Raw genomic sequence first — 136,132 nt, 5'->3', positions numbered from 1 at the left:
GGTGTCAGAAGGAGGGGAACCAAACCAAGTGACTCCTCTTTCCCGGTGTTCCCGTCATCTTTTGGGAACTAATATCTCTTGTAAAAAATAAACACTTTCCAATGACTGGAGATTCTTCCACCTCACTTCTGTTTTTATTTTTTCTGTTAAATTTAAGCAACGTGGGGAAAATACCTGGTGGCAGTGGTTGTTCTTCTGGGGAGGGGTCAGGGCCCGGGTTTGTCTGGAAGGAAGTAAATTATCCCCGGAAAACCCTGCTGTGTGTGCAAATTTGTATTGTGGTGAACCAACTTGAAACAAATATTTATAAACACATAGACTGACCATCGGCAGTAACAAGGGAGTAAGGCAGGGAGGACCTGGATGGCGCAGCCATGTCCCTGGGCTGGCTGGTGGAGGCCAGCTCCCTTCCCAGGCTGCCTGCCCTTACCTGCTCCATCTGGCCCTCTGTGCTCCTTTGGGCTGATTTCAAGATTCACGCCTCGTCCCCAGCTGTCCCAAATGCCAGCAGCCTCATTCCAGGATCCAAAATTCTACGAAGGGCTGGTTCAAAGGGCCGGAGCAGGGACTTTCCTGGTGGCGCAGTGGATAAGACTCCGTGCTCCCAATGCAGGGGACCTGGGTTCTATCCCTGGTCAGGGAACCAGATCCCACATGCATGCCACAACTAGGGATCCTGCAAGCTGTAACTAAGACCCGGCGCAACCAAATACATAAATATTTTTTTAAAAGGGGGTGGGCCTGAGCAGGATGGGCACTTGTAAGGAGTGTGTACATCACAAAGATGTCCTCACGTCCCTTCTTTTCCCCAAAGTCCCCAGGGTCCATCATATCAGTGTGGCTCTCTGAGCACCTCTGGCTCTGTGGGCGTGGCACCTGCATCCCTCATTTAATGTGTTCCTTGCATCAACCCAATTCTTTTTTCCAAGTTAAATATATTCATCTCCCTTCTAAGCAAAACATGTAATGAATACGAGATTTAACATTTTTATGAAACATTATAAATGATGACATATGCTGTGATCCCATCTTTTTTTAATAAATTGATTGATTGATGGATTGATTGATTCATTGATTGGCTGTGTTGGGTCTTCGTTGCTGTGTGTGGGCTTTCTCCAGTTGTGGAGAGCGGGGCTACTCTTCGTTGCGGTGCGCGGGCTTCTCATTGCGGTGGCTTCTCTTTGTTGCAGAGCACAGGGTCTAGGTATGCGGGCTGCAGTCGTTGTGGCACGTGGGCTGCAGTAGTTGTGGCTCGCAGGCTCTAGAGTGCTGGCTCAGTAGTTGTGGTGCACGGGCTTAGTTGCTCCGAGGCACGTGGGATCTTCCCGGACCAGGGCTCAAACCTGTGTCCTCTGCATTGGCAGGTGGATTCTGAACCACTGCGCCACCAGGGAAGTCCCGATATGATCCCATCTTAACGAGAAGTTTTCTTTCTGTGTCATCTACACCCACACCGGCTGACGAGGCATGGATAGACGTGGAAGCATATTTTTTATTTGCTTTGCTCTCTTCTCTCCACCATTCTGTATTGCTTGAATTTTTTTTTAAATTGAAAAAATATGGACCGTTTCACAAATCTGCGTGTCGCCCTTGCACAGGGTCATGCTAATCTCTGTATCATTCCAATTTCATATATGTGCTGCCAGAGGGAGCACCAGACAGCATCACTGAGACACAGTCCGATGTCAGAGATAAACACAGCTGGATGGTGAAGTGCAAAGGGCAGGTTCTAATCAGCACTATACTCGCAGTGGGGACAATTCCAGGGTGAATTGAACTCAATTTCGATTTGTGTGGCGGTGACTGGTGTTTTAAAGTGAGAATGTGGGAATTGGGAGGGGTAGCTTAGTGGAGTCAGGCAGCAGACAGTTAAAGCATGCAGGCGCCTGGACCCTGAGACCCCCATCTGGTTCATGAACAGCGCTTGTCCAAGGTAAGCCTCTGTTTTCCCACAGAGACCCGAGATGCCCGTCCTCAGGCGGGCACTTTAAGGGGGGCTGGAGTCACCCCGGGGATGCGGCTTGAGCTGTCAGAAACCAAGGCTTTCTAGGCCTGATGCAGAAGCAGGCCCAGAGGAACCTGGCTAGAGTTTGGTCAAGGAGCGAAAACCTTGGTTACCACATACCATACAATCCCTCCATTCAAAGTGCACAATTTGGGCTTCCCTGGTGGCGCAGTGGTTAAGAATCTTCCTGCCAATGCAGGGGGCACGGGTTCAAGCCCTGGTCCAGGAAGATCCCACATGCCGCAGAACAACTGAGCCCGCGAGCTACAACTACTGAGCCTGCCTGCCACAACTACTGAAGCCCACGTACCTAGAGCCCGTGCTCCCCAACAAGAGAAGCCACTGCAGTGAGAAGCCCATGCACCACAAAGAGTAGCCCCCGCTCACCACAACTAGAGAAAGCCCGTGCACAGCAACAAAGACCCAACGCAGCCAAAAAAAAAAATAGATTTATTTAAAAAAAAATAAAGTGCACAATTCAGTGATTTTTAGTATATCCATAGAATTGTGCAACCATCACTATACTACATTTGGAACATTTTCATGAGTCCAAAAGGAAACCAGTCTCCTTCAGTAGTCACTTCCCCCTTCCTCACACCCCATCCCGGCTCCTGGCAACCACTAATCTACTTCCTGTCTCTGGATTTGCCTGATCTGGACACTTCATACAAATGGAATCACATAATAATACGTGGTCTTTAGTGACTGGCTTCTTCCACTCAGCGTAATGTTTTCAAGGTTCATCTATGCTGTAGTGCGTCAGCGTTTCCTTTCTTTTTATGGCCAAATAGTATTGCATTGTACAAAATATACCACATTTTACTTATCTGTTCATCAGGGGACGGACATTTGGGCTGTTGCCACCTTTTCGGTGTTATGAGTAATGCTGTTCTGAAGATGCCTGTGCAAATTTCCGTGTGGATGTGTGTTTCTGAGCCCCTGTAGCAACCGGCCCAAACTTGGCCAACACCTGCCAGCTTCCCTAATTTCTGCCTCCGCTTCCAGCTCAGGACCAATCAGAGAAAGCCAAGTAGGCTCCCCTAAGCAACCACACAGGTTGCAGCACCTCCAGTTGGCCGCCCACAGCTTCCCCGAGCCCACTCGGGGCGCACCTGAGCCCCCCTTTCACTATGAAGCTGGCCCCTCCTCTGCCTGCCTTTGAGTCTCTGCCAACATGCAAGTGATGGGGCTGTCTCCCTGCTACAGCAAGCTGAGTCCACAGCCCCGCTTGTTCTCATTTGCGTGGTCTTCGTTCATTTCTACAAGGTTTATAGTTTCAGCTTTGTGATCCATTTCCAGGCGGTTTGTGCATGTGTGTGGGAGGGTCCAAGCTCGTTCTCCACGTGGATGTCCAAAACCATTTGTTGAAAAGACCGTCCTTCCCTGCTGCCTTGTCTTGGCACCCTTGTTGAAACTTCTTGACAACGGATACTCATTGTGTAACTTTTTGTAAACGATCATCTTTCTTTAAGAAAGAAAGGTGGAGATTGAGTCATGAAATGCTGAACTTGCTTCCCTGCCAGAGTGTGAAATCCATGCTTCCTTACCTGGGGTCAGGTGACCTGCAGGTGGGGCCGGCCCACTGCTTAGCTCACCTTCTCAGGCTGGTTCTGAACCCACAAAAGTGGAGAACTCCCCGGGGAAGGACCTGCCCCAACCTTCCTGCTGCCCCCGGTCTGTCTCGTTTTCTTTCCCCGCTCTGTGCCCCTGTCCAGGAATCTGGGCCTCTGCAGGGCGGGTGGGCAGGCACTGTGCCCGAAGCCCACCCCCATGGCCTACCTGGAAACCTAGCATCCCTTCACTACCCTCTGCACCCCCACCCTGCAGTGCCCCACCCCAAACCAGACGGGGCTCCTCCCCCCACCACACACTGGTCCAGGGAGCGCCCCATGAACTGGCTGGGCTGGAAGGAGGCTGGTGAAATGCCAACTTCCCGGCTTGCCCGGGCACTTTCGCAGGCAAGGAAAGAGGATCCCAACGCTCCAAATCAAAGCAGCTTTCAGGACAGAGAACGCGGCCCTGTGTGGTCAGCACTTCTGAACTACGCTGCCTTTTCAACCTGCCAGGGGTCCGAGAGAAGCAGCCTGCCCCACGAACAGCCACGTGCCCTCACCGCTCCCGCTTTACAGTGTGGGCTCTGGGTTCCAACCGCTTCAGCGGGGCTCCAGCCTGAGCGCGGGGGCAGCATCAGGCCAGACCCAGGGCGAGGCTCCTTGTGAGACCCCCCCACCCACCTGCCCAGGGCCCAGGAAGTCTGGCCCGCACCCCAGCCCCCCACACCGACCATGCATTTCCAGGCCAGTAGCTGCATCGCGCCCAAACGCTGAGGCGGGACATGCACTCCATACCCTGTACAGTAGCCCAGAAATGTGACCCTAATCCAGATCCATCTGCCGGTTTTAGGAAATTCACAGACGGAGGAAGGAGAGGCAGCTGGATCAAGGACCTGGCTTATCCTGTGAAGAAAGGATGGGGAGGGGACGCCGGCAATAGAGAGACGTGAGTAGGAGACCTCAGCTGGACTGGATTCAAACGAAACCAACTTGACAACATGCACGTGGCAACCGAGAAATCTGATGATGGTAACACGGGCCACTTTGTTTCTTACGTATTAGTTACTATTGTAGTTATGTTAGATTTTCTTAAAGAGCATTTTCAGAGACTTGTGAAGTATTTATGTATAAATGACAGGACATCTGGGATTTGCTTCCAAATAATCCAGGGGTGGGGAAGGGTCTGTGGGGTGTGAACACCTCAACATGAGTCTGGTGAGAGCTCACCGCTGAGGCTGGGGTCGGGGTGGGGGCATGTGGGTTTTATTTTTTATTTTTTTGCGGTACAAGGGCCTCTCACTGTTGTGGCCTCTCCCGTTGCGGAGCACAGGCTCCGGACGCGCAGGCTCTGCGGCACATGGGATCTTCCCGGACCGGGGCACGAACCCGTGTCCCCTGCATCGGCAGGCGGACTCTCAACCACTGCGCCACCAGGGAAGCCCTGTTGTTTTTTAAAGTAACAGCTTTGTTGAGATATAGTGGTTATCAGGTTACAGAGCTGTGCAACTATCACCAAGACCTAGAATTCTACTTTTCATCTGCTTGAAATGCTCCACAGTTCTCCTTGCTTCATGGCTAGGGTGCCAGAGGCGTTGATGTCTGAATGAACTGCCCAGGGCATCTGTCCTGTCCCCTGGCTGGGGCAGCAGGAGCCCTGGGGCAGCTTCCACCTGTCCTGGGACATCAAAAGGCCCAGGATGGTACTCTCACCAGCTCCTGCCCTAGCCTGCCTGTCTGAGGGCCTGCAGCCCATAGAACCAGGGTCTCCCAGGCCCTTCTGGGTTTGCTGGACAATAGGCCAGTGTCCAAAACCCCAGGGCTCTGACTCAAGGGGCACCTCTAGGGAGACCAGCCAGTCCTACTGGGAAATCTTATTCCTAGGGGGTTTGTAGCACCAGATGCTTGCTGGGAAGGGGCAGCCCTGTGGGATCCAGTGACCTGGATCCAGGACCTCAACACTGACCACCCCTAGATGTGCAGGCCCTGCTCTCGCCCCAGCCATCTGTCCACAGGCCATCCCAGTGTATCCAGGCAGGGCTGCAGCTTCTCCCCTCCTCTGGGCCCTACTCCTCCATAAACCCAAGAGCCCTCCTTGGAGGGTGCAGAGGATGGTCTTGTAGCCTGAGACAGCGAGGCAGACTAGTTAGTGGCCTGGACACAGAAACCAGACCCAGCACTTCACCGTCCTTTATTAACACCCCTGTAGGGCGATGTGGAAGTGCTGGCCACTTGCTGGGGGGGCGGGGGGTGTGGCACAGTGGCCAAGTGACTGGGGGAGGCGGACAGATGCAGCTCCCAGCCCATCTGCAGGCTGCTGTGGCAGTGGAACCTGGGCAGTGGCGTTTTGGCTGACCAGCTGCTGGGGACCTTGCAAGTGACCGCTGTGTAGACAGGAGCCCCTGTGGACATGCCACTCCTGCTCAGGGAGCCAGGAGGGGACACTGCACGCTCCATGAAGACAGCAGCCGCCTGCTGGCACTGAGAGGTTTTGGTGAAACTGATTGTTAAAGCAATTGGGGATGGGCTGGACCGGGGGGGCAGGGGTGTGGGGCACCTGTGGGTCACACCCAGACCCTCCCTCCTGGGTACTCATTCTGCCCTGGCCCGGCAGCTGTGGGTGCGCAGCTACCTTTGAGAACATCATAAAAGCTATGGTCCCTCTCCTGGGATGAAAGTGCAGGTGCACGGGTCATTTGGTGAGCGATGCCGGGGGTCCACACCCCCACTCTATCACCCAGGTCCTCGGTGGAAGCTGCTGGAAGACAGTGCTGGGGGCCCTGGGCTTAGTGAAAGGAAGAGACTACAGGGGCTGGAGACTCCAGACTGCAGAAAGCCTGGACAGCCTGCCCCTCCCACCTCCAGGGTTAACTGCCTACTTGGGGAGAGAGAAAACTGAACCTGGGGCTTAGACACCTTCCTCTGAGGGAGTCACTGGTGTGCAGAGGAGGCCGCTGGACATCAGGTGGGGAGAGCCTGGGGTGGGCAGCAGGGGGTGGAGGTGTGGGCAGCAGCTCAGGAGGGGACGATGGTTACTGGGCTGGCCAGGCAGGCTGGGGCGGGGGTCCTGAGCCAGGGAGGAGGGGGTCGGAGCACGGCGGGCAGGTGCTGGGCTCAGGGCAGCGCTCAGCTGCTGACCCTCCAGGACTCTGGAAAATACTGGGGCAGGGGGCTGGGCATGACCCATCTGCTCCCACGGCCACATCAGGACGGCACTTTGATGCCGAAGTGTTTGCGAAGCTGCTCCAGAAACACAAACGTGAGTACGGTGTGGGGCATGAGGCGGATGCCGGCAGGCACGAGGCCCTGAGGGAGAGAGGAGGGGGGATGTGAAGATAGCCCTGGAGGGAACCCCCCTGCCCTGCCCCCCTGCCCCAGCCACGCCCCTGCTTAACCTTGTAAAAGGCCAGCGGCCCAAGCTTCGCTGTCTCCATGGCACAGTGCAGAACACCCTGCAAAAAATGCAAGATAATGCAATAAGATGGAAAGCTGCTTCTTGAAAGGCACGAACGCCCACCCCCCACCCCCGCACCTGATGGCAGGCATGAGTGTGCAAAGCAGCCTGCAAGTTCAAAGGTAAACATGGGAGGTGGGGTTGGCAGGCACAAAGGTCAAGGGCTGCCCTGCCCACTAACCAGGCAAAACTAGAATCTGAAAAAACACCCAGGGCCAGGCTGACCTGCCAGGCACCTACGGTGCTTGAGCGGCTGCCATAAAGGCACAGAAGACACTGTGCATGATGGAGGGAGCCTCGGACAGGTGCTTGGCCCCAGGCGCTGGACCTGCCGACCTGCACCGTGCCGAGTTTCACTGACTGCAGTGATCCAACTGCCTCTGTTAACGTGTCAAAGAATCTGATTTAAAAACACATACAGGTGGCTTCCCTGGTGGCACAGTGGTTAAGAATCCACCTGCCAATGTAGGGAACACAGGTTCGAGCCCTGGTCTGGGAAGATCCCACGTGCTGCAGAGGAACTAAGTCCGTGCGCCACAACTACTGAGCCTGCGCTCTAGAGCCCACGTGCCAACTCCTGAAGCCTGCACGCCTAGAGCCCGTGCTCTGCAAGAAGAGAAGCCACCGCAGTGAGAAGCCCGCGCACCGGAACGAAAAGTAGCCCCCGGCTCGCCACAACTAGAGAAAGCCCGCGCGCAGCAACAATGGACCCAACACAGCCAAAGATAAATAAATAAATAAACAAATTATTTAAAAAAAACAAAAACACACACAGAGCCCAGGCTGCTGCAGGCCTGACGGCAACCGGGAGGGATGCAGTCATGGGTGGAGGGGCAGAGCCTCGTCCACACCCTGGCACAAGGACACAGGCTCACCCAGCAGCAGCAGCAGGGCGAGGCCCCCACGCACCTGATACTCGCCCTTGGCATTCATCAGCCGGGTCTTCAGCACATCCAGGGGCTGGCACAGGAATGTGGCGCATCCACCCTGGAAGGCAGGTCGTCGCCAATGGGTCTGCCAGGCAGGGCGGGTGGGCACCCCCTCACCTCCCTCACCCCCCTCACCTCCCTCACCCCCCTCACCACAGGACTATCCTGGACCCCCAGGGCCATGGAGGACAACAGGAACAGTCTCGGCCTGGGCTCTGGGGGAATCCATGGCCTCCTCCCCAGGACCCTGGCGCCTACTAATGCAGCCTGAGAGGGGCAGCCGCCAGATGGACCAAAGCCTCCTGCCGTTCTGAGCCCTTGCTCATCCCAGGCGCCCTCAGCTCCCAAGGCTGGTCAGGGCCCCACCCCCGCCACTCACCGCAATGAAGCTGGCGATAAAGTGAGTGAAGATGCTGTCGGACAAGTACCCCGTGCTGAGAACCAGCTGCTTGGCTTGGTCATAGCAGGACAGCTGTTGGGGGAGCAGGGATGCTCAGGGCCCAAGGGACAGCCCACAGCTCGGGGGAAAGCAGATGGGGCCCACGATGACACCAGCTGGACTGGCCAAGTACATGCTCTGTGGGTCATCCACCGTCACCACACCTGGGCGGACAGATGAGGCCCAGGCTGGCCTGAGCCCACCTCCCCGGCCCCATGTGTGTTTGTGCCCACTGCCTTCCTCTGGGACCTCTCAGAGGGCTGCGACCAGGCCCCCCAGATGCTGCCCGAGTCCCACCCCAAGCGGAAGCCCTACCTGGCCCACGGTGACCAACATCCCTCGACTGGACGCCATAGTTGCACCCGAGAACAGCTTCTTCAGACCCTCTGTCGGGGGAAGGGAAGAGGTTGGGTGCCCGGCCCAAACCCCTCCGGCCTCCCCCCAAGTCCTTAACAGCGCTCTCCCTAGGCCCGCTCCTGGGTCCCAGCTGGAGGCTGCCCCAGGCCCCCACCGTGCAAAGGACCTCCCCTCTCACCTTCTCGGGCCACGCGGTACAGGCCGTCCAGGGCGTGGGCATAGCTGCCAGGGGACAGAGAGTGGGCCCATGTGAAGCTCTTCCTGACCACTGGCTCCCTTGGGAAGGTCCTCCCCATCACAGGCCATGCCCCCATCACAGGCCATGCCCCCATCACAGGCCATGTCCCCATCACAGGCCAGGAGGAAGTCAAAGTGCCACAGGGGCCAGAGAACAATGGCCTTTTCTGACAGCTCAGAGCAGTCTCCCTGCTCAGGGGACTTCAGGGCCTGAAGATCCCAAGTTCCACAGGAAAACACCCTCTGTTGGGGGGGGGGGCGGGCTGCCAGCTCTGAGGCTAGTCCTGTCTGCAGGCCGTTACCAGGGGCGAGAGGATGGGACGCCGTGCCGGGCCCCCTTCCCCACAGCCTATGCTCTGGCCAGCGAGTGGCCAGTGGGGTCACCTGGAGCCACACTTCTCCCTGAACTGGCTGATACCAACGCCCAGCGTTTACTACAGCATCGGTCCATAAACAGGGCCTCAGAATCCAGTGTCTTAGGTTTCACGCAAAATGGTGTTTTTACCACGAAAACAACCACCCAGCTCCCAAACCCTTTTGAAGACCAAACTCATTTAAACTTCTAAACCACCCTTCATGCAAATGTGCACAGGTGCAAGAAGGAGTAAAGAGTGACCAACCCCTGCCCACCTCCCAGTCCAGCCCCCAACCCCGGGGTCCTCCCACAGGGGAAGAAGAACCCAGAGGTCCTGGAAGCCCCCTCAGGATTCCAAAACAGACGCTCACAATGTATGATTCCAAAGGCTGTCAGCCGCCCGACCTGTTCCCCGTGACCCCACAGGAGCGGTACCCTGTTGGAGTCCCCACCAGGTCCCGGCAGAGCTGCTCAGGGGTCTTCTCAGCCCCATCCCCAAAACCCCCGGGCACACCATGCTACTCACTTTCGGCGCTGATTCTGGGGCAGCTTCATGTCATTCTGCATCCTGAAACAAGCAGAGGGTTCAGGGGGCGGCAGGGCCAGACGCCCCACAGACCCCAGCAGGCGTCAGGGGCTCCCTCTGGCAGTGAGCAGCCGGCCCCGCCCAGGGCTGCCCCGCCACAGGCTCAGCGCCATCCCCCAGTGCCCCAGACCCTGAGGTCTGAGTGGCTTGTTCCAGGCTGAACACACTGAGACCCCAGCGAGCGAGGCCGGCCCCACCAGGGGACAGCAAGACCCCAGCCTCGGGGACTGCACTGACCTGACGTTGACCATGTCCGCGGGGGTCCCCACGAAACCGCCGATACAACCTGTCACAACAGCCAACATGTGACCGTTGGCAAGGGGTCACATGACCCCCGCCCCACCTGCCCCGCCGCCGCCCACCCGGCTGCTCACCACTGATGGAGCCCAACAAGACCTTCTTGTAGAAGGGCAGGGGGCCCTCGCTGCCCTTGGTTACCTGGTCCCGCACGGTCTCATAGATGGCAAATCGAGTCAGGGAGTAGGTCATCTGGGGAGAAGGGGCCCAGCTCAGAGGGTGTAGGGGGAGGGACGGCGCTGGGCACCCCCCACACCCCTGGCCCTCCAGTGCATGGTCGTCACCACGTGGACCACAGGGACACCCAGGGACCTCTCGGCCAGCAAGCAGCTGAGCCAATTCGTGAACCCAGGGCTGGCTGAGTCCAGGCCCCGCACCCTCCTCTTCTCCCGCCTCGCCCCTGCCAGCCGCAGTATCCCCATCTGTAGGCGGAGGTCTCGGGCCGGCTGTGAGAGCATGGCCAACCCTGTGCAAGGCAGAAGCACCTCTCACACTGCCACGCCCTGCACCCACCCGGGGGGCTGCTGGCTCCCCAGGCCTTACGGTTCCTTCCTCCTAAGCAGCCTTGGAAAGGAGAAAGTAGCTTCCATGCCCACAGGGATCCACGGTGGACAAGAGGCGCGACTGGCCTGGGGGAGGCCAGCGATCCCTCTGCCTCCTTGGGCTGAGTGTGGGCTCTGGGATCAAGACCTAAGGGACCCCTGGCCGTGAGTCCCACCCACCCACTACCCCGGGAGGTGGGGAGCCCCCCAGAGGTACCTGTCTGCACAGGGAGGCGCTCAGCCCATTGTAGAGAGCCAGGATGCCATCGGAGCGCACCACCTGCAGCGCCATCCCCGTCATGCGCAGCTTCACCTCCTGCTGCGTCTGTAGATGCACCTGTGGGGAAGCGGGTCGCACCTGCTCAGAGCCACGGCCCATCTGGAGCCGACCAGGGCCAGCTCTGCTCTAAGCCCTTTTCCACAATCTTCCACCTTTACATGCTGAGCCTGTGGGCCAAGTGCTACCAGCACCCGCATTTAGAGACAGGAAACTGAAGCCTTAAAGGGCACCAGCTGGGGAGTGGAGCCGGGACTGTGTCCACGGCTGGCGCCAACCTCTTTTTCACACCACCATCTCACAAGAGACAATACCAGCCGACATGTGAGCCCAATTCCACCTGCCATGGGGTGGAGTCGTCAGCTCCACCCTTTAGATGAGGACACTAGGCAACTCCAGGGCCCCACTTTGTAGCCTCGCCTGCCTCTCGACAGAGGCAGAGTTAGGGGGGCTCAGAGTTGACCTGAAGAAACATGGGAGACTCGGAAGAGGTGGGTGAGAATCCGGGGGCGCACAGGGGGCAGGGCGCCTCAGAGTCCATCCCTGCAGCACACTCTCCAGCCAAGTCAGGTCCTGGCTGGACCCGCGGAGGCAAGTTACTGATTCTTCTGCCTCAGTTTCTCTCAGTGTGCTGTGAACTGGGAACAGAAGGCCCTCTGGGCCTGGGGGCAGGGCGGCCACACAGCAGCCTCCGTGAAGGCGAGAAGCCACGGTGAGGGTTCAGCCAAGACGTGGGGCAAAGGCAGAGCTCAAGGAGTTTTAAGATACTTTTTCCAAAGACGATGACGAGAAGTAAAAACCCTGGCCAGGGCCTCCCCTGCCGGAGGCCTCCATGGCTGCCGGCACCGCCCGCTTCACCCCAGCACGGGGGCCGTGTGCTCCCTGGGCCAGAGGGCGGCCACATTCCTGGGTCTGCCGGCCTCCCAGACTCCCACCCCCACCCCAAGCGCTCTGCAGCAAAATAGCACCTGGGCGGAAGGGAGGGGGCAAGGGGCAGTGACGCCCCAAGGAGCCTTGGACAAGTGACTCTAGGCTGGCCCAGGGCCAGGGAGGGCTCCAAGAGCCCCCGGAGGCTGTGTCCACATCCAGGCAGAGAGAGTGAGCCTGATCCTCCCGAGCCTGCGATGGGGGAGGCAGGAGGGCAAAGGGACCTGTACGGGCATCCAGAAAGTAAAACAAAACAGGCATGAGAAGGGGTTCCTCTCTCCACAAACCAAAAAGCACCTTCCTACCTGGCCCTGCTCTGCCAGGCCACGTCACAGGCCCTGGGGGCTACCAGGAGCCATGCAGGCCTCTCCCAGGTCTCTAAATGCCAGAGGGGCTACCAGCTTCGGCCCCACCCCCAACATCTGCTAATCCTGCTTTTCCTGGTGGCCAGGCTTGATGGGTGGCTGGGTCAGCCCAGGACACAGGTGCCAATCCCTCCCAGGGGGCCAATGTGGGGTGCAGGCTGCTCTGGGTGGGGATAAGGAAGGGGGTGGCCAGGGGGCTGCCCTTGCCAACAGGCCCCACAAGACCACAGCCCAGGTTCCCTGGCCCAGGGCCCACTGGCCAAAATTTGCTTTGTGCCTCTGGCCCTTCTTTGTTGTTTGTGGTGAGGAAAGGGCAGAAAATTGGCCTGCCTCAGGGACAAGGGAGTCTCTGTCTTGTTCTGCCCCATAAGCATTTTTTCAAAAAAACGCAGAAACAGTGATTGCTTCTCCCTGGGAGAAACAATCACCTTCACTGGGCAGGACCTGCATGCAGCCTTGGGATCATGGCTTCCAGATGCCCACCTCCCAGGAAGAAGCAGCCCAAAGCAAGGTTGCCGGCCACATCCTTCCTCCGTCTCTGTGTGTGTGCTTGGCACCCAGTAGGCAGAGGGAGCGCATGGTCCTGCCGGGGTGCCTCCAGCTGCGCTCAGAGAACCACCCCCTCAACGTGTCAGCCAGGAGAACGAGTGTCCTCAAAAGTGCAGGGTAAAGTGCCTCAGAGAGGCCAAGGGACCAGTCCAAGGTCACACAGGTAGCAAAGTGGGGACCATGGGGCACCTCCGCCGCTCGCTCCACGCAGAGCCTCTCGGCGGACCCTCCCCGCGCCGCACTCACCTTGACCAGGTCCAGCGGGTGCGTGCAGCAGGCGGCCCCGCACGACGCCAGCCCACCGAAGTACCAGCGCGACACGCGCGCCTCGGCCGCCATGGCCCGGACGCCGCCGCCACCGCCGCCGAGGAGCGTAGGTGTCCGGCCCCGACCCCGACACAGCCCTTGAAGCCCGGACACCAGCCCCGCCCCAGCCGCAAAACGGCCCGTTCCGCGCCGCCGCCCGTTCAAAGGGCCGCCGGCCACCCGCGCCCCGCACAGCCAATGCGCCCGCGCGGCCCGGGGGAGGAGCCGAGGGGGCAGGGCCCTTAAGACCCCGCCCCGAGCCCGGGGGCGGGGCCCCCGCCTTAAAGCGGCCGCGGCCGGCAGGTCAACCTCGTGGGCCCCACAGAGCCGCCTAGAGGACCCCCACTGGTGTGGGCCGCGCGAACCGCAGGGAGCTAGCGGGTGAACCTCCCTCACTCCCCCCAGGGACCTGCGTCCTCCCCCACCCTGCGCCGGCCAGCCCGCGGGGCCGCCCTGGAGCCTAGGGCACGTCTGAGAAGGTCACGGCCCGAGTGGCCTGGGCGCTCTGCCAGCCCCCACCCCTCCTAGAGGCCTGCCTCCCGTAAGTGCCCGCCCCCTGTCGCGGCCCTGGACTTGCACCCAGTGTCCCACCCCCGCGGCGCAGGCTCCGGGACGCGTACAGCTGCTTAGAGGTTGCGGCAAACCTCCTTAGGACCAACCTGCTGATTACAGGAAAACTAGGGACAAAGGCAATTCGGAGAGACTAGCCGCCCCGCCTACCCGCCCCTCCCAGAACGCCCAGCCAATTCCAGCCTTAGGCCTGCTCTGACCACACGGCCCCAGGCAGCTACCCTGAGGCGGCCCAGGAGAGGGCTTTGGGGCGTGGGGCTCAGGCTCCTGGGAGGCGGCAATCAGCAAACTGCCTGCCCCAGCCTGGCTCCAGCAGGAGATGCACATCTCCCAGCAAACCGGAAGTGCAGGTGTGCTGCTAGCCCAAAGGCGCACCTGCCAGGCAGAGAAATCTGAGTCCCCAGGGCCGCTTTTGGGTGGGGCTACATGGACCTCGGGGGAGGCAGAGGCAGAGACCCCTGCACTAGTAAGGACCTATATCCTGCTGTCCTAGCTTGGCCACTGCAGCCCCCACCCCAAGGGAGAAGGGTGACAGGCATCAGGGAAACAACCCCTGGCCCCCTGGGCCCACCAAGCACCCTGAATAACAAGTCCAGCCTGGTCTCTGAGCACCCAGTGATTCTCTGTGAGAGGCATTAGGTGCCTGAGCAAACCCTGCTATTTGCTTAAAGCGGCCACCTGGAGACTAAGGAAACTGTGTCTTCCAGAACCCCAGGAGGCCTTGACCCCTGTCATCAGTTGGGAACATGAACAGCTGGCTCCAGATTTCCAGCCCAGAAATGCCAAGGAGCCCAGGGTGGGGCAAGGGGTAGTGCTTTGCTGAAAGGGCAGTTGGAAATGTGGGAGGAATCCTGGAAAACGGGAAGTGCCCCGAGACTGGAGCACCCTTTTTAGAAAAAGGTGGATGTGCAAACTATAGGTCACGGAACTCAAAAAGATCCCAGATTCTCAAATGGATCCTAAAGACTTGTGCAGAAGTCTGAGAGAGTGATGGGGAGGTCAGGCGAGGGCTTAAGGACAGGGCTGCCAGGCCAGGCCTCTCTGGGATCTGGTGTCTGTGCTGCGGCATTTACACATTTCCTCTTGGTGCCTGGGCAGGGAGGATGGAGCCATGTGGGTAGCCTGGCAGACGCCAGGGTCCCTGGAATTGGCGGGGAGGCGGGTGGGGGTGTCTGTGGGGGTGAGAAGCACGTGAGTCAGCTCTGGATCTCCCTCTGCTGCGTCCTCTGTGACCATTTCATGAGCCTGGACGAAGGCCAAATCCTACCAGGCTCCGATGGAATCTTGTAAGGTCTTGCACGGGTTTCAGCAGGGCAACTCAGGATGCCCAGCAGACCCACCTCCTAACGCCAAGCCTAAGGGCCAAGTGGGCTCCAGGGACCCAGGGTGATCCCCAGTGGCACACTCCACCCATTTCCAGGTCTGAGGCACTTTAGGGCCACCTACAGGCTGGAGCAGATCAGGGGGAGGTGGAGGGGCCAGGACCCCCAACAGGAGGCCTGGGCCAGGGAGCTGCCTGGGAAGGCAAGGCCCAGGATCTTCACAGAGCCTTCAGGTAGGACTTCAAGGTCAGGTGGGAGCACCATGGCAGCATCCCATGTGTTGTATACAAGGCGGGAGAAGTCGGGCCCGATGGTCCCAGAGGTGCAGTCACCCGCAGCATGGAACAGAGGGCCCCATCCTTGGGGGGTGGGGTGAGGGGAGCCCCAGTCGTCACACCAGCTGCCCTGGAAAGATGGAGGAGCTCAGAGCATAAGCAGCCTTTCCAGGTCACTGGCGGGTGGGGGAGGCCCCGTGACCACGAATGCCTGGGCTGGGGGGTGTCCCTGGGCCTGGAACCACTCCCTGCCCCTAGGAAAAGGCAGCAGGATCAGCAGGCCACACCCAACCCCAGGTGGCCAACAGTCCCCTCTGCTAAGAAAAGGCACACCCAGAGATCTGCTGCTGGCTAATCAGTAACCTCATGGGCCACAGGCTTGGCCAGTGGGGCTCTCTGGTCAAGGGGCTGCCTACCCTGTCCTTGGACCCTTCCTACAATGAGGGCCAGCCGGGGGCACGTCCTCAAGGAGGACACCTAGGTGGCGTGGGGGATGCTGGGCACACCCATCTGGGAGCCTGGCAGCTCCTGGGCCTGTCCTGAGCCGTCCCACCGAGAGGGTGGCATTCCCAGACCTAGTGTCCCCTTCTGGTCCCTCAGAGCCAAGGGAGGGGGCTCCAGGTAGGACCTGGAGACCCAGGCCAGAAGGGGTGGGCCCCCATGGGTCACAGGAACTATGTGCCTTCCCAGAGTGGACACTCAAAATGCCCTGCAGCCACCTGCCCTCCCGCTCTGCCCAAAGCCCCAGGGGCCTCCTGCCATGGGCCAGTGAGGAAGGAATCTACCGCCCCCTCCCGGGCCCCGCTGAGATGGAGCTTCCCCAAGAGAAGGAAGACAGCGGTCCTTGGAGCAGGAGGGCACGGGGCAGGGCCTGAAGCTTGGGCGGCCACGGCCATCTGTAAACACCGCTCTGGCACCAGGCCACCTCTCGCACCTCGCCCCTGGCTCCACGACACAGCTCCCTGAGCCCCCTCTAAGGGAGCAGCTGACACCAACTGCTGCAGGTTGCAAAACACATCCTCCTGCCTGCTGGGCAGCCTCTCACAGGGCTGCTGTGCCCACTTATGGTACACACCTCACTCCCACCTGCCCAGGCCAGGGGCTGCATGTGCTATTGAAGACCGCCAAAGTTTAAGGGCAAGGAGTTCCACATGCGCCCCACACCAGCTCCCAGGTGAAGATCTGGTACCAGCCACGCAGCAGCTGCTGCCCCTGCAAGCAGGACAGGCAATGCCCAGAGCCCCCTGTGCTGCCTCTGGGCTGCTGTCTGCAGTGGGATCTCAGAGGACAGCCCCCTGCATATAGTGCCCACCTGACAAACAACTCCACACACAGGGCCAGGACAATGCATTTTTCCCAGCAGCCACAGCGGGGCATGTACACTCTTGGTAGTTTCTAGAGTCCTCCCTGGGGCTGAACGGGCAGTGGCTGCCCCTCCCTCTCCATCTCAGCAGGTCCATCCACATCTGTCCCAGAACGGAGTTGGCCATGTAGTGCGGGTGCCCAGTTCTGCTCCGAGGCCACTCTGTCCGCTGAGCCTGGGTGCTTCGCGAGGAGCAGGTAGAGCCCCCCTCGGGGCCCGGGACCCCTGTCCACAGTCCTCTGGGCGGCTACTCCAGAACCACGGTGCCGCCCACCGCCTCTAGGGCCGCCTTGATCTTCTCGGCCTCGGCCTTGGCCACATTGGCTTTGATTTCCTGAGGCAGGGATTCCACCAGCTTCTTTGCCTGCCAGAGAGCAAAGTCAGAACCTGGCCTGGGCCTGGGCAGGCCTGAGAGCTGTCAGTGACGGTGGGAGAGGGCTGTGCGGTGCACGGAGCCTCACCTGGACGAGGTTGATGCCCTGGACGAAGTTCTTGATTTCCTTGATCAGCTTCACCTTGTCCACAGGTTTTGCCTCTGTCAGGCGGACGGTGAAATGCGTCTGTTCTTTTGGTTTGGGGATGTCTTCTTCTGCTGCCTGGGGGACGGAGGGAGGGAGGAAGTGGGTGGCGAGATGAGAAAGGATGGGGTGAAGCAAGCAGATTCACTCCTGGGCCACCATGTCCTGTAACCCCAAAGGCAAGGCCCAGGCCGGCTGCCCAGCAAAGCCTACGATCCCAGTGGGAGGCCACAGCAGGCCAGGTAGACCCAGGCTGCCCAACTGGGTGCTCTTCCTCCCTCACCCACTCCGCTCCATCTCTCCAGAGACTGCTCGAAAACTGCCTTCTGTGCCCACCACCCAGCACTCTAGTTTCCTTGTCCTTTAAAAATTGTAACTTACGAGACAAGGAAGAGCGACACCAAAAGTGCTCTGCACATAAAATAACGCTACAGAAAAGCAGTGTTGGTGCAGTGGTCAGCCAAGCCCAAGGTTACATACTGATGACAAATATACAATCAGCTTCAGCTCCACCAAGTGACCAACAATGGGACGACCGGGCATGACAGAGCTCCTACTGTCACGAGTGAAGACTGCAGCGCCCCTAGAGCAAGGACCACATGACCCAACAGCCTGGGGCAGTCCTGGTTTGGGTCTGCTGCCTAATTATTAACAGCACCCCTTTATTCTTAAAAGTGCTCCAGTTTAGACAAGTTACACAGTAATTCTCTCTCTCCTTGCCCCAAATGTTCAGACTGTAAAGCCACCTTCCAGTTCACAGTAGAGGGAGAAGTGGATGACGCTGGTGGAACCATCAGACACATCTGGGACGTGGGACGTTCCACAGGACCCCTGACTTGGTTTCCTTAGTAGGTGATGGCTGGGGGGACGGGGCTGAGGGCAGCGACCCAGATTTAAGAGGCTTGAGAAACCCAACAACCAAATGCAACACACAGACCTTGTTTGGATTTGAGTAAACCGACTGTTTTAAAGAAAGTCTGGAACTATTAGCAAAACTTGAAAGGGCTGGGATAGAAAACCCTGCTAATTGTACTTGTTGTGCAAAAAAGCTGACGGCAAGGATGCTGGTCAGAATGGATGCTGCAGCACACGAGGCAAAACAGATCTGAAATCTGCCTCAATCTTCAAGAGATGGGAGAAACAAATATGGCAAAACCTTTACGATTATTGAGGCTGGGAGATGGATATATGGGTAATTGTATTATCATTCCTCCTTTTGTTACAAGTTCGAGACTTGTAACAAAAATTACAAATAACCCAAACCAAACCATACCCAAAATTAGTTTGTGGACTCAAGTCTTCTGGTTTCCACAAAGAGACCCAAACTTGCCCCAGCCATCCAGAGGATGGGGCTGCCCCTCACCTCCCCCACTCTCTGCTCCAGACTGACATGCTCTATGGCCCACGTGCTTGCCATCCCTCTGCCTCGCTGTCATCCTCAACTCCTCAAGTTTTCCCTCAGAGTCACCTCCTCATTGCAGCCTTCCTTGAAACTGTAACCCTCCCCGTTTCTTAAGTTTCTTCCTTTTTCTTTTCCCCGTTGTTTGATAAAATTTCTTTTTTTCTCGTTTTCTCTCCTTTGGCTGTTCCCCTTCTACTAGGAACGTGGTCTTCATATGGGCAGGGACCTGCACATCCTTGGCAGGGAGGAGGTCCCAGGGAGGCTGCAGGGGCACCCATAGCCAGAAAGCGCACGCAGACTCGCAGCGTGTGTTTGGTTGATGCAGAAGCCAGATGAGGGACGAAGAGAGAAACCTGGCTACGTGAGGTGAGGCAAGACGGCAGCTGGACACCAGAGAAACACCTCTTTGTGCACGGGACCCCAGCCTGATCTCACCTCGGGGGCTGCTGCGGCAGGGGCAGCACCAGGCACCACGCCACCCATCGGCATGAACCCCACATCCTGGATCTTCAACGTTTTCTGCAGGAACAGAGAAAGGTAGTTTCAGGAGCTGGCCATCACACCAAGACACGCTCAGGGACATGCCTGGCAAGATCCTTGCATTCATGGAGCACCCTTTGGACAATTTACCAAATTCCCAAATACCCCAGGAAAGGGCCCCAGACCTCCCTACCCGGCCTGGGCCATGATACCTTCAGGAGCTCGTTGAGGTCTGAGATCTCCAGCAGCGTGAGGCTGGCAATGTCCTGGACCAGCTGCTGGATCTTGGGGGGGTACTCCTTGGGGGTGTTATCCAGGGGGGCACCAGCAAGGGCCTCCCCCCCTCGATGGCTGCTGCATCTCATCAGGCGCACGGAGCAGACACGAGGTACCTGTTGCCTAACCCCCATTCAAACAGAGTCATCAGCCTGGCACAAGCAGGTGACACGGACCAGGCAGGTAGGTGCCATGAGCTCAGAAGATCTAGCTCCTTGGTCCTGACTCAGGTTCTCAGACTCCAGGGTTCACGTGGATAAGAAAGGGATTTCCCATCTACTTTATGTTCTTCAAAGGGCCTTAGAAACCCACGTAACTGTAATGCAGACACGCTACCCACGACGTTGTTTCCGGCTTGGATGAACTATACCAACCCACAAAGGTAAGGCAATTACTTGAATGCATTTTGCGGCACAAAGCCTTTCAGAACCTAGGGCCCCTGGCGGCAGAACGCCAGATCCACTCATGGAAGTCCTACCATGTCACTGTGATGCCGGGGAAACTGAAGCTCGGAAATAATCAGGGACCGGTCCAAGGTCATCCTGGGCCACGCCGGAACTATCGGCGGCCCCCGCGGTTAGGGGATCGTCAGGAGGGGGCCCCGCGCCCACCACCCCCGTAGGGACCCACCGAGTCCGGGGTGGCCCCACGCCCGCGGACGCCGCCCCGACCTGCACCCTCAGTGCCCAGCTGCCCGGCCCTCGGCGGCCTGCGGTACCTGGCGAGGCGGAGGGCGGCGGCTCGAAGCCTAAGACACGGCCCCCACAGGAGGCTTGCGGCCGCCGGCAGCATCGCTCCGCAAGCGAGAAGGTCACACGCGGCTCCCAGTAGGAGGGACGCTCTAGCTGCCCGGACCGCCGAGCATACGCGCTGGGGGAGGACGCTCTAGCCGCCAAGACCGTCGAGCATACGCTGTGGGGAGGGCGCTCTAGCCGCCAGGACCGCCGAGAATGCGAGCTGGGTGTCGGGGGAGGACGCTCTAGCCGCCAGGACCGCCGAACATAGGGAGTTGGGGATGACGCTCTAGCCGCCCGGGCCATCGGGCATAGGAGCTGGGGGAGGACGCTCTAGCCGCCAGGGCCATCGGGTATAGGAGCTAGGGAGGACGCTCTAGCCGCCAGGGCCGCCGAGCAAACGAGCTGGAGGAGGACGCTCTCACCTCGACTTGCCTCCTCTCGCTCCCAGATTACCCCGAAGACGATGGACGGGACACGCGTAGACAACTCTTTGGCGGCGGCCGGACAGCGGCTGGACCGAGCTCTCCGCCCCGGGGGGTGAATGAAGCCCAGAGAAGGCTGAGCCACGGCGTGGGTTCCGTCCGAGTCGGGGAGGCGGCCTGGATCCCCGGGCAGTCCCACTAGGGACGACCGGCCGGGACTTGGCCCTGTTGGACGGCACAGTGATGCCTGCACCCGACCCCGGGCTCGTGAAGTTTGCGCTACCGCAGGGCGGGCTCGAGGGTCCCCAGTTCCCTTCCTGGGTAGCTTCGCCCCGGGGGTCCGGCTGTCCGTGGCCTGTGGTCACCTGGCGGCAGGAGCGCCCCTACCCTCTGGGCCGCCTTCTCCTCGGTTTCCTCCTGTACCTAAACGGCTGCCTTTCCGGCCAGCACGGGCGCACCTTTTGTCCTTCCGTCCTGGCCACCCTGGAAGCCAGGCCGCCGCCCTCCGCCTGGACCAGACCCGCAGGGAGCTCGGGACTCGGCTTACAGCGTCTGCTAAGGGTTGTGATTGAGCCCGGAAGGGGTCAGACGGGGTCCTGGGAGAAGAGCATTTGTAAGCCTGGGCTCTGTCTCCACCTGCCAGAAGCCTCTGCACCCCTGCCTTAGTCCAGCTCCTAAACATCTGGCACATGGGGTATCCCAAGCCCTTCAGGTCCTGGGGCCTTTCCTCTTTAGATGCAACAGAGAGCATGCCCCCTCGCTGCTCTCCCAGACGCCACAGATGATTTCCTAAGATCCCAGGCAGAACAGCCCTGACTTTAGATCAGAGCCAGGAGACAGGGCTGCCCTCGGCCCAGCACCTCTGTGATTCTGGCCATTCCTTTGACGTGAGCTCTGTGCCTATTAAACTAGTCCATTCCTTCGCAGACAAGCTAAAATGGGGGTCACCCAAGAGGTTTGTCCAAAGTCTGTGAAATGTTCTGAATCCTGAATGCAAAAGGCTGCGAGTCTGCGTTGTCTTAAATGTTTTCTTCTAGGCTACGACTCTCAACTGGCATCCCAGACTCAGACTGGAGTCAGGGCAGCACAGGGCTGGGTGGAGAGAGGACAGCTCCTCAGTGCTCAGTCTCAGGGAGGAAAACAGCAGATCTCAAGGCAGAGCAGCATCTACCAGTTGAGACTCCTGTGGAGCTGGGCCTGGGGCGAGGGGCAGCTGGCCTGTGGGGAGGCACCTTATACACCCCTGTCCACAGCTGGACCAGCTGCTCAGCACCTCTCTGTGCAGACACCCGAATACTTGTTGAAAGACATTTTATTATCACTGTTCCATTCTGTCTACTCAGGGCACTGGATGAGATGACGGCTCAGAAGCAGAGAAGCTGGAGACAGGCCCCACCCTTCCTGTGAGGGCCAGAGCACCCCTGCTGACAGCCTGCAGGGGAGGACTCTGGGGAGCACTCAAGCTAGTCACAGGCCACAGGCCCTAAGGTGTCCTGGGTGGGAACGGGAGGGCATGAGCTGTGTGGGGCAGAGACCCCACTCCACCTGGCCCTCTCGGGACCCGACGTGCTGGGCTGGGGGCTTCCTCTCAGAGAAAGTCCTTCCCTACCACCCTCCCCGCCGAGGCCCAGCCCTGGGGAGAGGAGCCAGACACCAACTCAAGAAGACAGGGACAAGGATGGGGCCTGGGGGGGGGACGAGAAGCCAGCAGGTGAGGACAAAGATGGAAAAGGGCCAGGGTGAAGGGTCACCCTGCCCGTGCAGAGCAGGGACACTACACGCAAAGGGGAGAGAGCGAGGCAGAAGGACGACGCTAGTTAGAGACGGAGGCGGTGGTTTTGGAGAACCGTAGTGTTACTCTGGATGGGGAGCTCCCAGCCGTGGTCAGTCAAACGAGATGAGCTGGGCTTCGCTGCCCTGTGGCGGTGGCCCCTGTGGCGGCGGCTGCTGGGCCACTGGGGGCTGCTGCTGAGGAGGGCCGCTAGAGGGCGCCATCTGCTGGGGGGGGGACACATGGCCCATCGGTCTGTCCTCCCTCTCCAGGCCCCAGCCACCCCACCCTATACCGGCTCCTCTCCAGAACACGCCACATCCCAGCCTTGCCCTGGTACTCAGGCCCCTCGAGCCCACGCTCCCGACTCCCTGCACTCTTCCTGTCCCCAGCAGAGCCCAGACCCCAGGTGTTCCCGATTCATGTCTGTGGACTGGAGATGATGTGACCTTGGGCTTTTTAGTAAATGCGTGGTTTGGCACCTGTAGGTGTTGCTAAGTGTCTGTCCTGGTCCTGCCCGCAGAGCAGCCGTCCTGCCCCACACTGGCTGCACTTCCCAGGGCAGCCCCGCTGCTGAGGGGGGTCCACAGCAAAACCTGTCCCCTGTCATGACCCATGGTGTTGGCCCCGGGAGAGGCTCACCTGCGGGTACACGGGCTGCTGCCCCGAGATGTAGGGCTGCTGCGGGGGCGGCAGAGGTGCGTCTTGGCCGGGGAGGGTGGGCATGAGATTCTGTGGAGGATAAAACAACCCCACACTGAGAAAGGAGCTCTGTAACCAGATAAACGCCAACCAGCGAGGAGAGAGCAGTGGAGGGGACGTGGGGCGATGAGCAGAGAGTGGAGCCTGCCCAGCACTGCCCCCACCCGATGCCCCCACAACCTCTCACCTGCATGCCGTAAGGCTGGTAGCCCATGGACACTGACTGGCTCCCCATGTAGCCCATGGTGCTGGACTGTGGAGGCTGGGAGATGGCCGGGAGGCTCTGCGGGGCCTGGGAAGCCACGTTCTATGGAGGGGAGGAGGCAATGGAAGAAGGCTGAGCCCAGTTGCCCCAGTGGCCTTGTAGGGGAGGGGGCGGCCTTCCCACCTACCTGATAGCCCTGCGTGGGAGTGGGCTGGTAGGATGAGTAGGCTGGGCTGGTGGTGGGCCCGGTGGGGCCCTGAGGGGCTGCCTGCGTGCCAGCGGCCCCTGCTGTGTACATGTAAGCGCTTACCATGCTGGGATCTGGAGGAAAAGAGGAAAGAGCTCACCACCCCGAAGTGGCGAGGACGGTGGGGGCCCTCTTCTGACCTTTCCTTCTCTTTATGACTTTTGGAACCAAGTTTGTGTTTCACATTCTCACGAAACGAAAGTAAGTGAAATCAACAAAGATAGCAAAGGACCCCCAGAATGTCACACTCTCCGAAGACCAGTGACACCCAAACAGGGGTTGTCTGCAAGATGACGGGCCAGTGCTCTTTGGGAAGTCAGTGTCACAGAATGCCAGGGCAGACCAAGGAACATTCTAGATTAAAGGAGGTGAGAGAAGCAGGACAGCTAAACATGTGACGGGTTTCCTGTTGGCACAAACGGGGTACTGGGACTGTGTGGGAGCTGAGCCGGCTATGGACACAGTCACAACACGGCCTCAGAGCCCTTGTTCCGGCATCTGTACCCAGGCCGTGGGGAGCATCCTGGTTTAGCAAATGCACCGAGGCCTCTAGGAGTGAAAGGCGTCACGCCTGCCGTGCACCCTAAATCGGGTCAGAAGAAAAAGTGTGTGTGGAGAGGGCAAGTGCTGACAAGGAAATGTCTGGGAATCTGAAAAATTCTTTGTACCATTCTGCCAACTGTTTTGTAACTCTGAAATCACACTGAAATAATAAAAGAAGAAAGGGATAGTGGTCCGGGGCTCATCTGGGCTGTTGGCCCTCCGCCCGTCCGCCCCACCCCCACCCCGTTACCTGCTGCGGCCCCAGGCATGCTGGGGTAGGGGCCGCTGGTGGCTGGGGCCGGCTGGCTCATGTACATGGTGTGCATGGGAGAGCCCTCCACTGAGCCCGCCGGGCTGAAGGTCCCCGCAAAGCTTGCTGGGCCAGAGGGCTGGTACAGCACGCCCCCCGCTGCAGGCATGGCCTGGAGCTGGGGATAGAGAGACGGCTTTCAGGGCAGTTCTCAGTTACCAGGGTGCCTGGAGGGAGTGGGACGTGTGGCAGGCACGTGCCTGGGCATAGGGCAGGGAGAAGGCTGGCATCTGGGCCCGCATCTGGATGGTCTGCTTCTGCTGCTCCAGGCGCATCTGCCGCTCCTTCTCCTGCTCCTGCAGGCGCTGGATGGCCAGCTGCCGCTGCACCTCCAGGTACTCCTGTGGGCCATGAGGCAGCCGTCAGTGCTGGCTTTGCCCCCCACACCCCCAGGGCTGGGCCGCCGCTGCCGCACCTGCTTCTTCTGCCGCATGATCTCCAGCTTCTGGGCCAGCTGGATCTGGCGCTGGCGCTCGGCCTCCTCGGCTGCGCGGCGCAGCTTCTCCCGGTGCTCCTCCCGCAGGGCACTGAGTGCCCCCCGGGCATCACGGATCTGCGCCAGCTTGTCCTGCAGCCCCTCGTAGTACACTGTGGGGAGAGGGCAGAGCGGGGGCCTTGGCAATGGCTCCCCAGCTGAGCGCTTGTCAACAGGGCACAGCTGGCATAAGGGCTCCAGGGTGGGTGGGCAAGCACGCACGCACGCACACACTTCCTCCAGCTGACTGTCCGGCGCTCAGTGGGACGTTTCCTGCCACTGGGACTATTTCTTGTAGAACCCAAGGTCCCTCAGGGCAGCCCTGCCCACACGACCCCAGGCCTGATGACGCCTGGTGGAGGGCACCCACTGCCCCGAGGGGATGTGGCCGGCCCCTGACGGGAGCCCCCGTGGCCCCGGAGGGACGCCCGGGAGGGTGTGTGCGGCACCTACGCCTGCGCTCATCCAGCTGGTTGAGCAGCTCGAGCAGCTGGGGGTGCATGCCGTTGATGGACTGGAAAAGGGACAGCACGGCTGAGTCGTTGGTGATGCTGCGGCCCCGCACGTGGTTGCTCTTCATGCGGTTGACAAAGGTGGTGACGGCATTCTGCAGGGCTTTCAGGAACTGTGCGTGGCTCTCCTCCGACTCCCCATTCTGGTATTGCTGCTGGGGCACAGGGGGTCTGGCTGAGTGCCTCCTTTGCCCCCAGGTCCCCGAGCAGGGGCAGGGACCCACCATCTGGCCGCTGAGCTCCGAACCTGCTGCACATCTGACTTGGTCCTCCCGGTGGGTCTGCAAGGGGCACCCTCAGCACCCGGTTCACACGTGAGGAAACTAAGGCCCAGGGAGGCTTGGGTTTTACCCAGAGACGCAGTGTGGCCGAGACAAGGCTGTCCTGGCTCTAGCCTCTTATTCCCCTGGGCACCAAAGTGCAGAGCCCCAGAATATTCCAATCCATTCAGGGTAGGCCGCGAGTAGTCGAGCTCTGGCCCACAGCCAGCCCAGCGAGGTTCAACGGAGAGCCATGAGCTGCAATGGCCTGCCTCCAGGAGGTCACTGAGGACACAGCTCGGCGCTCCTGATAGATGCCTGGGCAGGGCCTAGCACACTGCGCTCCGGGAGGCCAAGTATGCCCCCAGCCTGAGGAGGGAGCCATGGCTTACCTCACTAAAGGGGCCTCCGGCCGGATTTACAGGTTGAGGGTCTGTCTCCGGGAGGGAAGTCTGGAAGACACCAGAGAGTGACTGGGACTCCGCCCCTGGCCTGTCCTGGCAGCCCCCTCCCAAGGGACCATGGCCAGGAGCCTGAGAGCAGCCCCCTTACCTCCACACTGGCAGGGACTGTGTGTGCCTCCCCAGGCTGGGCGGCGGGCTCTGCCAGAGGCACCGGTGCAGATGGCGTGGGGCTCTTCCGAGCCTCCTCCTGCTTCTTCTCCCAGTAGTTCCGGTTGAGGTACCGGGCGAGCTGCACAGGCAAGAGGGGGTCACTCCCAAGGGCCAGGAGGCAGCAAGGGGAAAGCACCACACACAGGGTGTCCTCACCTCGGGGTCGATGTCTTCAGCCAGAGGCGCCGACGAGTTCTAGGGAGATGTGGGGGGTGTGAGGCGTCATAGGCCGGAGCAGCAGCAACCCTGGCCATCGCTCAGGAGGCCTGGATGACGCAGCCATGACAGTGGACCCTAGAGGCTGGCCAAAGCCTGTCTGAACCCCAAGGGGCTCCAAAACCATAGAAAGGGCGCAGTGTGGTGCCCCACCAGCCCTCCCACGAACCACAGGTACAGGTGGGCAGGTGGCAGGGCTGCTCTCAGCCCCACCCACAGAGCCCTGCAGAGTTTGCAAGTGACTTTCTAAACCTTTTCTCCCACCTGCCACCCACCCCCTTTTTACAAAGAGAACTGAGGCCAAAGAGAGGCTGGGTCCATCCCCAAAAAGCAGACCTGTGACGGCCCCACTGAAGGCCAGAAAAACGCAAAGCCCCTTTGACCCCAGGGGTTCTCACCTCCTCCTGCTCTTGGGGGTGTGAAAGAGACCAGGGTCTCGACAGTGAGACCGCCAGCCTTTACAGTGCCCTCTATCCCACAAGGGTCCCGACCAGGGAGCTGAGACCCGTGGGCGCCAGGCCGCACCCTGCCCCTGCCCATGAGACATGTGCCTCTAGGTTGGGGCACCACCCCCCCGCCTCCCCACCCCACCATGGGAAGGTGGTCCAAGCCAGTGGGGCTGAGCCGGAGGGCGGGCTCACCACGGGCGAAGAGTACAGGCTGCTGGCGGGGGGTGCTGACGAGGCCACAGGTGTGGGCTCCGCCTTGGGGTACGCGGCATAGGCCGACTTCTGTCTCTGCAGGAGAACCAGGAGAAGGGTGTCGCGACGGTGCCCCTGGACTCCCCTGGCAGCCCCAGACTCAGCGAGGCCACCCCCGGCTCACCATCCTCTCCTTCTCCTCGGCCTCGGACTGCGACAGGGCCAGGGCCAGCTGCAGCTCCTCTTCCTCTTGCAGGGCCGTCTCATCCCTCTTCGGGGGCAGCTGAGGATGGCAGGGCAGGGTGAGCCGGGCCCAGGGCTGAGGCGCCCCCGCAGGCCCGGGCAGTACCTGGGACTGCTGCGACAGGGGGCTGGTCAGGTACTCCGGGGGCAGCTCCGTCGTCGAGGCAGCCTTTCCCTCCGCTTTCCTGGAGGAGACAGGACGCTGTACGTTATCGGGCACTGTACCCCTGGCCCCCCACAAGTTCTCAGGACACGGCCTGGGGCTTCCCTCTGACGTCCCCACAGAAGGAAGACGGGGGTTCCACAGACCACATTCCAGAGAAAAGCTGGACCCTCAAACCAGCTGTCACCTCTGGGCTGTGGAGCCCTGGGTAAGTCACTGGCCTAAGCTACAGCTCCCCCTCCTGCAAATGGGGCTCAAACACCCGCCTGGCTCCGGCTTTCCACAGAAAAGGACCTCCCGGTGGAGCAGCCTGCAGACACCACTTCACCAAGGGATCAGATTCCATCACTGATGCTGGGACAGATGGACAGCACAGGCTCCCAGGCCAGAACCTGTCTCTAACCACGAGGAAACCTTGGACCCAAACCTAGGGATGTGCCACAACAGCCTAGGCCCCTCAGTGACGTCCTCGTCACAAAAAATGAAGCAAATAAAACATGCTGGGTTAAGAAACTGATGTGGTGGCTGGGTCCTGACAGGACAAAACCGCCGCAGGATGTTACTGGGACACGGGAACCCTGGACAGGGACTGGGCAGTAGGTGTCAGAACCACGCTGATGCTAAATGCCCCAACTCGACAGCCGGCAGCAGTCACATGGGGAAAGTTCCTCCAGGGAAGCGCACGTAGGAGGTCGAGGCGAGGAGGACAGGGTGCCTGCAGCTCACTCTCAACTGGTTCAGGACACAACGTGTATGTGTCTGGACACGCAGGCAGATGCGGGGAGGGCAGGTGTGATGGAGTCAATGGGGCCGAGGGACCCAGGCTGTGGGAGGAGCAGGGTGTGTGTGTGGTCTCCAGACTGTTCCTGCATCTCTTCTCTAAGTGTCACTCCCAAACTAAGACGTTACAAAAAGAAACCTGAGCAATTAGCTAGCAGGTCTCAGAGCCGGGGGCCCTGCTGGGCTCTGTCCAAGTCTGCCGCTCCCCCCGCCTCCTTCGCCCGCCCCCGATTACCAAGGTAGAAGCTGGCTCCGCTCAGTGTCCAAGGGGACTTACTTGTTGAGCTGCTCGTAGCAGGGCTCGCACACACGCACCTCCTTCTCGATGCCAAACTTGGGGATGGTGGAATACTTGGAGGAGCATTTGCCGCAGAAGATCTGGCCGCATGCCCGGCAGTGGTGCTGCGACACGGGACAGGTCAGGGCAGCCTGGCCGGCTACCCCTCACACCCACACCCCGCCCAGCACCGCCCACTGCAGGACGCGCCAGACCAGGTCTCCCAGGCCAGGGTGGGCAGAAGGCAAGCCCAGGAGGCCACAAAGGCCCTGGGGGAACAGGGTGCACTTGCAAGCTCTCAACTGTAGCCTCCACTTTGAGGAAAAGAAGTCAGATTACGAAGAAAAATTCACAAAAAACATGCATGAGTTGTCCCGATAAACGAGTTTTGCTGGACGGTGAGTCTGCTCAGATGCCCCAGGCCCCAGCCTTTGCCATGGCCAGCCTGGGCTTCGGTGGGAAGAGGGAGGGTCCAAGTTGCACAGGCCAAGTCAGCTGAGGAGACTTGGCCAAGGGGCTATTGGCCGAGGCAACGCAGACCCAAACCCCCAGCCCCGGGCGTGGGGTATACTCCCGTTCCCAGAGGGGTGCAGCCTTGCCCGAACTTCCCCTGACAGCACTGACCATCAGACACCAACCCTAGGTGACCACACTCCCTACACTGCCAGGTCCCAGCCAAGACAGAAAGGCCCGTGCGTGGGTGCGGTGGCCTTGTGATGACAGCAGGTGGCCTGGGGTCTGCCCCGGCCAGGCGTGGAGCCAGGTCCCTCCCCAAGGCGGGTGCACTCACCTTGCGGGTCATGACCCCGAACTGCACTCGGCACCGGTGGCACTCCTCAGCATCCACCCAGTCGGGGGCCTGGGGACAGGCAGAGTCGGGTCACATAGTCCCTGCCCTCCCTGCCGATCCCCGCTTCCCACAGGTGTGTGCAAGGGACTGGAGCCAACTCACTGCAGGCATGACTCGAGGAAGGATCCCCCTCCAAAACAGTCTTCCTTTCTTTCTAAAGACCTTACAGCAAGACTTCCTTCCCACAGCTTTGGGGATATATAAGTATTTGTCTTCACGGCTGTGGGAACCACAGTCCTAAGGCACCTTGAACTGGGTTCCTGTCTCAACCTGCAGACACAGCTGCATATTCTACTGAAAAAAGTCAAGCTTTCTCGTTCTTGAGACAGATCAGCAGCTCACCTGCTGCCAACAAGCCCAGATCCCAGGGCTTCCCTTCTGCCTTCTCAAAGCAGCCTAACTCCTAGACCTCCAGCACCCCGTGAACTCACTCTCTCCGCCGCAAACATGGCATCGCTCTCCTTGAACTCCGGGAAGACGTGTCCTGGAGAAAGGAGGCCGCTGTTACCGCCAAGTGCTGCCTAGTGGGCGAGGCCCATAGCCTCACCTGCCCGAACCCATCTGCCCTGAGGCCTCCAGAGCTGCATCCTAGCTCTTGGCATCTGCCTCCCCAAACAGACAGAAGAGCCCAGAGCCCCAGGGCAGCAGGCACGGTGACCCCACGCTGGGCAAGGGCGCCCTGGGCACAGCTCAGCCGGCCCGCCCCCCAGCTGGGGTGGCTCCCCACAGGCCGCTCTGTCCTGGGGACCACACACAGAGACAGGCATTGCTCCCACCTCATCAAGGCCTCGTAGACATTCCCCAGTCCATCTGGCTCCTGGTCCCACACCCCAGCCAGGCATGCTTCCCAGAGCTCTTAGAAGTTGGAGTTCCTAAGCTGTTTTTTGAGACATGGACCTCTTGGGAATCCCATGAAAGCTTTGTTTTTGTTTTTGGCCATGCCGTGTGGCTTATGGGGATCTTAGTTCCCCAACCAGGGGTCCACCCAGGCCCCCAGCAGTGAAAGCCTGGAATCTTAACCACTGAATCGGCAGGGAATTCCCCCCCGTAAAGCTTTGCGCGTTCTCTCTCGTGTATAAGTTCCAGGGATTGGGAGCTTGAGGCCAGCTCACCGACCTCATCACACAGTGTCTGCACGGTCCTGCCGACCCCGCGGCCAGCAGGCGCTGCCCCCGCTCCCACTCCATGCCTCATCTTCAGGGCCAGAGGACCTGCCCTCCCCCACCGCAGCACAGGTGGGAGAGGCCCCAGCCCAGCCCTCTCATTCCATGCCTGGTGAGAGCACCAGCAAATCCTCCAAACAAGGCCTGAATCCACCGCCCTCCTTGCCAAAGCCCACCACCTCTCCACTGGCACCACAACAGCCGGGAGGAACGCGCGGTGGGCCTTAAGAAGCACACCTCAGCTGCCACACCCCCACTTACAACTCTCTAGGAGTTTCCGCTGTGCCCAGAGCACAGTGCTACCCCCACTGCGCACGGGGCGGGCACAGCCACCCTTGGGCCCGCCTTGTGCAGGGCAGCCCCTCACCTCCTGGTGGCATGTCCCAGGCCTGGCGCTGGACCCTGCTGCTCCCCACTACCCTGACTCACCTTCCACCTTCATGATCTGGTACGTGTCCTGAACGACCTTGTATTTGGGCTCGTTCCGGAATGCATGCGCCCAGGCCTGAATCAGGTACAGGATCTTGTTTCGGACGTTTACTTCCACCTGCCTCTGTGGAGAAGGGAGGAAAGAAGATAAGAACCTTGGGAGAGGCAGGTGCCAAAGAGACATCTCGGCACGAAAAAGCAGCTGGCAAGACCCCAACACTCCGAGCAACTGGGGCTGGCAGAGGTGAGGCGGGTCCCCCAAGTGGGGCACCAGGGCCATGTAGTGACCCACTCCCCAGACCCAGGCCTACTTTAGGAAGCCCTGTCCCCAAGGACAAATCCATTGCACCTGTCTGCCCACTCAGGACTTGGACTTATCTTTAACCGCCTAGGTGAAGCTGCGCATCCCTCAGGTGGAGGCTCTCAAACCCCTACTGCCCCGTAACTACCTGCCTCTCCCCACCCCATCACCGTGCCCTACAGGACACTGACTGCCTAGCGAGCTCCTCAGCCTGTAACCCACTCTGTTGCCAGCTAAGGCCAGCCTCTGACAGGCAGAGCCAATCAGGCCTGGGCTGAGGAAGCAGATGCACGGTCGGCTGGCCCCCTCCTTCCAGTCATAGGCAGCGCGGGCAGGCGGGGGAGTGGCTCCAGAAAGTTCCCCACATACAGAGCCACCACCACCACCAAGCTAAAGCACAGACAACCACATTTCTAGAGCTCTCTCAGGAGCCTATCCACACACGATGCTCAGGATGGCGGGTCAAGGAAGCTGCTTCAAGACACCAAGCACAGCTCACGCGCCAGGGCTCCCACTCTCCCCTGTAATCGGGGTCTGGTCAGCGGACCCCTTTCCGGTAGCCCTGCCCCTGTGAGGACTCAGACCATGTACAGTGGGAACAGGACACGATTGTGCCAGGACAAGGAGGGCGGGTTCTAACTCCTCTGCTGTCACCCAGGCCAGAGCAGGGGCTGGCCAAGTCACCAGTCAGGGCTTTGGAGAAGCCCCGCCGTCAGCTCAGCCCCAGACGGGCTCCTGGCTGTGAGGCCCACAGGCCCCCAAAGGGCCCAGGCCACAGTGGCGGCGGAGTTGGTGCTGGGGCTTCACTCCCTGGTTGCCACCCAGGGCACCCACACCCTCAGCTCCGTGGGATGCCCCTCACCCACGGGGGGCTGGGGGGTGTGTAAAACCCACTGCCCTGGCGTCCCTGCTCTGCTGTTGCTGTTCCCTAACTCTCCCTCCACAAGCACTCATGTGCCTCCCTGCTCAGAATTCTACCCGAGCCTTTGGGGACCCCATGCCTCCACTTACAACCTCTGCCCATGGCACACAGCTCCCTCCCCACCTTCTCCACTGCTCAGTGAGCATCCCCTGCCCTTCAAGACTCAGCTCCTGCCCCCCAGGAAGCCTTCCCAACTTTGCAGGAGGAGTGGGGTCTCCTCCACACCCCCAGATGCAGCCCCGCTGACTTCTGGGAAGGCCTGACCTCACAAGGCAGGGACCACGAACACTCGCCTTCCAGCCCTCCAGCACCTGGCACTGTTCCCCCCAGCAAAGCCCCAAGAAGCCCGTGTGGTGGCGCACCCCAGTCTGGGCCTCCCTGCTCCCCACAGAGCGCCCACCTTCAGCAGCTCCTTCAGCTCCTCCATGGTCTGCTTGTTCGCCACTTCATCATGAACCGTCTGGCCACAGTTCTTCACCACGGACTCCATGACCTGCAGGCCCCAAGGTGGGGTAGACTTAAGTCTCTGGTCAGGGCAGGAACTCCCCGTCCTGGACGGGCCACCTCCCCACAAGAAGGCAGGCCTCAACAGGGCCCTCAGGCCACCCAGCCGGACAAGAAAGCCCGCGTTACAGCCTCTGAGGCAGGAAGCAGCCAGGGGTACACCTGCTTTTTCTAACTCTGTGTTTTATCACCAGGGACAGACACTGGAGTCAATCTCAGGGCCCACACATGTCAGCCTCAGGTGGAACAGCTGAGGCATTGCTCCCAGCCCTGCCCCACGGCCCCAGTGCCTCCACTTCTGGCGGTGTGCCCATCCCTGCTATCCCCACCAGTGCCACCTGGCGTACAGGGTCTGATTACCTCTAGGGCATACAAGGCCACGTGGGGATTCTTGTCATTGACTTTCTTCTTGATGGAGCTCACTGCATATTTTGCTCTGACAGAAAAAGGCATTGATAAAAGCAGAAAGAGAAAAAGAGAAAGAAAACAGCCTCTAAGACTGAGAAAAGCCCACCCACCATCTGGTCCCTGAGACACCCCCCAGGCAAATGTCCAGGTAACTGTGCCCTCCCAAGCTGTACAGAGAAAGTCCTTTAATCGTCCCAAGATCTCAAAAACCCCAGCACACAGACCACACAGTCCTCCACCAGGGCCTCACACGGTTGGCTTCCATCCGGGCAGGATCTTGGAAGATGAGCGGACACCAAGCAACCCTAGTCCACGGGGTGGCCACCCCATTGCTTTTGAGGGAGCACTTACTGCGTGTCCCCCTGGCGGATCAGGTCACAGATCTGGAGGATGGACTCCCAGTCGGTCTCCAGAAGAAGTTGGCTGGTCGCTTTGTCTAAGACAGAAACTCACCATTACAGGGGCTCATCCTGCTCTGTGATTCCCCAGGTGGCCCCCCACCTCAGCAACAGGCAGGAGGGACTGCCCCCTTCCCATTTTAGACATTTGGACCAAACAGAAAACTACTGAAAATGCTCCTGACACCTGACAATAACCATGAAAGCACTGTCCTTCCTCAAAGACAGACAAACAGGTTGGAAAATAACAATGGAGAACGCTGTTGTGAGCTTTTTGCGTGCCAAGTGCTGTTCCAAACATTTTTACGTGAACTCACTCAATTCTCACACAACCTTAAGAATTAGGTGGTATTTCCACCTTCTCTGAAGACAGAGAAACTGAAACAGAGAGGTGAGGTCACTGCCTGAAGTCACAAAGCTTGCTGGGGCAAAGCCAGAATTCAACACTATACTCAGCTGTTTCTCAACAGAGAGAACTCTGCTGCCTCATCCCTCAGAGTCCCTGGTTTTTCAGAAGCTTAACCTATTTGATTAGGTCTCAGCTGAGGCATGGCTGGAGAGGCATGCAGCAGAGACCCCAGTGCTCTGTTTCACGTGTTTTGTGAGGCGCAGACAGGATCGACCCGCCAAGGATTCTCCAGCTACCACCTCTAGTCTATGTCGCTGTGGCCTCAGACAGACAGATGTGCTGCTCAGGGGTTGCTCTCCAGCCCAGCCAGTACCATCTTCCCTGGAGTTGTACAAATGGTCAACATGGATCTGGGAGTAACTTCTGGACTAACCACTGAAGGCCTGAACAACCTCATAAGCTGAGCTCCTCGGCCTGTATGTTCAATGAGCAAGAAAGGCGCCTCATCTGAGGTCCCTCTGAAACCATATTCAAGGAACAAGGAGGGCAGGCTCGGGTTGACCATTCCAGTACCCAGAGCACCGATCCCAAACACAGAGCACACACGGTTTCATGGAGTGGTGGGGGCTCGCCCATAAAAATCGATTTTCCTTCCTAAAATCTGTGACCTCCAGGAGGCTCAGAAGGATCAGCTATCCACCCCAGAAAACAGAGGAAACGCCTTCCTAGCCCTGGGCGCTTCCGGGAGCCCAGTGGGGACACAGGGCGCAGGTCTGGGTCCCTGGGGAAGCAGCGCTCCAAAGAGCTTGGCAGGACCTACAGAGGACATTGCTGGCTCCACCCTCTGGGGCCCATGTATGTGTCAGAACTCCCAAATCCCATGCAACCTAGGTTTCGGTATGGAGAGTCTACTGAGATTTTACTATTTCACTGAGTCACCCGTTTTCGTGACTCAGGACGTGAGGCCTGTTCGGCCAGACGCTGGTGGTCGTTTCCCCAAGGCTCCTGGCCCGTCTCCTACGCGGACCCTCATTTACTCGGCCGGCGCCGGGGCCGCGCCCCGGACCGCCGGCCCTGCGTCGCCTGCGCGCCCGCCCAAGGCCCGGGTGGCACGGCGGTCGCCCCGGAGCGCTGGGGCCCAGGGGCTTTCGCTCCGGGGGCGGGGGCCGCGTTACCTAGGAGACGCTCGAAGGTGCCGCTGCCGCGCCCCATGGCGACCCAGGAACCCGACCTGACGCCGCAGCTCTCCCCGCTGCGAGCCGGCGCGCCCCCGACTTCCGCTTCCGCCTGCCGTCTCGAGTGCGCGCACGCGCACGTCGCTGGCCTGCTCGCGAGCCGCGGGGAGGCGGGCCTTTCCGCTCGCCCCAGACGCTGGGCGCCGATTGGACCGCGCCCACTGAGACGGTAAGCGCTGAGAACCAATGAGCAGCCCGGGGGCAAGGCCTGGCGTCGCCAGGACGCCGAGCCACGGGTGTAGAGTGGAGCGGGGAGCGGGATGTGTCTTCTGCTCGGGGCCACGGGTGTGGGGAAGACGCTGTTGGTGAAACGCTTGCAGACTATCCTTCCGCGCCGGGTCGGGGGGATGGGGCCTGGGGCGCAGGTCTGGGTCCGGGGCCTGGGGGTTCGGGGGCCGCTGGTGGCGAGCGGGGTGGGGGGCGCCCGGGCGGGGGGCGGGGCGCCCGGGGCGGGGTCCGGCCAGCGCTCCCTCCTCGGACCAGCTCGGAGACCTTGACTACCTCGCACAGCTGAGCTCCCGGGATGGGAAGGGCGACCTGGGCGATCTTCCCCCCACGCGGCCCACGGTAGGCGTCCGGCCTCTTGCAGGTTTAGGAGAAGTGGGTCCCCTTGCGGTTAGAAGAGCGCTTTGGGTTCCTTTTTTTTCTTTTTTGTAATATTTATTTATTTGGTTGTGGCAGGCGGGCTCCTTAGTTGCGGCATGCATGTGGGATCTAGTTCCCTGACCAGGGATCGAACCCAGGCCTCCTGCATTGGGAGCCCGGAGTCTTCACCACTGTGCCCCCAGGGAAGTCCCTGGGTTCCTTTAAATGGAAGCTGGGGTCTGGCGGGTCAGTGTGTTCAGTACAGACTTGAGGTGGTGTCGCCGCGGGGAGCCTGGCTCCGCCTGGACAGAGTCCCAGGGGATCCGGAGCCTCCCGCCCCTCACTACTGGTCAGACTGCATTTGCTGCTCGCCGCACAAGGCGAATCCCGCTGGTGGGCGTTGGTGCCCTGGCCACAGCCAGCCTTGAGGGTTCTGGACGCCTGGGAGCATCTTCAGGCCTCCTCCCTTACGGTTCCACCTTAGGGCCTAAACACTTGAGAAGACCTATGCTGGGGGTTAGGTTGGAGTGTAAAGGGCTGGGCACGTTGCTATCCAGGAGCTCCGTGTGGGAAAGCGCTTGTGGTGGTCTCTGTGCATCCTGGTTTTTTCCACAGGTGGGTACCAACCTAACGGACATCGTGGCTCAGAGAAGGATCACCATCCGGGAGCTGGGTGGGTGCATGGGCCCCATCTGGTCCAGTTACTATGGAAACTGTCATTCTCTCCTGGTAGGTCCTGTTGTTCTCTCCTGGTAGGTGGTAGTCTTTTGAACTTCCTTTGGGGAAGTATGTCCCTATTCTAGCGTTGTCTAGTCCCCAGTTTCACTTTGTGTGGGATAGAGTTTGGTTTCCTGGGCAACTGTGCGAGTCAGGGAAACAGGGTCCAGACTAGAGTTGCTTCCTTCTGGGACCCCAGCCTCATCCCTAGGGCTCCTGAGCCCAGGCTAACGTGAAAACTCACAGAAGGCTTGCTGAGGGCAGTGTTCCTTTTCTGCAGGTAACTGTGCCATCCACTCACTGCCTTATTGTCCTGGGTGTGTTTTTACATTTTATGTTTGAATTCTATATCCCCTGGTTCGTCCCATCCTGGCAAGGCCTGTGCCCCAAATTCTAGGACCCTTCCTTGGAAAAGTAATGGCCACACAAGTAGAGACTTCCGTGTAGGTGGAAACAAATAAATAACACCGGTCCTTCTTGCACAGCTCCCTCCCCTCTGCTTCTCCCTTTCTGGAAGCCTTTCTTGCTCTTCCTGAGCCAGGCCCGTAATGCGAGGAGAGGAGGTCTGGCAGGGATAGTGTTCCATTGCAGGGGGGTCCTAATTTCCATTTACTTCTTTCCAGTTCATGGTGGACACCTCTAACCCTACCCAGCTCTCTGCATCCTGTGTGCAGCTCCTGGCTCTCCTTTCGGCAGAACAACTTGCAGAAGCATCGGTTCTGATTCTCTTCAATAAAATGTACGTGTCTGTGAGCTGAGAGGAAATGCAGGGGTGCCCCAGGGCGGAGCTCCTGTGGAGTGTAGCCAGGAGGGTGGCTCGTTAGGGAGGGGGTGCAGCGATGGCAGCCCAGGCTGACAGGTATTGCTTTCACTCCAGTGACCTGCCGTGTTACATGACCATAGAAGAGATAAAGTCGTTAATCAGGCTCCCGGACCTCATTGCTTGTGCCAAGCAGAACATCACCACGGTAGAAATCAGTGCCTGGAAAGGCACTGGCTTGTCAGAAGTGCTGCGCTGGCTCGAGGACACCCACAGAACGAATGGTTGACTGCAGGGCCGAGAAGCGTGGCTGGCCTGCTCTGTGGCAAGAAGGCAGAAGCAAGCATTACTTGGCCTCTGGCCATCTGCTGCTTTTATAAGGGCAGGATAAATCCTAGAAGATGGGGTTCTGTGCTGAGTTGCAGTGATGGGTAAACTGAGGCACCCAGGTTATAGAATTCCTGACATCTGCCCTCTGGCTCCAGAGCTGGGAGAGGAGGACAGGCCTTCCAGGTGGCTTGTGTCCTACACCATCCTGGGATGGTTCCAGGGGATTTGTTCCCCTGCCCACCAGGAGAGCTGCTCTCTCAACTCTGATACAAGCTCCAACCTGTTGAGTTTCTGATACCTTGACAGTACAAGGAAGCTTGTGGGAAAACACCTATTGCTTGGTGCATTTGTGTCCTAGGGCCTCTGTAACAAATCGCCACAAATGGTGGCTTGCAGCAGCATAAACTTACATTCACGGTGCTGGAAGCCAGAAGTGTGGAGGCTCTGAGGGAGAATCCATTCCCTGCTTCTAGTGGCTGCTCGTGCCGCTTGGTGTCGTTGGCTTGTGGCTCGCAGGACTTGAATCTCTGCCTCTGTCTTCACGTGGTCTTCTCTCCTCTTTTTATAAGGAGGATGTAGGGCCCACCCTAAATCCAAGGTGATTTCATCTCAAGATCCACAGTTACATGTGCAAAGATCCTTCTTCCAAAGGTCACCTTTGCATGTTCCGGGGGTTACAACTTGGACGTATCTTTTGGGGCCACTATTAAACCTACTGCAGTCTAGTAAGAAATCCTCTGCTTCTGCGTGTTGTTGTGAGTTTCCTACAACAGCTTCCTCTGTCTCAGCTGGTGGTCTAGCTCATTGGGCCATCGGCCCAGGCCCTCAGCCTCCTCATGGTTTCCAGTTGGTCACTCTGCGGGGGTGAGGGGAGCTCTGTTCTACAGAGGTTTTAAATGGTGCTCCGAGAAAGCTCTGTATGTCCTGCAGGGCAGTGCGGTCTCAAGTCTTCCTTTCCCTGTTGAAGCGATAGGCCTCCCAGTTCAGTGCTGCTGCTCCCTGGGAAGGTTCTCAATTGGCTCTTGGATGTACAGGGCCGGTGCCACCTTCTCAGGCAGACCACGTAGTTGCCAGTGGTCCCCCTCCATGGTGGGTCTGTGGAGATTTCACAGGACCCACAGTGACTGGCTGGCAGATGTCCCCCAATCTCAGGGCACTGAGGAGAGTGTGGCCAGACCTTGAAGTGTCAACCATTCATGGGTCACATGCCTAGTTCATCTTTTGGCTTGATGCAGGTGTGTTTTAACAAAGCATTTTAGCATTTTCCAAATGAGGCTGGTACAGGTGGCACTGTTGAGGCCCTCCGAGGGCTTTTGGAAGGCCGGCATGGCCCCCATTGGTCTCATGGGGACCCAGGGCCCCAGCACCCCTGGGTCTCTCTAGGGCAGGAACAGTTCACACCAGCCTGCCTCGGCCACCCCTGCGGTTGTGTCTTTGCCCCAGCCACTCTGACCCCAGGGCCAGACATCCAGGCCCAGAGGGGACAGGCAGGGCTACATCCGTACTCCAGGAGATTGGCCTGAGGGGTCTGGGCTCCCGTTGCCCTGTGTCCTCGACCCGCTCCTGTTTCCCTAGGTGCTCTGAGAAGCGGCTCTCGGTTGAGTAAATGTCCTCTGTGAAGAGATCCTGGAGCTGGGCAGGTGATCCTGAAGAGCCCTGAAAACAGTTTTCCCAAGACCTGCAGGACAGAGCAGCCAGTTTTGGGAGGTGGTGACTGGCTGGACGGCTCAGTCTGAGGCCATGGAACGGTGCTCTGCGGTGCCCATAACACCTGAACACGGGTGCAGCGGTGGTTTGGAGCCCTAGTGGGGACCGCTCTGTGACTGTGACCCTGGAGTGGGTGCTGGCCACCTGGAACCTGTCTTTTCCCTTCTGGGATGAAGCGAGGTTCTGAGCAGAGGCTGTCTGGGACCTGAGAATCTGGTGAGGGGCTAGGCACTCTCCCTGGAGAACATGCCACCTGCACATACTCCCCGTTCGCCCACGTTACAGGGTGAGCTTCTGAACACTGGGGTCCTGCTAGGCCCCCTAACACCACCCCGCAAGGTTGGCTATCAGAGGGGCCCATCCATCCTCAGTGTCCCCGTTCTCAGAATTGCCTACAGAGCTTGGCAACATGGTGGCTGGACGGCCCCAGAGCTGCTGACGTGGCCTGGGTGCTGCTGGGGCCTCGCCACCTGCCTTGGTGGCTCCTGGACTTGGCCATGCTCTGGCTAGCCCCAGCCCTCCTTTCCTTCTGCCAAGCCTCCCACAGGGCCTCCTCTCCTCCCCTTCTGTGCCTTCCAATCCCCACAAGCCCCTGCTCAGTGTTTCCACCAGGTTGTCCCCCACCCCCACTCTGGCCAGCTGCGGGTAGAGAGCTCCAGGTCAGCCAGGGCTTCAGTTTCCACCAGGCCTTGCTTCAAACTGCTAATGTGCCAGAAATGGCACGTAAATTCCACCTTCCATGTCCTCCACTGAGGGTGCTGGGGATTGTGCCAGAGAGCAGGAAAAAAACAAAACGGCTCAGGAAGAGACACAGGTCGGGGGAGAGACGGACCTGGGATTTCCAGGTCCCTGCTACGAGCAAAGGCCACAAATTTCAGGAGAGACAGTTCTGAACGGCCCCATCCAGTGATGGAAATGCCCACCGGCGCTTGGAAAAGCCATTGAGCCTGCATCTCCGGGTTTCCAAGTATGGACTCCAACCATGGAGTGAATGACACCTGGGAATGATGTGCTGCTCAGATCTGCTGGGTTTTATTACCAAGAAAAAAGGGTGTTTCGACTAGGGGAGGAGACTGCCTTCCTCTGTGGCTCCTAAGCTGACATGTAGAACAGGCCACCCTGAATGACAGCCTGATGTGCAAACCAGCAGGCCACCTGTTAGTGCACCTTATAAACTGGTGTGTCTGGTGGAGCGGACACACCTGCCCCTGCTGTTGGGTTCCTCTGCTGTTCTTGGTCTGGACCTAGTGAGTGCCGGGATCTAAAAGAAGGAGCAGCAGAGCTAAGTGGCCCTAAGAGGGAGGAGCTCTGTTCCCACACACACACAGCCCGAAGCTGGGGCAAGTACTCCATCCAGCGGGAGGGAAAGCAGCAGCCGTGATACTTGCCTGCACAGCCCACTATGGACCCTCAAATTCCACGTGGATGCCACAGGGCCCTCTGAACTCAGTACTGACGTCTCAAAAGTGCTGATGAAAAAAAAAAAAAAGGGCTTCCCTGGTGTCGCAGTGGTTGAGAGTCCGCCTGCTGATGCAGGGGACGCAGGTTCGTGTCCCGGTCCGGGAAGATCCCACATGCCGCGGAGCGGCTGGGCCCGTGAGCCATGGCTGCTGAGCCTGCACCTCCGGAGCCTGTGCTCTGCAACGGGAGAGGCCACAGTAGTGAGAGGCCCGCATACCGCAAAGAAAAAAAAAAAAAAGTGCTGATACTGCCACCTGGTGTCTGTGTTCCCAGACTAGCTTCGGGGGTGCAAGAGTCCCCCAGGTATCAGGCAGGAGCAAAGCAAAGACCGCCTCCTGCTGGCCCCAGGCCCAGAGCAGGCCTGGAGCACCAGTGCCATCACGTGCAAGTTTTGTATTTTGTATAAAGTATAAAACAATATGTTTAAGATAATTCACTTGCTCACCTGTTAAAAATGAGTAAAAGAAAATAGTTTTAAAATATCAGTAAAATTAGGGGAATTTCCTGGCGGTCCAGCGGTTAGGACTCTGTGCTTTCACTGCAGAGGGCCCAGGTTCAATCTCTGGTCCGGGAAACTAAGATCCTACAAGACACGTGGCATGGCCAAAAAAAATACATCAGTAAAATTAGATAATTTAATGAATTGTGAATTTCATTCACAAAGTGATAGCTTTTTAATATTTAGGAGTAAACTGTCAAGAAATGTAAAGGACACAGACGAAGGAAACCACAAACTAGCAGCAAGGAACAGAAAAGATTTATATACACAGCGGTTCTTAACCGGGGCAGTTTGGCCAGTCTGTAAGTATTTTGGATGGTACAGCTGCAGGGTAGGGACTGTGCTACAGCATCTATATGTATCTATAAATATAGAGAGAGGGAGAAAGAGAGAATGAAATTTATTTTAAGGAACTACCTCGGGACTTCCCTGGTGGTGCAGTGGTTGGGAATCCGCCTGCCAATGCAGGGGACACAGGTTCGAGCCCTGGTCCAGGAAGATCCCGCATTCCGCAGAGCAACTAAGCCCATGTGCCACAATTACTGAGTCTGTGCTCTAGAGCCTGTGAGCCACAACTACTGAAGCCCACACGCTCTAGAGCCCGTGCTCTGCAACAAGAGAAGCCACCACAATGAGAAGCCCGTGCACTGCAACGAAGAGTAGCCCCTGCTTGAAGCAACTAGAGAAGGGCCGCGCACAGCAACGAAGACCCAATGTAACCAAAAATAAATAAATAAATAATAAGTTGAAAAAAATTTTAAAAATAAGAAAACATTTTAAAAAAGGAACTAGCTCATGTGATTTTGGAACCTGGCAAGTCCAAAATCTGCAGGATGAGCAGCAGGCTGGTGACCTGGGTTGGTGGTATATTTCCAGTCTGAAGGCCATCTAGGGCAGATTCCTTCTTGCTTTGAGGGGGAGGTCAGTCTTTTCTGTTAAGCTCTTCAACTGATTGGATGAAGCCCACCCACCTGTATTATGGAGGGTAATCTGCCCTACTCATAAGGTCTACTGATGTAAATGTTAATCTCATCTAAAAAACACCTTCACAGAAACATCTAGAATAATGTCTGTCCCATGGTGGACATGAAAGTGAGTTCCTTGGTCTGAAGAAGTGATGGTCTGCTGTCCAAACTGGTGCAATATCTTCTGTTGTGATTCTTTCATAGTATTCTGAGCATCTGCATCTACCACCAGGGCAGCAAAGCACAGTCCAGGGTTGGCGCCTCTTCATGTCAGGACCCCCTGTAGCCCCAGGCTCCTGGCATCAGTCTGACTTGCCCCCTATGCTCAGGGCCTGCCCACCAGGGCACCTGCTGTGCAGCCATCTGTGGTCTTGGTGTCTCACATTGGCAGACGGGACCGTTGTTACTGACATTTTGGGCCTCAGAGGGCGCAAGAGGACTACAGGCACCTCAGAGATACTGTGGGTTCCTGTCCAGACCACCGCAATAAAGCGAATATTGTAATAAAGTGAGCCACACAAACATTTTGGTTCCCCAGTGCATACGTTTGAAATATTGTGAAAATTACCAAAATTTGACACAGAGACATGGAAGTGAGCAAGTGCTGTTGGAAAAATGGCAACCATAAACTTGCTTGACACAGGGTTATCACAAACCTTCAATTTGTAAAAAACACATTATCTATGAAGCGTAATAAAACGAGGTCTGCCTGTATGTCTAGATTCAGCCCATCTCTGCGTTGCTGCAGTGCCCCATGTCCACAGATTTCATGGACCCAGGTGGCTATCTCACGGGAGCATGTGGGGATAGTTTGTCAGTTCCAGTCACCTTCCAAACCCGGAAAGGGGTTCTTCTGATGGACACTAATATGTCCTACTCTAATGTGCCCCTCAAATTCCCACAGTGATTTCCACAGGGCTGTGCCCCGAATGGGCATCCTTTAATAAGCCAGGTTTCCACTGCCCTCCTGCCTGACCATATAGCCAGGCCACTGGCCACTACCCATGAGTAATAACTCAAACATATGGGCTTTTACCACTGCTCAGTTCTTCCATCATTGTTAGAAAAACTGCATGTAATTCAGCCCAAACGAGCTGGTCCATTTTTACCTTTTTCAGTTAGTCTCCATTCTCTGGTCTTTATGTAGCAGCTTTCCAAACGAGATGTTGTCCATTCACTTTGGAACTGCCGTCCACAAACCAAACAGCTCTTTGTTGGTCAGTCGAGAGCTGGTGATAGGGCACTGTCCAAGTGAAGGCAGAATCCAGCACTTCCTCATGCAGCTCCAGAGTCAGTGCTGGGGGCAAAAGAGGCTTCCTGCCTCCTACACCTCCTTGCTTTCCCCAGGCACCTTGGTCTGGTATAAACCATTTCCACTTTCATATTTACATGGAACCCTTCTGAGGACTGCCATCCCCATTAAAGTGCTTCTCTGACATCGTCCTAGACATCATAGCTTTGTAGGAGCTTTAAGATCATCTTATGTCCTTCAGTCATTGGGGTAGCTTCAGTTAATGTCAGATGGCAAGGTGGTAAACCTTGAGAGTGGTAAACCCCCCTCAAGTGGAAGTTCTCCTGTCCAAAGTCCCAGCAGCCGTCGCTGGGGGGTGCTCACAGGCTCTCACCCTCCACACAGGGCCACCGCACAGAGAATCTGTCCCTGACTAGCACCCCAGCTTCTACCCCCACACTGTGTGGGCTCAGCCAACCTTACCGGTTCCCATTTAGCATGTCCTGAAAGGCAGTTACATGCCTTCTGTTTTATAAGACTAGGTGGGGGAATGTCCCCCAGGCAGGTACAATGTCCGTCCCCATAACACAATCAAGTAAAACAGATGCAACCACTTCACACAACGCCGTTCAAACATGCCAACTCTACACACCCTTCCCTTACTTCCGTCAACTCTTACATTCCTCACTGTGGCCTCCGGTGTTTCAGCTTTACAACCCTGGGTAGGGGAAGTGTCCCCAGCCATCCCTGTAAAATCCCTGTAAATTCAGGTTGGGAGAGACAACTTCTGTACATAATACTTGCCTAAACATTCCAACTCTCATAACCCCACCAACCGTGACACTGTCACATCCTCTCAGTCTGACTGCATCCAAGTCAGGGCTTCACCAGGCTTTTGGTACCAGTCTTTGGGCTCCTGGGTCAAGGAGTCCTGGAAACTTCTCTTCTCCACCCCCTATTTTACCCACTCTTGTGCAGAAGTCCCCAGCGAGGGGTTGAGCCAAGAGACCCAGGCCTTCAATCTTTATCTTGGTTAACTGACCTAACTGTTGACCCAAGTGATTGCTGGTTGGGATTCTCAGTGTAATCTCTGCCTTCCGGCTGTTAAATGTCTCCAAACTGGGGTAAACAGAGCAGACGTGTTTGGGGCCCTTTAATGTTGGGGCTCAACATAGGGTCCCTTTGGTCTGCCCAACCTAGGTATTAAAACCTTTGTTTTAACCCCATCAGTGTCTGTTTTATTCAACCCATTTCTTTTTTTTTTTGGCCACACCACGAGGCTTCCAAGATCTTAGTTCCCTGACCAGGGATCAAACCCGTGCCCTCTGCAGTGGCAGCTCAGAGTCCTAACCACTGGACCACCACGGAATTCCCCATCCCATTTCTTTTCTTTTCTTTTTTTTTTTGCGGTACGCGGGCCTCTCACTATTGCGGCCTCTCCCGTTGCGGAGCACAGGCTCCAAACGCGCAGGCTCAGCGGCCACGGCTCATGGGTCCAGCTGCTCCGCTGCATATGGGATCTTCCCGGACCGGGGCACGAACCCGTGTCCCCTGCATCTGCAGGCGGACTCTCAACCACTGCGCCACCAGGGAAGCCCCCCATCCCATTTCTTAATAACCATCTAAAGGGGGGTGGGGGAAGGGGGAGGTTTGGGGTTAGCAGATGCAAACTATTATATATAGGATGGATAAACAAGGTTTTACTGTATAAGCACAGGGAACTATATTCAATATCCTGTGATAAACCATAATGGAAAAGAATATGAAAAAAAAGTGTGTGTATATAACAATCACTGTGCTATACAGCAGAAATTAACACAACATTGTAAATCAACTATACTTCAATAAAAATAAATAACCATCTAATGACTGCTATCCTGCTCATCCCTTCCTGATTCCTTTTTTCTGTCTCTTTCAATATTTGCTCTATTCATCTTCTCATAACCCTTTAAAAATTTCCACCTTGTTGGGAAGAGCCCCTTCACTCTGCCCTGGGCCTCTCTCCATTCTCTTGTTAGCTAACATACTGTTCTCTGCAATACCCTTCAGTGCAAGCTGAGATAGCAAATTCCCTAAGGCTTCCCAAATTGTTTTTCGATTTTGCAGTAAGAAGGTGCCCAAGTGAAAGGGGCCCCCTTAATCACAGCATTTACCGTGACCTGGGTAACAAACAAGCATATTCAGCAGCTGAATATCCCAGTCATCATAAAGCCAGTCCCACTGGCTTGCACACAAAGGATACCAGTGGCTTCATCTGGGGTGTTCCACGTGGCATTTACAGGGGGAGTAATATGTTTAGATAAGAGATATACCCATATATCCATATTTCATTTCTACTTACTGAAAATTCTTCTGCGGCCATTCTTCCTCCATTAAAATCAGTCTTCCTGGGCCAAATTTCACAGGCTTAAAAAACTTTAAGAACATCTTATTTCTTCTTTGAGTCTTCATTTTTTAAAGTCAGGAATGAATTTTACTGTTCTGACTGTAATAGGGAAGAACCTTGTATTCTATGACAAGTTTATCACTAAAGGGATGTTGCCTATTAGCTTAAATTACACATAATGGCCCATCTCTGGGAACCCTGCCTCCCAGGTAATGAGCATGAAGCTAAAATTCTTTTTTTTTTTTTTTTTTGCGGTACGTGGGCCTCTCACTGTTGTGGCCTCTCCCGTTGCAGAGCACAGGCTCCGGACGTGCAGGCTCAGCGGCCATGGCTCACGGGCCCACCCGCTCCGCGGCATGTGGGATCTTCCCGGACCAAGGCACGAACCCGTGTCCCCTGCATCGGCAGGCGGACTCTCAACCACTGCGCCACCAGGGAAGCCCGAAGCTAAAATTCTTTTAGCTCACAGGAAACATCCTGACCAGGTGCACCTGTGAAAGGGTGCAGGAGGAAAGCAACACTCCTGTCCAGAGTCTGGCTGGAACCAGGACTTTTACCCCCTTTCCTTTCAGTATAAAAGAAGCCTGAATTCTAACTTGGGAAGATGGTTCTTTGGGATGTTAGTCCACCACCTTCTCAGTCTGCTGGCTTTCTGAAAAAAGTTGCTATTCCTTGTCCCAACACCTCGTCTCTCAATTGGCCTGTCATGTGGCGAGCAGTATGAGCTAGAACTTGGTAGCATGACCAGTTTTTCTGTTGATTAGTTTTACCAATCCCATTTTTCTCAGGCAAGTTTTTGCACTTTCAGGACTCCCACAGGACACGATTCTCCTGGTGGTCTGGGGTCCTCTTCCTATTGTGCGGTTGGCTGTGTTGTCCGTGGCAGCACCACGCCTCCCTCTACTGGGTAAATGCTGACAGCGTGTAATGATGTCAAACACGTGAGAAGTTGCGGACAGTTTTCCCCACTAGGGAGACTTGTTTAGCCGAGTGCCCGATGGGGTCGCAACCCTGCAGGACGGTCCTTCTGGAGCCTCAACTCAATTCTGACACAACCCACCCCGAGATACAGATTCCACAGGTTAAGAGCTCAGTCTTACAAAACTGTAAAACTGCCCCCCACCTCCTTCAAAGGCCAATCACAAGCTTGAGTTGTTACCTCTGTTTTTGACCGAGCAGCTATAAATCAGAGGTTCCCAGGACCTCTCCTCAGGTTCAATTAATTTGCTAGAGCGACTCACAGACTCAGAGACACAGTTTACTTACTAGATCACCAGTTTGTTATAAAAGAAAATGACTCAGCCAGATGGAAGATGCATAGCGCAAGGTATGCGGAAAGGGCAGAGCTCTCATGCCCTTTCCAGTGCGCCACTCTCCCCATATCTCCATATGTTCACCAACCTGGAAGCTCTCTAAACCCTGTCCTTTGGGTTTTATAATTGATTGAATCATTAATTCAACTTCTAGGCCCTCTCCCCTCCCCCGAGGTTGGGTAGTAGGGGGTAATTGGAACTGAAAGGTTCTAACCCTCTAATCACAAGGTTGCTTCTCCTGGCAGCCAGCCCCCATCATTTGGTGAGCTCCAAAAGCCAATTCATTCACCTCACAAGAGACACCTTTGTTGCTCTAGTAAGAAAATTCCAAGGGTTTTAAGAGCTCTGTGCCAGAAATGGAGATGAAGACCACATCTACATTTATACATAAAGCACACTATCACACATCGATTCCAAATTATTTTTCAGTATTCTCCCTATGGATGTCGAATCCACTGGGGTAGCCTTCAACTCTGTGTTCATTAATGGGCTAAACCAGGACTTTCTTGGTTAAGAGAATTACAATAGAATGGGAAACTATGTCCTCTCCAGACTTAATTTGGCAAACCTGCACCCTAGATGATTCTACTAAGAAAAAAACCATTAAAATCCTTAATATCCAACTTCAGCAGATGGAGTTCCCTAAGCAAAGTCCTCCCAGCCTCCGTCATTACTGTAAGAAGCCAGGATATTGGAAGAAAGACATCTAGAAACCAAAACGCTCCAGGCATCTTCAGTCAACTCATCTTTCCAATGTCCTCCCACTTCCCAGTGATGGGACTCCAAGGAATCTGGAGCTTTTCCAAGCCTCCCTCTTACTCAGCTCAGAGAAACAACTCTCCAGACTGGGAATGAATTTCTATATTGGAGCTACACTCTCAGTGCTCAAGCCCATTACTACTGAACAGCTCGTGCCTCGGAGCACAATTCCAATAGTGGAGTTTCCAATAAACCTTAGCAAGTCATGAAAAAAGACAGGAATCCACAGGACTTAGTGCTCTTCCAACAGGAGTGAACACATCATGCCCTTACACCAGACTGGTGGTAATAAAGTGAGGGGGCTGGTTGACATTGCTGTTTAAAGTGTTGCACATTGTGAATTTTAATACCAGTGTGCAGGCTTCAATGTTGCTTTTCCAAGTAATGAATTCTCAGCTGACGATATCAAACTTTTAAAATAATTTTTTAATTTGTTTTATTTTTGGCTGCATTGGGTCTTCATTGCTGCGCACGGGCTTTCTCTGGTTGCGGCGAGCAGGGGCTACTCTGCGTTGTGGTGCAAGGGCTTCTCGCTGCAGTGGCTTCTCTTGTTGCGGAGCATAGGCTCTATCTAGGCTTGCAGGCTTCAGTAGTTGCAGCATGCAGGTTCAGTAGTTGTGGCTCATAGGCTCTAGAGTGCAGGCTCAGTAGTAATGGTGCACGGGCTTAGTTGCTCCGCGGCATGTGGGATCTTCCCGGACCAGGGCTCAAACCCGTGTCCCCTGCATTGGCAGGCGGATTCTTAACCACTGCGCCACTAGGGAAGCCCGATGATATCAAATATCATGCAGCATTTTGTGGGAAGCTGTTGGATCCAGGGTTGGTGTCACATTCCCAAAATAAAATCCAGAAAAACTGTCCACAATGCTCCCTCCCAGGAGCTCCAAATTGCCTGATGGACCATTCGACGTTTGCCAAGTGGGTTTCACAGAGCTGCCCACCATCTCATGGGTATAAATAATTCCTGGTAATGATGTGCATGTTTCCTCAGTGGACCGAAGCTTTTCCACGTAGACAAGCCACTGCTGCTCTGTGGCTAAGATCCCATGGGAGAGGAACGCTTCTTGAACTTCATAGTGATTGGGGATCCCACGTTATTTGGTCAAGTGCTACGAGTCTGTGCCATTTGGCCAGTTCTCATCAAAACCCCCTTGGGTGGGAGTAAGCGCCAATGAGAACGTGATCGGAAATCTCCCCCTAATATCAGGAGAGCTGGCTGATTCTGCAGCCCAACAATTATCACTTGACTCACTGGCTAAAATACTTTTAGACAACCACATAGCCTTCGATTTCCTACTTGCTGAACAAGGAGGCATTTGTACGATTGCAAATACTACCTGGATAAACACTTTTGGAGAAGTAGAAACTCAATTACACAAAATGAGGACACAAGCCCAAATTTCACCTGACTCTCTCTGGTCCTTTGATTTGTTCAGCTGGCTACCTTCAGGTCTAGGGTCATGGTTTAGAACCGTCATACAAACTAAATGTCATATTATTTTTCATTCTGCTTTGCATATTTTTTATGGTTTTGTTTTGTTTTGGCCACACCTCGTGGCTTGTGGGGTCTTAGTTCCCCAACCAGGGATTGAACCTGGGCCTTTGGCAGTGAAAGCACAGAGCCCTAACCACTGGACAGCCAGGGAATTCCCCATTTTTAAACTTTGTACATGTTGCCTGTCAACCCCCTGTAGAAATGACACAATGAATAGTATGATGTTGGCTCAATGCCTTGAGATGACTGCCCATGCCTGTACCTTCATAAGACAAGATTTTAAGAGTGAAAATGGCTGAGAGTTCCTCCTTCTTTGTTACTCAAATGTGGGCTCACTTGGTTTCAATCACTATGCCCTTTTCCTCTGATGTGAGACATGACGTCCAGGAAAGGTCCTGGTGCTGAGGGACAAAACACAATTCCCTAAAACTGATCAGTGATGCTCTCAAGGAAAGATCTTCATCTAAAGGGGGGAATGTGGAAATGAGCAAAGGAAAGCTCAATCAGAATGGGGTAGGGAAGCTATGATGGGAGGGCTCTCAAGCATGCATCTCTCATCACAGCTCACAGACCCAGCAGGAAGGAAGGTCTCCATCTGGCCCAGCGACAAGCTACCCACTGATTGCAGCCAATGGAAAACCACCAGGGCCCTCCTAATTTCCTCCTAAAACCTAATAAAAGCTGACCTTCCGTTTGTCTCCTCCAACTTGCCAGTTTGCTTGTCCTAAACTGAAATTCTTCTGATTCCAAATAAACTCATTTTGGCTAAAGACCTTATGCCGTTCTTAAGGTCAACACCTTTAACCCGGGCCGAGTGTCTTGATGGCTGATCCTACCTGGGTTCTGTCTCTAGGGATGACCCGAGTGTGGGCTCCATTTCTGAGGGGTGATACCCAGCTTGTGGGTCCATCTCTGAGGGGTGACCCCTGGCCTAGTCACCATCTCCGATGGTAAAGCCAGCCTGAGCTAAGTTGACCCGTTTTAGGGGCACTCTGACAAGGGCCTGAGGGAATGTAATTTTCACATTTCATGTGACCAAAGGCAAACGTCCCTCACCACGACCTGTTTCCTCATTGCCACATTCATAACTGTACTTGCACTGTATCCAAGAAACACCGGTGTTTCTCAGCGACCCCACCTCACCCCTTGCTCTTGCTGCTCTGCCTGTCTCGGGACCCTATTGTCAGAAGGATGCCAACATTGAACCAGAGATGTGCTGCCTGCCCCAACTGCCATGTGATGGGGGCAAATCCTGGCTACTGCATAGCAACCAGCGCCTGGTCATCCCACGCGGGGGCCGGGGCCACCCGCCATGCAGAAACACACCCCTGAAAGAGTGACAGCCCTGATTCCAGGTAGAGCTTCCACAACTTAAATTTTTTAATTCAAAAATAAACTTTGCAATGGGAGAGGCCACAACAGTGAGAGGCCCGCGTACCGCAAAAAAAACAAAACAAAAAAATAAACTTCATTACATAAAATGCCAACTTGGGGAAGAGCAAAACAGATTCCACAGAACTCCACACTCATTCTCTAGATTGTCAGTACTGAGGCCTGGCGCTGACTGAGCTGTCCAGGCCATCTTTGCTGGCTAGAGAAGCCCAAGCTGGAGAGAGTGAGGGAGCCCGGCAGCTGTCCTTCTCCAACGGGGCTATGAGTGGCCTGCCCCTGTCCTTCCATGTTCAATTGCTAACAGTCTGTAAGCCCCATCCCCATTCTCTCATTTGTATCCCACATCTGAGCAGGATGATAAACCCAGGTGCTCCCTCCTTTGGCACCTGTGGGAGATTCAAACCTCGCCGGGCCCTGCCCTTGGCAGGAACTCACACGGCCCCTCTGACCACAAGAAAGTCCTGGGCTGGGCTCCTGTCCTTGCTGTCAAGCCACTCTAGACCTGCTGGAGAGCCCTGCCCTGTCCTCCCCAGAGACCTCGATGACATAAGGACCCAGCCTCCCCAAACCTCGATGTGGGTGGCTCAGTCTCCACACCCAAACATGAGCTGGGGTGGCTCCACCTGCCCTGCGAGGACTGTGACAGCAGTGCCGTGAGCTGGTCTAGGTGGCCTAGATGCTGACCCCCGCCCTTTCCCCACACCAACCTGCTGCCTGGCTCTCGCTCTAGCTGTACTGCTCTGTCGAATCCAGCAGAGCCTCGCTTATGGATTTAGTTAACCGAAACCGGCAGTGTCTACAACTAACTGGTATCTAGGGACAGGATTATGGGATTGGCCCTCTGTAAAGTGGCCCTAGGTTGTGTCTCAGCCTGGACCTCTGTTTCAGAACAAAGCTGTATGTGACGCTAGGCTCAAGGGAATGATGCTGGCTGCATCTCACCCAGGCACTGGCCCCATCTCTGGGGGCTCAGGACACAGACGACGCCCTGTGTGAGACATGGGGCCGGCGGGTGGTCACTCACGAAACAGCAGTCTTTAGGGAGAAAAAACAGGAGCCCTCTCCCCCACTTGAGTCCCAGGATGTGTGCCAGGGAGAGGACTCTTGACTGCAGGCCATCTGCCCATCTACCCCCAACCCAGGTGCAGCGTCTCTGGTCCCTCACCATCACAGCTGTGTCTTTGGTTTCTTCCCAGAACGGAGGTGCGGTGGCCGTGGTGACTGAGCCCCCTGCCGCTGCTGCTGCAGTTTCTTTAGCGCCCTGTAGGCGTTCACAGCCCGCTCTCTCTCCTCCGCCACGATCCGCTGTCTGGCCAGAGAGGTGGTCAGAGGCTGGGACGTACCGCCAGGGCTTAAAAGCATCTTCAGCATCAGCGATTTCTTGCCAGGCTGAGGAAGAGAGAGAGGGAGGTTGAGGCACAGATTCAGGAAGGAGGGGAGGTAACAAAGAGCCTAGGCCAGCCCAATAGCTTAAGCCCAGTGAGAACATGGTGCTCTCCACCTGTGTGCCCTGAACCAGGCAGCACCGAGGGGCAAAAAGGGCAACTCCCCCACCTCTGCTTACCTGGTCCCTACTTGTGCTCATCCTGGGCTTGGCAGTCAGCTCTGGGGGCTGCAGGGCAACCTCACCAAACTTCACCGTGTCTGGAGGGGCAGAGAAGAACAACTGAGGCCTGCTGCCCACACAACCACTGCAGCCCTGGAACCCGGAGCCACCGTCCACCCACCCACCGACCCTGGGGAGACAAAGCTGCCCCGAACCAGGGCTGACACAATTGCTTTGTGAAGAGCTACCTTGGAGTAGCTCCTGCTCCAGCCTTTCTGCTGCCTTTTCCTCCCTCCTCTGCTGGACCTTAACCAGCCGTCGCTTCTGGAACCTGGGAAGAGAGCACAGTGCTGTTCACTTTCCTAAACTCTCAATTCACTGGACTCAGGAAGAGGCAGAGGTCACCCCTCCCCACGAGGGATGCATCAGGAAAGACCCCAGGTGGCTGCCTCTGAACCCCAGGACCCACAGAGAGCGCTCCGAACCTAGGAGGCCCCTCCAAAGTTCCAAGTCAGGGGTCCTCAGCGGCTGCGGCTGTACCTCTACAGCCCATCGGACAATGTCTGGAGATGTTCTGTGTTGTCACAACGTCGGGGGGAGAGGGGTGCTCCTGGCACCTCATGGGTGGAGGTCAGGAATGCTGCTCAACGCCCTACAGTGCACGGAATGGCCCCCACCCCAGAGAATCAGCTGTCCCAAGTGTCAACTGCTGCTGTGTGTAAACGGCCCCGCACAGCAACATGTGTGACATGGTCCCTTATTGTTACTAGAATCAACGTTCAATGAGTTTTAGAGATCACTGTGGCTTTAGGTGGTACCTGGGATATGTTTTGTGTGATGTAATTTTCACTGGCTAACGTAAGTACATGTATGGTAAGAATCTGGACGTAAGGAAACTCTACAAAGCTGAAAATGATCTAACTTTCACAGCTTTTAAAAGAATTTCTTCCTCTTTTTTTTTTTTTAATTTAGGCCACACCGCATGGCATGCGGGATCTTAGTTCCCCAACCAGGGATCGAATCCACGCCCCCTGAAGCGGAAACTTGGAGTCTTAGCCCCTGGACCACCAAGGAAGTGCCCAGTTTTAGAGAAATTTCTGATGAAAGCCTGGCTTGATTCAAGACAAAAGTTGCAGTAAAGGCAGAAACACATCTCAAAAAGCATTTGTTTGCTGAAACTACTGCCCCAGCTCCCACCCACAGGCTCAGGGAGGTGGCACACAGCTTGCATCCCAGACTTCTCCAGGGCTGAGGGTAGGGATGGGCAGGGGAGCCGCAGCTGGCGGTGGGCTTCCTCCTGGTGCCAATTTCACCACTTTACCCACCAGGAAGCTGAGTCTGAGAGGTCACAGAACTTGTACAAATGACATAGCTACAGACTCTCAAATCTCTTCTGGGCTGGAAAGGTGAACCCTGGAAACCAGTTTCCGTGGGGTAGGCACAGTCCCCTGACGGCCTGCGGGCCCTCCTGGGAGGACACTGAGCCTCACTGTTTTTCTACTTCCCTGAAACAACTGGCCTGGGGTAGACAGCTGGCCCTCAACCTCCCTTGGCTCTTGGACACCTTGATGCTTTCCAGAGAGAGGCACAGACAGAGATAGGCCTTCGGAGCTCTGTGGGTTCAGAGCCTCCCAGAAACGCTGAGGTTAAGTGGCTGCGGTACAGAGAAAAACACCCACTGACTCCAGGTCCTGCTCGGCCTGAATCATGGGGTAGGTGGGGTGCCCCCTGGCAACAAGATGCTGTCAATACAGAAGAAATCGGTGGCACCCCACAGCCCTGCCTCCCAGCCCCTGCAGCCCCCACTCACGCTTTCTTCCTCTCCGACTTCCCCTTCTTGGGAGCCGCCTGCACCTCAGGCTGCCGGCTGGCCTGGTTCTTGCTGAGGAACAGCACATGCTGCGCCTCCTGCGCCATGCGCTGCACATAGGCCCTGTCAGACTCCCACTTCTTCTGCTCGAACTTGGGTACAGCGATGTCCGGCTCCACTCCCTTTGCTTCCTTCTCCAATGTCTTACTGAAGGCCACCTGGGCTGAGGATAAAGGGAGACCTCAGAGGGGAAAGTCGTGAGGCGAAGGCAGGAGGGAGCAGGTGGCGCTGGGCTGGCCGCCCATGTTCATCTCCCCTCCCCAGGCCACGGGACGGGAAGACCACGTTCACGTGGGAGCTAAAAAGGATCTAAGATGCCAGCTGGGGGGAACCTGGGGTGGGACCCCTACAGCCCACTGGTACATGTCAAAGATGTCCTCTGCAGCTCGGTTGAAAAAGGAAACAGGAAACAACCTAAGTATCCGTCACTAGCTGACTGGCTGAGCGAATCCCCCTACGTTCATCCAGAGACGTCACTGCACAGCTGCTGAGAGCTCGGTAGAGCTACGATAAGGACGTGGAAAGACCTACAAAATCCACTGGTAGTGAAAACCCAGGACACCAAACAATATAGAGAATGAAGATATAGCTTTTACCTCATAAATAAGTGAAAATATGCATATTTTCCCTGGGAGGGTAAACAAGACAGACAGACAGCAGTTTCTTTTAGGGGGAGGGAGCAGGATTGAAAGACAGGGAAGGAGGCCACGGCTCACCTCGTATCTTTCAGTACTGTTTAATTTCACCACGTGTGTAACTTTATGTCTTTTAAATAACTTAAACCCCAAAAAGAGCTGATTCAATAGAGCATGGTTCAGAATGTGCCATCTTCCATCTGGGCCAGCGCCCTCCTCTACCCCTCCCCCTCCTCAACTCTTTATTTCACTATCGCTTTGGTAGCCATCTAACCCCCAATGAAAAGCCTAAGGTTGACAAAGAAATTACAAAACAGCATACCTGAAAAATCAGTCCCATGTTTGGGAAAACAAATACCTGTACGTGTACACAAAACACAAACACTCTGGACCCCATTCCCCAACATCTGGAGTGTTATCTCTGGCAGAGGCTGACAGCTGGGCACCCTACCTGGCCTTGGGGGAAGAGTGGGAGGGATGAGTTTCTCAGGGGGTCTGATCAACTCCCTCCATAACCTCTAGAAACCATACACTTCTCTCCACCATGATTTCTGCACTCAGGTCCAAGGAACCATCATCATTTCTTACTTGCAAGAGCCTTGCTGGCCTGCAGTGTCCTCTCGCCCCCTCGACTGTTACACAGTGACCTTTCCTTCAAGTAAATCTGAACTGACCGTCCCCTCTGATGGATCTCCACTACTCCTGGGAGGGGAAAATCAACGCTTCCACCTTGGCCCAGGAGGCCCCGGGGGCTCCTTTTGGAGCCTCACCTGAAACCACACCGCCACCTGCTGCCAGCCACCACTCTGGCCCTGGTGACACCAGCCTTTGGTCAGTCGTCCACATGCTCCTGCACCGCCTGACTGCTGGGGTCTGGCAGATTTCTTCTGCCTGAAACGCCACTGAATACTTGTGCAATTAAGTAGATTCAAACACGCAAGGCTTTATGGCCACCCAGCATGGGCCTGCAGTTACCCTCTTTCTTCCTCTTCTTGTTACTGATGGGGTTTTTCATCTCCTGGCGGCTCCTCATGATCTCTCGGAGCCGGAAAGGGATTTCCTGTTCATCTTGGTTCTTAGGCTGGCAATTCACTTTCTTCTTTTCTTTGCTGGGAAGGAGAACACGGGGGTGAGACACGTCTCCAATCGAGCATAAGCAGAATCAGAGAAACCGAAGCTGAGCCTGGAGAAAGAAACTTCGCAGGCCACCCTGGCCGCTGTAGTGCGTGCCGGTCAAGGGAACACGGCCTCATCCTCGCCCGCCCGGAGGCTGTCCCTGGACCGGTTTCTCACAGGACGCTGGGTGGGAGGCGCTCCGAGAGCCCCAGGGAGGCCCGTCACTCCCTGACCTCGTCCAGGATAGCAAAGACGGCGCCCCGGAAGGTGACAAGTGCCACACCGGAGACTCCCTCACGCCTCCGCCCAGCCGGCTGACCCTCCGGGCCGTCCACCGCACGGACCACACAGCGCGCTGGGCCCGGTGCGGGGAGGGGTGCCGGGGAGTCTTCAGGACGATGAGACCGGCACCCACCTGCGCGGCCCCGGCCGTGGCGCCGAGCGCTGCTTCCCCGGCTCCTGCTGCCTCCGGCCCTGCGGTCGCCCTGGGCTCCCTAGCCCAGCCGTCCCCGCCGTCCTCGCCGGCGCCGCAGCTCGGCGCCGGGTTCCCGCCATCTACACGTCCTGCGCTCAAAGGGGAAACCACTTCCGCACTCCCGCACGGTCCGGCCCCATACCCGCCATTTCCGCTTCCTGCGCTCACTGGGGCTGTGCAGCTCCCTGACGGGCCGGGATTGGCCAGAGCGGCCGCCATTCACAGCTCGGGCGGGGCCGACTGGGGAGCGCCTGCGCCGTGGGCCAGGCAGTGGGCGATGCTGCTGTGGAGTGTGGCTCGGGGAGGCTTGGCCGTGTCAGTCGCTGCCCGCGGCCTGGCAAGTACCGGCGAGGAGGGGGACGGGGTGCATTCGGGAGGCCGGGCCCCGCCGGGGCCGAGAAGCCCCGCTCTCCCGGCAGCCGGGCAGAGCCCAGGGTAGCGCCGGCGGGTTCTGAGCTCGTTCCCTCGTCCAGTACCTGTTGAACACCTGCTTTGTGCGAAGCCTTTGGGGAAACCTCAGTGTACAAGGAGTTGGCGCCCCTCGCAAGAGGAGTTAGAGAAATAAGTAAAGTTTGCGCCTGTGTTCAGTGCCCTGGAGACAGAGCAGGGAAGGGGACCCGGGGGCCGGGGTGGGGGCTGGAGGTGGGGAGAGGGCTGCCCACTGGCCTTTGGGAATGACTTGGGCTTCTCATGTGACAGAGAGAAACAGGGATGAAGGGGTGATGCGATTAGTCAGAATGCTCACGGGGGAGGGACGTGGCAGTACTGGTTGGAGAGGGAGAGGTGGCTGTGTGGGCTGGAGCTCACAGGCTTCTGCCCTCGCCATACTCCTGTCCACCGGGCAGAGGCATCTTAGCTGGAGGTGCAGTCTCAACCCCCACCATCTGCTGGAGGGCACGCCTAGTGCGAGGCCTTGAACCCAGCATTTCTCATGAACCTGTGGCTCATCCTCGTACCAAGCGTTACATCCATTTTACAAATGGCAAACTGAGTCTATAGGTGAAGTAACTTGTCTAAGGTTACGCAGGAAGTGAGGAAACTGAGAAAGACGTGGAGCCCCCTGCCAGTGACAGGAGTCCGAAATTTCCCCACAGCTGGAGGCAGGCAGAGCCTTACCAGCTTTCTGGAGACTCATGTGCTTATCTGAATCCTTAGGGGCCACTATCCAGCTGGGACTGGGGCCAAAGGCTTCCTGGAGGTGGCAGCATTCTTCACAGGATCCGAGTCCGTGAAGGCCACAGAGAGTTCAGGAAGGACCATGTGGAGGGGGGCTCCCAAGCAGGTGCAGCGGGCACTGGGCAGCCCGAGTCCTCCCTGCCTGGTGGGGGCCCCTCAGAACCCCTGTACCCGCCACCCCCTGAGCTCCAGCCCCCCACCAACTGCTGCATGAGCGGCTGCCCCAACTGTGTGTGGGTGGAATATGCAGACGCACTGCTGCAGCACTACCAGGACGGCGGGGAGCGGGCCCTGGCCGCCCTGGAGGAGCACGTGGCTGATGAGAACCTCAAGGCCTTCCTCCGGATGGAGATCCAGCTCCGTATGAGAAGTGGAAGCTGAGCTGCCTGGCCAGACAGCCTCACCCCGACAGACTCCTCCTCAGGATGCAGCACAGCCTCCTTTATCCACGGCCCCTTTGTGCAGCTGGTGTCGACGGGATTGTTTATTGACTTTGCCTGAGAATAAATAAGCTCTGTGTGGTGGTTAGACAGGAGGCTTTTGTGTTGTCATCCATAGGCGTGTATTACCTCAAGGAAAGCACGTGCAGATGTCATTGTATGTCCACTGGGCACCTACAGCCTTCACCAACCTGTGAGGTTGGCTAAACCTGTTTCCTTGACTATTCAAGTGACAGTGACCCCAGGGGCCCCCTTCTATGTCCCAGCATCCCAGAAGTCCCAGAGGTCAGCTCTGGTTACTCTCAGTGGTGCAGCTGAGGGAGGACCATCCGGTCCTGAGAGGTTGCTGTTAGCAAAGCTCTGGCAGGCACAAATGCCCGCAGATGGCCTGGAATGTGCCCCATTCATCCAGCTGCAGGCTTTCAAGCTCTGATACCAGTGGCCTGGACAGACAGGGTTAAATGAATTTATGCCTGTTTTATCTTCTCTCATTTAAGGGAAAAGCTTGGGTTGTTATAAGGCTTCACAAAGAATTTGAGCTGATAAGCAGGCCTTCCCAGGTAGGGGCCTTCAATGTAAAGCCAGAGTTTCCCACAGAGACAGATCTGTGGACAAGAGAATGAAACCACACAGCCACAAAACGTGCTGCCATGCTAATGCCTGGGGATACACCCGGTAGTGCGGGCTGTCTTGGCCAGCTAGTGATGTCATCCAGAAGCAGTTTTGGTTGGTTCAGAGAAACATGATTATGGCAATACATGTTTGTTACACTTTATTTCAGAGAGCATCTACTCCAACCCTGTCCTACAGATTTGAAAATGGCCCAGGAAGAGAAAGGTTTCCCTAGAGACAAAAGCACAGCAGAGCCTAGTGGGCTTGGGGCCCCCGAAGGGGTCTACAACATGGAGGTGGATTACCTCAGAGATGTAGGAAGAGGTTTACTGTATTTTTCTCAAAAACACATATTTGTGAAAGATTTTCTATGTGTGTATGATACCAGGGCAGATCTTTGAAGTCCCAGGAGGAAGGAACTAGGGGAAGGGGAGAGATGTACAATAGAAAATGCACCACATGGCATGAGCAGTAGGTGCAAAGGCCCTGGGGTGGAAGAGGCTCCTTGGAGCACAGAGAGCAAGAGGAAGGGATGAGAGGTGAGGCCAAAGAAGTGGATCGGGACAGGCTATGCAGGGCTTTGGGGGCCACAAAGGCAGGTTCCTCAGCAGTCAGGATAGTAAGGGTGGGGAGGCCTAAGACAGCAGCCAGTGCCGTCTCATCCTTGCTTCAAAAATGAGCAGCTTCGGGCTTCCCTGGTGGCGCAGTGGTTGAGAGTCCGCCTGCCGATGCAGGGGACACGGGTTCATGCCCCGGACCAGGAAGATCCCACATGCCGCGGAGCAGCTAGGCCCGTGAGCCATGGCCGCTGAGCATGCGCGTCCGGAGCCTGTGCTCCACAACGGGAGAGGCCACAGCGGTGAGAGGCCCACGTACCGAAAAAAAAAAAAAAGAGCAGCTTCAGGAGAGTCTGGCTGTTCATGGTCACACGTCCCGTTCCTGCCCTGACCCTGCCCCCTGCTCGTCCTTCCTTCAGGCCCTTGACCGCACCTGAGCCCCTTCCCCCATCTCAGGGAGTCCTCGGTGCTGCTACCCACCCCACAATCTCATTAGTGTGGTGTCAAGGCACAGTCCTAATCAGATTACCCAGCTGCAGGATAAATGCCCAGCCAGCACCCTGCCTAAGGGAGGTCTGCCACTCACACCCATGGTCCCCTGAGACCTGCCCCGGTACTTGGTGAGTAATGACCTTCCCAGGTTGCTTTTCCTGGTGGCCACTTACCCAAGGGCATTAGTGGGTATCTGCCCAGAGGGTGAGGAGTGGGCGGGATTTTCACCACCATCCTGAGGTCTGGGTCTGGGGGAGGCCACCTACTGCCCTGTTCAGAGAGGACACCCAGCCCATCACCTCCTCTGTTCCTCGTGCCAAATAGTGGTGCAGGCTGTCCCCCAGGCTAGCAATGGTCTCGGAGCCTCAGGCCACACACAGTCAGCCAACCTGAGTGGGCACCAGCCACAGGCCAGGCTACGGCCGGGGCAGCTTGGGCAGCGGTTTCCATGGGAACAGCATCTGATAGTTGGCTCTCTATCAGGGCTCAGAGCTGCCCACGCCAGGCCTGTGGCCTGGGACTAGAGAAGGGGTCCAGCTGGGCCTACACTACCTAGGCTGTGAGGAGTGGGTGTTGTGGGGTTTGAGCAGCCGGGGCCACCAGACCTGCTGCTGTCCAACTTGGACCCCGTGTAGATCCAGCTCCTGTCCCCTGGTTCCTCTCAGGCTGCTGCTGGTCCCGGCACAGAGACCGAACCTTAGGGAAGGAAGGTCCACGGTGGGGTCCACCGAATCCCAGGTGCCCCGGCACCTACAACCAGGCCTTCCTCGCTGGTAGAACCACCTGTTCTTGCCTCCCGGTTGATCTCAGCCCCTAATACTCTAACAGGCAGCTAGCGGTGGCCCCAGGCTGGAGTCAGGCATTGCAGCCCACAAGTGGGGAGGGGGGCAAGAAACAGGACCCGAGAAGTGGTGCCTGAGCACCGGCTCAGTGCCAGGGCAGCGGCTCCTCTCTGCATCATGTACTTAGCCCCAGAACTTTCTGGGCTTATAGTGGACCCTGAGGAATTAGGGTCTCCCTCTGGTGCTAATAGGCTTAGAGGAAGGTGAGCTGCCCCTGGCCTAGGTCACCAGGGCTTAGGGCCTCGAGGGGGGGACTCCGGGGGAGAGGAGGAGGGGAGGTCACCCTGTGCAGTGGATTCAAGGACACCAGCAGGTGATGCTGGTGCCCAGTGAGTGGCTGGGGCGGGGTGGGGGGTGGGACGGGGGAGGTAGGGTATTTACCAGCAGAGGGAAGACGCTGCTGGGGCCAGGGCTACACAGCTCGCCTGGGCGTTTCATTGTGACACAGGCCCCTCCCCTGCCCGGGCACCCTGCCCTCCCATTTCTCAGGTTACCGTTATTGGCGCCGCTAGGTGCCTAACATGACACCATGAATGAGGCCAAGTGTCCCACCCCAGGGATTGGGATGGGGAATGCAGGAGAAGGGGGAGGCAGTGAGGAGGGGCACACCGGGGGGCCACCCAGCACTCTCAGCCCCTGCCTGGGGCTCCCTGGGACAGGGGGCTGCTGTTTGAGTCATACTGGGGACCGGTGGGTCTCATGTTTCAGGGTTTCCTCTGCTCTGGTGGGTTGAGACCTGAGAGGTGGGTCGGAAGCAGGAGGGCCCACAGCGTGAGGGAGTCCAGAAGCCGAAGGTCACCGCGGGGTCTCTGCCAGCCTGGCCATGAACCTGGAGCCGCCGAAGGCCGAGATCCGGCCGGCCACCAGGGTGATTGGGGGGCCCGTCACTCCCAGGAAAGGGCCCCCCAAATTTAAGCAGCGGCAAACCAGGCAGTTCAAGAGCAAGCCCCCCAAGAAAGGCGTCCAAGGGTGAGCAGAGCTGTGGGAGGGCTGGCCCTGAGGGGGGTGGAGGGCCCACCTGCTGCACAGGAGGGAGATGGGGCCTTTCTGGTGCTAGAGGCCGTGGCAGGGGCCTTCAGGTTGGGGGGCTGGGTGGGGCCTCAGCCCCCGTTTCCTGGTGGAAGGTGGTCCCATCCTCTCAAGCAGGTGGTGCGGGTCTTGAGGGCCTGAGCCGGCCTGTCTCAGCGTCCCCCATTCCCTGGCATGGGGGGCGGGGGGTGGAGGGGACTCGGGGGGCAGGGGCTCCTGTCACCCTCTCTAGCTGTTCTTGTCTGGAAAGCACACCCACCCGCGGCCACCCAGACACTCAGCCACAGCCCCACCAACTGATATGTCTCCCTGCACCCAAAGAGCCCCACGTGTACACACCCAGGACACACTCAGACACACCGCGTTCCCAGGAACCTGCACTCAAGTGTATGCACACCCCCTCTCCGCTCTTCCTGGCCCTGACCGCTCTGTTCTTGTAGGTTTGGTGACGACATCCCCGGAATGGAAGGCCTGGGAACAGGTATGACGGCCACTAGCGTCCACCCAGGTCCCCCCCACTTGCCCACCCCCCAGTGTGCCTGGGGCCCCATCACCCCTGCCCCTGCTTCCTCAGGCAGAGGCTCACTTAGGGCACCACCCCCAGCTGTCCTTCATTTTTTTTTCCCAACTTCAAGCTTCAGACACCACCCGAGTGGGGTTGTTCCTACTCAGCGGGTCCACCGAGTGCTTGGAGGGGCTGGAAAAGACCAAAGCTCTTGCTGTCCCCTCCCCCCAGCAGCAAGGCCCACCTTCCTCTGGCCCCCTCCCTGGGCCTGCTGCACCCACTCTCTTCCTGGGCAGGGCGCCCATTCGACACACCCCAAAGGTGGTATGTCCTGAAAAGAGGGCTGTACACCCTGGACTTGTACTCTCACCATTGGGGTGTGGACAACAGGGCCCGGAGGGGATGGTGGCTCCTGGGGCCATGGGACCCTCCTGGACCCACTGGCCCCCTTGTCCTGCAGACATCACGGTCATCTGCCCATGGGAGGCCTTCAACCACCTGGAGCTGCATGAGCTGGCCCAGTACGGCATCATCTAGCACTGGACCCCGGCCCTTGACCCCTCCATGCCGCTGCCCTTTCTGACCCCTGCTCAGGATTCCTGTAAGCAGGGCCACCCCCCCACCGGAGGGTTCCAGAGTGTCCAGAGATTGTGTCTGGAGATCCCCGCAAGGCGGCGACCTCAGGCCCATGGAAGCTAGTTGCCGGGAGCCCACCAACTCCCTGCAGGATACCCTCTCCGGCCGGCCAGGCCTGGCTTAACTTCTGGAGACACTGGTCCACAGACCCTCTCCTCCCATGGCTGGAAAGCTAGGGCAGGCCTCCCAGGAGTGTCCCCTGTCCTGCCTGTCTGGGAGTGAGGACAAGCTTCCCCCACTAGCCCTTCCCAGCTGAGGCCCTTGCACTGGCGGAGTGGGTGGCAGGAGTCCTGCGGGCGTCAGTGAAAGAGCAAGACCCCTCTGGACCTGTCACACCAGCAGGATGCTTGTCCTTTCCAACATGGCCCATGTCCTGTTTCAAATAAAATTAGCGTGTCCCCCACCACTTGTCTGGGATGTGCTGTCAGTGGGGGCAGGGCCCAAGGGTGGAGTCTCTTCAGCAAGAGTGGATGGATGTGGGCACTGGTGGCAGAGATAGCAGGGGCCTGGCCAGGCTGAGGGAAGGAAGCACATTGGGCACTGAGCCAGGCTCTTGATGGCTGGATTGGGGCAAGGCAGGCAGCCCCACGTACTCCGGGGGCCAGAGCTCACCTATCTGCTCCCCACAGGTGAGGAAACAGGTGCAGGGAGATTGGGCCCAGCCAGCCCATCCTTACTGTCCACTAAAGCTGGACAGATGCCTACCAGTAACCCTGCAATTCCGCTCCTGACACCACACCCAGGAGAAGCAGGGCACGCTGCCACACACAAACCTGCGGGAAACTGCCCCCAGTGGCAGTCATCTTCGGGAAGCTGCCCAAGTGCCTATCCACACGGACGTCAGGGGGTCTGTTCACACAGCAGTGACCAGAGAGTGACTCTCAGGAAGGGGGCCCCTGTGATCGTATTTATGTGAAGGCCAGAAAAAGCCACGCTAACCAAAGGCGACAAAGTTCCAACAGGGGTGACCTCGAGGAGGAGATGAAGGACCCTGCTCGGGCTGGATCTAGACCTGGTAGTGGGTCCACAGGTGTGTGGATAAGTAAGAACCCTCAGGCTGCCCACTTAAGGTTGGTGCAATTTACTGTATGAGTGATACATCTCAATAAAACTTACCGCCCCCCCCAAAAAAAAGCACTCTGGAGGGAGAGGCCTGGGCCTCATCCTCAACCACCACAATGGACAGGAAAGGGGGAGGTGGCCCCAGAGGAGAGCAGGAGCCAGGCTATGGTGAGGACGTGGGGACTCATAGACTGGGCTTGGAGGTGTTGGAAGTGGGGGGTCAGTGGTGAGAGTCAAAAGTGGTCAGATGTGGAGATCGGAAGTGAGGGTTGGGGTGAGGGTCTGAGTTGGGGCTCAGTGGCAGGATTTCATCCAGTCTCGCTCGCCCCCCACTCTCCCTGCCAGCCAGGCTTTGCCTGCACCCTCTGTGGGAGGCAGACGCTGGCCAGGCAGTCGTTGGGGTCAGCTTACACTCGGACCATGGCAGCGTTTGCAAGCAAATGGGCAGTGTGGGGGAAAGGGGACCCTGGGGAGGCAGAGGCCAGCAGGTGGAGGAGGCCTGGGGGCCCAAGGTGCATGTCCACAAGCACCAAGGCGGGTTATTCTGACACCTTCCCTGGGAGGGGAGGGGAGGCCTGCAGCCCCAGACCCCATCCGGGTGCCCTGGTCTTTCGTCTCACCTGCCAGTCAGCCCCGGACCATTTTGGCAGAGGGGAGGGCACTGAGTCTGGGGGTCCTGTGGACAAGCCCTCACTCTCTGCTGCCCTCTTGTGGACAGCCAGGGTCCTCACCAGCTGGATGGCCAGCAGGAGCTCTGCCCCCTGGACCACCACGACAACGATGGCGTAGCCACCTGCAGCCCAGATGTTGCTGCGCAGCCACTGGAGGAGTGGGGGGCTGCAGCCCTCCAGATGCACCACCCTCTGGGCCGCGTCCTCATCCAGGCCCAGGGCCCCGAAGCCACACTGGTCATTGACTGAGGCTCCATCTTCCCAGGGGTCGATACAGCAGGAGGCAGGAAGGCTGCAGGCCTGGACCCCAGGGGAGCTGCAGTTAAAGTACCTGCAAGGGCACATGGGAGCATCAGTCTGGAGGCTGGGGCCCCTGGTCTTGGACCCCAGCGCTGTGTGGAATGTCTCCTACCCGCCTTCAAACTTCCATGGCCACACACACATAGGCACGCAGGCATGCACATGTGTATGCATGCAAGCACACAGGCATGAATGCACACACACATGCACACTGGCAGGCCTGTACACACACACATGCACACGCACACACACTTGTGCACACACAGACACACACACGATACCCAGCTCTCTATAATTCATCGCAGCACTACATAGGCCTCTGTACAAGCTTGGTTAGAAGGCACACACTGCGTAAGACAGTTGAAGGGAGGCAAGGGTTTGATGGGGGCTGGAAGTAAGACGGCCTCACTCCACAGATGCTGCTGAGTTGGTCTGAGCAGCAGAGCTGGAGTGGGAGAAGGTGGGTTGAGGACTGGTAGAGGCTTCTGTAGTGGTCACTGGGTCGTGGTGGGGGCATGAGGGGCCACACTGGGCAGCAACAAGGGATGGGAGGCTTGGGAGGAGCTCGCAGGGCCTCGAGAGAGTGTTGCTCTTGTCACTCACTTCAGGCAGCCCTCAGGTGCCCTTGGCCTTTGACTGGCATCCAGGGCCCTGTGACCAGCAGGCTCACCCTTCGCCCTCCCTCACAGGCACAGTCTCATCTCCTTGAAGAATGGGCTTCAGTAAGGCAGGGGCTTGGAGGTCGGCAGGCTGGGTGGCATCACAACACCAGAAAGGGCTGCCACCGACACAAAGTCACACTCGGCCACCAAATGAGAACAATCCAGATGGGTGCTTCTAAGGTGCCCAGGAAGAAGGGCCCAGCATGTCGCAGGGACTGTTGGGTACAAATGGCTGGTTTTCAAGAGTCTCCATATGGCTCTAAACACACCCATGCACACACACACACACACACACACACAGACATACACACACACACACACACACACACACACACAGTGGAGGGAGAACTGTGGAGTCATAGTCCAAAATGATGTCCTGAATTAAACTAAAAGTTATTTTCAATTGACATTGAGATGTACGATGTCCTCACTGAAAAAGAAAAAAAAACAACCCCCAAAAGTGACTTTCTAGCTCTACTGGCTGAGCTTCTCTATTAACATCCCTGCATGACCACGTGGCCCTGGCTGGGCCTGAGTGTGTACATGCGCAAGTGTGCCCACATGAGCGTGTGTGCACATATGTGTACAGGTGAGGAGCCTATACAGGTGAGTTTGTGTATAGGTGAGTATGTGCATGTGAGCGTGTGTGTGGCCCGCCTCCTCTCCAGCCCCAGGGACCCTGCCGGCCACCATGCGGCTGCCCTCCGCCCTTTCAGGCTCTAGGACTCACAGGTTCCGCTGCCAGTCCTGGTAGGAGGCCACCCCGCAGCACTGCAGCCCGAGCTGAACTTGGTCAATGAGGAAGCACAGGTCTGGGTCGTCTTGGTAGTGGGTGATGGCCATGCGTAGGACGTGCTCCAGGTCATCCTGTAACTGGCCCCACAAGGCCACCACCAGGGCCCCTGCCACGGCCTCCAGCACCAGAAAGGCAAGGATGCCCCCAGAGAAGCAGCGCAGCAGAAAGGCGTTCTCGCAGAGGGCGCCCAGGCAGCCTGCCAGGCTCACCGCACTGAACGCCAGCCCGCCCAGCACAAGCCCCAGCATGGGGTCTGCGGGCAGGGGGCCCCCCCAACTACTCCCCAGAGACCCCTTGACGGCCAGGCCCCAGAGTCCGATGGCCAGGGCCAGCAGACTGAGCAGAGAGAAGACAAAGTTGGACAGGAAGATCAGGCACTTGAGGAAGCTGCTTCCCCAGGGGAAGCAGCAGGCCAGGACCCCCCCAAGGCCTGCCCTCCGGGCCTGGTTCTCCCAGGGTGCTGGTCCTAGGTGACTTGAAGTGAGGGGGCTGCTTCTGGCGAGGGGTGGTTCCTGACCCCCAGCATCCTGCAGAGGGAGGAAGAAGAGGGAGGTCTCACCAGGGCAACCCTCTTCACTCAGACCCTGTGACGCTCAGCTGGGAGCAGGGTCAGAGCCTGCAGGGGGGAGGAAGCTGGAAGGTGAAGGCGGAAGGGGTGCACAAAGACCCTAGAAGGCCAGGGACATGGGGGCCTTAAGGCTTGTTCTGCTTGGCCGAGCAGCAGAGGGGATGGTGAGGGGCTCTGGGGGCAGGGAGAGGAGAAGCCAGGAGACCGGGGCTCTGTGGGGTGCAGGGCCTCCCGAGGACCCCACCTTGCCCTCCAGCAGGACACTCAGTCAAGCTCGGGGGCCCTGGCCTTACCACAGAGAAAATTAACAGGGTGCTGACGGTTGGGGGGGCCACCCCCTCTCTCGGTTCCCCCCACCCTCCTCTTGGCTCCCCAACAGAGGACTGGCTCACTGATCATGAGGTTGGGAGAAGCTGCAAAGCCAGTTCTATTTGGCCCCTTGATGGACAGTCTCCACTTCAGATATGCCTGCCTCTGCAGCCCCTCCACTGGCAGGCAGGTGTGGGAGGGCTTCTGCCCCCTCTCTGCAGGGGGAGGGGCAGCAGGCCCTTGAGTTTGGTTGTGGGGGAAGAATGAGGAAGCTAAGGCCCCAGGCCTGGGCAGGGCTCCCAGTTTACCAGGAAGAAGCTGGCCCTTCACTCCCCACCTGCCTGACCGCATCAGAGCACAGGAAAGGAGGGTTATTGATCAGCACCCACCAGAACTCAACAAGTCAGTAAGAGCAAAAGGCCAGGCTGCCGGCATTGGCCTTCAGCCCCGTCCGCACCCTGAGCCAGAGCCCACCCCCCGACCCGCCAGATCCACGGGGAGGCCTGCCAGATCTCCTGTGCAGGGGCCATACCAGGCTGAGCGGATGGCAGCCTCGAGGAGGGGGCACAGGGAGGTGAGAAGGCGGGGCAGGTCGCAGGTGGGTGGGGGACAGGGAAAATGTGAGGGTGGCCTGATGGCCCTGGTGGGCACCATCCCCTGGGTGTGCGCTTTCCTTGGGGTGTGGACACACCCCATGCCGTGTCAAACACAAGAGCAAGGGCGGGTCACCTTTCAGAGTCTGAACAGGGCGCTGGGGGAGGTTAAGGCACCTGATTAATAAAGGCCCACCCCAATCTTAGCAGCCCCTCCTGAGCACCCACCTGCTGGCTAGCCCCAGCACACAACATGGCTCTGGGGGGCCAGGGTGGGGAGAAGCCAGCCGGGGACATCTCCAACCCCAGCAGGCCTCCAGGCACTGCTTACCTGGGACAGCAGCGGGCTCCTTTCCCCCTCCTCCATCCTCCACCAGGAAAGCTGGTCCCCGCTGGCCTCTCTGGCTGGGACACCAGGGCTGGTGCTGCCTGTGCCCCCGGCTGCTCTGTGAGCTGTGAGCCCCACCGGGACTTTGCAGTCACGATCGGATCATGTGAGGAGTCATAGTTTAGGGCTTAAGACAGCCTCTGCTTGTTGAGATGCAAAGGATCCTTCTTGAGCCCAGATTCTTGGCCTCGCTCTGTGCAGGCATGACGTGGGTGGGCCTGTCAGGGGGCAGACCTCATGGGCATCACCACAGGGCCCCAGTGTGGGCCTCAGCCTGGCTGGTCCAGTGGTGCCCCTCAGCTCAGCCCGAAGATCAGACCCTGGCTCCCAGTAACAGCCCGGGAGACCTGCCCACAGCTAAATCCCAGTTTATTCCGATTTATTCACTGCAAGAAAGAAGTTTTATGTATATATATGCATATACATACATATACACATACATATATGTGTATGTATATATATATGTGTATATATATTTTTAATTTTTATTTATTTTAATTTTATTTTTGGCTGCATTGGGTCTTCGTTGTTGCGCACAGGCTTTCTCTAGTTGCGGCGAGCAGGGGCTACTGCTCGTTGTGGTGCGTGGGCTTGTCATTTCAGTGGCTTCTCTTGTTGTGGAGTATGGGCTGTAGGCGTGCAGGCTTCAGCAGTTGTGGCTCACGGGTTCTAGAGCACAGGCTCAGTAGTTGTGGCGCACAGGCTTAGTTGATCTGCAGCATGTGGGATCTTCCTGGACCAGGGATCGAACTTGTGTTCCCTGCATTGGCAGGTGGATTCTTAACTACTGCGCCACCAGGGAAGTCCCTATAAGTGTATATTTGAAGTGCCTTTATTTTTTTTAAGAATTTATTTATTATTTATTTTATTTATTTTTGGCTGCATCGGGTCTTAGCTGTGGCCCGCAGGCTCCAGGGCGTGTGGGCTCTGTAGTTGGCGGCACGCAGGCTCTCTAACTGAGGTGCACGAGCTCAGTAGCTGTGGCGTGGGCTTAGTTGCCCCACAGCATGTGGGATCTTAGTTCGCCGACCAGGGATCGAACCCGCGTCCCCTGCATTGTAAGGCGGATTCTTTACCACTGGACCACCAGGGAAGTCCCCCTTTGTTTATTTATTTATTTTTTAATCACTGGCTAGATCACATCCTTCCTGGTTTTGAGGTGGCTGGGATCCCCCACCCTCTGAGCTTCTCAGGAGTAGGACTTTGTCACGGTTACTATTGTGCCCTAGTGCTTGGAGGGACCCCAGCCATGCAGCTGCCACCTCTGCAGGCAGAGATGTGCTCCAGGCTCTCTGACCCTGCATTGTCGGCCCTTTCACCCTGGCTTGGATGCGGTGGAAAGACTGGCTCAGAGCAGACCCCTACCAGCCAACAACTCTGGAAGACCTTGGGCACGCACTCCCACACCTCCTGGGTCCTGCTTGTGGAGTGCATGAGGCTATGACGTGCGTCGACGCTGCTGTTGGCTTCTGTGGCCGGAGGCCGTGGTGGGGGCAGAGGCTGCCAGGGGCCCCTCTGCAAACACGTGTGCGTGGCAGGAAAAAGGGTGGCCTCCGGGGTATGTGCGTGCCACATCCCGTCTCCACCATCCTCCCCACTCCCTTTCTCAGCTTCTTCCGTTTGATGTTTAAGCCCAGCCTCTTTTCCTCCATTTAGTCACCATTTTACAGTCCAGCCACATGGGCTGCTTGCTGGGCCTGAAACGCCTGGCACTTGTGTGCCCTGACCTATGCCATCCCCTGAAATCTCCTCCTGGTGTTCAGTTCCAGAGTAGTACGGCCGAGGGAACACTTTTCATTTTTATTCGCTTCATTTGTCTGTGTTCTTGCTTTGGGTCCCCCACTAGCTTCTCCCAGAACAACTACCCCACGGAGCCCAGCCTACACTCCGGCAGAGGGCCAGCTGAGTTTTAAGCCACTGAATGAGGAGAGTTCGTTAACACAGCATTATTGTGAGCACAGATGACTGACACTGGGTTTATTCTCTGTCAGGGACTGTTCTGAGCCCTACAACAGTGAGGAAACCTGACAATCCCCCGTCATAAGGTGCTTACATTTGAGTACAGGGGAAGTCACAGAGTAAGCAAAGAAACCAGTAAATATATGCTATTTTATAAGGCCATGAGTGTTAGGAAGCAAGGAAAGGAAATGGCTGGTGGAGGGTGTTGTCTTATATCAGGTGATCAGAGAGGCCTCACTGTAGGAAAATGTTGGGTTCCTAGGTATACACCCAAAAGGATTGAAAACAGGGACTCACACGAATACATGGATATACACGTTCACAGCAGCCAAAAGGTGGAAACAACCCGGGTGTCCATCAATGAAGAATGGATGAACAAAACGTGCTCCATCCATACCGTGGATTATTCAGCCATAAAATGGAAAGAAGTTCTAACACAGGCTACAACATGGATGAACCTTGAAAACATGGTGCTCAGTGAAAGAAGCCAGACACAGAAAGTCCACATACAGTACGATTCCACTTATATAAAATGTTCAGAATAGGTAAAGCCATAGAGACAGAAGGTAGATTAGTGGTTGCCAGTGGCTGGGGGAGGGGGAAATGGCAGCTAATGCTGAAGGAGTGTAGGGCTTCCTTCCGGGAGTGACGAAAATACTTTAGGACTAGATAGAGGAGGTGGTTGTACAACACTGGGAATGTACTACATGATACTGAGTTTTTCCCTTTAAAATGGTTAACTGTATGTTCTGTGAATTTCATATCGTTTTACAAAAATAAAAGAAGAGGGCTGAGAAGAAGCCGAAGGAAAAGAGGGAACGAGGGACTTCCCTGGTGGCCCAGTGGTTAAGACTCCACACTTCCAGTGCAAGCGGCGCGGGTTCAATCCGCAGTCAAGGAACTACGATCCCACACGCCGAATGGCGTGGCCAAGAAGAAAAAAAAAAGAAAAGAGAGAACGAACCTCGTGGATTTTCTCAGGTCAGGGTCCCTGCGAGGCCAACCCTGGTCACTGGGGAGTGTCTCAGGATCCAGACCCGGGAAGGAAACAGCATTGTGCTGGTGGAGGGAGAAGGCGAGCTGTCAGGCAATCTCAACAGAGTCCTTGGTGATCCCCGCAGCTCGGATGGCCTGCAGAGTCATCCCAGATTGAGACATGGGTATGCGCCTTGATAGCCATCCACTGTTATTGGGCATGAGCTGCCTGGGGAAGGGACCGTGATCTGGAGTGAGCACAGTCCCCGAAGGGGAGCTCAGCCAGGGCTGCCAGCAACTTCAGTCTGAGGGCACTGCACTTGGCACACACTGTAACTGAATGTGGGGCCCAGCTGCTCGCTGCTCAAAAGCCAATAAAGAGGCAAGGCTGGTGGAAAGGAAAGTTTGCTTTATTTCTGAGGCTGGCAATGGCGGGGTCCGGGGAAGGGGAAGGGCAGACTCCTGTCCAAAGGCCGACTCCCCTCCACTGACAAGCAGTGGGCAAGAGCTTTTATAGACGGAGGGAGGGGGCTACATGCAGAGACAGCACAGTCAGCTCTGATGGTCATCTTGAAATTGGTCCTTGGTGGTCTGACCAGCATCGTCTTGATTGTTCTAAGTACAGTTAATCTTCAGTTGCAGGGTCAGTTTGTTCCCATTTCCATGAGGCCAATTCTCAGAATTGTGGCAGCTTCTGTCATGGCTACAGTCTGGTCATCATGTAGTTAACTTCTACCTGGTGGGGGTTTCAGTACCTATAAAACAGCTCACATGGGCTTTCCTGGTGGCGCAGTGGTTGAGAGTCCGCCTGCCGATGCAGGGGACACGGGTTCGTGCCCCAGTCCGGGAAGATCCCACGTGCCACGGAGCGGCTAGGCCCGTGAGCCATGGCCACTGAAGCCTGCGCGTCTGGAGCCTGTGCTCCGCAATGGGAGAGGCCACAACAGTGAGAGACCGTGTACTGCAAAAAAAAAAAAAAAAACAGCTCACAGGGCACGGCTCAGAATACTATCTATAGCCCTTGAGGTGGAACTAAAGGTCCTTGACCTTGCTTACTGATAAACTATTATTGTTTTGTCCCCTTTGACTATTTTCCTTTGTTTCTGTATTTTCTCATTTCTCTGATTAAACTTATTCTTTGGCTAAAGTTTTTCCACAGACAAAAGGCAGGCGGAAGACATGGGGGGCATAGACCATAGGGTCCTGTTCTGTTTCAACACTAGGCTGACGTGTGCAGGAAGAGCGCTTCAGGCCTGTAAAGTACCTTAAGTGGGAGCAAGCCTGGAAAGTTTGAAGAAGAATGGCTGTTCGAATTTTGCTCCAAGTGAGATGGGGAGATGACAGGTGTTGAGTAATGTGCATTCCGACCTGACTCATGCTTTAAAAGGACCACTCAGGCTGCTGTGCTGCAGGCGGAAGGTCAGGGCAAGGACGGGAGCTGGAGGTCAGGCCTTGTGCAGCCAAACTGTGTCTCGTCCCTTCCTCAAAGGGGACACACCCAGCCTCATCAGTTACCGCAATCAGGCTCCAAAGCCAGGCTCTCTGGGAGATGGTCATCACCTCTCAGGCCCCATCTCAGCCTTGTTCTGATATAGAGTAGCCTTCGGATGAAATCATAGTTACCACTACTGTTATGGGCCGAACTGTGTCCCCCCAAATTTATATATTGAAGTCCCAACCCCAGCACCTCAGAATGAGACTTAGAGGTAGGGCCTTTAAAGAGGTAATTAACTTAAAATCAGGTCATTAGGATGGGCCATCCTCCAATGACCTTATAAGAAAAGGAAAATGGGACTCAGAGAGACATCAGGGATGCACCTGTGCAGAGGGAAGACACAGGAGGAAGGCAGCTGTCTGCAAGCCAAGGAGAGAGGCCTCAGAAGAAACCAAACCGGCTGTCCCCCTGATCTCAGACTTCCTGCGGGGAGAGGAAATGAGAGTAACAACCTCCTAACTGTTTTCAACACAGGAGACAAACACAATCTGAAATTGAATCATGGGATTAAAAAACATAGTTTAGCCTCTTAGAGGTTTTCGTAACTTTTTTTTCATAATCATAGGCAAGGTCAGCTACCAAATGTGCAGGGCCCAGTGCAAAATAAAAATGTGGAGCTCCTTGCTGAAAACTATTAAAGGTTGCAAGACGGTGACGGCAGAGCATTTAATCAAGTGTGAGGCCATTCGGAGCCACACACGTGGGTGCCCGTGAAGCTGGCCCTGGGGGCAATTTTAGGATATTGTATCTCCGTGGCAAAGAAGCATTTATCTAAAATGTGGTCGAAATTCATTCGTTTCTCTTATGTTAGATTCAGGGAAAATGCCTTCTTAAAAAATACATATTATGAAGGTATGATGTCACCTTCCCGAAGCTATTTCTCCATTTCCATGGGACCAGCGAGGCGCTGGGAATGTCCAATTCGAGCCCACCGACCGCTCTCCTGGGCGAGACACGCGTTAGTGCTTCCCTCCCAGCTTCTCTGCAGCGTCTCTCCACTGCGTGGCCAGCCGGGGGCGGCCCGCCGCGGGGAGCCCGGTGCGGGGCCGCCCTGCGCAGGCGCGGACCGTTGGTGGGGCCGGAACCTGGTTGAGCGGCCGGAACCTGATCGCGCGGCCGGAACCTGGTCGCGCGGCCGGAACCCGGTTGCGCGGTCGCGTGGCCGGGGGAGCGCGTCGGGCGAGGCACCGGACGTCGCGGCGGTGGCGGCCGGGCGGTGAAGCTGGAGCGGCGGTGGCGGCGGCGGCCGGAGGCCGGGGCTGGGGCTGAGGCGGGGGTCGGGGCTGCAAGGCCCGCGGGGCGGCAGGCAGCGGCGGCCCGGGGCTCAAGTCCGGATACGGGAGCGGCCACCATGGCCGAGAGCATCGTGAGTGGGGCGGCCGGGCGGGAGGGTGCCGGGATGAGGCAGCAGATTTGCCGGCGCGGCCTGCGGAGAGGCCCAGCGGCCCGCCCTCCTCTTCATGGGCCGGCCGGGTGGCCGGGCTCCCGACCTCCTCTCTTCAGCTCCTCCCGTCCCCGGCCGACGGGGGAGGCCGGGCCGTCCGCGGGGTGTGGGTTGTGCCGGCCTTTCCATTCCTGGTCGCGGGGGTCGCGCTTGGAGGGGCTGCAGTTCCTCGGGGCCGGGGCTACGATCCTTCCTCGCCTCCTGTCCGTCTGTCTTGCCTCCTTTCGTCGCCCCAGTGAGTGCCTTGTCATGGGTTCCTTAAAAGGAGAGCACTTTCTGTAAACGGGGACCCCATCCCACGAGAGGAAGCTGCTAAGAAGGGAAACGGTGGCCTGGTGGATGGCAAGGAGACCTTAACAGCTACCTGTCTGTAAAGGGATGTTATAAAGGTTGATCTCATTTTGTACCCTAAGTCAGGGATTGACACACTCCCTTTCCCTGCTTAAAGTTAAAAAAAAAAAAAGTGCAAATCAGAAAAAACTGGCCATCCCTTAACTTGTGGAAAGTTTCCTCTCAGAAGTCAGTGTAGCCGGAAAAAAGCCAACAGACCAGCTGGACAGAAAAATTTTTGGTTAACGTTAAGGACCACCTGGGATTTCCTGGAGGAAGCAGAAGCAGTATGGGGTGGCAAGTCATGTTCAGAATTTGGCCATGGGAGAGCCTCTGCAGTTTTGCCAGGTGTCGGGAATGGCATTCATCCTCCTCTCTGGATGCTCTGGGCTGCAAGAACCTCCAGCTCTGGACTTTCAGGCTTTCATCCGGTGACTCCTCCTAAATGCAGCTCTCCATTCAGGGGCCCTGGCGTCTGCTCCGTGTTTCCCAGCCTGGAGATGAGCAGTGGGCATGAATGCCCCAAGAGAAACGAGCAACTGATTCCTTTTAAAATAAGATTTACTAGTCTTTGGTGACTCACTCTAGAAATAGGTTAAGAATTAGCACTCAAATCTGCTTCCAGACTTTCTCTTTACTGTAATATTTTTAACCAAATTGAAGTAACCATGGACACGTGAGTTGTTTCAGAGAAGGCCACTTTTCTACTAGCGTATATAAGGCTAGGGTCTCATTGATAGCATGGATCTCTTGTCGAATTTCTCAGATTGTCAGGAATTAAAACATGATTCTTTTGAAATTTATTTCAAAAGTTTTTATTTATTTAGAAAGAGGTCTTCTAAAATTTTCTATGGGATAACTAATTTTTATCTCACCAATTCTTTGACTCCCACAAGAAATATTCTGGGCTCATTTTCTTATAAATAGGGAAACTTAGTTACCAAGAAGCTATGTGTCCATGTTGCCTGGTCTGTCTCTTGTGTATTTTACTTTATACCATGTGTCAAAGGCCAAGTCATACCTTCCCTCAGTATGAATTATCTTTGTCTCTTGGAGTTAAATACTGAGCTTAGCTTGGAAACCTGGACTGCCGTGCCCTGTTGTAAATGAACAAGTAGAATAAGTTCTTAAGCTTTAGAGCTCTCCAGAAATGTGTTATCCTGACCTTTAGCTTCTCGAGGTGTGGAGTGTCATGCTCTTGGTCCTAAGTGAACAGTCAAAGCAACAGTCATAGAGTCCCTCAAAGAGAAGCAGAGTTCTTTACTTCTTAACCTGCCTCAGTGTTGGAGACAGATTTCAGAAACAAATAAATGGGAGTTTACATAATGCCCAGGCTGTGTATTAAGAAGACATTTTTCTAGATGTTGAATCCAGAGTAAAGCGTACTAGAAATCAAAAGTCAAAATAACTTGAGTGCACATAGATGAGTGAGAAAGTTAAACAGATGTTGTTAAGAAGCAAAAAGAAAATATTTTATGCTCTTAACAATTGGAATTTCATAAGGCTTGTTCAACACAAAATCTTAAAAACTGAGAACAATATGGGGACAAAGGCTTTTCAGTTAAGCAAAAGTTATTAGAAAATGAGAAAGACATAGGCAAGCTATTTCAGCAAAATCTAGATGATTCTTGTTTGATAAAGGTGGACAGATCGAAAGCCATTGTGGCATTTTGTCCTGTATCAGTGAAAGTCTTTTTAAAAACAACTGCTTGTGACATTTCTTGTCTGTATAGTGTTGTTTTGAATACAGTGTACTGTGCAGTAGTTGCTGAGGGGAGTAACTATAACATGAGTATTCATGTAACTATAACATGAGTACTTTCTGGCATATTCTGTTCCTCCCATGCCTCAGGTGGTTGGAACATCCTCTGTCTTGCTGGCGGCAGGGCATGCCGGTTTATGCTACCCACTGAGGCAGGACCTTGGATGGTTGGCCAGGGCATAATAGCACATTTTCACTGGGCTTCGATCAGCATGAAAATCAAGTCTAGAAAGTGATGCTCCGTCCAGTTGTCTTCCAGGCCTAGCAACCATTTCAGGCTTGCCATGAAAATATATTTTTTTAAAACCCTGCCAAGTTTTACCGTGGTATTAAACACCTTTTTTCTTTTCTTTTATTCTTTTTTATTGAAAGTAAATAACAAATTAGAGGATTTCCTGTGATCCTTTTTATGTTTTTAATTGTTTTTTTTTGTTTGTTTGTTTTGGCTGCGGGATCTTTGTTCCCTGACCAGGTATCTACCCTGTGTGCCCTCAGCTTTCACTGTGGAGTCCTAACCACTGGACCACCAGGGAATTCCCTGTGATCCTTTTTTTTTTTTTTTTCCTGTTATCCTTTTAAGTTAGTCTAGTCTGCGTATGGATCCTGGAACAAAGTGAGATATTTTTTAAAGAACTCAGTTGTTCATGATTCATGGTGGGTTTTTTCCTGCTGATTTAAAAAAAATTTTTTTTGTAAATCGGAAGAGAAAAACGTTAGTGTTTCAGATATATTCTTTATAAATAATGGTTAAAAATTGAAGTCGTATTTTTCTTAGTGAAACGGTGAGAGTTGAGAATTAGGGCAGTCCTCTTAGGATGTCCTCTCATGAGCTGATGTCTCTCAGACCTCTGCTTCATTTTCTAGAAACATTGGGTTGGGTGTTGGCAAGGGGAAGGGTGAGGTTTGGCTCTAAGTTTCGGTGACCCAGATGCTGAAAGACTGCAGAGGTTAGTTTCAGTAATAGGTCAGGACCTTCCTAGTCTGTGCAGTAACCAACTTGTTTCATTTACCACAGATAATTCGTGTTCAGTCCCCAGATGGGGTGAAGCGGATCACAGCAACAAAGAGAGAAACAGCTGCAACATTTTTGAAAAAGGTACTTGTGGCTTGGGTATTGACCTTCCTTCATCCTCTACTGTTATTCCCTTCCTGTTGTGTACCTTTTCTCTTTTCCTCATTTCCTGAGTCCACCCCCTCCCAAGTTCAGTCTCTTGTATTGCTTTTCTCTGTCATGATTGGTGGGACTGTTACAGGATCAGAAGTGTCACAGCTGACCACTGCTAACCATTGCAGGACCAAGGGCCCAAAGGTCAGTGTAAAAGGATTTCGCAAGAGGAATATTTATGAGTGAAAAATCAGAGAATGAGAAACTTGAATTGTCCATCAAAGGGGAATTGCTAACATGTATAGAATGATCCCATTTTGTTCTTAAAAAATTAAAGCCACATACACAAATTGTTGTGTGAGAATATGGTTTGAAAGAGCACAAGCCAGACCTAAAAGGGGCAACCCCAGGAGGGGAGGCCAAAGTAAGGAGAGTGGCTTTTGCTTTATACTTCATACCAGAGGTTGGCAAAGCATGGCTTGTGGCTGGCTGCCTGTTTTCATTGGAACACAGCCACACTCATTGGTTTATGCACTGTCTGGCTGCTTTTGAGCTCCAGCAGCAGAGCTGAGTAGTTGTGACAGACTATATGGCCCTTTACAGAAAAAGTTTGCCAGCCTCTACTTTATACATTCTTTACTATTTGAATTTGTTGCAGGCAGCTGTTACCTTTGTAATGATAAAAAATATCATTTTTCACTGTTCATAAGCAAAAAAAATTGTCAGGTCACAGACTGTTAGAGCCAGAGGGAATCTTAGGTGTCATGTAGTCTGATCTTTTTATTTTCACAAAGGTGGAAACTGAAGTCCAGGGAATAAAGAGATTTGCTGAGGATCACACTGTGTTCTGTTAGGGAAGCCACAGCACTTACCTGGGAAGTTTGGCTTCTGAAAGGTAGTTGCTATCCTGATTCCAACAGTGCTGCTTAAGTGACCGTATTTACAAGAATAAAAGGAAAAAATCAGGTGCAATAGACAGCAGAGAAGAGAATCTCTATGTCTTTGTGGACTTTTTAATATCTTACTCTTTGCTTTTTTAGTAACAGCTGACCATTGTCAGCTTGCTCCTGGAGATGGTGCTGGGATACATTAAATGCTCGAGTTCTTGAGAGATTGTCTGAGACAAAGATTAAGTATTATGTAGCTATTGCTTGGACAGTTGTGGGGATAAACATGAGATGTAAGAGGACTGCATACAGTTGTTCTTTACTTTTCTGAGTCTTTGTGATACGGAAATTTCTTAAACTTAAATCTGTAGTAACCAGGGGACTTCCCTGGTGGTCCAGTGATTAAGGCTCCACGCTTCCCCTGCAGGGGGCACAGGTTACAGGTTTGATCCCTTGTTGGGGAACTAAGATCCCGCATGCTGTGCAGTGTGCCCCAAAAAAAAACCTTAAAAAAAAAAAATCTAGGAGTCATGTAGAGATATCATTTCATTTTGTTTTTAACTTGAGACTTTTGTGCTTGGCATCAAATGTAGAGTTGTTGGACAGGTTAAATTCAGATGATTTCAGAGAAACCTAAAAAGTCAGGATTGTAGTTCTGACTTTTATTTGCCTCAGAAGTATTCCTAAAATCCTGGTGTTTCCTCTGGTAGTTAATTGTTGTCTTGCATAGGGAATATAGACACAATAACTGTCATTGGATGTGGATGGAGTCAGGGAGGTACAGTTTAGTGTTGACTGATTAATCGCTGAAGCCATCATCAACACGGTAGTCATTGTTTAGGAGAAATTTTCTTGGGAATACTCAAAAACAAACATTTATTACTCTGAAGTAATGTTTCCCCTCAAGTGAAAATCGTTTTCTCTGATTATACAGATAATATGGATTAATTATAAAAGGCTCAAAAACAATACAGGAAAGTATAAAGACGTAAGAATAACTCAAGATTTTATTAGCCAGAAATAACTGTTAATGTAACGTCTTTATGTGTACACATGTGCAGACACACAGACACACACACACACCTCTCTGCATGTGCATGTACACATACTTTCACCAAAATGGGATCATACTATACTACTGCTGTATTTTCATCAAATCTGACTGAGTTTAAGGAGAAACATTTACTTATTTAGTTTTTAAAAAATTAATTAATTTAAAATTAATTTATTTAGTTTTGGCTTTGTTGGGTCTTCGTTGCTGCGTGCAGGCTTTCTCTAGTTGCGGCGATCAGGGGCTACTCTTCGTTGCGGTGCATGGTCTTCTCATTGCTGTGGCTTCTCTTGTTGCGGAGCACGGGCTCTAGGTGCGTGGGCTTCAGTAGTTGTGGCTCGTGGGCTCTAGAGCGCAGGCTCAGTAGCTGTGGTGCACCGGCTTAGTTGCTCCGTGGCATGTGGGATCTTCCTGGACCAGGGCTCGAACCCGTGTCACCTGCATTGGCAGGCGGATTCTAAACCACTGCACCACCAGGGAAGCCCAAGGAGAAACATTTATGTATCAGTAAGAAAGAAAAAAACGCTGTCACACCTACTTGTAGCATTTTATTTTATATGTAAAGTGCTTTTTTAGACTGATTTGCAAAATAATGTATTTTAATCATGTATTATGTATTTGTAATGAGGAAAATCCAATTGAAATTAATTGGGTAGGCTCTCCCTATGAAATCATATTCAGAGTCCAGCCCTCCTGAACCTTTTTTTTGACTCAGCTGTCAGCGTCATGCTTACTGATGGGGTCACTGTCTGCCCTCTCGGGAGGGTCAGTTTGCCAGCTGCCGACAGCTGTTCTGCAGGTGCTGGTGCTAGAGTGCTTACGAGCAGGGCTCAAAAACTGAGATCCCTGTTCCTTCCTTGATTGATCATTAAATGGATTGTTTGATAGAAATGTTGAGGGGTGACAGTTGTTTAGCTAACTGGGTGACAGGTTTGCATGAGCCCAGGCAGTGACCCGTACGTATGTCAGCCCTGCTGCCGTGCAGGCAAGAGTTGTAAGCCTCTTGCTGTAAGATGCACCCGTTCTAGTGAAGTTCAAATCTCACCTTGTGATCATTTGTGTCCTGCTTTTTTTCACTTGACAATAGGTTATGGACATAGTTCTATGTCAATAAATGTAGTTTTACGTCTCTTTTTTTTCTGTGGTAAGAAAAATAACATAAAATTTGCCGTGTAAACCATGTTTAAGTGTACGGTTCAGTAGCATTAAGTACATTCACAGTGCTGTGCAGCCATCACCACCGTCCATCTCCAGAACTTTTCCATCTCCCCAAACTGAAACTCTGTCCCCATTAAACACTAACTCCCTCTCCCCCTCCCCCAGCCCTTGGTAATCATTCTACTTTCTATCTCTATGAATCTGACTCCAGGTATCTCACATAAGTGGACTCATACTGATTTTTTTTTTAAGATTTTTTTGATGTGGACCATTTTCTTAAAGTCTTTATTGAATTTGTTACAATACTGCTTCTGTGTTATGTTTTGTTTTTTTGGCTGAGAGACATGCAGGATATTAGCCCCCCGACCAGGGATTGAACCCGCACCCCCTGCATTGAAGGCAAAGTCCTAACCACTGGACTGCTGGGAAGTCCCTTGATTTTTAATAATTAATAATTTGTGCATTTGTGCCCTATAAGTGGGCTTTGAAATGGCCTTCCTGTCCCCTCACAGACTTGCCTGAAAAGTGTATATTGACCACTGTGAACATTGTTGGCTCCAACTTGCTGTCCCTATACTTGACAGCCTTACCCTGATTTAATATGTGGCATTATGCCCTCTAAGGAAATTGGTTTTGCGAGTGTGATGAGATGGCTTGCATTGAAAATCTCTCAGGATCTTGAGTTACTGGTTCCTTTGAGACCATCTAATGCTTCTCACTCAAGAATTCCTTCTCGGGCTTCCCTGGTGGTGCAGTGGTTGAGAATCTGCCTGCCAATGCAGGGGTCACGGGTTTGAGCCCTGGTCTGGGAAGATCCCACATGCCACTGAGCAGCTAGGCCCGTGAGCCACAACTACTGAGCCTGCGCATCTGGAGCCTGTGCCCCACAACAAGAAGAGGCCGCAACAGTGAAAGGCCTGTGCACCGCAATGAAGAGTGGCCCCCGCTTGCCACAACTAGAGAAAGCCCTCGCACAGAAACGAAGACCCAACACAGCCAAAAATAAATTAATTAATAAATTAATTTAAAAGAATAGGAACAATCATTAAAAAAAAAAAAGAATTCCTTCTCTGTGAATCACCAGACCATAAACCCCTCCAGGACAAGTTCTTCTGGCTATCTTGCTTGCCGGTGTCTTCCTTCACCTCCACGACCCAGGAGTTTGCTTCTGCTGCTGTCACTCCCCTGAAGTGGCCCTTATTGAGTCACCCCAGATCCTACCTTTATCTTTTTTTTCTTTTTCTTTTGGCCACGCTGTGTGGCTTGTGGGATCTTAGTTCCCCAACCAGGGATTGAACCTGTGTCCTCGGCAGTGAAAGTGCTGGACCACCAGGGAATTCCCCTCAGTCCTATCTTAACTGGCCTCTCAGCAGCAAGTGACGTTTTCCCTTATAATACTTAAACTTTTTCTTTTAACTGTGAAATAAAATACTTGCTAAGAAATGCTTGAAAAATATGAACAGCCAAAATGATTGATGATGAAGCAAATATCCAGTGCCAGTCTCCAGCAACCATAGGTCAGCCTTCCTACTCCCTCACCCTGTCACCCCTCTCCTGACTTGATGGGGGTTGCTCCCCCACTTTTCTGTGTTTTACCACACAGTATGCATTCCTAAACCCTAAATTTTAGTTTTGCCTATTTTGAACTTGAGATAACTGGAATCATGCCATGTATTCTTTTCTGTTACCTTCAGTTATAAACATTTGTATTAATTTTATTTCGTACCATGTTTCTGGTTTTATTACCTCAGGTGTGAAATAAAATTTTTAAGATTTTAATCGTGCCTTTTTTTTTTTTTTTTTTTTTTTTGTGGTACGCGGGCCTCCCACTGCCGCGGCCCCTCCCGTCGCAGAGCACAGGCTCCGGATGCGCAGGCCCAGTGGCCACGGCCCACGGACCCAGGCGCCCCGCGGCACGCAGGACCCTCCTGGACCGGGGCATGAACCCGCGTCCCCTGCATCGGCAGGCAGACTCCCAACCACTGTGCCACCAGGGAAGCCTTATTGTGCTTTTATAAGACTCTGCTAAGATTTTTTTTTTAATGCCTGGTACCTTATGTTAGATTTTTGTATCTTTAGATAGAGAATTCACAGAGTTCATAGAAGCGGTTATTTTCACAGGAGCATCATATAAAACCTAATACATGTATTTCTTCATCTCCTGAAAGTGGGCTTCAACATATGGGAAGTAATGTTGTTGGTTATCGTATTTGAAAATGCAGCTGAACCTCAGTCCTGGTATAAAGCACAGAGCTCAGTTATGTGGTCACAGGGAAGTTCCCTCTGCCCATAGGGCTGCCCACATAGCACCGTGCTCCACTCTGGAGATTGCCTTACATCCCAGGAGTGCTGTGCTAACTCACACAGCCGACATTCCTGGTACAAGAGTTCTTTCTCATTCTTGGCAATAATTGCAGTGCTTTGTCTACAGAAAAACAGAATGGTTTTGCAGAATAAAGTGCCACAATTTGTTAATTTCGGTTTATATCTGTTTCAGAAAAAGGAGCCATTAATTTTAGTCTTTATTTTTGCCTTTTTTGCTCTTGGGAATACAGATTTCATGGTCTTAATTTCCTGGTGCTTTATTTATTTTTATTTATTTATTTTTTTTGCGGTACACGGGCCTCTCACTGTTGTGGCCTCTCCCGCTGAGGAGCACAGGCTCCGGACGCGCAGGCTCAGTGGGCATGGCTCATGGGCCCAGCCGCCCCGCGGCATGTGGGATCTTCCCGGACCAGGGCCCGAACCTGTGTCCCCTGCATTGGCAGGCGGACCCCCAACCACTGCGCCACCAGGGAAGCTCAAAAATTTATTTATTTATTTTTGGCTGCGTTGGTTCTTCATTGCTGTGCACAGGATTTCTCTTGTTGCAGCGAGCAGGGGCTACTCTTTGTTGTGGTGCGTGGGCTTCTCATTGTGGTGGCTTCTCTTGTTGCGGAGCATGGGCTCTAGGCGCGCGGGCTTTAGTAGTTGTGGCTCGCGGGCTCTAGAACACAGGCCCAGTAGTTGTGGCGCACAGGCTTAGTTGTTCCGCAGCATGTGGGATCTTCCCGGATCAGGGCTCGAAACCATGTCCCCTGCATTGGCAGGCGGATTCTTTTTTTTTTTTTTTTGGCGGTACGCGGGCCTCTCACTGTTGTGGCCTCTTCCGTTGCGGAGCACAGGCTCCGGATGCGCAGGCTCGGCGGCCATGGCTCACTGGCCCAGCCGCTCCATGGCATGTGGGATCTTCCCGGACCGGGGCACGAACCCCTGTCCCCTGCATCGGCTGGCGGACTCTCAACCACTGCGCCACCAGGGAAGCCTGGTAGGCGGATTCTTAACCACTGCGCCACCAGGAAAGGCCCTATAGATACTTTCAATCATTTTTTTAATCAGAAAGTACTGTTAGTACATAAAGTTAATCTTTAAACTCTTGTTTTCCTTACAGTAAATAAATTCTAGGTTTTATCAATAATTCCGTGTTAAAGGGCAAATCAATCATAGGTAAAAAGCAGCAGGTAGAACAAGGTATAAAATGGGGGGAGGGGGTGAGCCTTTGGGTGCCTCAGGGACATGTGGCTCCTCCCTGGTCCTGTTCCTGACCTGTGGTTGTTGCTCTGTCAGGATTCTCCTGGCAATTCTGTGATGGTTTCCTACTGTGTGATTTGGAGTTCTTACCTTTGTGTGTCCTCTGCGTTGGAGTTTCTGTCTGGTGTTGTTCAGCCTGAAGGACATCCTCTGGCATTTATTGTGGTGGAGGCTACGGGCAACAGGTGCCCTTGGGTCTTGTCAACCTGAGAACGTTTTCATTTTGCCCTTGTATTTGAAGGGTATTTTCTCCAGATGGAGAATTCTGAGTTGACAGATGTTTATTCCTGCCTCAGCACTTTAAAGATGTTGTTCCATTGTCTTCTGGTCTCCATTGATCTTTGAATTTTAGCAGTGTGATGATGACATGCCCAGGCGTAGTTTTCTCTTTATTTATCCTACTTTGGTTTTGCTGAACTTCCTGGATTTGTTACTTTTATGTTTTTCATCAAATTTGAGGGTTTTGGCCATTCTTTCTTCAAATGTTTTTCAGTCCTAGCCTTATTCTCTTCTCCTGAGGATCATTTGATATTGTCCCAGGGGTTCCTAAGACTGTTCATTTTTCTTTCAAATCTCTGTCTTCAGATTATCTGGCTTCTGTTAACTCATCTTTAATTAACTTTGTTTTTGTCATCTCCCTTCTGATGATAAGCCCACCCAGTGAATTTTCTATTTCAGTTATTGTGTTTTTCAGTTGTAGAATTTTTGTTTGATTCTATTTTATCATTTCTATTTCTCTGCCAAGATTCCCTGTCTTTTCTTTGTTTAACTGTACTCTGATGATCCTAAAAGTCAAGCTCCAGATCTGACCCTTCTCTTGGCCCCAGACTCAAATTTCCTCATGAGAGAGCAAAATAACAAGAGAAATTTGGTTAATGAGGAGCAGTTTCTAAACTCACTAGTAATGTCTGATATATATGTGGTCAGGGTAGTGAGACTTCAATATTTTATTAAATCTCTGTTGTTTGGGTCTTGTTTTAGGTCGCAAAGGAGTTTGGCTTCCAAAATAACGGCTTCTCAGTTTACATCAATAGAAACAAGACTGGAGAAATAACAGCGTCATCTAACAAATCCCTCAACCTGCTGAAGATCAAGTGAGTGCCCGAGGGGAGAGGGCGGGGAGTAGGGACCCGCCTGAGGCCGCTTAGTTCTCTCCTTTTTCCTTCTCATGCTACTGTGATTACGGTCCTGAACGCAGACCAAAGTGCAGGTGACTGTGCTTCTTGCCAGGTGTTTGGCAGCCATGCTGAATCTGTAGTTACTGTTGAGCCGGTTTGATTGACTTGCGGAATTCGGGGATGTGTGTCACGAGAAGGAGTTATGGTCCTGGGTTGTGTGTGCACCTGCACACTCAGCTGCTTCACTGCGGAGAAGGACCTTGAATGTAGCTCTGTGCGTCGTTCTGCCTCAGGACCTGCTTGGTAGGTTGGGGGGGCTGGCAGTACTGTGGCCTGTTGCCCACGCTGTATTTCTTGCTGGCAGGACACCCTGGAGTGCCTTAGAATTGATGGGTAATGTCAGAAGGAGTTTCTAGGTTGCAGAGACCTCTTCCTGCATCCCACTGCCTGTTTTTCTAGTTTTATGGGAGCACAGCCACGTTCATTCATTTATGTGTTTTCATGCTACAAGGGCAGGGCTGAGTGATTGTGACAGAGACTGTATGGTCTGCAAAGCCGAAAACGTTTACTATTTGGCCCTTTACAGAAGAGGTTTGCTGACTCCTGTCTGAACTGCCTGGGCACACCTCACGTATCAGTGAGCAGAACCCTTCAAGTCATCTTAATCCTCAGACAGAGGGCAGGGAATTCTCCCATGGGGCTACAAGCAGCCTGGCTGCTGTAGCCACTGCCTGAGGGTTGGGCTGGGCTTTGCTGGCACTTGGCTGTGTGCCTTTTACCAGTCAGAATAATAGGCTATTTTGGCAGTTTGGTCATTTTTAGGTTCACAGCTAGTATATCAAGGGGGGAAAAATACAATTTTAGCATTAATTTATTTGTTCTTCAACAAATATTCGCTCGGTACCTGCTCTTTGCCTGCCGCTGTGATGATGTAAAGCCTTTCCCTGTTTACGTTCGTTTCCAGTGGGTGAGGGTCATCTTTCCTCCCAGCTTGCAAAGGGTTTTTGCATCTTGAGAATCACTTCCTATGGGCGTTACTCGGGTTTGGACTCACACCCAACACTCACTGGCGGTGTGCCTGGGAAGTCACCTAACCTCACTGGGCGTCACCACCCTTGTCTGCAAGGGGGTGGCGATGCCTCCTCCACATGGTTGTCCGGTGCCTGCACGTGATGAACACTGCAGGGGTGGCAGCTGTGTGTCTAAGCTATTCTGATGACTGGATGCCAGAAACGGGGGCTGCAGAGTGAAACACCCTGTCTACCTGAGGTGTGGTCACAGTTGGATGGCATGTCTTTCTGGATTATCCTAGAGCATGTCTTTCCAGTGATAGTTGTGATGCTTGTTGAGCAGCACAAGCCCAAACTTGAGAACCTTGTCCTGTCACCGCTCGAGAGTTACTGACCATGTCTGTAAGAGTGTGGTCACCTTGAGCTCCTTGTGAGTTTCACTCCACTACCTCTGCTTCCATCGTCGCAGTTCAGCTGGCTGTTATAATTCTCTTGTTCATTTGTAGGTTCTTTTTTTCTCCTCTGGCTGCTTTTAAGATCTTCTGTTTGTCTTGAGGTCCTGTGGTTTCTGTTTGACCTGTCCAGGTGTGGATTCCTGGTTGGTTGGTTGGTTGGTTTAATGCTATCTGATGTAAGATGTGTTTTCTGTATCTGCAGGTTAGGTCTAGAAAATTCTTGGCCATTATCTCTTTATTTTTTTTTAAGATACTTTATTTAATTTATTTTTATATTTTGTTTATTTATTTATTTGGCTGCGTCAGGTCTTAGCTGCGACACATGGGATCTTCGTTGCAGCACACAGGCTTCTCTCTCTAGTTGTGGCATGCAAGCTCAGTAGTTGCAGCACGCGGGCTCTAGAGCACGTTGGCTTATTAGTTGCCCCGCAGCACGTGGGATCTTAGTTCCCCAACCACGGATCGAACCTGCATCCCCTGTATTGGGAGGCGGATTCTTAACCACTGGACCACCAGGAAAGTCCACATTATATCTAAATATTACCTCTCCCCCATTCTCTCTATTATTTCAGTGATTACGTTTTTTACTTTTTTCTATTTAATTCTGTTTGATTCCTTTCAGCCCTGGCTGTTAGGTCATGTGCTCGCAGGGGCTCCTTCCCAGCTCCTGCTGTGCTCTCACCCTGACCCCCAGGCTTCCAGTGAAGACTGCTGGGTTCCCTGGAGGCTCTGCCTTGGCCTATCACACACCGGATGCTTCCCTCTCGGGTCTTGAGGAGTCTGGGGTCTGTCTGCCCCGAGTGAATTCAGGGTTTGTGAGGATCCTTTCACACTGTTGCTGTTGTTGTCTAGCCTGTCCCTAAGCAGGGGATTTGGGAAGAGCTGCCGAGTCTGCAGCCCCTCTGCCCACTCTCCGAGCCCCTTGTCATTGCGGATAGTCTCTTGTTGCTTGTACTCCTTTTGTTCCGTTTCCAGCTAGCATTCCATACGTAAGTTTATATTCTTTGTCTTGAATTCCACACCTGAAGTCCTTGGCTGTCTAAATCTTTTGATTGTTGTCTGCCCTCTGTTGCTCCCAGTGGCTTGTTTCTCTTTTATGTTTGGTGACTTTTATTTGAGAGCTTGTATTTGGCCAATCTTGGTCTTAGGGGGCCCTGAAAGATCTGGGGTTGGTGACTTTTCTGCGGAGAAGCCATTTGCTTCTCTCGGCACAAGGGGGCGTCATGGGCCCAGCACTTGAGTTAATTTCTGTCTGGTTTCCTGAACCAAGTAGCATCCCTGATTTTACCCCGGACACATGGCGGAGCAGGCCTTTGGTTACAGACTTCTCAGCAGTGACTTTCCCCTACAGCATAGTGGATGGAGGCAGACAGGATTCCTCCTTGGTTCCTGTTTTCAACTGGTGGGTTTTTCCCAGCGGTTGAGACATCCTTCAGACATCTGGCTTTGTGTGGCATTTCAGGTTCAGCAGCTCGCTTTGGGCAGGCAGGCTCAAGGCCTCGTCTCTCGTGGCCCAGACAGTGGCTATAAGCCAAGCTCAGGGTTCCCATAATGGGCTGGCCGGAGGTTCCTTCACTATTCTTATTTGAGCTGCTGTGGGTTTTTGGACCCTTGGGGAAACTCTTTTCTTTAGAGCTCCACAGTGCATTTTAGAGGATATTTGTTAAAACTGATGTAGCATTTGAGCCATGTATCCTGAAGCTGGAGGGTGTTTAGGAATATCTCATTTGCTGTTAGAAACAAATCTTCAATTACAAGTTGGTGATTTTATCACCCTAAATTATGGGAGGGAAAAGAGGGGCGAGCAGACCCGTTGAAGAGCTGCAGCCCAGCCTCCTGCTGTCCCAGCTGTGGTACCTGCTCCTATTCTCTCCGTTTGTTGATTGGGGGCTGCAGGCAGTTCTTTCAGTCTTTCTTCCTGTATATGCATCTTGTTGAGAGCAGTGAAATACTTGCTTGGTGGTGGTGCTACAGCTTTTCCTCCTGTACTGGTGTTGAACACGCTGAGTGTCTCGGGACCTGCAGTGCTCCCAGGTGGGGACTGTTCACCCATACCGGCGGGGTGGCAGTCAGGCTCTGGCAAAGTCAGTGGTGGGTCTGACAGTGGAAGGACGCCATTTACATTGAAAATGATCGAAAACCAAATATTGTCCTTTGCACTGTGAATCATGGCAGCCTTTGTGGAAAGCAGTACGTCAGTGGCTTTAGGAACAAACAAAACTCCTGAGGTCTAACGGGCCCTCTCCCAGAAATCCACCCTACGGCCGGGAGACCGTGCGACTGCCCGTCTCTGGGCGTTTCCGCGGTGGGGCCTGTGGTGGCAGTCCCACAGGGAGCCATGTCCGTCATGCGGGGAGCAGCAAAGCGTGTTGTGAGGCAACTTCACTGCAGAACGTTGATTAGACGTAGACCGTGTTTGGAGGGATTATGAGAGAACAGCAAATGCAGAAAGTGTGTCTCTTATCATCTCAGGTTTGTATATCAGTGACGTGTGTTATGTACACATGTATTTGTGAACGTAGAGAAAGCAGGTATGTCCCAGGCAAGTAAATGGGGGGCAGCTGAAGAGAAGGCCAGGGAACGAATGAGGGAAAGTGGGAGCTAAGCAGAGAAGGAAGAGGGAGGGGGCCATGCAGCTCCAGTGTCAGCTATGATTTTGTGTGTTCTTTGTGGAACCAGGTGCGTGTATGCGTGTGCAGCATAGATGGCGCAGCGTGGTTGTAAGGAAGTTATGTTACAGTCCAGAGAGCCTGCTGCTGACCTTCATGGGGGAAGAGGCATAGGGGAGGTGGGAAAAGAGAACTCTGGTCTCTTAAAATTGGAAGCCTCATTGTTTAGGCCTGCAGGGTGGTTGATGTTGCTGTTTGCAGGTTTCAGAGGTTCTCACACCTGAGTTGATCTTCTGTGCAGCTCAGGTTGTGAAGAAAGGAAGGCGGCCTCTACTTAACATTTGTCATTTGAACAGGCATGGAGATTTGTTGTTCCTGTTTCCCTCGAGCCTTGCTGGACCGTCGTCTGAGATGGAGACATCGGCCCCACTGGGGTTAAAGGCCTGTGGTGCTCCCAATGTGGTGGAAGATGAGATCGACCAGTACCTCAGCAGGCAGGACGGGAAGATCTACAGGAGCCGTGACCCACAGCTGTAAGTGCCTGCGGGGCCACAGTGTCAGTGAAGTGAAATGTCTGTAACGTGCCCTGATAAAGAAATGTAAGTTTTGAGTTTGACCATCTATTTTCAGATTACATCTCACTTCAAGCTGTTCTGTGAGCTTTTTCTCATTGTTTGAATCTCAAAGTATGCTCCACGTGTACTTTATTATTATTATTATTTAAAATACACTGTGATTGTCTTTTTTTTTAATTAATCAGTTTTTACTTTTGGCTGCGTTGGGTCTTCGTTGCTGCATGTGGGCTTTCTCTAGTTGTGGCGAGCGGGGGCTGCTCTTTGTTGCCGTGCGCAGGCTTCTTACTGCAGCGGCCTCTCTTGTTGCGGAGCACAGGCTCTAGGTGCACGGGCTTCAGTAGTTGTGGCACGCGGGCTCTAGAGCATAGGTTAAGTAGTTGTGGCATCAGGGCTTAGTTGCTTCGCGGCATCCCAGACCAGGGCTCGAACCTGTGTCCCCTGCACTGGCAGGCGGGTTCTTAACCACTGCGCCACCAGGTAAGCCCCACATGTAGTTTAAAATTTTCCAAGTGTTGAGAACTAAGAGTTCTAAGAAGTCCTCACCGTGGTGTTCCCCTGAGACACGTGCATGTGCAGAGTGGGCTTTAGCAAGTGTGACAGGGTGGAGGGGGTGGTACCTGGGCACCTGCTGGTGCAGGTCCTTGTTCACGTTGTCTCATTTAATTTTAGTGGAGGAATCTCAACCTTCCATATTCAGTACACTCTTTCCGTTCTTCTAGGGAACACTTCATTTGCTGAAGGTGCTGCTCCTTCTTTGAATATTCACTTTTCACCAAGGATTGTATAAAATGCTTATGCTTGTATACATTTGTTTATTATAGATTTTCTGCAGTTCTTTTTAAGGAAACTATTTAGAAACATCTGAGTTCACACTCAATGATGTAAAATTGTCTGAGCGAAGATTGTCTCTTCAGTGGAGTCTTTGTAACTGCATCGCCCTGTAATCAAGACATTGAGATACTGGGATTCCACATGCTGCATTAGTGACCTGTATGTCTCAGATCAAAGGGCCCCAGATTGTTCTGAGCTGCAGTTGGCGTGGAGCCACTCTGTGGCTGTGGCCATCAACTGGCTCTCTGCCCCCATTTGTGTTCTTCCCAGGGACCCAGTGCCACTCCTACCCCGATCCGTGTTTGTGAGGCCTCGTTAGGAATCTTTTTGAGTGTGCACGTGCCTGTGCGTGCATCACCTGTAAGAGTCTGCCTGTTGGGAGACTCAGGCCCTTTCTTCTCTGAAATATAGAATGCGGTGCACCTAGGAGTTCTGACCCCATGTGGACAGTGCTGTGACTGAGCCTGTTGGCGCCCGAACGCATCTCCACTGTCCTACTATGCACAGACTGAAACCCACAGAGCCAAGCGTTCTTTTCATGCTTTTTTCCAAAATATGCATGAAGTGGGTGTTTTCCACACTTTAGCTATTTATGTACCATTCTCAGGGGTTTTTTTACATCTTTATTGGAGTATAATTGCTTTACAATGGTGTGTTAGTTTCTGCTTTATAACAAAGTGAATCAGTTATACATATACATGTTCCCATATCTCTTCCCTCTTGCGTCTCCCTCCTTCCCACCCTCCCTGTCCCACCCCTCCAGGCGGTCACAAAGCACCGAGCTGATCTCCCATTCTCAGGGTTTTTGCCATGTCTATGTACCAACTTTCTTAGTCTTTACCAAACGTTTTTATTTAAATTGACTTTAAATCCATTCAGTTTTGCTTTTAGTTTGTGGTAATATCCATGAAATCAGTTAATATCCATGAAATCACAGGTTTGGTGCACTGGTCGGTGTTTTCTAATACACACCAAAATATTAAACCATTAAAAACTGTTCACCACATACCATTTCAGATAATTTCATGTGGATGGGGAAGTACTTTATTAGGTATGATGTGCCTTTTAAGTATCAACATTCAGGGAGGCAGCAGCAGAAGAGCAGTGTGCTGACACTGTGCGTTTCTCTTCCCTGTGCTCTAGGTGCCGACATGGGCCTCTGGGGAAGTGCGTGCACTGCGTTCCTCTAGAGGTGAGAGTCCGAGTAGAGTGAGTTCCCAGAGCCGTCTTGACACTTCCCCTAAGTCCCTGGGCTGGGTCAGAGTGGTTCAAGGAAGTTACCTATTTATTGCCCTGGGCCTCGTATTCCCACTAGTGCAGGCTGCACTGAGAGGATGAGCCTTTATTTATGGGAGTGACCTTCTGGGTGGATTATGAACGTCTGGGACATGGGTATTGCTGTGATAAAGGGGCAGCATTTACACTGGGCTCCCTGGACAGTCCTTTTAAAACCTGACACAAAGCCGGGCCTGGCGGTTTTCATGCTCATCATTGTTTTGATTTACTCTACCCTGAATCTCACGTCTCCTCTACTGATTTGTCGTGGTGAGGTTGAGAGTTACCACAATAATGCCGACTGGTGACTGGTTGACACTGAATTTACGGCAGGAAGGCCAACCTGATTTTCTTCATGAGGCTCCTCTTGCTTCATCTTGTGGCTTTTTTTTTTTTTGCAAAATTTACCTGATATTTATTTGACTTAGAGCATTTTGTGTTTAATAGAGATTCATTTCAATCTTGAAAAGATAACTGGTACACAGAGAAGAACTTGGTTCTGACTTAGAACGATAGTGAGGACCCATCACCAGTTCCCCCTCACTGCCTGCCCACCCGCCTCGGGGTTTGGCGGGTGGAGGCTGCGACCGCGACCGCGACCCCAGCGGCGAGTGCATGACTGTTGACTGTGTGTTTTGGCAGCCTTTCGACGAGGACTACCTAAATCACCTGGAGCCTCCCGTGAAGCACATGTCCTTCCACGCCTACATCCGGAAGCTGACCGGAGGGGCCGACAAGTAAGCGGCCTGAGGGCAGGGGGCGGCACCCATGTGGCTTTGGGGCGCAGAGTTCGTTTTCTCTCTCTGGCACGTGTTGCTTAAAGCCCCTGGGCATATGAGTGAGAAAAGTAAAGATCAAAGTCTGGGCATGAAGTCTTTGTATTCGTGAATCTTGTCCTGATTCTAAAAGAGAAACAAGTCGGGGGAGACTCTGGTCCCTGCTGTAATCCACAGTGCCCAGTGCATGGGCAGAGGCCAAGCAGGCAGAGGCCAGGCTGTGGAGGCCCAGGGGCACCCCGCTGACCTTCCTTCGGGTATGCGGTACCCTGGCAACTTAGTTGTTTCTGAACCTGGATGAGATAAGGCGTGATGGTGGTCAGTCTTCTGTCTGTGGAGTCTGCCCTTTGCCCTGGAAGCTGCCTCTTTATCAACTCAATTTCACAGCTGTAGCGGGGCTGAGGCGGTGGCGCTGTCCATGGCTTGGCCTCTGGTGCCTCAGCATTGCTGTCTGCAGGCTCGGCCAGGTGGGCAGCGTGGGTGGGGTTGGGCAGTGGGGGCAGCTGTCTCTTGGCTCTTAGAGCATGCTGTGACAGTGGCAAGCTGAGAGCAGTTTGATTTCTTTTAAACTACGTCAGGTACTTGCCTGTGCAACCCCCTTCTGTTGATATGCTCACCTCACCAGAAAGTAACGGACTTCTTACTGTGATTTTATGATTCCTATCCATGCAGGGAGAGGAGACGGTGGCTGAACCCGAGTCATCAACATTTTGTGAAGAATGTCATGTTGGCCTGCTCGTAGTTTTTCTCTGACAACCCGCTAACATCCTAAAATGACTTAAAAAAAGTTAGACCAGGAAAAAAAAGATCCCACCAGAAGCCCATTTTTGCCCACTTGTGGGGTAAGCTCTGGAGCTGTCTTGACCAGAGCATGAGTGTGCTGGGACCTGTCTGCCTTTTGTCCGTCTAGGTCAAGGGCTCACTTGTTGCTGTTGTTAACGTGCAGCCTAGGTGGCAGTCATTGCTTCCCAGGTGCCATCGTTCCAGCATGCCGCTGGCTTGTGAGGACAGGACTATTCACTGGACCATTTGTGAACGGGAAAGTGGCAGAGGGTGAAGTCACTTGTGCAGGCTCACCCCAAGTCCACAGTGGGGCCCAGGACATCCTCACTGACCAAAAGCAGAGTGAAGATATCTTTGTTATGTATCCTAATCAGGTTTTTTCTATGAATAAGAATTTTATACAGAAGTCTAAGTACTAGACTCATAAAGTAAATGTTTCTGATAAATTGATGGAACTTGAAAAGAACTTCATTTTCTGTCAATGGCATAGGTTAGATCTAGATATTTAGCAGTACTGTTGAAAATCTTATGCGGTACATATATACAATGGAATATTACTCAGCCATAGAAAGGAACGGAATTGGGTCATTTGTAGAGATGTGGATGGACCTTAGAGTGTCATACAGAGTGAAGTAAGCCAGAAAGAGAAAAACAAATATCATATATTAACGCATATATGTGGAATCTAGAAAAATGGTACACATGAACCTATTTGCAGGGCAGGAATAGAGACGCAGACATAGAGAACAGACATGTGGACACGGGGACGGGGAGTGTGGGACAAATTGGGAGATTAGTTTTGACATAAATACACTACCACGTGTAAAATAAATAGTGGGAACCTGCCGTATAGCACAGGGAGCTCAGCTCAGTTCTCTGTGACGACCTAGATGGGTGGAATGGGGGTGTGGGAGGGAGGTCCAAGAGGGAGGGGATATAGGTATACATATACATATATATGTAGTATATATGTGTATGCATATATACGTATATACATATATGTACATTCACTTCATTGTACAGTAGAAGCTAACACAACATTGTAAAGCAACTACAATTTAAAAAAAAAGAAAAAGGAAAAAAAAATCTTCATAGATGTCAGTGGTAGTGAAAATTAAAACTGCTTTTATTGGAAAATAGTTTTGTATTCTTGTACAGTCTAGTGTACAGGACAGAAGCTACAACACCATTAGAATAAGTTTTAGCACATTTTCCCTGCTGTGGATACCACGTGCTTAGCTCCTGAGAACTCCCTTCAGGAAGTGTAAGATACCTGACATTTTATTTCCAGCCTCCTGCTACACTTTTCACCATTGTAATGTTTAATTAATTAAGTTGCCTTTTCTTTTTCAGGGGGAAATTTGTTGCCCTGGAGAACATCAGTTGCAAGATTAAATCAGGGTGTGAAGGACACCTTCCGTGGCCTAATGGCATCTGTACTAAGTGCCAGCCAAGTGCCATCACTCTGAATAGACAGGTGAGATGTTCGCTGTATCCATCTAGATGCAGAAAGCAGTAGATTTGTGTTCATGGCTGAGGAGTGAAAATGTCTGGAAAAGCCCCTCCTTGGAAAGGAGCTGCTGGTAGCAGTGTGAGTTACATGGGGCAGAGTCTCGGGTATTTTGGGGCTGATTGATTGACCCTTTTATGGAAATCATACACTGAGGACATTATTTGTAAGATCTCTAGCTCTTTCAAGCATAGAGGGGAGCCTTCAGTCTTCTGTTTTGTTGGCTTGTGTGGAGGCAGAATTTACTTGGCGACTGTTTAAAATGCTCAGTGGTTGTGACTTTACCTTTTAAGAAACTGCGGCTCTGGAAGTTGGTAGTTGAACAGAACTGCCCTGGGACCACCTCAGGGCATCTGTCCAGGCCAGGTTAAGAAGGGGGCTGGACTCAGGAAGGAGCGAAAAAAGAATCAGGGAAAACTGTGTGCAGTTATTCTGGCTTTTTCCACTCTTATTGTCCAGCCCTCCAAAAATAGCCCTCCTCATCTTTCCCCTGCCACTGCCAGCCCATGTTTAGCTCCTTAGAATTCCATCCCTCCTTAACTGTTTGAGCACCTTTCTTCCCTTTCTTTCTCTCCTTCCCTCCATCCATCCCTCCCTCCCATTCTCTTCTTTCCTTCCTTCCTCCCTTCCTTCCTTTCTGTTTTATTTTGGCTGCATTGGGTCTTCGTTGCTGTGCATGGTCTCTAGTTGTAGCGAGTGGGGGCTACTCTTCGTTGCCGTATGTGGGCTTCTCATTGCGGTGGCTTCTCTTGTTGCAGAGCACGGGCTCTAGGCACGCGGGCTTCAGTAGTTGCAGCATGTGGGCTTCAGTAGTTGTGGTCCTTGGGCTCTAGGGTGTGCAGGCTCAGTAGCTGTGGCACACGGGCTTAGATGCTCCGTGGCATGTGGGATCTTCCCGGACCAGAGATTGAACCCCTGTCCCCTGCATTGGCAGGTGGATTCTTAACCACTGCACCATCAGGGAACTCCCCTCCATTTTTTTTAAAATTTTGTTTTAATTTTTTTTGGCCGCGCTGCACGGCATGCAGGATCTCAGTTCCCCAACTAGGGATCGAACCCTCGCTCTCTGCAGTGGAAGCGCAGAGTCTTAACTGCTGGACCGCCAGGAATTCCCCGTCTCTCTTTCTTTCTGTCTTAATTTCTTTTTGAAAACTTTTTTTTTGACCTAGAGATTGTGAAAACCTGCGTTTTAGGCAAAATCCCAGTAAGATTAATTTGAATTAATTTAATGAGAGTCCCACCCCTACCCCTCCCACCCACTAGAATCTGAAGTCGTCTTAAGGGCATAGCACATTCTTTTTTTTTTTGGCCACCCTGTGTGGCATGCAGGATCTTAGTTCTCCAACCAGGGATCGAACCTGTGTCCACTGCATTGGGAGCGCAGAGTCTTAACCACTGGACCGCCAAGGAAGTCCCGAGAGTACATTCTTTTTTTAAAAAAAAATAATAAATTTATTTATTTATTTATTGGCTGCGTTGGGTCTTCATTGCTGTACGCAGGCTTTCTCTTGTTGCAGAGACTGGGGGCTATTCTTCATTGTGGTGCGCAGGCTTCTCATTGCGGTGGCTTCTCTTGTTGTGGAGCACGGGCTCTAGGCGCGTGGGCTTCAGTAGTTGTGGTGCATGGGCTTAAGTTGGTCCACGGCATGTGGGATCTTCCCTGACCAGGGCTCGAAGCCATGTCCCCTGCATTGGCAGGCGGATTCTTAACCATTGTGCCATCAGGGAAGCCCCCGAGAGTACATTCTGTGTGTGTGTGTGTGTGTGTGTGTGTGTGTGTGTGTGTGTGTGTGTGTGTTTTAAAAAGCTAGGTAAGGGCTTCCCTGATGGCGCAGTGGTTAAGAGCCCACCTGCCAATGCAGGGGACACGGGTTCGAGACCTGGTCGGGGAAGATCCCACATGCCGCGGAGCAACTAAGCCCGCAAACCACAGCTACTGAAGCCCGCGCACCTAGAGCCCGTGCTCTGCAACGAGAGAAGCCACTGCAATGAGAAACCACAGCTACTGAAGCCACTGTGCACCGCAATGAAGAGTAGCCCCCACTCGCTGCAACCAGAGAAAGCCCGCGCGCAGCAACAAAGACCCGACGCAGCCAAAAATAAAATAAAATAAATAAATTTTGAAAAAAAAACAAAAAGGTAGGTAAAAGATACTTGTGAACAGTTTGTGATAAAATAGTAAATTATTTATTTTTGATGGAGTGTTTTAATTTAGCCCATTGTTGTTAACTCTACAGAAATACAGACATGTGGACAACATCATGTTCGAGAATCATACAGTTGCTGACCGCTTCCTTGACTTCTGGAGGAAGACAGGGAACCAGCACTTCGGGTACTTGTATGGACGGTACACGGAGCACAAAGACATTCCTCTTGGTATCAGGGCTGAAGTGGCTGCGATTTATGAACCTCCTCAGGTAGATGTGAACAGGATTTGCTGTCTACGGGTCTCTGTATTGCTTTGTTTTGAAGGCTGTATGGGAGCCCTTTCAGGTTGCATGCTGCTTCTCTTACTGTATCATTTGCCCAGTCTATCTCTCTCTCTATACACACACACACACAGTATTTATTTTCTGAATTATTGGAAAGTAAGATCATGGCCCCTAAATATTTCAGTGTATATTTCCAAAGAATAAGGACACGTTCTCATATAACAAGTACACTGAGCAACTTAAGTAAATTGAACTTCGATACAATATTTTTATCTAATCTGCCATCTTATTCAACTTTTGTCAGTTCCCCCAAAAGTGTCATACAGTTGCCCTCTCTCTTCTGCTTCTGTATCTCCTCTGTCCATGCCTACAATCAGCTGTCCCAGGATTTATGGAATTAGAGTCACAAAATTACTCAAGTTCTTTATCTTATGCCACACATGTAACTGTCTTAATAACAATATCAAAATTACCACCAGTGTAGGACTGAAAACAGTTCAAGATTGTTTTGGTGGGAGGGGAGGGCCCCTAGGGTATATCCCACTAGGGACCAGCAGTTGGTTACTGTGTTTTAAAGTCACTTGGAAGATCTTCCCTGTATGATTACGTCACCAACGAGTTACACGTTTACGTTCATTTGCTTTATTTTCAGTATTTAGGGATTGGATTTACGTATATATTTTTTATTTATTTATTAAATAGATTTACTTATTATTATTACTTATTTATTTATTTATTTACGGCTGCGTTGGGTCTTCGTTGCCGTGCGCGGGCTCTCTCTAGTTGTGGCGAGCGGGGGCTGCTCTTCGTTGCAATGCGCAACCGCTTCTCATTGCGGTGGTCTCTCTTGTTGCGGAGCGTGGGCTCTAGGCGCGCGGGCTTTGGTAGTTGTGGTGCGTGGGCTCAGTAGTTGTGGCTCGTGGGCTCTAGAGCACAGGCTAAGGAGTTGTGGCTCACGGGTTTAGTTGCTCTGAGGCATGTGGGATCTTCCCGGACCAGGGCTCAAACCCGTGTCCCCTGCATTGGCAGGCGGATTCTTAACCACTGCGCCACCAGGGAAGCCCATATATATTTTTTAATTTGTATAATTATGTAAAATGTTTATATGGTTGTATAGTATATATTATATAAAATATTTATTTTGTCTTATTGTATATAAGTTTACTACAAAAGTGAAGATTGGAACTGTATTGCATCCTGGTTCATGATGTGCTGAGGTAGTTGGGGGAGGGTCTTGTGCCTGCAGGTGACTGTGATGTAAAAACACAAAAACATGGTGCGCTGAGGCATGGCCAGAGGGGTGAATGGAACACAGTAAATGCTAGTGGCTGAATTTGGTGGTGGGATATCGGTGTTCACTGTAAATTCTTTAACCTTTGCTGTATGTCTGAAATTTTTTATTTAAAAAAATGTTGGAAAAGTAAAAAAAAACTGCACATTTGCAAAGTGAGGTCTACAAACAACGTCTTCCCCTTCATCTAATTTCCTCCCTCTCCTACAGGTAGCCCCCACTTTAAGCAGTTTTTGGCTTAGATCTCTAAAGTTTGAATTTTTTTTAGTATAAGCAGATATACAGATATTTCACACTATCCCCTCCTTTGTCTCTGGGTGGGCACCACGCCATATACAGGTGTGTCACCTGTGCCATGTTCTGGAGATCTCACCGTGACTGGTCTACTTTTTAAATAAACTAGGGTCTGAAACTGCAGGCCTTGTGGCCACTGGCTGGTGTGCAGGTGTGTGGCTCCTGCACAGATGCTGTTTCTTCCCTGGCTGTATTTATACAGATTGTGTGTCATCTACTCCTTGGATATTCTCATTATTTACTGAGAGCTACAGATGAAATGTTTGACCAGGCCTTTTATGATGGTTCACTTCCAGGGAGACGTGAGATGGCAGTAGATGCTCACCCAGAGACCCTGCTTGTCTGACTCTTTGGGCACTGAGTGTGCTCTGTCAGTGGGAGCTGCTTTTGGAAGCACAAGACATTCCAATTCAGTTTTGAGGAGGGTCCTTTCATGAAGCATTTCAACAGTTCTGTTAAGAGTATGATTGAACAAAAATCGGAACAGAAGCCTCTGGTGTCCAGACTACTAACAATATCATCAGAGCTCCCAAATTGGGGATCTTGGAGGTTGAAACGCTTGACCTCTGATAACCTCCAGCTCATTAGAAGTTGAAGCTCATGCTGCCACATGTCATGAAACAAAATCCTTAGGTTTGTTCTGAGTTTGTGCTTTGACCTGTGCTCTGGAGGTATTAATGATCTCCATATGGGTCATACCCAGCAACATAAAGTTCTTTTGTTATTTTGCCAGGATTTGACTAATTTACAAGGATATACCCAATTAGTATAACTCAATTTGGAATTACCTTCACTTTCATAATCTGTAGCCGGGTCTTCTGCTCAGTATGATGCTTAGCTTTATGAGCTGCATTTCAGTGCAAATTAAAGATTTCAGCAAGCTTTGTCCACTGCAGGAAGTGGGATCCTGTGGCCAGTGTAGGTTGCATGTGAGCCAGCCCAAGCCCCCCGCCACTGCCCCAAGCTGAGGGCTCTGCCCACCGGTCAGCAGGTTACCGATTTCAGGTGCCCTATCCTTGGCTTAGGGTGTGTGTATCTGTTGTACTCTCTCACTCTGCCATGCCTGTGAAGCTAAGCACTGTCCCTGCAGGAGCTGCATACGAATTTTCAAAGACTGTTTTTTGGGAACGAACGTTACCTTACAGCTCTAATCTTACCTAATCTAGCCAAGCCTATTTGGAGTGAAAACTATTTATCCAAGGGAGTTTTGAAACTAACTTCTATCCCCAATGAAGGAACCTTAAGGTGTAGAGAGCCTTCCCTAGTCCTAAACAACCACATGTTTCATGTGGAGCTGCTGACATGAACCAGCCTGAATACAGCCTCTTCATGTTCTCTAAACCTTGATTAAAAGCAAAGCACAGCCCTAGACGGGAAGAGCCTGGAGGGCTTGGCCTGTGTTATCTGGTTGAGCTTTTCCCGCTGCCTTAACTCTCCTTTTTGGCAAGGGGGAGACCGGTGCTCCTTTGTGACACCTGAGCCAGAAATGGAACAGAGCTGCTGTGCTGCTTTTCTGAACCCCTCCTCTAAGTACATCTCTCTTTAATACCCCCACAGATTGGTACACAGAATAGCTTGGAGCTTCTTGAAGACCCAAAGGCTGAGGTGGTTGATGAAATTGCTGCCAAACTTGGCTTGAGGAAGGTACTGATTCTCTTGGCCTTGAGGGGGGCGCCCCGGCTCTGTGTTGGGGACATCTAGGTGGGTGGTATGGCCAGACCTGGTCTGGGACTGAACTCCCAACTGCACAAGGTCAGGTGCAGGCCTGGCACGTTTTGAAACCTCGCTTGTGTTTATTGGGTGCCCAAAAAAGGATCCCAGTGCAGGGACTGTTATATTTAAATCCACCAGACATACTTCTTAAGGATTGCCTCAAAGTGGGGGAGGAAAGAAGCAGCAGGAGCAAGACCCCTACTTCCTGCCGGAGGGGACCTTGACGCCAGGCTCTTAAGGCACATCCTCCTAGGTGTGAGCTCTCCCTTCACGTGTCTGTTTGCGCTCATCGTTTTCTGTCCCCCACACTTGGAGTTTCTCATGGTCCCTCTTCAATCCTCATTGAACCTCCTGTTTATAATTGAGCCATCTGAGCGTGTAAGCCTTCTTAGTTTTCCTGGGCAGTTAGAAGACAGAGAAGAATTTTCTTTTTGAGTCTGATGATCTAGTTTATCTCACATCTTTGGTTAAGTTCCTAGGAACTATAAAGATGGCGTTTTATAGATAATGTTGAACTGTGAATTTGAACACATCTTAGGAATTCACTCTTAGTAGCTATGTAAGTTTTATCCTTTATTTCCTAATCAATTTAGACAGTGAGAAATAAACTCCCTACAGATAAACAGGGAAGACTGGAAATGTGCCTTATAACCCAGGAATGCTGCGGAACAAAGTCACTGTATTGTTTTAAGAACAAAAAAGTCCTGTTGTTTCTAACAAAGAGTCAGCATCATGATTTAGGGGCATGTTTTGGTTTAAATTCTGGAATTTTCTCTTGTTCAAAAGAGAAATCAGTGTCCCTGATTTTTTTTGCCTATGTTTGTTATAAATGTTTGGTCATGATAATCATAATTAGAAGATCTTGAAGTTACTTAAATGCCTTTCTCCAAACACTGGTTCCTTAGCCCTAATTTATCTCAGCTTGATTTTGGTTCTACTTTATTTACTGCTGAGTTACATTTATCCTTTAAGTCTCATTTTCTCCATTGCCATCCTCCTCGGGGGTTTTGTTCATTTGGGCATTTTTAAAGAAAATGAAAGTCTCCAGATTTGCCTGGTCATGTCTGCAGGAGATGGAATTGAAGAGTTTCATGTCAGGGTTGTGCTAGAGAGGGTCACAAGCACCAGATCACTTCTCCGAAGGACAGAAGTGGGTGTGTGTCTGGATTCCAGCCCTGCTCTTAGACCTCCCAGCCAGGTTCTGGTTCAGGAATGGTAATCAGCTGTGAGGTTCATGGGCACAGGAAGGCCAGGGATCACAGAGCACACAGACAGGCACTGTTGCTGTAGCAGGACGTGCCAGAGAGGCTGACCCTGCCCCAAGCCCTGGGACTGGCGTTTCAGATCCGTGTACCCTCAGATGCTTCCCTTAGCCCCACACCGGAGCTTAGAGGAGCAGCTGCGCAGTCTCCGTTCTATCATTCTTTTTTATTTTACATGCATTCTCTGGGGAGTATGTTTTCCTGTCTTACGGAGAAAGCCCTAGTATCTGAAGTGGCATTGTCTTTATTTGCTTGCTTGTTATCTGTCTTCCTCTCTGGAGTGTAGATTCCCTTTTCACTGATGTTCTGTTAATTTTATGCACCCGGGGGTCCCCTGCACCTAGCATAGTGCAGGGCACAGAGGTGGTGCTGAGAAGACTTTTTCTAACGAATAAATGAGATGTGCTCGTTTGCCCTCATCTCCACCCGGCAGCACCAGGGGGAGGACGGCCAGTGTCAGCTGAGTAGAGTTTGAGAGCCCTGGTGTGGACAGTGGCTTAGCTGAGGAGCTGACTCACCTGGAAAGAAAGAACTGGCTTCCAGGAGTCTCCTCTCTTGGCAGAAGCTAGAAGACATTCGTCACCTGTTTCAGGGAGAGACTCAGAAGGTATTCTTCTCTTTTATGCAGGTTGGCTGGATATTTACAGACCTTGTCTCGGAAGATACCCGAAAGGGTACAGTTCGATATAGTCGAAATAAGGTGAGAGGGGGCAGGGTTGCTTGCTCGGCCAGAGCTTGTTATGGACCAGCTCTGGGCTGCACTCTCCGGTGTCTCTGCACAGCTCACCCTGGCTTTTAGACCATGTTATTTTCAACACAGTGTTCTTGATAAATTAAGGCTGGGTCTGTTCATTCTGTCTCGGAGATCAGAGAGACTTTACCTTTATAAACCACTGCTTTTTGGAGGTCAGCCCATGAGGTGGATTGCCTGTGCTTCTAAGGCGTTACTGGTTACACGTGTTTTTCTGTAAGGAGTTGGTAACAGTCAGGAATTACAGGTACTTGCTTCACCGTAGTTTGTGATGTGTCATAGTTTAGTTCTTAATATTTTCTAAAGAAGAAATAGAAGCATATTTTGACATGATGCTATAAAACTTGGTATGCTGGTTCTCTTTTCTTAGGACACCTATTTCCTGAGTTCAGAAGAATGTATCACTGCAGGAGACTTTCAAAATAAGCATCCCAACATATGTCGACTCTCTCCAGATGGACATTTTGGATCCAAGTTTGTTACTGCAGTGGCTACAGGTATAAATGGGGACATTTATATTGTAAATATTACTACCTTGTTAATATGTTTTGTTCCTCTTTCAGTAGCTTTGCATTCTTAACTTAGTTACAATAGATTTTCTTTCTTTCCTTCTTTTTTTTTTTTTTTTGGCTGCATCGCGCGGCATATGGGATCTTAGTTCCCTGACCAGGGATCGAACCCGTGCCTCCTGCAGTGGAAGTGTGGAGTCTTAACCACTGGACCGCCAGGGAAGTCCCTACAATAGATTTTCTTAATGGGCCTGTGAGACATAAGATTCTTCTTTTTTGGTTTGCGGCAAAAATCTTGAACTACTCAGCATCACACAAAACTACTAGAATTGCGGCTTCAGTGTAGCCCTCCTCTAGTCCATTCTCTTGGCCTCAGTCCAAGTTCACTTGGTTCTGGAGAGTTCTGGGCTATCTTTGCCCCTTTGCAGTAACCAAGGATGACTCTGTCTAGCTGTGCAGGAGAAGAGGGATTTACTGTTTCTGTTACTTTTTTATTTATGAGTGGGAGTGTCATTTTAAGAAACCATTTCCATAAAGCTTGTTTTTGGGAGTGATGAGTGTGTGTGTGTGAGATGTTGTGCACATCATACTACATGTTATGTACACCATGAATATATAATAATAAAAGACTGTGGCCTTAAACAAGTACCGCCAAATCTTTTATACCATACTTGAGATGCTGTCCTAGAGAAAAGCCCGGCGTAAGACCGTATGATTTGAAAGAAGGAGGAACTTGAAACTTGGAGAACCAACTAATAAAAACAATCTCTTTGGTCAGTTTTTTAAAGTAAACACTAACCTCTATCCTGTGAAAACTTGGGTTCTACCATCACAGAGATGATAATCCAGTTTGTTCATGGTAACCATGCTTCCTCTAGTTCAAAATACCAGTTTACAAACAGCCCAAGCATGTAAGTAACTAGATCCCTTATTAATCCCAGCTGAGCCTGTTACCACTGCCATGGGAAGGAAAACATCTATCATACTGTCTGAATTTTTAAGATCCATTTGATTTGAGATCCATTTAGAGTGACCAGCACCTTCTTTTTGAAATGAATGTACTTTGGGGGCATGAGAGGCCATGGCTGCATTGTTCACATGTTAGCATAAATTAATGGGGTCAGATGCTTAAGGAAGTGGATGGGAGTTTGGACTGGGATTTGTGGAAGCAGTAATTCCGTAGCATAGAGTCCTTCCACGGGGGCAGATGGGGCAGGGGGCCTGTTGTGATGAGAGCGCTCAGGGTAGCAGGAGCCAAGGAGGAGAGCAGAGAAGAGACACGTTTTACATAATCAGAATTTTGCCAAGCCAGCTTTCTGTTTGATGAAGGGGAGGAAAGTATTCTCTTTCTACTCTCTGCATCACATAAACCCCTGCCCTCTTCATTTAGGCTGAGATTCTGGGTCCAGGCATTTAGGCTGGTGGTTCTCAAGCCTATCAGACTGGACACCCTCTCTTTAGAACATTTGTGACACCTCTTTACTATCCAGAAAGTGAAATTCATAGATAATATACCTGCCCACACACCTGATTCTAAAAAAGAAAGCAGAGTAGTAGGCTGACTGTAACATTGAGGAGAAATAATAGTGAAGGAGCATGCATGTAATAAGACAGTGCATTCTGCATGCCAGTGCTTGGGGACTGGTGCCTGCTGAGGAGAGCACAGGGGAGGAGCCGGAGCTGCCAACCTTGTGGGGCGGGGCCTGCACAGGCATCAGTGACGTGGTTCCCAGACACTCAGCAGCTCTCCACGGAGCTCTGAGCCAAGCAGGGCCCTTCCTCAGCTTATGTGGTATCATGCTCCTAGAGGATTCGCTGTGTGTTAAAGCTGGGCGTGTTTGTTTCTGTGGCTGTGTATAAAATATAATTGATTCTAATCCTAGATCATCACAAATAGGGGTTTTGCCTACAGGAGTGTTAGGGGGACATTTCAAGGCCATGTGGGATGTGGAACAGTTCTTTATTGTGTGGGACTCCCTGGTCACAGCAGGACGTCTGGTACCTTTGACTCTAGCCTGCTAAAACTGGCAGCCCCTGCCCCCCGCTGCCCCCCTTCGTTGAGACAACCAAAAATCATCTCCACAGATTTCCAGAACTGCTTCTTGTGAGAACTGCTGTTTTAGGCATCCATGGGCTCCCATGGTAACCTAACCCCTTTAATTACTGTTCTGTGGGGAATTATTCAGTGGGCCCAAAGAACTGGTACATGTTTTGAATTATAAATAGTTTCCAACTTGGGGGCTGCCTGTACTTTCAGTTATTGACTCAGTTGGAAATTTGGAAATCATAGATTGACCTTGGAATTTTTGCCTCCGAAATTGGCACTTTACTAGGGTTTTCGAACTATAAGGCAGAAAATCACTTAACTTATAATAAGATCTGCAGTTAGAGTCCTTTCACATCTGTGCTGATTTGTCCCTCTTGGTAATGCTGTGAGATGCTCAGACTCATAATTCCTCTCCCTTTCCCAGGGGGCAGCGATGGAAGGTGGTTATCCAAAGTGTCAGAGATCTTCTGACTCCAGACAGATTGTTTTCTTCCTCCTCTTCAGTGGTTCTTGACCAGGGACGTGTTGGTACCCTGGGGAGCTGTTTGAAATGCCCTTGCCGAAGTCCCATCCTTAAGACCCTGATGGGACAGGAAGGAGCAGTCCTGTGTGTTTATGGCCGTCTCCCGGGAGACTGGCTGGTGTGTCCCGGGGTTCATGGTGCTTCCATGGTCACGCTGCTGTCAGCTCCCCACAGCTGCTGCTGATGCTGCAGGCCCAGATGCTGGGTGGGGTGTGGGGGCCTTACCATTTGGCCTTGTGTCTGCAGATCCCTTCTAAGAACTTCTCTAGCTTGAAACCTTTAGGGGAAAAGAGTGATGATTACATGTGGGGTTTGCTCATGTGCACATGAAGGAGCTTGTGGAAGGAGAATCATCACAGAGTCCAAGTTTAAACTCCCTGCCACGATGCTGGTGTCTGTGTCTCGGTCACCTGGCACACTCGCACTCATTTCTCAGCTGTGCATGTTACTTTCTGGGCTGCGTCTCAGACTCAATAGCAGCTGTCCTTTATCACCGCCCCTTTCCATCACACAGTGGACTTCCTGATGGACTGATTTGGGAAGGGAATGAGAGTTAACTGGCCTGGCCTGCTTCATCTCTGGGACGGTACCAGAGCAAGGTTCAGAGAACCCCTCAGGACCTGGTTTCTTGCTTTTCCACATGGAATGGGGAGCTTGCGGTTCCTGTCAGTGACTCTGCCTTTGGAGACTGTCCATATGGACTGAGTTTGCTTTTTTTAAGAATCTTCTGTTTTATAAATACAGCTTTCCATTTTTCCCTGGTCCTCACAGGCCACATCTATCTCAAAACCAGCACAGGTTTACAGTACACACACCAAGGGCGGCTCCTCCAGGTTCCTTCCCGACCTCCTCTGCTCCTTGTGAACTGCACACTCGTTGTGCTATGACGTTCATTCCCCGGATTGCACCAGAGGGTCACATGCCCTGTGTTTGCTGCCTTGACCTTAGTTAGCGGTCACTGTCCAGGCCTGGCCACCTCCCCCGAGTGTGAGTTGAGGGCCAGAGAGAAGATGCTAGGCTTGACTATCCACCGGGCCTTTGGAGCCCAGCGTGACGCAGCATTTGGAAGCCAGCTGCTGTTGGCCTCTGGTGTGCAGAGTCGAGCAGACACAGGCCCCTGTTTGTCCCTTGGGGGCTGGCTCTGCCCTGTCCTTCACATTTTTGATTGCTTGGCCATCAGATCGGCTTTCTGGTAAATGTTTGAAAACCAGACAGATAAAATTTCTGTTCCCTGATCAGTAACTTATTCTGTTTTTGTCAAAGAAACTAAGATAGAGATATTGAAGGTTTTTTAAAATTCTCCAAAGCCATAAAAATGATGGCTGTTACAGTTGTCAGAGTGTGACCCTGATTCTGCAGGGGAGGAAGATGGCTGCATGCTCGGTACTGCCTGACCTCCTGACCCGTTTGGGATGGGTTTTACCCTTGTCCCAAACTGTAAGCCCTACTGTGGGTTTCTTTGGAGCAGGGCCTGAGAGAGGTTAGAATGGAAGGCGTGGAGGGCAGGGCTCGGTGCAAGGAGAGCAACCTCCTAGGCATTGTGGTGGGGTCCACGCCTCCTTGATGTGCCAGCTGCACAGGTGTCTGAGGTCAGGGCTGCTCTCCATGCTATGCAGATACTGACACTGTGCTGGGAAAGGTTTCTGTGTTCTCCCATCCACTCCCATTCGTCTCCCTGCATTCACTCAAGAACAGAATTTGCTGGAACACAGGGCTCTGTCTGTTGTTCACATCTCTGTGATACTAAAAACCAGAAGCCCAAGTATGCTTTTGGGTGGGTGTTGGAGAAGGTTTAACAGTCTTGCCTCCCGATTCTGAGAGAGCGTGTCGCTGGTGGGGCCTGTTTGAGGAGCTGCAGTGGCATCTGCACACCCTGTGCTCAAGGCCTTGTGCCCAAGGCTGTCGTAAAACTGCTGTCAAACATTTTTGATTCTTACCCAAGACACACTCATGAGAGTTGGTTCTGCAGGTCCAAAGTAAAGGATGACACTTGTTTTGAACGTCCTTTGGAGGATTCTCGCTGAAGGTCTCTCTTTTGCAGGTGGCCCCGACAACCAGGTGCACTTTGAAGGGTACCAGGTGTCCAATCAGTGCATGGCGCTGGTCCGAGATGAGTGCCTGCTGCCCTGCAAGGACGCCCCTGAGCTCGGCTACGCCAAGGAGTCCAGCAGCGAGCAGTACGTGCCTGATGTGTTTTATAAGGTAAAAATGCAACGGTACCGAAAGAGAGAAGTGGATGGAGAGCAGCATGGACACTGACCTGTCCTGGACGTTGCTAATTTTGGTGCATTCTGGCCATGGGAGCTGTTGGTCAGCCGTGGTCGTCTAGAGCCTAGCTTGTGGATAAGGGACTCTTTGGCATTTCCAGGGCCTTTGTTAGCTACTCAGGCAGGCTTCTGTGGTGTTAGGGCTTATAAGCAGAAGTGGGGGTGACACGCCCTGGGTTTAGGGGTACATAATACAAGTGAAACCACTGCAACACCGACTGTTTCAGTTTCTGAAAAGGAGAAATGGTGCCTAACAGGGCCTCAGCAGGAGTGAAGGTTGGAGCTGTTTGGCAGAAGTTAGGCTCTCCTGAGGGGACCAAGTTTAGGTTAACCGCTTAGATGAGCAGTTCTCCATTTCTAAACCTTTGTTTCCTGTGAAAGCTATAAAAATGATTATTTTGAAAACTGTGATCTGGTTTGAACAAGTCGGAGTTGGGTGCTTCCCTGGGAATTAGCAACACGGCTCCCATCCTCCTCATGGGAGTTGCTCTGGTCACAGGCAGGCATCCTGCCTGTTCCCCATCCTGGGCAGACTTTGGTTTCCATCTGGCACTGCTCTGTCTGGAGGACCCCTTTAATATTTCTTGTGTTCCCGGCTGCTTTTGTGTGTCTGAGAAGTACGTTGTTCTCCATTTCTGAAGGATATTTTCACTGTGTAAGGAGTTCTAGGTTGACAGGTCTGCTCACAATCTCACTGCACTTAGGCCACAAAGACCTGCTGGCAGAAGGGGCCTGGAAATAAAATAGGCAAGCAATGAAAACCCAGAAAGAGTGATGATCTAATTTCTTTAAAATGATTTGATATCTTTCAGCAATTTTTTTATATCAGTGTGTGCATGTCTAGTCATTGTTTTGTTGTTTTTATTGTTCTAGCAAGTCTGCATTTTTATTTATTTATTTTTAAAAATTTTATTTAGTTTTTTAAAATTCTTTCTTAAAAATATTTATTTATTTATTTGGCTGCACCAGGTCTTAGTTGCTGCACGTGGGATCTTTGTTGCCGCATGTGGGATTTTCGTTGCGGCATGTGGGATTTTTTAGTTGCAGCATGTGGGATCAAGTTCCCTGACCAGGGATCAAACCCAGGCCCCCTTCATTGGGAGCACGTAGTCTTAGCCACTGGACCAGGGAAGTCCCTAAGTCTGCATTTTTAAACAGCTTTATTGAGATGCAATTCACATACCACACAATTCACTCATTTAATGTGCCCGGCTCAGGGGCTCTTAGGATGTTCACAGGGTTGTGTAATCATCACCACAATCTAATTTTAGAACATTCTTGTCCCCCCAAAAGAAGCCCTACATCCTTTAACAGTTACTCCCCAGTCCTCCCAACTCCTGGCAACCGCTGATCTGCTTTCTCTGAGGTTTCCCTGATGGAATCCTACAGTGTGTGGTCTGTTGTGACTGACTTTTCACCACTAACCGTAATGTCTCAAGGTTCCTCCGTGCCTGCAGCCTGCAGTACTTCATTCTTTTCATTGCCGAATAGCATTCAGTGGTATGGGCGCAGCTTACTACCTGCGGGATGCATCAGACACCCAGGAGAGCGCCTAGAAGCTGAGGGGCTCTGGGGCCTCGTCCTGGTGGTGATTTGGAGACCAGAGACTACCTGATTGTGACAAAGACTTCACCTCTTCAGGGATCAGAAGTGGGGCTGAGACCCTGTGTAGAGCTGGCTTGTCCATGCTGTGGGTGTCTGTGGCAGTGGGTGATGTGCAAAGGAAGGGCACAAGGGCCTGAGAGTCTTGTCCCTGCTCCTGGTCTCCTCCTCAGCTCTTTGGAATGAAAGTCTTCAATCTGCTTCTGAATCAGCGCTGCTGCGTGGTCCGAGGGCTGCGGGGGCGGGGACTGTCACTGAGCCAGGAAGGCCAGGCCAGTAGGTAGCGAGCAGTCTGTCTTTCCTCTGCAGCAGGCAGGCCTCGCTGTTGTATCTGCTCCTTTCAGGTGGTGGCAGTGGAGGGACAGAGTGAGGCTGGACTGTGACAACTTGCTTAGATGACCCCTCAGATTTGGGGACAGTAAGGAGCCCCAGGAAAGGGTTCTCCATATCATTCTTGAAAGAAAATATTTCCAAAGAGCCTTGTTTAGGAACTCCCATTGTCTCTTCCCTCCTGTGGTGTTTAATAGCAATTACCTGGCTTGATAACACAGATCTCACCCTTACACAAATCCTGTGTAGGCATCAGGTACTTTGAAGAATCATTAGTTTTAAACCATTATTAAACATTCACACATCAAGTCACACCACGCTGGGAACCAATGTGAGGGTTCAGTCTTTCCCTCAGAAGTTTCTATCTTATAAGATGCATTTGTATGGCACTGTTTTGTAATGTAGAATCTATGTTTTGACTCAGTTTTAGACCCTGAGACCTAGTGGTCCTGCTGGCTGCCGTCCTGAGCCTTTTGGCACAGCTCACTGGTCTGGGGGCCGTAACGGGGCCTGTTGTCCTTGTGGAGAGCCCCTCCCCTTTAGCCACAGAGGCTTGTGCAGCCCCGGTGCGCTCAGTGTGCATGAATACATTGCTCCAGGGTCATCAGGCTGCCATTTCTTTCTCTTTTCAGAGTTTTAAAAATTAAATATAGGGACTTCCCTGGTGGCACAGTGGTTAAGAATCCACCTGCCAATGCAGGGGACCAGGGTTTGAGCCCTGGTCCAGGAAGATCCCACATGCCACAGAGCAACTAAGCCCATGCGCCACAACTACTGAGCCTGCGCTCTAGAGCCTACGAGCCACAACTACTGAGCCCGCGTGCCACAACTACTGAAGCCTGCGTGCCTAGAGTCCATGCTCCGCCATAAGAGAAGCCACTGCAGTGAGAAGCCTGCACACCACAACAAAGAGTAGCCACTACTTGCTGCAACTAGAGAAAGCCCACGCACAGCAACGAAGACCCAACACAGCCAAAAATAAATTAATTTAAAAAAATTAAATATTGAGTAGATATGAAAGATTATTTATAAAACATGTTTAAGGAATAAAAAAAGCAGAAATACCAATCCTGAGTCTCTACCCCAGAGTTAAGGACCAGAACGTTCCTGTGGCCTCTGAAGCTGCTGGATCCTTCTCTCTGCTTCTGTCTCCTTTTCTCCCCCCTCCAGAGGGAGCACTACCTTCGGGGGTGCACTATGACATTCTTGCTTTTCTTCTAGTTTTACCTCCTTTGTGTGTTTTCCTAAAGCAGGTGTTGAGTTTTATATGTTGCTGCACACTGTAGACCCAAAACTGTGTTCTTTTGTCCTTGGAGATGGGCCACATTCACTTATCCCGGTGTGGCCTGAGACCTGCCTGCATGTGGCCATCATGTCACCTCGGCATGTGCCCACTGCGAGCAGAATGCCGTGCGAACCACCACGCTCCGCAGCCTTGGGCCCGAGTCCCACTCCCCACTCAGACACTCATGGGGCATTTCCTTGAGCTGTAACTGTGCCGTCCTGATCATAAGTGAGGCCAGACTCCTTTTTCTTTGTTTGTTGGCTCGTCCTGTCTCCCGTAACGTGCTTGTTGTGTCTGTTTCCTCTTCTTCCCTGGGTGGTTCAATCTTTTTCTCCCTGCCTCTAACCCTGTCAGTCAGGGGTGTGACACCTCTGCCTCTCCACTCCCATGGTGTCATTGAGGCAGAAAGTTTATGTTTCCATGTGTTTCCATGTTTCAGTTTTCTGAATCTTGTCTTTATGGTTGGCATTTTGAATCACAAAGTCTGTTATCTTGTCTTCTCTAAGGTTGATGTTTCTGGATTCTTCTTCTACCTGGGATTATTTCGGATGTGTGGTGGGAGATAGGGGCCCAGTTTCCTTCTTAGTTTTTAGTCATATACTGTCTGAACACCATTTATTGGGAAAAACCCTCTTCTTTCTCTGTTGATCTGTGGTGCCTTTCCATTACCAGTCGTCTCTGTGATCGTGGCTGTGTCTCTGTCCTCCCTTCTGTCCACTGGCCGGTGTTCCTCAGCCAGCACCAACGTCGCACTGTCTGAGTCACTGTAACTTTACTCTTCGTCCCTGATCCATCACAGCCCTTCCCTGCTTTCCTTCCCGAGCTCTGACTGTTCCTGACCCTTCACTCCTTCATGGAGACTTGCCTGCAGGTTGCACACAACAAATAGGTCACGCCCACCCCCCCCACTCCCCCCCCCCCGCAATGTGTGTGATGCTGCCCTTTGTTTCTTGTTCTTTGACCTCTCTCAGAAAGTTAGGATTTTTCTCCTTGAAAGCCTTGTCCGTCATTTGTTAGATTGTTCCTAGGTACTTTATAGTTTCTACATATTATAAAAACTACCATTTGGCAGTTCAGCTGTTACTTGTTCCTCTAATTTGTATGTGTGTTCTGGGTTCTCCACACAGATGAGTGTATTATCCAGGAGTGACAGTTCTTTTTCTCCCTTCCCTTCATTTTCACCCCTCGTGCTGGCTAGGGCTTCTGGAGCAATGTCTAGTGATCAGCACTTTTGTCTGGTTTTTAATTGTAAAGGATGTGCTTTCGGGATTTCATCATTAACTATGAGTTTGCTGTGGGTTTTTTTGTTTTTGTTTTTTTGTAGTACCCTTTATCAGGTTGGAAATTTGCTTTTTATTTCCATGCCTTGTAAGTTTCTTGCCCTTAAGAAGAGAGCTCCCTTTTGCCGTGGAACACACGTTATTTCCTTAATCATGCTGCTGTTTTCTTAGATCGCTCACTTGCCTGTTAGTGAGAGCAGGCTAGAAGGGCTTCCCAGGATTGTTTATAGCCCTGTAGGATTTGAGACACTCATTTCTCATACGTTTCAGGAAAATACCAGTTTGAGCAAAGAGACCTATGAAAGCAAACATTTAAGTAATCCTTTTAGTCCTCCTGTGGGCTTTGGGGTTGGATTTAAAATATACCTTGTAAACAGGACACGTACCCATATTTGTCTAAGGCTGTTCATCATGGTGTTATCTGTGGTAACAAAAACTTAAAGCAATCTAAAAGTCTAATAACGGGCATTAAATTACAATACATCTATATGGTGGGATATTCTGTGATCACTAAAGGTGTGTGTTTGAAAATTACTTGAAGGTATGGGATAAAACTCATGATGTAAAATTACAAATGTATCTATATACAGTAAAATCCCAATTAACTTTTTGTTTTTTAAAGGCACACTTGTAGATGTTGATGCCTATACGTATACACGTTTGTATGTGCGTTCACACAGGAGATGGGGGTGGAAAGCTTGAGGGTCCACTCTTGTCTACAGCTCTGATCTGTCTGTCCTAGGAAGTCCCGTGCAGCCAGTGAAAGAACGGCCGGGGAGCACCTCCTGTAAAGGTGGGGAGAGGTGCACACAGAGGAGGGTTTTGGAGCGAGGATCTAGTCAGCCGGCGAGGGGATGCTTGGGGACGGGCAGCAGAACGGTGAGGTGCATGGTTCCATGTGCATTAGGAGTGCAAGCCTTCTAAATATTAACTAAGAACATTTTATTAATGTGAAATCAAATGTATATTTTTTATGGGAAATCCTGCATTACAGGTTAATAAGGAAATAGATACCCCAACACGCCTCTTCACCTGTCCTTCCAGCACCCCGCGTGCATGCATGGACACGTGGACGTTGACAGGGCCTTGCCTCTGGAACCGCAGCCTCTGCACTCGGTCCAGCTGTGGATAGGGTGCGGCGTCCCTCGCCAGACCCCGGGGCTACAGTGATGAGCAAGTCACAATCATCCTCTCTTCCCAGGTGGTCTGTTGGTGGCTGTTGAGGTGTCCAGTGCAGCGTGGAAGTTAGCCAGGTGGGGAGGAAGCCCATCTGGGGGCCACACGTCCAGAGGGCATGGTGCATCTAGGGGTCCCAGGCTCAGTCTGGCTGGAATGTGCACGTGATGGGGGTGGTGGGCAGTGAGAAGCCAAAGAAAGAAAGATGGAAGGTGATTCTGGAACAATCTTGCTGGATGTGGCGTGAAGGGGGGTCTGGAGGCAGGAGGCTTTTGCAGCAACATGAGTGTCAAATGCCAGGGCCGATCCAGGAGGGGCAGCAGGAGAGAGATGTGCGGTGGGGTCTACCGTCCAGTGTGAGGTGCGGCTGGAGGAGCTGAAGGCCAGGCCGTGGGGAGGGAGCTCCCCGGTGTGGAAGATTCTTTCTGGGTACAGAGTCCGGTGGCCAGTGAGAAGGCTGGTGCCACAGTCCAGGTGACATGTGTCTGCTCCCCATGGCATTTGGGGATGGAGAGGGTGTCCTGGAGCCAAGAGCTCCATGGGCCTTGCACGGTCCTGGGGAGGACAGGATGGAACTGGGTCTCTGGTTTGGGTGAGTGGTGGGTGCTGGAGTTGTAAACCTTGATGAGTAGTGGTGAGAGCAGGGGGGGTGGGGTGAGTTCAGATGCCCGTGTTTGAAGTTTGATGTGGTGGGACCGGAAGGAGGTTGAGAGGCCCTTTTCACGGTTATCTGCCCAGAAACCCCAAATTAAAGCCTTGGAAGTAGAGGAGAGAAGCCGAGATTGGAGACCCCAGGGAACACTGCTCTTAGGCAGCTGCCCAGGTGGAGGGGCAGCAGGGTGGGTTCCTGGCATGAAGGGTGGTTGTGGGCTCAGTGCTGAGGAGTTGGAAGAGTTGACAGGTGGCTGCAGCAGGGAGGAGAGAGCATGCAGGCAGCTGCGGCGTCGCGGCTGTGGAGGGGACCAGCGCTCTCTGGGGGGACTGTGGAGTCTTCTCTGTCCTAGGCATCATTTACTGACCTTTCCTCAGCCCGACACGGGTTTGTCCCAGCATCTGGCACTTACCAGAAGTGCTTTGTGGCTCATCCAGGAGCTCACTCCATGTGTGTGCTGAGTTACTTGAGACATTCCAAGCAAACCATTCCATGCGTTGTTTTGTCAAAGGATAACATATATTTCAAGGGTTTCGTGTGGTCTCCCAAAGTTCCTCCAAGAAGGCTGCAGTTACATGCTCAGACTGTGCCGCAGGCCAGCCCTGCGCTAGTCTGCTTGCCTGCCTGGGCCCTGCTCTCAGGACCCCATGCTCTGCACTCACTCTGTCCCAAGTCCCCTGTGTGTGTTGGTGTTTTCTTTATGAATCGCCTCTGTGTGCCCTGAGGTATTTGTAAGGTGGTTCATCACTTTCACATTCGTTTGTGAAGTCTTTATACATTAACCCTTTGTCATATATTGCAGACACACGCCAGGATATCATTTTCTTTATACTTTTCATACAAAGTAAGGTGTAACATTTTGTGATTTCAAAGGTACGTTAATCCTTTTTCATTGTAATTCCTGCCTTTGTCATCATACTTAGGAAGTAATTCTTTACCTCAAAGCTGTATATTTACCTACATTTTCTTTTAGTGCTTTTACTTTTTTTAATTTTTAAATTAAAAATTTTTTCTTTTATTTGGCTGCATTGGGTCTTTGTTGCGGTGTGCGGGCTCCTCATTGCGGTGGCTTCTCTTGTTGTGGAGCACGGGCTCTAGGCACGCAGGCTTCAGTAGTTGCAGCACGCGGGCTCGGTAGTTGCGGCACGCAGGCTCTAGAGAGCAGGCTCTGTAGTTGTGGCGCGTGGGCTTAGTTACTCCGTGGCATGTGGGATGTTCTCGGACCAGAACTCGAACCCGTGTCCCCAGCATAGGCAGGCGGCTTCTTAACCACTGCACCACCAGGGTAGTCCTAAACGGGATTCTTTAAGAAACTTTGTCCTGAGAAATTTTTTTCTTGCTTTATTCTGCGAAGTCTCAGAAACTGCTAGTTTCACTTGTTACCTTCTTGCCAGTTTTGTAAGAAGAAAAGCAATACATTAAGGATTTCATTTTCCTTTTCCAAAGCAAGATGGTGCCACCCAGTAAGTGGAGTTTGCTGTTGTCCTGGCACAAAGCCTGCCTGCCTTTGAGCTAACAAAGACAGAGATCCCTGGATTTCTTGTTGACGTTTCCAGACATGGCCCATAGCAGGTAGCGAGGCACCAGGGACCTCAATTTCTGACTCTCCCAGTGTCTTGCTCCAGGTGGAGATAAAATTTCTGACACTTTGGCAGCTGCCAAACTAAGAATTAAGGTGTCTTCCTCCTAGTGTACTCTGCCTGACATTTGCTAACGCCCATAAAAAGTAATTGCCTTTTAAAATGGTGTATGGGGCTAAGGCTTGGTTGGCAAAAACATTTGAGTGAAGGCATGGGGGAGAGATAGAAGGTACCTGCTTTTCCTCCAGGGAAGAGAAGGGGATGCAGCACCTTTATTTTCTTGGGGAGCAGAAGGATGCAGTGGGGTAGTTAAATTTGAAAGAGAATAGCATGACACACAAAAAAGAGAGGGGGGCATTTAATAAGAATCATCCCTAGAGGGGAAGATTAAAGCGAACAGGTGCTGGGAAAATGTCTCTGCATATTAGAGCTTAATTAGATTTGAAGATGAATTCCAGGCGGGCTAATTATGTGTGAATTGTTGCAGGTTGTTTCTTGTAGGGGCAAGCGTATATTTTTGGAAATGGTGATTTAGTTCGATTGGGTTTGATTCCCGCCTCCTACCGTATTTCCTCCAGTAGAAACTACCGCTTCTGGGGCCCCAGGACCCACTCAGCAGGCCTCATACCTTGGGCTGCCACTGTCAAAGCTGGTAGAGCCACGGAAAGCCAGGCCCAGCCTACCTGCTGCAGCAACGAGCATGCGGAAGGACCAGGGACTCTGGCCCAGGTGGAAGGGACAGTATTCCAACCTCAAAGGAAGGCAGACAGACAGAACGGACACTGTTTCCAGGAACCTGTCCTTTGATGGTGCTCCTGCTCCCTATGTGGCTGGCTTAGATGTGTTTGGTTAGATGTATTTGGACCGTTTTCTGGAAGGGCAGAGGGGCAGGTTCTTGCTAGCAACTCTCTGGGTTGTGAACAGAGAAAAGGTAGGGAAGGTGTGGATAATCTGAGATGTGCTGCAGACCAGAGAGTTTAATTTCTGGGGAAAATAAAATAAAAAAAGAGCAGGGCCACATGGAGCCTCTGGAATTCCTATTAGGATAATGGACTCAGTTTAATGTAGGACAGCCTGAGAAGGTTGTCTCAAAAGATGGCATGGGCCTCTGACATCCCCGGAAGGTGTGATGTGCTAGGGGTGGCTTTGTGTCACCTGCACACCTCAGAGAGATCTGCTTGACACCCATTAGGGTCTGAGCTTTAATAAACATAAACTTTTATGTAAGGCCCCATAATTGGAAATTATGGATGTATAATTTATATATGACTTGAATGATTTATATAATGTTAAGTGATGATTTAAATAGAAAATATGACCCCCTCTAGCAGAATCTTTAATGAAAAGTGTTGGTTCTTATGAATTTATTTCTAGAGCTGTGTTTGAACTCAGCAAGTTTGACATAAATCAGATCTCATTTTCATTTTATGATTAATGAACATATGCTGGCCATTTTTCCCCATAATTAAACTATGTTCCATGCATCTGATAAAGCAAAAGAAGTTTAGACTTTGACAGATTGGTGGTGGTGGTTTTCCATGTCTGCGTATTTGTGTGTATGTGTACTGATTTGTGTGTGTGTTTATTTTATTAATGTATAAGGATTAAGTTTCCATGAAGTTGGGTTTCCAGAGGTGTGTGTAAGGTTGTTAAGAGTTAGCATTCAGGTGTGAGACTAGGAGAGCTTATAGAGGAGGAGGGGTACAGATGTAGCCTGACGGGGTGGGAGCCCGGGGTCTGTGTCTCCACAGCTTTAGCACCAGGCTGGTGCTATATATATATATATATATATATATATATATATATATATATTTGTTTGTTGCTACGTTGGGTCTTCGTTGCAGTGCGTGGGATTCTCATTGTGGTGGCTTCTCTTGTTGTGGAGCATGGGCTCTAGGTGCGCGGGCTTCAGTAGTTGTGGTGCATGGGCTTAGTAATTGTGGCTCATGGACTCTAGAGCATAGGCTCAATAGTTGTGGCGCATAGGCTTAGTTGCTCTGCGGCATATGGGATCTTTCCCGACCAGGGCTCGAACCTGTGTACTCTGCATTGGCAGGCAGATTCTTAACCACTGCGCCACCAGGGAAGCCCCCAAGGCTGCTTTCTTGAGTCTTGGCCGTCATCAAGAGCTCCAAGAAGTGATGGAAGGTGGATTCACTGCAAAAATATGCACATTTTCCTCTCTGCTTTTCATATACTTCAACAAGAATTGTAGTAATTTAAGGGGTGAGACAAGCGTGTGAATGGAAAACCTGTCACAGGTCGGCACACCTGCACTCACCCCCTGGACCTTTGTCTTGTGTTTCAGGACATAGACAAGTTTGGCAACGAGATTACCCAGCTGGCTCGCCCCCTGCCCGTGGAGTATCTGATCATAGACGTAAGTGTGTGTCATCTCCCCCTGGAGGTCAGGACGGCTTGGGGTGGCCTCACAAGGGTGGCGGCTTGAATATCTGCTCTTCTGCCTGCACAGGACAGGCATCCAGAGGTGTTCTGAGTCACTGAGCTCCTGGCATCCCTGAAAAGCTAGAAACCTTAAGGGCTTTTCGTTTTTTATTTCCTTAAAAACAATTTAAGGGGTTAACTTCTCCCAACCTAAAGTGTAGCAAAGGACCACCGACAAGGCCAAGCAGCCTCTGGAGGTCAGCGAGCCTCTCCCTGGCTCTGTGCACAGGTGCTGCCCTGGCCACAGCTCAGAGGCCCACTCGTGGGGGCAGCATGGTCTCCAGGGGGGCACTCCAGGAGCCAAGAAGGTACCTGGTACCGACACGCCTTCCCCAAGTCTCAGCTCCTTTCTGGGGGTGTGCTCTGCTCACGGAGATGTGGCCACAGTGCAGAGGGGAGTGCGTGCTGCAGGACTAGAGCCTGATGCATTTGCAGTAGTCAGCGCTCTGTCCAAAGGGTATGGGAGGCGGCTCATTTCCTAATTGCTGCCTGCCAGGATGAATTCAGGCTGCATTTGGACTAGGATGGGCATATGATTCAGGCCATAAAGTATCATTGCATTTGGAGCAGTGGGTCCCTGTGAGCTGAGCCCGCCAACGCTCCATTCCAACTGACAGCTCCCGAGAACATATTTATTACCTAGGCCATAAAGGCATCTGCTTTTTAGACTACCTAGGGTGTAATTAAGATGAAAACAGATTGATGGAGCATACACTTAGGAGGAGTCTGCGTGATTTAAAGCCAGCTTCCTGAGGTCTTCTCTCCCAATGGCCTCCCCATCCCTTTCCTTTCACAAAGGAGCTAAGTTCTTGCCTTAGTGGTTGTCACTGTAGTGTTTGGTTGATGGGGGAGCATTCCACCCTGTGATACCCAAGCGCTCTCTTACTGTGGAAGGAGGTTGGAGCAGGTGCCCAGACAGGTGTGCTCAGCTCCTCGCCCGGCCCCAGACCCCAACCTGACCAGGGCATCTGATGACTAAACCTCATGACCAGGTGGCTCTTCCAGGCTTCTGCAGAGGTGCTCTGCAGGTGGCCAGGCATCAGCTAGGTGACAAGGCAGGCTGGGTAGGGAGAGGATTTGAGCACAAAACAAAGTGCTCACCACCCTGCATCCTCTCCCCCGGCATCTGGGATGTTCAGGCTGCAGTGTGAACCTCGGTTCTGTTGCTCTCCAAGGTCTGTTGCAATTACAGGTCTAACAAATACTTCCCTAATTCCACATTTACTTAACTAGTGGGTCTACTGTTGTTGCTGGTCCACTCCTTTATCTGCCTTTCAAAGCGAGGGGCGAGAGCAGGCCACAGGCCTTGCCTCTGCAGCAGAGTGGCCCCTCTGCCATCTCTAGAATCATGACAACAGTTGAGACTGAGCCCCACATGTGCCACCCATTCTGTGGGCTCCACGTGTCTGGGTGCATTTGATCCTCACGGCAGCCTTAGGAGGCTTGGGCTCTCTGGTCGTCTGTATCTCTCTGATGAACAGAGCGAGGCCTCACAGTAGGACTTGGCAGTGTGCTCAAGGCCACACCTTGTGCCCTGAGGCCACGTGGTCTCGTCCATAAAAGGCCAGCGGGGCTCGATTTAGGGAGCTGCTGATGGTTCAGCTTACCGTTCACAGCGCTGGCACAGTCACAGCAGGTCCTGGGCCAGCAGGCCTGGAACAGCTCGCTGCCTTCACTGATGCAGAAAACAGGCCAGAGCAACATTTTCATTCTTTAGAAATAGTCCCGAAGGAACCAGAATAGCTACGCTAAATCTGGACGAGGTATAATCTGCTGCTGCTAGTGTTATATTGCAGAGAAAAAGCTGTGTCAACCAAAAGATGGCTGATGATGGCTAACACTTGGGTGTGTTTTGGGGGAGGAGCATCTGCCAGGAGGAATGAGAAACTGTACTTGTATTGATTCTTGCACATTTGCCACTGTCCCTGTAGCTTCTATTGATTGTAGGATTTAAAATCCCCTCTGTCGTTTCTAAAGCATGTCTGAGCCAAATGAAGGGCTTAGGCTCCCCTTTGGACACAAGCTCCTGACTCCAGCCATCTTCAGGCGAGAACCATGCCTGCATCTCAATGGCCTTGCTTCTCTTCCTGCCTGGACATGCCCAGGCTCCATGGAGTGGTGCCTGGGAATTCAGAAGGCTTCAGCCAGCTCGCTGGAGGGCACTGTGGCTCTCAAAACCATCAGGGGCTGGTTCTGCACATGCCCTCCAGACCCGGTGACAGGAACAGAGTCTGCTCCTGAGATGGCGCTCACACCTGTGCTCTTTCCTGTGGCCCACTCTCTGGTTCACCCGCGGCAGCAGGAGAGCAGCTGTGTGAGAGGCCGTCCCAGTGGGGCTGGAGTTAGGAACCTGCCCACAGGCACCATGATCTTACCAGTCATGAAAAACGATTCTTCCGTTTGCCTTCCAGAGTCACAGTTTTCAGAGTTTTCATTTAGGGGCTGTCCTAATAGTTAAGCATTCCCTTCAGTGTAGAACAGTTAGGACTCTTGCTGCTGTGAGCAGCTCAGGGCTCCAGGGAGGGGTGTGCTCAGGGCCCACACCCTTGTTTATAGCACAGTTAATTTATCACGGGTTTGTGTTTTCGTTCATTAGATCACAACAACTTTCCCCAAGGATCCAGTTTATACTTTTTCTATTTCACAAAATCCATTTCCTATTGAAAACCGGGATGTATTGGGTGAGACACAGGTAAGCTCTTTGTCTTTAGAAACATAATTTAGAGTCCCTACTGTTTGTTTATCTAGTGTCACTATTGTTTTTCTAGAAAGTAGCAAGCTTTCTGACTCTCCTGATTTGTTTTTGTGACAAAACCTGGCTAGGCCTTTGTCTAAGACACTGCTGATCACATGAGCCCTCTCCAGGGCAGGGGCAGTGGATGAGCACAGAGGCAAATCCCTGTAAGCCCTCAGGCCTGTGGATTTGCTGGAAGGACCATTCTCAGGGGGCCTGTTTTATTGGTCACTTCTTGTCCTCTCCCAACAACGTTATTGATTGTTGGTAAGCGTTGTCTTTTGTGACAATGTCTCACTTTGCTGCGTGCTCTGCCCCCTACCTCATTACCCTGCCATGTTTCTCAGGCACCATCCAAGCCGTGGGGGCTCATGTGGCCTGGCCACCTTGGCTCTCACCTGCACATCAGGCCCGATCAGAACTGCTGTGACTGCCTTGTCCTGCCACATCAATGGTCTGTGAACACACATCCCAAGTTGATAACAGGCACTACAGAAAGGGGCCCGGTTAAAGAATGTGTACAGTGAGATTGTCTTCTGAAGCTGTGATTAGTGTACAAGGCCTCTCTGATGCTTTGGTTTCCTCACTGCCCATCTGCCCAGGTGCTTGTGGAGGTGCAGAGCCACTGACTGGGGTGGCACTCTTGAATCTCCCGCTTTCACTCCTGTTGAAAGTGTTAGTGTCACGTAATCCTCCCCACCGCCCCCCGATTCCTACTCCTCACTACCGTGCTGCCCTGGATCAACAATGTACCTAGACAGACGGGGCTTCTCCCAGCCCCGCAGTGGCCCTTCCCACTCCCACTGGCCCCCAGAGGTGAGTTTGAACATGTCTCACAGCTGGGTCAGCTTCACAGACATGTTGCTTACACTCTTCCATAAGTCAAATGTACTGAGAGTGTTTTCCTGGGAGATGAGGCCACAGCTTATTCTGCAACTGTGCATTCCTCTGTCCTTGGCTCCCAGTAAGTGGTTCTGGAAGGAGACGGGGAGGCCCATCCATCAGCGCCGAACGTGTTCAGTTCCATCTTTGTAGGACAGTGGCTTTCCTGCGACTCTGGCTTGGGACTAACGGGTGCTCGTGTCTGTCTCCCCCCATACCTGGCACTCCAGGACTTCCACAGCCTGGCCACCTACCTGTCTCAGAACACCTCATCCGTGTTCCTGGACACTATCTCGGATTTCCACCTCCTGCTGTTCCTGGTCACCAATGACGTCATGCCTCTGCAGGTACGGGCCAAGTGGGCTTCTACTCCTCAGACCAGAGCATGCTGGGCAGCACCAGAGCAGCTAAGTCCCCCTTAACCTGTCCTGTGGGCAGCAGCTTTGCACAAAGGCCTTGATAGAAAGGTGAATTTTTCACTTGCAGCGTTTACACTGGAACAGCTTGTTCAAAAGTGTCTGCCCTCTGTGATGGAGGACAGTTCCTCCATTTGTTAGAACCACATGGGACGCAGAGGCCGCTTAGCTCTGTGTCCTTCTAGTGGGAACATGAGGGATCCAACAATTTAAAAATTCCTGTTGGAACAGTTTGAGAATCCCAGCCTCTGCTTCTTCCTGATCTCTCTCCCCTCTTCCCGAATCAGCTCCAGTTTATCACCTTGGCCCAGAAGGTTGGCCAGCGTCCAGGCCCCAGGCACACAGCTGCACAGTTGGCGTTTTTAAGACATGCTGTTGGGGGAGATGAGGGCGAGTGTTACAGATGGCGGCTGCTTTCTGAGCAGCAGAGGGCCAGCAGGGCCGGCCAGGAAGCCCCTTGCATGGGTTGTGTCATGGCTGTCCTTTTACTTTGGCCCTTTTCCTGCTTGGGACCCAAGGAAATGCATTTCTGCGAGGTGACAGAGTAGAAAGGAGAGGCTCCTTCCTCCCACTGCTTTTCTATGTCAGGTGGCCTATAGCTGTTCTTATATCTTGTGTCTGTGTTTTGTCCAAACTACCCATTTGTGATACTTGACACCAGGCACCCCGAAACTTTTCACTGGCTTTGCCTTCCCTGTTAAGCCCAGAGAGTTGTACCTCCAGCCCCCGGCTTAGCTGCTGCCCCTCCGGTTGGGGAGGTGGTGAAAGCTTAGGGCCTTCTCCCTGGAAAACGTGTGCTGTTTTGCAGTCACTTACTTGTTAGGAAGCATTTTCTGTAAATACTGCCTGAGAGCCCCTGGAAGGCTTTCGAAGTCTCTCGTTATAAAAACTATTTAGGGCTTCCCTGGTGGCGCAGTGGTTGAGAGTCCGCCTGCCAATGCAGGGGACACAGGTTCGTGCCCCGGTCCGGGAAGATCCCACATGCTGTGGAGCGGCTGGGCCCGTGAGCCATGGTCGCTGAGCCTGCGCGTCCGGAGCCTGTGCTCTGCAATGGGAGAGGCCACAACAGTGAGAGGCCCTCGTACAGCAAAAAATAAATAAAAATAAAAACTATTTAGTTCTCTTCACTTTGACCCTGGAGGCCTAGGATGCAGAGTGTATTGAGATACAGACGTGATGGAGAAAACAGAGGACCGAGGGGGTTGTGAGGGAAGAGGGTGGGCCTCACGGCCATGAGGCTCCTGCCCATCCACCCAGGCCCTCAGGAGAAGGACTGTGAGCTGTGATTACCTAGTGGGTGGAGCACAGCCAGCCTGGGACACAGAGTAGCACAGCGGCCAACCTGGGGATCTCTGGGAAGAATTTAGCACTTGTATTTATAAAACTAAGTGTGTGGTGTTTTGCATGTCATAGTGACAGCCTGTGAGATTTTTGAAATTCCCTCTGAAGTGTGTCTTGATGTTGGGGAAAAAGAAACTTGTGAACAAGTCTATCTACCGTCAGTGAAGCGAGTTGGAACCTTCTTTTTTGGCTTCTTGCAGGACAGCATCAGCTTGCTGCTGGAGGCTGTGAGGACCAGAAATGAGGAGCTCGCCCAGACGTGGAAGAAGTCTGAGCAGTGGGCCACCATCGAGCAGCTCTGCAGTAAGTGTCTTACCCTCCCGCAGTCCCCATTGCCAGGGCCCAAACTCCTGCCCTTCAGGGCTCCAGTACTTCTTCCCGGGCCCTGGACACCTGACCCCAGATGCCTTCTGACAGCATCGTGGGCAATGGAACAAGCAGACCTCTGCCGGGGCTCACAGATGTTTTCATCACTATAACATACGCGTAAAGGCCACAGATTTTGGGTATACTGTTCCATGGATTTTTGTACACGTACATACCAGATACGCTATTCTTCAAGCATCTTAGGAGCAGTTTGAAAGTCATTGTTTTAGATGAACAGAAACTTCACACTCACCTAAGTGCTGAGTGCGGAGACCTTCTGGACTCCTCCGGCTTTTCTTTTCCCCTTCCCCATCAGTTCTCAGAGCATTCTTGGTGGCTAAGGAGGAAAAGAGTTAGAGAATAGAGTTCGGGGATCTTGTGTCTCCCGGGTGAGCGCCTCTGTCAATCAGCCTTGGGAGCTGCCCCCACGCTGCCAGTGCCGTGGCCACCAAGCCCCCCAGCTGAGAGCTCAAGAGGGCAGTGACCATGGTGGCCCTTTTCCCTGCGGCTTTGAGAAGTACTGTAACGCCCCCTGAAGACAACAATGAAAGTACATATAAAAAAGTGTTTAAATATTTTCTCAATCTAGTGGGCTGATACTTGAGCCAAAATTAGCCAGGAAACCCTCAGTGGAACCCAAGGCACAGGGAGTCCAGCAGGGTTCTTATTTTCTCTCGACACTAAGTACCTAGAAGCTCAGGGGTTGGAGCTTTGGTATTCATTGTGTCGTCCTTCTTAATTTTTCTTTTTATACGATTCTTACAACCAAACAGTAAAAGGGCTGGATGTGCCATGTACTCTTCTTGCCCTCACGTTCTGAAACAGAGGACTCATTGTTCCCACCAAATTCCCTACAGTGAAGCCCACGGCCTTGTGTCCTTGGGTGGACAGTGGTGAGGTGCCGGCCAGGATCTCAGCACCTGGTCCAACTCTCCTATGTATGGGGCTCTCCAGGCCCCTGGTGTTATTCTTCAAATGCTTCACACACAGACATTGAGTGCAGCAGCTTTAGTAGTTGGGAGCCCTCTCTCTCAGCCCAGAAAGTGCACACAGGGAAGCCGGGACAGGGGGTGGCTTAGCTAAGAGGTTATCCTGGACAAGCATTGGCCCAGTTGGGGGAATGGAAAACTAGATCAGGAAAGGTTTCAGTCTGAGCATTTGGCTTGCTTTTGCCAACCCCATTAGACACTAATGAAAAACTAGTGGCCCCATAGGAGCTGGGTCCCATTGGCTTCATGCCTCATACTTAGGGTGGGAAGAAACCCAAGCCCGAGTCAGGTGTCAGTCCTCCGGCAGCAGGGTGACACTGTCTGGACCTGCTGCCTGCAGCCTCTGTTGGGAGAGCGCCTGGTGTTCACCGACACTCACTTTGCTAAAAAAGTGCTACGTGATTGTCAAATGCTGTCAACAGATACACTACTCGTGGAATTCCAGTCACTGCATAGGGCTGGTAACACGAATTAGCAATAGAGTACCCTTTACAGATGCAGAGTCACAGAACATGAGAGTTCTCGGGACATAGTCAGTGGGAGCTACGTAAGAGCTCTTTGCTGAAAACTAACACTCTGCCAGAAGAAGAGCTAAGCAAATGGAAAAGAAATCCCACTATCTGGACTGGAAGACAAGATATTTTTAACATGTCAGTTTTCCCTAAATTGATCAGTACAATCTCAGTCAAAATTCCTGTAGACAGGGCTTCCCTGGTGGCACAGTGGTTGAAGTCCGCCTGCCGATGCAGGGTACACGGGTTCGTGCCTCGGTCCGGGAAGATCCCACATGCCGCGGAGCGGCTGGGCCCGTGAGCCATGGCCGCTGAGCCTGCGCGTCCAGAGCCTGTGCTCCGCAGCGGGAGAGGCCACAACAGTGAGAGGCCCGCGTACCACAAAAACAAACAAACAAAAATTGGTCAGGACTTCCCTCGTGGTACAGTGGTTAAGAATCCACCTGCCAATGCAGGGGACACAGGTTTGAGCCCTGGTCCGGGAAGATCCCACATGCTGCAGAGCAACTAAGCCCGTGTGCCACAACTACTGAGCCTGCGCTCTAGAGCCCACAAGCCACAACTACTGAGCCCAAGTGCCACAACTACTGCAGCCCACATGCCTAGAGCCCATGCTCTGCAACAAGAGAAGCCACCCCTGTGAGAAACCCACACACCGCAATGAAGAGTAGTCCCCGCTCGCCGCAACTAGAGAAAGCCTGTGCGCAGCAACAAAGACCCAGTGCAGCCATAAATAAATAAATTTATTTTAAAAAAGAAAAGATTGGTCAGTTGGACTTTATCAGAATGAAACACATAGGCTTATCGAGAGACGCTGTCAAAAACTTGAAAAGGCAGCAACAAAGACCCAGTGCAGCCATAAATAAATAAATTTATTTTAAAAAAGAAAAGATTGGTCAGTTGGACTTTATCAGAATGAAACACTTAGGCTTATCGAGAGACGCTGTCAAAAACTTGAAAAGGCGGGCTTCCCCGGTGGCGCAGTGGTTGAGAGTCCGCCTGCCGATGCAGGGGACACGGGTTCATGCCCCGGTCTGGGAAGATCCCACATGCCGCGGAGTGGCTGGGCCCGTGAGCCATGGCCGCTGAGCCTGCGCATCCGGAGCCTGTGCTCCGCAACGGGAGAGGCCACAACAGTGAGAGGCCCGCATACCGCAAAAAAAAAAAAACAACTTGAAAAGGCAAGGAACAGACTGGGAGAAGATATTCCACAGAAGGTGTTCCATAAAAAGAATTACAGTGATGGTCACCATCAGTCATCAGAAGAATGAAAATTAAACGAGGTACCATTACACGTCTTGAGGGTGGCTGAGATGCAAACACTGGCCGCATCGCGTGCTCACGAGCTCCCACAGCAGCTGGAGCTCTCGCACGCCCAGTGAGGATGACCCAGCGAGCCCACTGCTACCCAAGAGACATGCAAACACAGATCCACACCAAGATTTGTTTTAAGAATATTCGCAGTGGGCCTGCCGATGCGGGGGACGTGGGTTCGTGCCCCAGTCCGGTAGGATCCCACGTGCCGCAGAGCAGCTGGGCCCACGGGCCGTGGCCGCTGGGCCTGCGCGTCTGGAGCCTGTGCTCCGCAACGGGAGAGGCCATAGCAGTGAGAGGCCCGCGTACTGCAAAAGAAAAAAAGAATATTCATGGCAGGGCTCAAACTTGGCAGTGACTCAACTGTCTATCAGGAGGGGGATAGATAACTAGGGATGGTGTTCACACTGAGCTCTACTGCTCAGCAGTGAGAAGGAAGGAACCACTGACACAGCAAGCAAGGAGGCTGGGCAGGTGCATGAGTGGCCACAGCTGACAGCTTTCCGCTCTGCAGACAGCAGCTTTACTTATCGGTGTTCTGTGTTTGAGCAGGGGACCCACAGTAGGGGCTCTCAAGCCGCATCTGTCCACGCCTGCAGCAGTTGCTTTTAGAGTCCACTCCTACCCTGATAAGCAGCTGTGCAGAGCCCTCAGATGGGGTGGGACAGCTTCCCAGTGCAGAAATGATGAACACTGCTTCTCTTCCTGCCCCACAGGCACAGTCGGTGTGCAGCTTCCAGGCCTCCACGAGTACGGAGCCGTCGGGGGCTCTGCACACACCACCTCGGCCGCCATGTGGGCTTGTCAGCACTGCACCTTCATGAACCAGCCAGGCACCGGCCACTGCGAGATGTGCAGCCTCCCCAGGACCTAGGGCTCCCGGGCCCTGCTGCCCGGACTGGGCCCACCCTAGCCCTCTCTGAAGCCAGGATTGTTGCAACCATGCCCCACCGCAGGCAGCCCTGAAGGCGAGGCGGGGGCGGCTGCCCTGGGGGTCTCTGACCCATGAAGCTTCTCAGCACCAGGCTTCCCTGGAGGGAGGGAGCCAGGCTGGTGCTCTTGGGCTGGAACCAGTCTCTTGGTGGAGGCACCGTATGGCCTCATCCGGATGCCCTGCAGCAGCTCCTACTGTGGTAGAAGGACTAGGTGCCTCTAAATCATCACCTGGAATTGAGGGGTGGGAGGGCTTGCTGGCACCATCCAGCTTTCTTTTTTCCTTCCTTTGGATGCTTTTGGTTCCCATGTTTTTGGTTGGGAGCTCTTGGTGACCTCTGTACCCCGTTGCTCTGGGGCAGACCCTGCCTGTGAGGGCCACCTCTTCCCCTTCCAGTAGCCATCGTGTGGTGGAAGTGCGTGGCCACGGGCTCGCTGGTCTTCTGTCCGCTTGGTCTGCAGGTGAATCTGCTGCCCGCCCTTTCCTGCTCTCACCCAGCGTCCAGGGGGGACCTTAAAGTCTGCTTTGGTTGTAATAACAGTTACCAGTAATTCCTGCGAAGAAGACTTTTATTTATTTTTTTTTAAGATAAAAACTGCATAAAAGGAGAGAGACTAGTTTCCACCTTCGTCCCTCCTTCAGTGAGTCCCTGGAGGTGTTTGCAGGCTGGGTGGGTGGACAGGGGACCCACAGTCAGGTCTCCTCACAAATGAACCTCAGTGCCTGAGACTTTCCTGCCAAGCCACACGGCTGGGACAGGTGCAGACCCAGGTAGTCCGAGCAGGAAGCTAGTGCTGGCTCCCACTGAGCAGGCAGCCTCTCCGGGGGGCCAGCACTGCTGACCAGGCCTGCATGGGGTGAGCTGGGTGGCCCAGGCAGAGCTGGAAGCTCTGGTTCCCTTCACCCCACACACCATTCCTTCCTGTTGTCCTGCCCAGGCCCTGGCCTCTGGCACGGTGACGTGGCCCCAGTACAGGCCAGGCCACAGTACAGCAGCTGTGGGGCTGCTGTGGGGACGTTGGAAAGTAGGTACCGTGCTGAGGTATGGGTCCAGGCTATTCCAGGACAAAGGTTGTGGTCAGACTTTGCATGTGCTTTGGGGTCCCTGCGTTTCCTCTGTGGTTGGGCTCCAGTCTGGCCTTTCCCTGGGAGCCGTGGACATCCTGATGCCTCTTTGCCTTAACAAGAGCCGTATCTCTGAGCTGCACTGCACCCACCCATGGGAGAGGCTGACCCAGACACAGGCTGCTTGGGGACTTCATGTCTCTGTCCTAGGGCAGGAGGCAAGCCTGTGTGACCCTCCCTCACCCTTGGCCTGTGAACAGAGAGCACTTGGGCATGTGTTCACCTGTGGCAAGGGCTGTGCCTGGCACTCCAGGTCCACCTGGCATGGGACACCAAGTGGCCAGTGGGGTTGGGTCTGGCTACAGCGGATCTGTTCTGGGGGGCAGGAGGTGCAGAGCCCCCTGTTTCCCCAGTTCATCTGTGGCCACCTGCCAGCAAGCTGGAAGGACCATCTGGCCCAAGTCATCTGCTCCTTTGATCAGATGTGAGTCTGCAGGGGGAGCAGGAGGGCGCTGACCTCAGACCTCGCGGCCCCCACCGTTCCTCCTGTACTTGCTCTGGTCTTTATCTACCGAGCTAATTTCCTTTTCTCTTTGACCAGTGTCCTACTCACCCTGAAGTTCTGGCATCTGCATAGTTCGTTTCCTTTTATCTTTTAGCTAAAGAAAAAGTGTTGTGATTTCTCTGCTTCTGGTTTTGAGTCACTCTGTTCAGTAATGCACTTTATTTTGTCCAAAGAGAGTCGGGGGTCAACATAAGGAGTGGGGGTACCTGCCAACAGGCTTGGGCCCAGGCAGCTTAGCCATCTCCTCTTGCATAGGGGAGGGGCCCCCAGCTCCACTTTCATCCTTCCTGCCCTTGTGTGGACACACCCTCTCATGCCACCAGGCACCACAGCTCAGCGAGGGGTCCCAGGTGCCCGGCCTCCACCAACCAGTCTGCTCCCGGTGCTCCCACTTGGGGCTTGCAGGTGTGTGTCGGTTGGGTTTGTAGTAGCGTTGCCTGGACTCCAGCCCTGCAGTTGAACCAATAAAAGCACCTGAAGTGACCGCCAGCGCCCTGTTTGTCCTTCCTGGGCCCCAAGGCCTCTCCCTGCCCCGAGCCTTGACTTGCCTACCTTGTCAGGCGACTTGATGACTTTCCCCTCCACACATCACTGTTCTCTGCTGACATGTTTAGAGTATTGAAGGGTAGAGACCCACTCCTCCTGCCCAGGCTCCTTGGCCCTGTGCTCCCAGTGTAATGTCCACTGGAGGAGCAGAGCCTGGCCTCCCTCCATGCCTTTTCTGCACCTTTTCTGCCTGTCAGCCATGTGGCTGCTCCTGGCCTCTTCGTGGTGGGTGAGGTGCACTCCGCCAGGCAGCAGGTGAAGGATAGTGCCCAGAATCCCCCAGGCTTGCACAGATGCAAGGGGAGCAAGGCCTGGAGGGGACACTTGTCGAGTGACAGCCAGGGGGCGCTCCCCCCGATGTTCAGTTACCAGCCTTCACACGCACCTTACAACCCATTCTGTCCTTTGGCCACTGGCTCACTGCTCCTGAACAAGTATGTAAGAAACACTGCCCACTGATGTCCAAGGGGCCCTGGGGAGAGGCAGGCCCAGCCTAGCTTCTGGACTGGGGCGGGTGGGCCCTCAGCACCTGGCTCCAGTCCTGTCCCTGAGCTTGCCTACTTTTACCAGCAGTGTCCTGCTCTCTCTGTGGCTCAGGCTGCTGGCCTTGTTGGTTCTGTGAAGTGATGAGGTTCTGGAACGTCATCCCTCCCCCTGAAATCAAGCAAGTGGAGTGTACTGCTTGGAAATAGAACTCAGGGTCCTGCCACCCCCTTTCCTGGCATGTTCAACATGTTGGCAGGCTGTGCTGCCTAGAAGTGCCTGGCACAGCCTGCAGCTTCCCTGCACATGCTGTGTCCTGTCCCTCCCCACCCCTAATGCTGTCTGGTGGTAGTTTGTCCTTGGGAAGATGTAGCCCCCACGTGTGGCATAGAGACCACTGACTGTCCACAGCACGCTCTGCTGTCTCACAGGCCTCCTGCCACAGGCCTTCCATGTACACCCACATGAGGGGCCCCTCACTCCACATCACCCCTGAGCTGGCTAAGCCCTTTGCTCTGTAACCTCTGGGGGGATCAGCGTTCAGGGCCCCCTCGCTGTTTAGATAGACTGCTGATGGTCATAAATCCTTGTATCACAGAGTGTGGGTCTTGCCTGGACTTGGGGCCAGGAGCCTGCTAGCCCCCCTGAGCAGAAGGGAGTGGGAGGGAGGAATGACCAACTTTACAGTGCCTGGCCAGTCAGGGCTGAACCTGGGAGGTGAGGCCTGGCCAGCTTAGCCCACCTCCCAGACGCACTTCCCCATGCGGTCATTTTCTCTAGGACAATCCTGGTGTAGTTCCCTTGGTTTCCCTTGGAAATAGTCTGGGAGGGCCAGGTTGGGAATTGGTGTGAGCATGTGGCCACAAGGATTGGTGGTCAGAAGACCAGCCAAGAACACTTGTGCACTCAGGTTGGGGGGGGTGGGGGTGGAGGTGGGATTCAGAGTGGTGTTTCTCTTGAAAGGACCATGTCCTCACTTCTAGTTCCAAAAGCCACATGGGAGCTGGTCTTGAGAGGGCAAATGACAGACTGCAAATGCCATTATTGATGCTGGGTCCAACCCAGAAACACTGGAACAGTAGAGGTCCACTGCCCTGGGGGTTGAGCACCAACCTCAACAAGGGGAATTAGAACTTTTGCTACTGGTTCTTTGTTTTGGCAGGTACACCAGCCTTGGTGCGGTCAGCTTAACTCAAGCCCAGAAAACACTTGGCAGCTGGGCTCCTTCAACTTGCCCTGTCTGGCCACACCCCTCCAGATGCCTCTTTCATTCATGAGTGTTTGACCTTGGAGCCTCTCCCATTGGCTTCTTAAAGGAGAGGGGTGTGATTGACCTGTCTGCAGGCACCTTTCAGGGTCGCTCTGGGTCTGTCTCATTCGGAGAACTCTTGGCCCCTTTGATAGGCACCTCTCCCCAGAGCCTTGGAGGACAGGGTTGGGAAGGAGAGGTGTCTTGCCCTGTCTTCACCCTGACCCTCCACGCTGACTGATGGTGAGCTGCCCCCCTTACCAAGGTCCAGCCAGTCATTTTCTTCATGGTCTTCTGCCCTCAACCCAGAATTCCTCTGGCTTACCCTTTTTCCCCACTGTCCGTTCAGACCAACACACCCACAGACAGTTCGTTCAGCCATGAAAGAAGGGACACTTCTGTCCATGTTAAGCTCAGACGCAGCAGTGTCCTGGGGACGGGGTAGGCGTGGGTGTGTCTCAGCAGCTCAGAAGGAGGAGACTCATCCTAGACCGAGGGTCCCTCCCCCCAGCCCCCGGCTGTGGAAGTGGCAAGACCTGACACTGCCCGCCCCCTCCTAGAATTCGCAGATCTAGCCGCCCCCCAGAACGCTAGAAGGTCACTTTAGGAGCGCACCGTCCGCTCGGAGGAGACGCGTTCTGACGGCCGCCGCCCTGGGGAAGTCAGTGTACTGGCCCGGGTCCCGGAGCCGGCCCGGCCGGCCCTCGGGCGCACGAGGGAAGCGCGACTTCGGGCGGGTCCAATGGAGCCCCGGGGGAGGACGGACGAGCGGAGAGACCAACGCCCTTGGGCTTCCCGTGTTTGGCTTTAAACACGTTGGCCCTTTGCCAAACCGTTCTGTGTCCACTAGCTTTACCTCAACGGCGTGGCCTTCGACCCAGGGGCCTGGGTTCCCGCGGGGACCCCAACACCTGACGCGCAGCCGCCCCGCCCCCGGATCCGGCCCCGCCCCCGCCACGCCGCTGTACGGCGGAGGCCGCGCTGCGACCTGGGCGGCCGTAAAGCGCCGCGCCCCGTCCCGCCCCTGGCACCGGCGCTGCGAGCTCGAGACCCCTCCGGTGGCCGGGCTCCCTGGCGACCCCACGATGGCCGGCCTCGCGCCGCGGGTCGAATACCTGGCGGGCTTCTGCTGCCCGCTCGGAGGCCTGGCGGTGGGCAAGCCTCGCGTGCTGTGCCACGGGGCGGAGGTCTTCCTGTCCACCGGGAGCGAGCTGGTCTATGTCTACGACCGGGAGGGGCGGCTGCTGATCGTGAGCACCCCCTGCCGGGGAGGGGCCAGGGACCGGGGGAGAGGGCGGGGCGGAGTGGAGCGGGGTTCCTGAGCCCTGGAGGGGGCGGGGCCGGGCGGGAATCCACCGAAGGCCCGGCGTATTTGAGGAGTTTGTACTCCGCCTCTTCTGGGCCCCACGCGCCCGGCCTGACTCTGCGTTCTCCCTGGACGTCCAGGCCGTGTACAAGTTTCCGGGTAAGGTGTGGCACCTGGAGCTCCTGGCCCTTCGCAGGGCGCTCTACGTTCTGTGCGCCCGGAGTGGCATCTACTGCTTGTCTTTGGACCAGGCGAGCAGGTGAGGCATGGTCGCTGGACGGCACTGCTTTGGGCGGGTCCACACTTGCCTCTCCGGGGTTGAGGCGAACATGGCCTCAGATGGGCTTCTCGCTGTCTCTGACTGGTACTTCCCTGCTCTCCTCAAACACTGCCCCTGTGACCTATACGGTCCTTTTACCCCTGGACTGGGTTCAGAATGAGCACTCACCAGGCCTCCAAGGTGGGGATGGTGGGCTCAGGGCCAGCTCTGAAGTCTTGGGGGCCCCTGTCCTCAGCACCTGCCTTCTCTAACAGGCTCCTGCTCACAGAGAATTCTTAGTAAACGGGGTTCAAGCGGCTGAGTCTGCAGCCGGAGCAGGATGCTGCCCCTTTGGCTTTGATGGGCCTTGGTGGGTCTGGCATGACACACCTATGAGGTGGGTCTCTGTGAACCCTGAGTCAGTGGTTAAAGGAGTTTCACCATCCCCCCCCCCCCCGCCTCCACCACCCCTCAGTACCAGTGCAGAGCCTAGAGCCTAGACTTGGGCACCTGTTCACTACTGGTTTAGAAAATAAAAAGGTAGCAGGTGTGATTCACGGCTGAGGCCTTGGGGGTCTGACAGTTCTGCACTGATGAGAATTTTCTGTCCAAACCCCATTTCTGGAAGGCTTGGTACATCCTATTATGCACGTGTCCCTGGGCGACTGGTGGGGAGCAAAGCAGTCCGTGGAGCAGGTGGGAGGCACTGTGGCACGCCAGCTGCTCCCTGGTGGCTATAAGTCACTGAGATCGCTCCTTGTACAGACCCCAGGCCCATCATGTCAGTGGTAGGCTGTCACGAAGGGAGCTTGTGAGCACTGTAACTGACATTTGCCTGTGTTCTCAAAGGTCTGTGAGCCGGGATGACAAGGATGACAGGGACGACCAGGACAGTGAGGATGGGCAGGTCGATGAGCTCCCTGTCCCTGTGATCCCCGTGCACCCAGACACCTGTGTGCTCCCCAGTGCCACACTGCATGCCTTCACCGTGCTCGATGACGTGCTCATCACCCTGGCACAGGGCCCCACCCAGTGGAAGGTGCAGCTGTTTGAGTGTCCGTGTCCAGGGGAGGACCCTAGGCCCGGAGGCCAGATTGGCGAGGTGGAGTTGTCCACCTGCACCCCCCCAGCTGGAAGCCTGGGGGAGCCCACAGCCCCCTGCTTCCTCCCTGTGCTGTGCTGTGTGTCACCACCAGGCTCCAGGGCCCCACATGGCCACCCGTGGGGCTCTGGGGGCGTCACGCTGGAGGGGTCCCTCTTTGGGCTACTCTTTGGAACCGATGCCTCCCTCCTGGAGTCGCCCGTGATCCTCTGCGGTCTCCCCGATGGCCAGCTCTGCTGTGTGGTCCTCAAGACCCTGGTCACCTCTAGGTCTGCCCCTGGTGATCCGAAGGCCCTTGTCAAGATCCTCCATCACCTGGAAGAGCCTGTCATCTTCATTGGAGCCTTGAGGACAGAGCCGCTGTCCGAGGATGTGGAGGACGTGTACTGTGACTGCCTGGTGGCACTTGGTCACCATGGCCGGACACTGGCCATCAAGGCCAGCTGGGACGAGGCAGGGCATCTGGTGCCAGAGCTGCGGGAGTACAGCCTCCCGGGGCCTGTGCTCTGTGCGGCCTGCGGCAGGGGCGGCCGTGTGTACCACAGCACCCCCTCGGACCTCTGTGTAGTGGACCTGGCTCAGGAGGTCTCCCCCTGGGACCTCACGCAGCGTGACGGGGCCCCAGGAGGCCTGCCCTCTCTGCTGTGTCCAGCCAGCTTGAGTGTCTGCAGCGTCGTCACCCTCTCTGTGTCATCTAGGGCGCCTGAAGGTACGAGCCACGGCTGAAAGCAAAAACCAAAGCCATGGGGTGGGTGGAGCCTCTTTGATGTCTCCTCCCTGTGAACTGTCCGTTCTCCTCTCCCTGCCTCATTCCTGTTCTCCATAAAACTGCCCGGGCAGGCCTACCCTCCCCTGGCATAGCCTCATGGTTGATGCTTCTTGTCTTGGGGTCCTGTGTGGGTTTAGGGGCGGGGGCTGTGCTACTCTGCCTGGGTAGGGTCTACACCTGAGTGACCCTGGGCAAGAGCATCTTCCCATGGCCAGTAGTGCAATGGAAATTCAAATTGGTTTAGGTCAAACCTTTATGGGTTTTTTTCACACTTCCTTACCATGTGGGCTCCAACGAGTCCACCCTGCACCAAAGGCAGGGGGCATCGCCAAGTTCTGATGTGTGTGTTCTCCCCAGACAGAACCGGGGGGGTTTCAGCCATGTTTGCCCAATGTTAAGGGGGAGATATAAGAGCCCCCCTCCCCCTAGCACATATTCCCCTTAAGATAGCCTAAGAATGCATTGTAAGGCCTACCGTGGACCATACTTGACACGAAAGAAATGCTTTTGAAGTGAAAAGACTGCTGTCTTTCCCACAGGGAAAGAGAGACACATGTGGCAGGGAATGGGGGAGCCACACCTCTGGGTGGGTCTCAGGGCCTAGTGGTACTGGACTTGGAGAACCAGCAGGTCACAGGAGATGGAGCCTGTTTCCCGGGGAGCTCCCTGGTAGGCCAGGAGTGGGAAAGGAGACAGAAAGATGTCGAGGAGAGGCGGCAGGCTTCCAGAAAGGCCCCAGTGAGAGCCGACTGGCCAGTGGAGGAGGCCTGGGGCCTGTGTAGCACCTCCTTCTCTTAGGAAATCTCAGAGCAGCTTTGCTAGGGGTTGGGAGGGCTGTTGAAAGGGGGATGCACCCAGCTGATTTGATGGCCCTTGTCTGGTCCCTTTTAGTCCTGTCCATGTATAAGATGACACCTCTGCTGTGCTGACACCCAGTCCCAGGGAGGGCCCTTCACAGCATATGCCCAGCCCAGTACACACCCCAGGCTCTTCGGGGATGTCTCCAGAACCCTCTTTTCCTCACCTGAGCACAGGCGTTCTGCCAACACTTATCTGAGTCCTGGGAACTGCTGCATGTTCCCAGCAGCATGCCTCTCCCTGCCCGTTGACCAGGCCCCATGTGTGTCCGCCTGCAGGGGGTGCTGAGCTCCTGGCCCTGTCTGCCAAAGGCCGGCTGATGACCTGCAGCCTGGACCCGCACTCTGAGACGCCTCACCCCACCAGAGTGACCTCGGCGAATGCTGG

General features: G+C 53.4%; 10 protein-coding genes and 2 long non-coding RNA genes across 17 annotated transcripts in view; 6 read left to right on the top strand and 6 right to left on the bottom strand.

Annotated features, from left to right (window-relative positions):
- Nucleotides 1-4,630: 4,630 nt before the first annotated feature.
- LOC309837575 lies at nucleotides 4,631-7,722 on the top strand. 2 transcript variants are annotated; one of them, XR_014298271.1, is made up of 4 exons: nucleotides 4,631-6,520; nucleotides 6,764-6,814; nucleotides 6,997-7,131; nucleotides 7,479-7,722. It is a non-coding gene; the product is annotated as an uncharacterized lncRNA (long non-coding RNA). The 2 variants fall into 2 exon arrangements; XR_014298270.1 differs by lacking the exon at nucleotides 6,764-6,814.
- SLC25A10 (solute carrier family 25 member 10) lies at nucleotides 6,623-13,336 on the bottom strand. Its single transcript, XM_082678145.1, has 11 exons — nucleotides 13,116-13,336; nucleotides 10,969-11,088; nucleotides 10,287-10,401; nucleotides 10,150-10,198; nucleotides 9,853-9,894; nucleotides 8,913-8,956; nucleotides 8,693-8,763; nucleotides 8,318-8,410; nucleotides 7,919-7,996; nucleotides 6,951-7,007; nucleotides 6,623-6,861 (listed from the first exon to the last, which is right to left on the bottom strand). The coding sequence occupies exons 1-11, from the start codon at nucleotides 13,206-13,208 to the stop codon at nucleotides 6,760-6,762; spliced, it is 864 nt and encodes a 287-aa protein (XP_082534271.1). The 5' UTR covers nucleotides 13,209-13,336; the 3' UTR covers nucleotides 6,623-6,759.
- A 3,348-nt stretch (nucleotides 13,337-16,684) lies between these two features.
- Nucleotides 16,685-20,265, bottom strand: MRPL12 (mitochondrial ribosomal protein L12). Its single transcript, XM_082678277.1, has 5 exons — nucleotides 20,100-20,265; nucleotides 19,318-19,504; nucleotides 19,061-19,144; nucleotides 17,167-17,301; nucleotides 16,685-17,069 (listed from the first exon to the last, which is right to left on the bottom strand). Exons 1-5 carry the CDS (start codon nucleotides 20,171-20,173, stop codon nucleotides 16,953-16,955), a joined length of 597 nt encoding a protein of 198 aa, XP_082534403.1. The 5' UTR covers nucleotides 20,174-20,265; the 3' UTR covers nucleotides 16,685-16,952.
- A 1,569-nt stretch (nucleotides 20,266-21,834) lies between these two features.
- Nucleotides 21,835-35,107, bottom strand: HGS (hepatocyte growth factor-regulated tyrosine kinase substrate). Of its 2 annotated transcripts, none has more exons than XM_082679968.1 (22): nucleotides 34,999-35,107; nucleotides 33,428-33,512; nucleotides 33,029-33,104; nucleotides 32,565-32,657; nucleotides 30,942-31,065; nucleotides 29,781-29,833; nucleotides 29,290-29,358; nucleotides 28,500-28,624; nucleotides 27,386-27,464; nucleotides 27,221-27,319; nucleotides 27,037-27,132; nucleotides 26,336-26,374; nucleotides 26,118-26,258; nucleotides 25,958-26,017; nucleotides 25,247-25,457; nucleotides 24,734-24,906; nucleotides 24,519-24,659; nucleotides 24,259-24,436; nucleotides 23,406-23,539; nucleotides 23,201-23,320; nucleotides 22,954-23,043; nucleotides 21,835-22,538 (listed from the first exon to the last, which is right to left on the bottom strand). In XM_082679968.1, exons 1-22 carry the CDS (start codon nucleotides 35,033-35,035, stop codon nucleotides 22,425-22,427), a joined length of 2,337 nt encoding a protein of 778 aa, XP_082536094.1. In that variant the 5' UTR covers nucleotides 35,036-35,107; the 3' UTR covers nucleotides 21,835-22,424. The 2 variants fall into 2 exon arrangements, with proteins under 2 accessions (XP_082536094.1, XP_082536095.1); XM_082679969.1 differs by having other exon boundaries at nucleotides 21,835-22,535.
- Nucleotides 35,108-35,318: 211 nt separating this feature from the next.
- ARL16 (ARF like GTPase 16) lies at nucleotides 35,319-38,156 on the top strand (the record flags this gene model as incomplete). Its single annotated transcript, XM_082679737.1, is given in 5 exon segments — nucleotides 35,319-35,413; nucleotides 35,415-35,625; nucleotides 36,259-36,372; nucleotides 36,984-37,099; nucleotides 37,238-38,156. Coding segments are annotated over 5 exon segments (708 nt in total). The 3' UTR covers nucleotides 37,410-38,156.
- Nucleotides 38,157-50,622: 12,466 nt separating this feature from the next.
- On the bottom strand, nucleotides 50,623-56,381 carry CCDC137 (coiled-coil domain containing 137). The gene is made up of 6 exons (XM_082679967.1): nucleotides 56,241-56,381; nucleotides 55,685-55,818; nucleotides 54,015-54,237; nucleotides 52,453-52,535; nucleotides 52,223-52,302; nucleotides 50,623-52,047 (listed from the first exon to the last, which is right to left on the bottom strand). Exons 1-6 carry the CDS (start codon nucleotides 56,378-56,380, stop codon nucleotides 51,826-51,828), a joined length of 882 nt encoding a protein of 293 aa, XP_082536093.1. The 5' UTR covers nucleotide 56,381; the 3' UTR covers nucleotides 50,623-51,825.
- A 186-nt stretch (nucleotides 56,382-56,567) lies between these two features.
- OXLD1 (oxidoreductase like domain containing 1) lies at nucleotides 56,568-57,994 on the top strand. Its single transcript, XM_082679736.1, has 2 exons — nucleotides 56,568-56,637; nucleotides 57,456-57,994. Exons 1-2 carry the CDS (start codon nucleotides 56,578-56,580, stop codon nucleotides 57,855-57,857), a joined length of 462 nt encoding a protein of 153 aa, XP_082535862.1. The 5' UTR covers nucleotides 56,568-56,577; the 3' UTR covers nucleotides 57,858-57,994.
- A 3,248-nt stretch (nucleotides 57,995-61,242) lies between these two features.
- On the top strand, nucleotides 61,243-62,490 carry PDE6G (phosphodiesterase 6G; the record flags this gene model as incomplete). The annotated part of the gene is made up of 3 exons (XM_082679354.1): nucleotides 61,243-61,388; nucleotides 61,889-61,929; nucleotides 62,414-62,490. The coding sequence occupies 3 exons, from the start codon at nucleotides 61,243-61,245 to the stop codon at nucleotides 62,488-62,490; spliced, it is 264 nt and encodes an 87-aa protein (XP_082535480.1).
- Nucleotides 62,491-64,190: 1,700 nt separating this feature from the next.
- TSPAN10 (tetraspanin 10) lies at nucleotides 64,191-67,920 on the bottom strand (the record flags this gene model as incomplete). Its single annotated transcript, XM_082679270.1, has 3 exons — nucleotides 67,882-67,920; nucleotides 66,015-66,607; nucleotides 64,191-64,653 (listed from the first exon to the last, which is right to left on the bottom strand). Exons 1-3 carry the CDS (start codon nucleotides 67,915-67,917, stop codon nucleotides 64,191-64,193), a joined length of 1,092 nt encoding a protein of 363 aa, XP_082535396.1. The 5' UTR covers nucleotides 67,918-67,920.
- A 3,380-nt stretch (nucleotides 67,921-71,300) lies between these two features.
- Nucleotides 71,301-73,380, bottom strand: LOC309838132. Its single transcript, XR_014298325.1, has 3 exons — nucleotides 73,232-73,380; nucleotides 72,691-72,790; nucleotides 71,301-71,833 (listed from the first exon to the last, which is right to left on the bottom strand). It is a non-coding gene; the product is annotated as an uncharacterized lncRNA (long non-coding RNA).
- Nucleotides 73,381-73,613: 233 nt separating this feature from the next.
- On the top strand, nucleotides 73,614-129,652 carry NPLOC4 (NPL4 homolog, ubiquitin recognition factor). Of its 2 annotated transcripts, XM_082680034.1 has the most exons (17): nucleotides 73,614-73,733; nucleotides 76,919-76,999; nucleotides 84,656-84,768; nucleotides 89,223-89,399; nucleotides 91,416-91,464; nucleotides 92,190-92,284; nucleotides 94,460-94,583; nucleotides 96,854-97,033; nucleotides 100,191-100,277; nucleotides 102,237-102,308; nucleotides 102,730-102,856; nucleotides 107,480-107,640; nucleotides 117,919-117,990; nucleotides 120,652-120,747; nucleotides 121,902-122,018; nucleotides 123,629-123,731; nucleotides 127,326-129,652. In XM_082680034.1, exons 1-17 carry the CDS (start codon nucleotides 73,719-73,721, stop codon nucleotides 127,481-127,483), a joined length of 1,827 nt encoding a protein of 608 aa, XP_082536160.1. In that variant the 5' UTR covers nucleotides 73,614-73,718; the 3' UTR covers nucleotides 127,484-129,652. The 2 variants fall into 2 exon arrangements, with proteins under 2 accessions (XP_082536160.1, XP_082536161.1); XM_082680035.1 differs by lacking the exon at nucleotides 120,652-120,747.
- A 2,820-nt stretch (nucleotides 129,653-132,472) lies between these two features.
- FAAP100 (FA core complex associated protein 100) overlaps nucleotides 132,473-136,132 on the top strand; it is a 10,228-nt gene continuing 6,568 nt past the window's right edge. For 2 of the 3 annotated variants that reach the window (XM_082680031.1, XM_082680032.1), the window contains exons 1-4: nucleotides 132,901-133,016; nucleotides 133,292-133,413; nucleotides 133,866-134,827; nucleotides 136,024-136,132. The exon at nucleotides 136,024-136,132 is cut by the window's right edge and continues 48 nt beyond it. In XM_082680031.1, coding sequence (XP_082536157.1) covers nucleotides 133,409-133,413; nucleotides 133,866-134,827; nucleotides 136,024-136,132 — 1,076 coding nt within the window. In that variant the 5' untranslated portion in view covers nucleotides 132,901-133,016; nucleotides 133,292-133,408. Of the gene's footprint in view, nucleotides 132,702-132,897; nucleotides 133,017-133,291; nucleotides 133,414-133,865; nucleotides 134,828-136,023 lie in introns of those variants that run through there. The other variant, XM_082680033.1, reaches the window with a different exon arrangement.

The sequence above is a fragment of the Grampus griseus genome (genome assembly GCF_964374135.1).
Source record: "Grampus griseus genome assembly, chromosome: 20".
NCBI classification, from domain to species: domain Eukaryota; kingdom Metazoa; phylum Chordata; class Mammalia; order Artiodactyla; family Delphinidae; genus Grampus; species Grampus griseus.
This window is presented reverse-complemented; position numbering and strand designations above follow the sequence as displayed.

What these genes read in the sequence shown, in the direction of transcription:
- SLC25A10 (XM_082678145.1), bottom strand. Translation starts at nt 13,208, where the DNA reads ATGGCGGCCGAGGCGCGCGTGTCGCGCTGGTACTTCGGTGGGCTGGCG. An exon ending in GCGCCTCCCTGTGCAGACAG is followed by an intron (nt 10,402 to 10,968) that starts GTACCTCTGGGG and finishes CCTTCTCCCCAG; the next exon opens with ATGACCTACTCCCTGACTCG. An exon ending in GGCCGCTGGCCTTTTACAAG is followed by an intron (nt 6,862 to 6,950) that starts GTTAAGCAGGGG and finishes TCTCTCCCTCAG; the next exon opens with GGCCTCGTGCCTGCCGGCAT.
- MRPL12 (XM_082678277.1), bottom strand. Translation starts at nt 20,173, where the DNA reads ATGCTGCCGGCGGCCGCAAGCCTCCTGTGGGGGCCGTGTCTTAGGCTT. An exon ending in ACCTCAACGAGCTCCTGAAG is followed by an intron (nt 19,145 to 19,317) that starts GTATCATGGCCC and finishes CTGTTCCTGCAG; the next exon opens with AAAACGTTGAAGATCCAGGA. An exon ending in AGGGCATCAACCTCGTCCAG is followed by an intron (nt 17,070 to 17,166) that starts GTGAGGCTCCGT and finishes GCTCTCTGGCAG; the next exon opens with GCAAAGAAGCTGGTGGAATC.
- HGS (XM_082679968.1), bottom strand. Translation starts at nt 35,035, where the DNA reads ATGGGGCGCGGCAGCGGCACCTTCGAGCGTCTCCTAG. An exon ending in TCGGGGTCATGACCCGCAAG is followed by an intron (nt 28,625 to 29,289) that starts GTGAGTGCACCC and finishes CCCGTGTCGCAG; the next exon opens with CACCACTGCCGGGCATGCGG. An exon ending in TGCTACGAGCAGCTCAACAA is followed by an intron (nt 27,465 to 28,499) that starts GTAAGTCCCCTT and finishes TGTCTCCTCCAG; the next exon opens with GAAAGCGGAGGGAAAGGCTG.
- CCDC137 (XM_082679967.1), bottom strand. Translation starts at nt 56,380, where the DNA reads ATGGCGGGAACCCGGCGCCGAGCTGCGGCGCCGGCGAGGACGGCGGGG. An exon ending in CCACGGCCGGGGCCGCGCAG is followed by an intron (nt 55,819 to 56,240) that starts GTGGGTGCCGGT and finishes TCTCCTTCCCAG; the next exon opens with CAAAGAAAAGAAGAAAGTGA. An exon ending in CAAGAAGAGGAAGAAAGAGG is followed by an intron (nt 54,238 to 55,684) that starts GTAACTGCAGGC and finishes CTTTATCCTCAG; the next exon opens with CCCAGGTGGCCTTCAGTAAG.
- OXLD1 (XM_082679736.1), top strand. Translation starts at nt 56,578, where the DNA reads ATGCTGCTGTGGAGTGTGGCTCGGGGAGGCTTGGCCGTGTCAGTCGCT. An exon ending in CAGTCGCTGCCCGCGGCCTG is followed by an intron (nt 56,638 to 57,455) that starts GCAAGTACCGGC and finishes CTGAATCCTTAG; the next exon opens with GGGCCACTATCCAGCTGGGA.
- NPLOC4 (XM_082680034.1), top strand. An exon ending in CGATTTATGAACCTCCTCAG is followed by an intron (nt 97,034 to 100,190) that starts GTAGATGTGAAC and finishes ATACCCCCACAG; the next exon opens with ATTGGTACACAGAATAGCTT. An exon ending in TGTTACTGCAGTGGCTACAG is followed by an intron (nt 102,857 to 107,479) that starts GTATAAATGGGG and finishes TCTCTTTTGCAG; the next exon opens with GTGGCCCCGACAACCAGGTG.